The sequence below is a fragment of the Mobula birostris genome, chromosome 7, assembly GCF_030028105.1.
Source record: "Mobula birostris isolate sMobBir1 chromosome 7, sMobBir1.hap1, whole genome shotgun sequence".
Classification (NCBI taxonomy): domain Eukaryota; kingdom Metazoa; phylum Chordata; class Chondrichthyes; order Myliobatiformes; family Myliobatidae; genus Mobula; species Mobula birostris.
Genome location: NC_092376.1, coordinates 172,969,656 through 173,091,551, shown reverse-complemented (window position 1 = coordinate 173,091,551; position 121,896 = coordinate 172,969,656). Strand labels below are relative to the sequence as shown.

Here is a 121,896-nt window from a genome sequence, read left to right as displayed (position 1 = left end):
GTGGTAGAACAAAGAGATCTGGAAATACAGGTCCTTAATTCATTAAAAGTGGTGTCACAGGTAGATGGGGGTCATAAAGAAAGCTTTTGGAACATTTGCCTTCATAAATTAAAGTATTGATACAGGAGGTGGGATGTTATGTTGAAGTTGTATAAGACTTGGTGAGGCTTAATTTGGAGTATTGTATGTGGTTTTGGTCACCTACCTGCAGAAAAGATGCAAACAAGGTTGAAAGAGTAGAGAGAAAATTTACAAGGATGTTTTCGGGTCTGGAAGACCTGAGTTATAGGGAAAGGTTGAATAGGTTAGGGCTGTATTCCTTAGAACGTAGAAGATTTAGGGGAATTTTGATAGAGGTATACGAAATTATGAGGTGCAGGTACTTTACCTTGCCTGAACCTGATCTAGCCCAAGTCTGATGAGCCAAAGCCACTCTAAACACTGACCGTCTCACAATAATGGCCGTTCCGCTTACACTTGCATCATTTTTATTCGCCCTTTCTAATGAATCCTACTCAGTGATGGACTGTAGTCAAACTTTGAACTGCTGTAAAGTTCTGCCTTTTTAATCGTGAGTGCGGAACTCATTGCAAAGGTAGCTCTCGTCTCATACTCCTCGTATCGTGCTACCCATGTGACTCATTACCCTACCAACCCATGTCTTTGGAATGTGGGAGGAAAGTGGAAGAACGTGTAATCTTTCTTACAGACAGTGACGGGAATTGAACCCCAGTCGTTGGCACTGTAATAGCGTCCTACTAACCGCGATGTGAACATGCTGCCCCAGCGGTGGGGCACGAGGAAGTGCAATGGAACCAAGAGACTTAGAAGCGTGGCTTGTTGAAAATGGCATCCAAGGTGAAAAAGGTGTTTCGCATGCTGACTCCATCAGTCAGGACACGGAGTCTAGGAGCTGGAGTTGGAATATTAAGTTGCAGTTGTACAAGTCGCTGGTGAGGCCACACTTGGGAGTATTGTGTAGTTTTGGTCACCCTGTATTATGTACTCTTCACACACTTGTCCCCACCACTCGGGCACTCCCACAGGTCACCAAACCCTGCTGTCTGTGGCCTCTCTGTTAACTGGGCGACTCTGGCTGGTTCCCATAAGACATAGGAGCAGAATGAGGCCATTCAGCCCATCATATCTGCCCTGCCATTCCATCATGGCTGTTTTATCATCCCTCTCAACACCATTCCCGTTTTCTCCCAGTAACCTCTGACGTCCTAAGTAAACAAAAACCTAGCAACCTTTGCTTTAAATATACCCAATGCCAGTCTGCCAGAATGCCAATGAATTCCACAGATTTACCCATCTCTGGCGAAAGAAATTCCTCCTCATCTCTGTTCTAAATGGATGTCCTTTTATTCTGAGGCTGTGCCCTCTGGTCCTAGACTCCCTCCCTATAGGGAACATCCTCTCCACATCAACTCAGTTGAAGCTTTTGTGTTTTTTTTGGCGTGTGCGATGTTGGCGGGACGATGTCATTTTCATGTCTTTTACAAGGGCGGGGGGAGAGAGAGACAGACAGACACTGACTGACTGAGTGGCCACTCCTCACGCAGACATTTCGCGGCATTTTTCCTTTTATTTTACAAGGTCGAGTTGCGAATTGGACACTCAACTCGGCACGGATGGAAAGCGTACTTGGGAGTGGGACCCGGCCGGGTGAGTCCGGCGCTAATGGCCCCCAATTGAAGCTTTTCAACATTTCAATGGAATTGCCCTCCATTCTAAACTCCAGCGGGTACAGTCCCAGAGCCGTCAAACGCTCCTCACGTTAACCATTTCATTCTCGTGAACGTCCTCTGCAGCCTCTCCAATGCCGGGGTCGGGGGTTGGGGGGAGGGCGGAGGGGGCGTGGGATGCAGTGGGAGGGTGAGTGAGGGCCCGAGTCCTAAGTCCTGAGTCCTGGTGCGTGTTCCTGGCCGGTCTGTGTTGTCTGTCCATCACTGCCCGGTGTGACCGTCCCGCTCCTGGGGCAGACTCCCGCCTCCGATGCAGGGGGAGCGACCCCGAGGGATGGAGACGGAGATAGAAATGGAGTCGGCGACGTTCAGACTAGGAAACCGCCCTCTGGCTGTGAACCCGGCACTGGTGACGGCACCGGAGGAACCCGCACCTTGCAGGGAGAGAGCACAGGGAATTACAGAAGCCAGCGGCAAACAAGGGTTACAGTTCAGCCACTTCGCGCTCTGCCACTGGATCCAGTGTGGCCACCTTGCACTTCGCAGTGCATACAGTGCAGCTACTGCACTGAACCCTGAGCCCCACCCAAGTGCTGACCTTCTGACACCACCCCAATCCCCCCTCCTTCTGCCGATCACCCGGACTATTTTCGAAATGGAGAGAAAATTCAAAAATCTGAGGTGCAAAGAGACTTTGGAGTCCGTGAAGGTTAATTTGCAGGTTGAGTCTGTGGTGAGGAAGGCAAATGTAATGTTAGCATTCATTTCAAGAGGACTAAAATATAAAAGCAAGGATGTGATGTTGAGACTTTATAAAGCACTGGTGAGGCCTCACTTGGAGAATTATGAGCAGTTTTGGGCCCTTTACCTTAGAAACACTTGCAGCACTGTGTCCAGTTCTGGTCTCCTCACTATAGGAAGGATGTGGAAGCATTGGAAAGGATACAGAGGAGATTTACCAGGATGCTGCCTGGTTTAGAGAGTATGCATTATGATCAGAGATCAAGGGAGCTAGGGCTTTACTCTTTGGAGAGGAGGATGAGAGGAGACATGACAGAGGTATATAGGATATTAAGAGGAATAGATAGTGGATAGCCAGCGCCTCTTCCCCAGGGCACCACTGCTCAGTACAAGAGGACATGGCTTTAAGGTAAGGGGTGGGAAGTTCAAGGGGGATATTAGAAGAAGGTTTTTTACTCAGAGAGTGGTTGGTGCGTGGAATGCACTGCCTGAGTCAGTGGTGGAGGCAGATACACTAGAGAAATTTAAGAGACTACTAGACAGGTATATGGAGGAATTTAAGGTGAGAGGTTATATGGGAGGCAGGGTTTGAGGGTCAGCACATCGTGGGCCGAAGGGCCTGTACTGTGCTGTACTATTCTATGTTCTATATGAAAGGATGTGCTGAAACTGGAGAGGGTTCAAAGAAGGATCATGAAAATGATTCCAGGATTGAAAGGCTTGTCATATGAAGAGTGTCTGATGGCTCTGGGCCTGTATTCACTGGAAATCAGAAGCATGAGGGGTCACCTTATTGAAACCTATCGAATGGTGAAAGGCCTTGATAGGGTGGATGTGGAAAAGATGTTTACTATGGTGGGATAATCTAAGACCACAGGACACAGACTCAGACAAGAGGGGCGTCCTTTTAGAAAGGAGATGAGGAAGAATTCCTTTAGCAGAGAGTGGAATTCATTGCCACAGGAAGCCGTGGAGTCAAAGTCTTTATGTATATTTAAGGCAGAGGTTGATAGATTCTTGATTGGTCAGGGCATGAAGTGATACGGGGAGAAGGCGGGAGATTGGGGCTGAGAGGAAAATGGATCAGCCATGATGGGATAGCAGAGCAGACGATGGGCCAAATGACCTGATTCTGCTCTTGTATCTTATGGTCTTATTGACACCGCTGCGTCCTTTCCTCTCCACTGGCTCAAGACAATGTGGATAAATGTGAGGTTTTCCACTTTGGTGGCAAGAACAGGAAGGCAGATTACTATCTGAATGGTGTCAGGTTAGGAAAAGGGGAAGTACAATGAGATCTGGGTGTCCTTGTTCATCAGTCACTGAAAGTAAGCATGCAGGTACAGCAGGCAGTGAAGAAAGCTAATGGCATGTTGGCCTTCATAACAAGAGGAATTGAGTATAGGAGCAAAGAGGTCCTTCTGCAGTTGTACAGGGCCCTGGTGAGACAATACCTGGAGTACTGTGTACAGTTTTGGTCTCCAAATTTGAGGAAGGACATTCTTGCTATTGAGGGAGTGCAGCGTAGGTTCACGAGGTTAATTCCTGGGATGGCAGGACTGTCACATGTTGAAAGATTGGAGTGACTGGGCTTGTATACACTGGAATTTAGAAGGATGAAAGGGGATCTGATTGAAACACATAAGATTATTAAGGGATTGGACACGCCGGAGGCAGGAACCATGTTCCCGATGTTGGGGGAGTCCAGAACCAGAGGCCACAATTTGAGAATAAGGGGTAGGCCATTTAGAACGGAGTTGAGGAAAAACTTTTTTCACCCAGAGAGTTGTGGATCTGTGGAATGCTCTGCCTCAGAAGGCAGTGGAGGCCAATTCTCTGGATGCTTTCAAGAAAGAGTTAGATGGAGCTCTTAAAGATAGTGGAGTCAAGGGATATGGGGATAAGGTAGGAACTGGATACTGATTGTGGATGATCAGCCACGATCACAGTGAATGGCGGTGCTGGCTCGAAGGGCCGAATGGCCTACTCCTGCACCTATTGTCCATTAAGACAGTGAGGCATGAGCTGGATATTCGACTGAAGGGAGCTCACAAATGGGACAGAGCCACCCTGAGCCAATCCCACCCCCACAACCACCCCAAACCTCTCCAGCACAAAGTCCCTCAGCCTCACTCCAACACCGTCTGTGCTTCTGGGACTTTCACCGAGGGCAAAGCTGTCCTCTGTAGGAGCAGCGTGGGGCAAGAGGGAAGGGGAGGAGGAAGAGGGGCAAGAGGGAGGGGAGGAGGAAGAGGGGCAAGGGGGTGAGGAGGAAGGGGGGCAAGGGGGAGGAGGAAGGGGGCAAGGGGGAGGGGGAGGGAGAGGGGCAAGAGGGAGGGGCAGAGTGGGGCAGGGCTCAGCTCACAGATCGAGACCATCCCATTGGGACTGGGGACCGACTACCCACCCACCCAAACACGTTACCATCAGGAAGCTGCTCTTACCGGTGTCAATTGTCCAGCTGGAGTCCCACTGCCAGGATCCCCACTGTGCGTGGTGTCCCTCTGATCCCCGGGATCTGCATGGAAACGATAAAAATCACGTCACAAACACCAGGGGAGGCTCCCAGTCTGTGCAGCCGACCACAGATCCCCAGATAGCCCCAGCCCGGACCGACGGACAAGCCCTGGCCCAACCCCCAGACAAGGCTGGCCAAGACCACTGGACAAACCCAGCTGGTCAGGATTTCAAAGTCACAAGGGCAAGGTAAATTTATTATCAAAGTACATAAATGTCACCACGTACAACCCTGAGATTCATTTTCTTGCAGGCATTCACATTAAATACAAAGAAACACAATAGAATCGATGGAAAACTCCACACAATACAGAGACAGACAACCAATACTGCAAAAGACAACAGTGCAAATACAAAAGAAAAAATAAATAATAACAATAAATAAGCAATAAATATCAAGAACATGAGATGAAGAGTCCTTGTAAGGGGATGTATAGGTTCAGCGACGGGGTGAGTGGAGTTGTCTGAAAGTTCAGACCCCTGACCCTCCTCCCCCCACCACCCCGGAGTTATCACCTCTGCAGTCTCGCCACGACAGTGCCAGAACCGGGTTCAATTCCATACATTGTCTGTATATTCTCTGTCACCGTGTGGGTTTCCTCCGGGTGCTCCAGTTTCCTCCCACAATCCAAACACTCTGGCCGGTTGGTCACATTCCACAGATGTGAGAAGGCTCATTGGGTGGAATTGGGTGGCGCAGACTCGCTGGGTCCACTGAAGGATCTGATACTGTGTCACATCTCTAACTAAACCAAGTACAATAAACTCAAAGTTCCTGGGAAAGGTACAGGAGCCCGAAGGCACACATTCAACATCTCTTCCCCTCTGCCACCAGATTCCTGACTCGACAATGAGCCCATCAACACTTTGCTCTCTTTTTGGACTATTTAATGTAATTTACATACAGCAGATATGCTTCTTGTTGTAAGTTATAGTTTTTTAAATTATTTTTATGTATTGGAATGTACTGTAGCCACAAAACGCCAACACCTGCATCCTCAACACCTCTGTGGGTCTGTCCTGGGCCCAACATATCAAGGACGGCTGACAGCAGCCGTGTTTCAGTGGGAGTTTGAGGACATCAAAGACTCTCACATTTCTACAGAAGGACCATGGACAGCCTTCTGACTGGCTGCATCACTGTGCGGTTTGGAAGGGGCAGGCAGGGGGTGGGGGGGGTGCACCGCACAGGATCAAAGGAAGCTGCAGAAACTTGTAAACTCAGTCAGCTCCATCAGGGGCACTGGCCTCCCCAGCATCGAGGACAGTGATGCCTCAGAGAGATGGTGCCCATCATTAACTATCTAATCACCCAGGACAAGCCCTGTTCTCATTGCTAGGAGGTACAGGAGCCTGAAGACACACACTCAACAATTCAAGACAGCTTCTTCCCTGCAACACCAGAATCCTGAACAGACAGTGAACCATCCTCACTTTTTTTTTAAAGTTTTATTTTTGCACTACTTAATTAATTTATTTAGCATACAGTGCCTATAAAAAGTATTCACCGCCCCCCCCCCCCCCAGAAGTTTTCATGTCTTGTTGTTTTACAACATTGAATCACAGTAGATTTAATTTGGCTTTTTTGACACTGATCAACAGGAAAAGACTTTTGTGTCAAGGTGAAAACAGATTTCTACAAAGTGATCTAAATTAATTACAATTATTAAACTCTCTCTCTCCATCCATCCAGCCCATAGGATGATGATGGTTCTTTTCAGTCAGTTAGTGGGGTGGGACCCCACTCCTCAGAAAGGAACAGCCTGTGCGTGAGTGGATTTTAGGTGAGTAGGGGGTTGCAGAGGTCCTGACCCACCCTCTTGACATCCCCTCCCAGATCCAGCGGCATGGTGGGGTCCAAGGCGGCTGGGGGAAGTTCTGTTGCAATGAATGGCCAGACCAAGCTTCGATGCAAGAGATGCCCTCTCCGCGCTTCGCAGCACGTGTTTGCTAGATGGCCGTTGACCCTACGAGAGGGTCCATCCGCCCTTTGACAGGTCTTGTTTTTCATCCTGCAGGGTGTCTAGCCACCCTCCTCACCAGGCAAGCCTGATGGGGGAGCCGGTTTAGTCACTGACCACTCGACCATGCGACAGGTAGTACTGGGTTACGTGGTACCAGTAGCACTCAGACCAGTGACCTGATGTAATTATTAAACACAAAATAATTGATTGCATAAGTATTCACCCCCTTCAAGTCAGTATATAGTAGATGCACCTTTGGCAGCAATTACAGCCTTGAGTCTGTGTGGATCGGTCTCTATCAGCTTTGCCCATCTGGGCACTGAAATTTTTCCCTATTCTTCTTTACAAAACTGCTCAAGTTCTGACAGGTTGCATGGGGATCGTGAGTGAACAGCCTTTTTCAAGTCCATCCATAAATTCTCAGTTGGATTGAGATCTGGACTCTGACTCGGCCACTCCAGGACATTAACTTTGTTGTTTTTAAGCCATACCTGTGTAGTTTTGGCTTTTTGCTTGGGGGTCATTGTCTTGCTGGAAAACAGGTCTTCTCCTAAGTCACAGTTCTGTTGCAGACCACATCAGGTTCTCCTCCAGGATTTCCCTGTATTTTGCTGCATTCATTTTATCCTCTACATTCACAAGCCTTCCCGGGCCTGCTGCAGTGAAGCATCTCCACAGCATGATGCAGCCACCACCATGCCTCACGGTAGGGGTGGTGTGTTTACAATGATGTGCGGCGTTTGGTTTGCACCAAACATAATGTCTCGTCTAACGGCCAAAAAGCTCAATTTTCGTTTTGTCAGAACATAGAATTTTCTTCCAGCTGACTTCAGAGTCTCCCACATGCCTTCTGGCAAATTCTAGCTGAGATTTCATGTCAGTGGCTTGCTCTTTGCCACTCTCCCATAAAGCTGCGACTGGTGAAGCTCCTGGGCAACAGTTGTTGTATGTACAGTCTCTCCCATCCCAGCCACTGAAGCTTGTAACTCCTCCAGAGTTGTCATAGGTCTCTTGGTGGCCTCCCTCACTAATCCCCTTCTTGCACGGTCACTCAGTTTTTGAGGATGGCCTGCTCTAGGCAGATTTACAGCTGAGCCATATTCTTTCCAGTTCTTGATGATTAACTTAACTGTACTCCAAGGGACATTCAGTGACTTGGAAATGTTCTTGTATCCATCTCCTGACTTGTGCTTTTCAATAACCTTTTCGTGGAGCTGCTTGGAGTGTTCTTTTGTCTTCATGGTGTAGTTTTTGCCAGGATACTGGCTCACCAGCAGTTGGACCTTCCAGATACAGGAGTATTTTTACTACAATCGATTGAAACATCTCAAATGCACACTGGTGATCTCCATTTAACTAATTATGTGAATTTTAAAACCAATTGGCTGCACCAGCGATGATTTGATGTGTCATCTTAAAGGGGGTGTGTGTATGTATATGTACACACACATAATATATTTACGGTAATTCAGATTTTTTTTCTCTATTATTATGTTGCAACGTACTGTTGCCATAAAGACAACAAACTTCACGACATCTGCCAGTGATATTAAACCCGATTCTGATTCTAGAAATGGTGTCAGGTGAATGTACTCGAAGGGATGAAAGAGCCCATCGGCAGGACTTGTGCGATCGGAGAAGGCACTAGCTGAGCTTACTGGGAGATAAACGGCATTCCTCCTGCTGTGCTGGTCCCACAGAGTGAAAGCCTGGCAAAAAGAAGTCCGGGGCAGGAGGCGAGAACGGAGGAGGAGACAGGAGGCTGGGGTCCTGAGGAAAGAAATCAGGGAAGGTGACACTTAGAGGGTGCAATTTGGTTCAAAGTGAACACCCCTCCTGCTGTGGGCCCGAACACCCATCCTGCTTGTGGGCCCGAACACACCCCTCCTGCTTGTGGGCCCGAACACACCCCTCCTGCTTGTGGACTCGAACACACCCCTCCTGCTTGTGGGCCCGAACACACTCCTCCTGCTTGTGGGCCCGAACACACCCCTCCTGCTTATGGGCCCGAACACACCCCTCCTGCTTGTGGACTCGAACACACCCCTCCTGCTTGTGGGCCCGAACACACCCCTCCTGCTTGTGGGCCCGAACACACCCCTCCTGCTTGTGGGCCCGAACACACTCCTCCTGCTTGTGGGCCCGAACACACTCCTCCTGCTTGTGGGCCCGAACACACCCCTCCTGCTTATGGGCCCGAACACACCCCTCCTGCTTATGGGCCCGAACACACCCCTCCTGCTTGTGGACTCGAACACACCCCTCCTGCTTATGGGCCCGAACACACCCCTCCTGCTTGTGGACTCGAACACACCCCTCCTGCTTGTGGACTCAAACACACCCCTCCTGCTTGTGGACTCAAACACACCCCTCCTGCTGTGGGCCCGAACACACCCCTCCTGCTGTGGGCCCGAACACACCCCTCCTGCTTGTGGACTCAAACACACCCCTCCTGCTTGTGGACTCAAACACACCTCTCCTGCTTGTGGACTCAAACACACCCCTCCTGCTTGTGGACTCAAACACACCCCTCCTGCTTGTGGACTCAAACACACCCCTCCTGCTGTGGGCCCGAACACACTCCTCCTGCTTGTGGACCCGAACACACCCCTCCTGCTTGTGGACTCAAACACACCCCTCCTGCTTGTGGACCCGAACACACCCCTCCTGCTTGTGGACCCGAACACACCCCTCCTGCTTGTGGGCCCGAACACACCCCTCCTGCTGTGGGCCTGAAGCAAGTTACCGCGCAAGGTGAGGGAGTGGTTAAGAATGTGTGTGGTGTATTGGCTATCATTAGTTGGGGTATTGAGTTCAAGAGCCGCGAGATAATGTTGCTGCTCTATAAGACCCTGGTTAGACCACACTTGGAATATTGTGTTTAATTCTGATCACCTCATTGTAGGAAGGATGTAGAAGCTTTAGAGAAATTTACCAGGATGCTGCCTGGATTAGAGAGCATGTCTTATGATGATAGGATGAGTGAGCTCGGGCTTTTCTCTCTGGAGTGAAGGAGGATGAGAGGTGACTAGATAGAGGTGTACAAGATGATAAGAGGCATAGATCGAGTGGACAGACAGAGACTTCTTCCCAGGGTAGAAATGGCTAATACAAGGGGCATAATGTTAAGGAGATTGGAGGAAAGTATTGGGGGGGGGATGTCAGACATAGGTTTTTTTTAAACACGGAAAGTGGTAGGGTGTGTGGAACGCACTGCCAGGGTTGGTGGTTGAGGCAGACACATTAGGGAGATTTAAGAGTCTCTGAGCTAACCACATGCTTGATAATGGAGGGCTATGCAGAAGGGAAGGGTTAGATTGTTCTTGGAGTTGGTTAAAATGTCGGCACAACACGGGAGGCTGAAGTGGCTGTACTATGAACCAAGGGTGGAGGGAGGCAGGACCCAGGAACACAGACTGACCGGGCAGTCACCCCAGACAGTGCAAAGGGTCAGGGTTTTACCTAGAGGTTTGGAGACGATGATTTAAGTCGTTAGGTGATCCGGTGTGAAGTGCAGAGTGGCCACAGACGCAGGGGAAGGGTCTCAGGAGAGGGGAGGGTGATGGAGCAGAGGGGGCAGGAGTATTTGAGGCACCCTACCGCCTCCGGATCCAGTTCAGGATCCGCTCGGCCCTCACTCAGCAACTCCACCAGCAGAGAGGGGAAGACGCCAGCTCGTCCGCAGAACTCCCCCTTCCAGAATCCGTCGTCAACTCCGCACGCCCCGGTGTGCAGCACCCGGATCACTGCTCCCTCCGGGAAGCACAGCTCCTCGTCGCTCTGTCCCTGGTAGTCGTACAGCGCCACGGCCAAGCGTTCTGCGGGGAGAGCAAGCCATGAGGAATCGCAGAAATGGGGCCACCCCAACAGAGACATCGCCCCACCCAGTCTCCCAGCATCAACCCTGCAGGCCCACACTCCCTCAGTGTCACAAGGGAAAGCTGCCAACGCTCTCTCCCTGCCAGCACCTTCCCTGGGCGAAGGCTGCCCATGCCCACCTGAGGGACAGGGACAGGGGAGAAAGCTGAAGGGGTCAAAAAGATGAGGTGGTCCTCCCTCAGCACTGCATCTCCCTCAGCACCTCACCTCACTCAGCACCTCACCTCCCTCAGAACCTCACCTCACCTCCCTCCGCACAGCACCTCACCTCCCTCCGCAACAGCACCTCACCTCCCTCAGAACCTCACCTCACCTCCCTCTGCACAGCACCTCACCTCCCTCCGCAACAGCACCTCACTCCGCACCTCACCTCAGCTCTCTCAGCACCTCACCTCCCTCGGCACCGCTGCTTTTTTTTAACCATACAAAACATTATTCCAATACAAAAGACATACAGATGTTGGGGTTTACAATACAGTTAGTGAATTCAAATCAAAATACAGTTTTTATCATCTACAATATACTCAGTTCCCTGAGATGACCTATCATTCCCAGGAATCCCCCACTGTACCCGTTGTAACCGCATGCTCCCTCTCCAAGGACAGCCGGGCATGCCGGACAGCCTGGCAAAGCTTTCTGCTGCCAAGACCCTTGGCCAGGCCCAGGACCAAGCCCACCAGGAGATCGCCCTCACACCCCACCCCCTTACAAACTGGGTGCCCGTATATGAGGAGCGCTGGACTCAAGTGCAGCCAGGACCTCAGCAGCAGCTCTCTGAGAAACTCAGAGCGGCTGCAACCTCTCACCTTCCGTGTACGCGTGGGCAGACGGACGGGGTGTTGGTGAACCTGCTCAGGAACCTGTCGTACGGGGACTGCCCGAAGCAACACCTTCCACCCCAGGCCCCAAGTACAGGGGAAGCACCCGTGCGTAAAGGGACTTCCACTGGGGACCTCCTCCTCGCCAGATGGAAACACGGACCGCCAAGGCGAGTCCGCTCGGCAGATGAAGGTGGGGAAGTGGGAGGTGAACAGGAGTCAATACAAGAAGCGTTTCAGAGCGTCACAGAACTGCAGGGTGGGCAACCCCGCGAGATGGCTCATGATGTGCGGGACCCTCTCCCACGTGGTCTCCTTGCTACTTTCTTGCCCATTCTCCGAATCTGTCCAAATCCTTCTGCAGCCTACCTGTTTCCTCAACACTACCTGCCCCTCCACCAGTCTTCGCATCATCTGCAAACTTGGCAACAAAGCCATCTAGTCCATCATCTAAGTCATTGATATACAGCATAAAAAGACACTGTCCCAACACCAACCCCTGTAGAACACCGCTAGTCACTGGCAGCCAACCAGAGAACCCTAGCGCAGTTCATCCGGTCCCGGTGACCTCTGTACCCTTAGGTCTTTCAGCTTTTCGAGCACCTTCTCCCTTGTGACGGTAACTGCACCCACTTCTCTTCCTTCACACACTACAACATCAGGCACACTGCTAGTGTCTTCCACAGTGAAGACTGACGCAAAATATCCTCTGCCATAACCTTGTCCCCCATTCATATCTCTGGCCTCATTTTCTAGTGGTCCTATATCCACTCTCATCTCTCTTTTATTTCTTACATACTTGAAAAAGCTTTTACTATCCACTTGTTGATATTGTTTGCTAGCTTGCTTTCATATTTCATCTTTTCCTTCCTAATGATTCTTTTAGTTGCTCTCTGGAGGTTTTTAAAAACTTCCCGATCCTCTATCTTCCCACTAATTTTTTGCTTTGTTGTATGCCATCTCCTTTGTTTTACATTAGCTTTGACTTCCCTTGTCAGCCATGGTTGTACTATTTTGCCATTTGAGTATTTCTTTGATTTTGGAATATACATGTCCTGCACCTTCCTCATTTTTCCCTGAACTTCAAACCATTGCTGCTCTGCTGTCAGCAGCTCCTCTCTCATACCACTGTCATTTCCCCTACTCCACTGAAATTCTGCTACAGTGTTGGTGCAGCCAGAAACCCTCCACTTCCCCGAGCCCCCTTGATGCCCACCGTGATGGGATGGGGACGAGTTCCCCCACAGCTGGAGCACTGTCCCTCACCCACGCAGGAGCACCCTGTCTGAATGAGACTAGACCCCAGACCCTCAACAGTTCTCGATAAGGCCAGTGCAGTTTCCTCAAAGTGGCATGGCTGATGCTGTCTGCTGGAAGTCATTTGTCCTCCTGCAGGCAGCGTCCCCAGCAGAGAAGGTGCGCGCCTCCTCGGAGGGTGGTCGTTACACAGGTATCGCTGCAGGTTTCTGAGGCAGAGAGCCGTTGGCTGCGTGCAGGCGCACACCAAGGACTAGCCGCCCTCCGCGATCGGAAGTCTCGGGACCAATGCCTCCTGTTGCCCCAGAAGAAGTCCACCTGCCTCTTCTGGGCCCCGGAGACAAAAGCACTGGGCGGGACTGAAGTAATCAGCCAGTACATATCACTGAGGCGACAAGCTGATTTGTATCTAAAGCCCTTTCCTGGTACGAGATCGCACATAGGAGGTCTGACCAGCACCCCAGACAGGCAGAGATCTTTGTCTCCAAATCCGGCCAGTTTGCCGGCCAGGCCTCCTCCGTCAAGCTCAGGTAGACCCCCAAGTGGAGGAGGTACGTGGCGCTCCACACAAAGGATCTCAACCCCTCCGGTAGGGAGCTCACCTGCCACTGACCCACTAAGAGGCCCGTGCTCCCCTCCCAGCTGACCCTCACAGAGGACACAGCTGGGAAGACCTGCTGGTAGTTTCTGCAAGTTAACAGGGTCGGTAACTGTCATCGGCGTAAGTCGAAGGGACGACCTCCATGTCTGGTTCATGTAGAACCAGACCCGTTAACCTCTTATGGAGAAGGCACAGGAAAGACTCCACACAGAGTACAACTGCCCTGATGGGGCACCTCTGACGCATCCCCCTCCCAAAGCACGAGGGTGCTGTCAAGGACTCATTAGCCTCTCTGCAGCCGTGTACAACAGTTGGACGTGGGCCAAAAAATGCGGCCTGAGCCCAAACACTCGCAGAGTCCCAAAAAGGTACTCGTGGTTACTCAATCAAAAGCCTTCTCTTGGTCAAGGGAGAAAGTGACTGACAGACCAGCCTTCTGGCACAAGTAAATCAGATCCTGGACAAGCTGGATATTGTCCTGGATCGACCATTCTGGGACTGTGCAGGACTGATCAAGGTGGACTACTTGGGCCAGCACGGAGCCCAGACAATCGGCCATTGTCCGGGCAAAGATCTTGTACTACGCACTGAGGGAGATACTGGGTGCCAATTCCTCAGGCAATAGAGATCTCCCTTCTGTGGCAACAGGGCTACAACTGCCCTGCACCAAGCGAGTGGCATCCTACCTGGCACCATGCTTTCCCCCAATACCCTTGAATAATCAACCCCGAGGACATCCAGAAGGCCCAGAGAAACTCAATGGTCAACCATCCAGTCCCCGGGACTTGCCTCTCTACAGCTGGCTGAGGGCACTGGTGTTGTGTTCTTTATATTTATACGTACCGATAAAGAATCATATTCTGGAAGACATAGAACTTTTATTTACAGCAACAACCAAAGCAAGTTTTTTACAGTACCATGTTCTCGATCATTCTATCATTTCTGCGCATGCTCAGAACTCTCTCCAATCACGTTTTTACACGTGATATCACCACAACTGGTCAGCTCGACCAAAGACGACAGTGCATCAAGCCGCTCAGTAACTCCCGGGCTGACCCTCGGCAAGTCCTCCCACAGAACCCTGCGAGCATCCTCACTGCACGGGTCGGCAAGAATAGAGCCTCGTAAAAGGAATGGATTTCCGTAATCATTCTCACCAGATCCGTGACGGAGAAGCCATCCTCTGCCAGCAGCTCCACTATCTCCCTGCGGACACCCCTCCCGCCTAGGGAGCGTAGAAGGGCGAGGCGTGGTTCAGATATCCAGCTGCAGGTGCCTAAGCACTTCCTTCATTCGCTAGTACTCATCCCAGAGGGACTGGTCCCAATCGGCCGGCTCCCAGCCTGACTCCAGGTCGACTAGCTCCTTCTCAAGCCGATCGATCCCGGACATGGAGCCACACGCAGATTCCCGGCAGAAAAGCCTGACGTGAGCGCCTCCTTCCTCCGCTGGTCCTCATCCCAGAGGGGCTGGTCCCCCTCGGTCGGCCAGAGCCGGGATTCCAAGTCAATCAGCTCCTTCTCGAGCCGGTCGATCCCGGACATCCGCCACCTGGTCGACCCACGGACACATTCCTGGCAGAACAGTCAGATGTGACCTTTGACCACATCCCTCGAGAGCCGCAGAGACGGGAAACTCCCCCGCTCCTCCCGCCAGGACTTCCAGAACAGCCGGAACAAATCCCGGAACGGGCCGTCCTCCAGCAGCCGGTTGATGAAGTGCCAGTACGCGGATCCCACCCGGGCGGGCAGCGCATTCAGCTCCGCCCACACCAGCTGGTGGTCCGAGCACGCAACCAGCCACGTGGGGGCCGGGCGCCACCCAGGAGACGTGCATCCTAGAGATACAGAGTTGATCGATCCGCGAGCCATCCCCTCTGTACCTCCTCGAGAATGCACAGAGTCAAGGTGAAGGCTTCACCAGGCATCAACCAAGACCGAGGATACAACCAACTCCCGTAACTTCCAGATGTTCAGCTACTCTGGGGACTGGTGCGATCCCTCTCCTCGAGGGTGCAGTTAAAATCACCCCCCGCGCTCTGATCTATCGACCCCAGCAGTGCAGACACTGCTCGGAACAGGCACGCCTGCACCGGGCCAGGCTCAGGGGCGTACACACTGACAAAGCGCATTGGTACACCGTCCTGACCCACGGCGAGGTGAAGCAGGCGGCCTGGCATGAGTTCTTGGACTTTAAGTATCTCAACTGGAAAAGGGGGCCAGCAAGATGGCCACCCCGCTGGAGGTGGAGCTGAGGTGACTCATGTAGACCCCCCACCCCCATGAGGCCCTCCCCTTAAGGGTCGCCTCAGCTCCCCTCCCCTTCTTTTGGAGGATTATGCAGATAGACTGGACCTGATCTGACCAGTGATCAGTGGCCAACTGGGCTTGAGAGGTTTCCTCCGGTGGTCCTCCACAAACATCCGGATCTCCTCCACAAACATCTGGATCTCCTCCACAAACATCCGGATCTCCTCCACAAACATCCGGATCTCCTCCACAGACATCCGGATCTCCTCCACAGACATCCGGATCTCCTCCACAAACATCCGGATCTCCTCCACAGACATCCGGATCTCCTCCACAGACATCCGGATCTCCTGCACAGGGACAGCCCGTGACTTGGTCTGCCTTCTCAGCTTCAAGTCACCCCTCCCCTGTTCCCTCACTGCGTCCCAGGCTCTCCTCACTATCCATCGCACCCAACGTGACCACCTCACTTCTCACTGCAGCCCGAACAGAAGAGCCCACAATGGCCACTATCCCATCCCCAGGACCAGTGACAGAGGGAGGCCCCACCACCCCTGAGTCCAGAATCACCCTCACATCCTTGTCACCCTCCCCAGAGTCAGCACGAGCAGAGTCCCCTCCCACCTCACCCCTCAGGACATCCTCTCTCTGATTAGCTGCACAGAACGGTGATCCAAGGTTGCTCTGTTCACCTCATGGACCAGACACTACTTCGCAGAGTATCTAGCCTCGATTAAGGCAATCTGGGAAATTAATCCCACTGGTGACCCCCCCCCCACCCACAAGCAATGCCCTTTGCTGCTCGTTCTGAGTGTGCTGTCTCAGCTGAAGGCGTCTGCCTCCCCACACAGCCCCTCTCACCAGCCCAGAGGATGCATGTTCTGGGGATGCCCCCCCCAGCATAGGGCAATCCTCCAGCTGTGAGGGGAATACAGCCTTTACCAGGGGTAAATCTTCCTCCAGTGCACCCTGGTCTTCAGGATACCTACGCTGAGGCACACCGACCTCCATTTCAGAGGCACCACTTCCCTCCCCTCCTCCGACAACCAGGCTCTTCCTGAATCTCAACAGCCACAGGACCACTCTGAGCTTGGTTCAACACCTCCTGCCCACTTCTTCTCTCAGGGGAGAAGCCTTCAGGTGCTTCTCCTTTTTCACCTTCCCACCCGTCACCTGAACCCACGCTTAGCGTCAGTCCCTGACTGGGATATTACACAGTCTACACCCAGAGGAGCACAGTTCAGAGAGGAGGCGGGATGGAGTGGATAGGCAGGGGAAGTCCGCGAGGTGTTAAAACCTCAGCGCTCCTATGTGGCTACAAACAATGAAGAGCCAGTCCGTTCTTCTGTCAGCTGCTCCAAAGTCCTCTTCAGCAGCCCCCCTGGGGCTAAGCACTCCGAAGAGGAGGAGTTTTCTGTTACAAACGGAATAAATCCATCCCTGCTCCCCGCAGAGTTAGACTCGAAACTTTGGCAATCTGCCACCCACACCCACTGCTCAGCGCTGAATAGGCACAGCCCAAAAAACTTCATCAAACAGAAACTTTCCAGGCAAAGAAAATGTTTCAGTCCAGTCCACTGCTGAGAGGATACTCCACACTCCCAAAGTCTCCTGATGGCCCCAAAAATTCTTCTTTGTGATTTTGCCACAAATTTTCAACTTTAGGAGAGAGTTCCTAAAGGTTTGAGCCTCTCTCTCAGTACCATCCCTCCCACACCATGACACTCCTACAGCACCACCCCTCTCAGTGTGACCGTCCCTCAGTACCGCCCCTCCCACAGTGTGACCCTCCCTCCGTACCACCTCTCCCACAGTGTGACCCTCCCTCAGTACCACCCCTCCCACAGTGTGACCCTCCCTCAGTACCACCCCTCCCACAGTGTGACCCTCCCTCAGTACCGCCCCTCCTACAGTGTGACCCTCCCATAGTGACCCACCTCCAGATGACGCCTGCTCTGTGGAGCCACTGGGTGAGAAATTCCAACTCATGTCCTGATTGTCTGAGGAGTTCCTGCTGGGATTGGCTCCACTCGGGAACTGAAGGTAACTCTCCGGAATGTAGCCGACCTGTGCCGAGAAGTTCCGAGCCTGTGGGAGAGGGGCACACATGCATTTAACTACGACCCCCTCCCATCTGTGGAACAGGCATCCCCCCCCCCCCCATCTATGCTGAATAAATGTATGCCTTCTGCCTGTACACGAGGCACATCCCTCCAGGTCCTGTCTGTTCCATTGTCCATCACCTTCGTATTGCCTCCACCACCATTCCAGTCACCCACCACATACTTGCCCTGTACACCTCGCTTTACTGAAAGCTAATTCACACCTAATCTAACCCAATAGAGTAGATTACTGTCACGCACTTTTGGTTGGCCTTCCAAAGCAATCTATTGGCTGACTGATCCAGAACACCACTGTGAGACTTTTAACCAAAACCAGGATGAGGGAACATATCATTCCTGTACGAGCTACTCTGCATTGGCTTTCTGAATCTTTTAGCAATAATTTTAAAAGTTTTCTTGCTTGTTTTTAAAGCTGTCAATGGTCTGGGACTGGAGTACATCACAGAATCATTTTTGTTTTGTAATCCTGCTTGAGGTCTCAGGTTTCTCTTGTTAGTTTCTTAAATTTAAACAATCTTCCTCAAAAGATGGTCAGGTCAGCTTTTCTGAACTATGCTCCAAAAATGTGGAATTCAGTATCTAAAACTATAGGGATGCAGACTCAGTTGGCATTCTAAACACCAGCCCAAAACCTATTTACTTAATCTTGTTTTTAACTAACATTGTTCTGTCTTTTATTTTCATGTTTATTGTCATTTTATTTTCATGTTTGCATTGTATCCCATTGTAAATCACTTTGACCCATATTGTCTGTGTGAAAAGTGCTCTGGAAATAAAATTATTTTTATTACTACATTTCCTTTAAACTTACCCCTCTCACCTTAAATGCTGGAGGAACCTCTGGAATTAGACATTTCAACCCTTGGGAAAAGATACTCTGTCCACTCTATCTCTGTCTCTCATAATCTGAGAGATCTCTCAGATCTCCCCTCAGCCTCTGGCGCTCCAGAGAAAACAACCCAAGCTGTCCAACCTCTCGTGATAGCACATGCCAACTAATCCAGGCAGTGTCCCGTTAAACCTCTTCTACACCCTTGACATCCTTCCTATAATAGGGCATCAGAACTGTACAATACTGCTCCAGATGTGGTTGAACAAAAGTTCAACCCAACTGCAACATGATTTCCTGACTCGTTCTCAACGCCTGTAACAATGAAGACAGGCACGCCACCTTCACCATCCTGTAAATTCCATTTAAAACTTTCTTCCATTCACCGTTTCCAACAATGCCATCCTGGCCTAGAACATCACAGCACAAGTGCAAGTTTGGGTCAGAAATCTGATCAGATTCAACGTCAAAGCAAACAGCAGACCCCAGGGGCTGACTACAGATGGTCAAAAACACAAGAAATTCTGCAGATGCTCAACGCCCAGAGCCTCACACACAAAATGCCAGAGGAACTCAGCAGGTCAGGCAGCGTCTGTAGAGAGGAATCAACAGTTGATGTATCTGGTCCTGATGAAGGGTCTCGGCCCAAAGCATCAGCTGCTTATTCCCTCCTTAGATGCTGCCTGACCTCGGATTTCCTTCAGCATTTTGTTAGGGAGATGGGGATTGCAATGTCACTCTACCCACATTCCAGACCAGTCGGGGGTACGGACACACCACACAGCTCTCAACTCCTTTGTTGATGAGCTACATCCCAGCACAACCACAGCAACCACAGATTCCCAGCTCACCCACAGGGACCAGCAGAGATTCCCAGCACAGTCAGAATATTCCTAGCTCACCCACAGGGACCAACAGAGACTCCAGCACAGGCAATAGGACCAGCAGAGATTCCCAATGTCACAGGAGCCAGAGATGACCAGATCAGCCACAGGGGCCAGCAGTGATTCCCAGTTCAGCCAAAGAGACCAGCAGATTCCCTGCTCAGTCAAGTGACCAGCAGGGATTCCCTGCTCAGTCAAGTGACCAGCAGGGATTCCCAACTCAGTCAAACGACCAGCAGGGATTCCCAGCTCAGTCAAATGACCAGCAGGGATTCCCAGCTCAGTCAAACGACCAGCAGGGATTCCCAGCTCAGTCAAACAACCAGCAGGGATTCCCAGCTCAGCTACAGGTACTAGCAGAGATTCCCAGCAGAGAATCCAAAACAATTACAAGGACCAGAGACTCCTGGCACCCCTCAAGACCAGCAGAAAGTCCCAGCATAGCTACAAGGACCAGCAGAGACTCCCAGAACAACTACAAGGACCAACAGAGACTCCCAGCACAGTTACAAGGACCAGCAGAGACTCCCAGCACAGCTGCAAGGACCAGCAGAGACTCCCAGCACAGCTGCAAGGACCAGCAGAGACTCCCAGCACAGCTACAAGGACCAGCAGAGACTCCCAGCACAGCTACAAGGACCAGCAGAGTCACAGAGACCAGAAGATATCCCAAGCTCAGTTGATTTTGAATGAGGTTTGCTCCCAGCTGATGGACTGGAGGCAAGAGCAAGGAGATAACTCACCTTCACCCAGCCCTCTGCGTCACCATCCTCAATCACTTCGAGGGCCTCACCCTGCGTGATGGTCAGTTCATCAGCTTGCACGGCCTGTGGTTGGAGACATGCGGAATGGTCAGCGGCTCGGGCTGCTGGCCCAGTGGGGAGAGGGTACCCAGTGCTGGGCTGTGTACCCGGAAGGACGTGGGGACAGCGAGAGGGGGTGGAAGGGACACACGAGAATGAACCTCAGATGCTCCAACACTGTGGTTCTCAGAGGCTCAGCAGGGGAGATAGTGATCAAGCCGGGAACAAGAGGGACAGCGGGATCATGGAGTGACAGGATTGGTCGGTGGAGATGAGAAGAATGTCTCCCAGTGACCTGGTGATGGGGTTCCTGAAAGTGCTGAGGGTCACACTGTTAGAGCTCTCTCCTAAAGTTGAAACATTTGCAGCAAAATCCTGAAAGAAGATATCTGGAGATTGCCTGAAGGCTTTGGGGCTGTGGATTGTCATTTTGGCAGCAGACTAGATCAGCTTCTTTCCTGGAAGGACTCTGTTTTGTGACATTTCTTGGCTCATGTCTCTCGAACGCTGAGCAGCAGCTGCCGCTGGCAGATTGCAAACATTTTGAGTCTAAACTTTGTTGGGAGCGGGGACGGTTTTATTCTGTTTAGTGACAGCGGAAAACCCTTTCCGTTTGGAGTGCCTGGGTGAAGAGGGCTTTGGACTCTGGACAGTTGGAGGAAGAGTGGGGCGGCCCAGGAGAGGTCTTCGTTTCTGCAGCGGCACAGATGGCGGTGAGTATTAACACTGCACGGACCTCCCTGCCTGCCCACAGCCTTTCCAGCTTCTCCCTCCCTCTACCAGCTGCTTTCTTTGTCAGACTTCTTGCTGGCTGTCGGACTGCATACAATCCCAGCAGAGCTGTTGCATTTCAGACTGCGCAGTGACCATCATGGCGGACTGCGCCTCCAAGATGTAGACACTGCAGCTGTACGTGGAGGCTGCGGGTTTGGGGGTTACTGTTTGTGAAGAGCGTCACTGATTAAAAATGCTGTGCAGTGTACTGTACCTGCTTCAGTCGGCAGGAACGCCGCTGTAAAAGCCATGGGTGACTACTGGAGCTTGTGAGGACATTATTGCAACAGCTGTTTTGAACGGGGAAACTATTTTCTATTTGAGGTCAGCGAGAGATGTGTTTCTGGCCCTGAGGGTGGGGAGGGTTTTCCTGCGGTTGGAGATGGTGTTGGCCCCCGTACAGAAGGTTGTACTCTCTGGCATAATCCCTGATGTGGCGCCCCTGCCCCTCCCGCTCTCTCTGGGTGAGCTGAGGTCAAAAATCACGCCAGTACGCACAGGGCACGGCCGCAGGGCTTTGAACAGCTTTCTCCTTTCAGCGCTGCCTTCTGATGTAGCTGCAGTGGACAGGGGACGTCCAAGAACAGCTCCAGGGGTGTTGATACACCATCCTATGGGCTACAGGCCATCTGCGATGCCACGCCTGCAGAGAGTTCAGGCACATTTGGAAGAATTGCCTAAACTGCCAGGCTGCCACCTCTGCCTCAGAGGCACAGGGTGAGACTTCCCCAGGTCTTTGCCCGCTAAACCCCCCCACCCGCTGTTCCATCCCGTCTTTCCCCCTCCCCGACTGTGTCAGTGGCATTAGAAGTCGGGGATCGGTGCGGAAGGCAGAGAAAAAGAATGAAAGAAGAATCTGAAGGCTTCTTCCACGGAGAAGGAACGGGTGGTTTCTGTTGAACTGGACACGGACGGCCCTGTGGCATCTGAGATACAGCAAAGGCCTGGGGAAGTCGGGCGAGGGAAGGTGATGCCGGAGGCTGAGGATGCCTCTGGAACGGAGGTCAGCGTGCCTCAGCATTTTTATGGTCTCAAGACTCAGAGAGATGTGTCCCCTAAGTCTGGAGATCAGGGGCCACACCAGGAGGAGGATTTACCCCTGGTTAAGGCCGCGTGCTTGGAGAATGCCCCCCCCCCCAAAAAGAGCAAGAGGATAGCCCAGTCGTACTGGGGCCCTCTGAGGTGGCATCTCCTGAACGTGGATCCTCTAGGCTGGGGAGGGGGGAGGCAGACCTGCCTTCAGTTAAGACTACACACTAACGGTTCATATTCCTTGGGGAGGGGCAAAGCCCTGTGGGTACGGGGGTCGCACGTGGGATTGTTGCCTCAATCAAGGCTAAATGCTGTGCTGAGGAGTGTCCGGAGTATTCCTGGTGTCCGGAGTATTCCTGGATTGCCGTCCCACGCAGGGTTTCAGAGGGAGGGGACTGGTGAGGTGTGCACGGCCTCTGTTCCAGCTCCAGGAGGGTTAGTGGGCTGTCTGCTCTGAGTTCTGAGTGTACGGTGCTGGGTGTTGGTGGACAGTGCGGCGGTGGGGGGGGGGCCCACTCTGCCCCACCTCTGGGAGCCTCCCTCTGTCACTGATCCTGGGGAGGGGTAGTTCCTGCAGTGCACCCTCCCGTTGGAACCACAGTGAGGGGTGAGCACCAATTTAAGAGACTCCTGGAGTCCCTTGGGTGACTGTCAGCTCTGTGTTCAGAGTTTATGGTACTGGGTGGGTGGGGGGTGGGCACCTGCCCTGCCCATCCCCAGGCAAGGATTCCAGATCCAGAGGTGCCAGGGCCTCACTCTGCCACCAGTCCCGGGGATGGGGCAGTGCCCATGCCCATGGCGGGGTCTCCCACCGGGCTGCTGGGAGAAGTGGGGCGGGCACGTCAGGTGGAGGCATTGACTGCTAGTAGGGTGACGTGACGGGGGCTTGGGATGCGGGGAGGGGGAAGAGGGGACTCTTTCAAAGTCGAGATGGCAGACCTTGTCGACCCTGGCACTGAGTTGGAACCACAGTGAGGAGCCTGTCGTAATGGAGAAGATCCAGTAGTTGGTGAAGGACTGCTGGAGGAAGCTGACCACTGACTGCTGGTTGGGTCTGCAAGGGGCTGCTCAGTCCATTCCTGTCCTTCAAAAGAAGGGCTGGACAAATGGGCTGAAAAATGGTGGATAGGATTTAATGCAGACAAGTGCTTTACTAGAGAGGGAGGAGAAGATGGTGGCGCGACGCAGCGCGCAGCGGCCACTCCGGTGATGAATATCTGTTATTTGTCAAGTAGGGGCCGTGCACAATCCTGATTTGATGGAGGTGGACGTGAGAAGCACAGAGGAACATCTGGAGAAATTTCTGAAATGCCCGGTTCGCTGCCGCTGCTACTGTGCGATCGAGAATCTCCGGAGGGGAAGGCCCCAAATCTTCAGCCTTGCCTGTTGCTGGCGGCTGGGGCCGGGGTCGAAGCCCTTGGCAGAGATGGTGCTCGGTGCTCGGTGTCGGAGGCTCGAAGTTTTTGGACGGACTCAAGGGTTGGCTGTGGTCGGGTGCTTCCAGGGTGCTGCATCGGCAAGTTTGTGGCGCTGGAGGATCATGGCAGGGAGAATTTTCTTCCTTCTACTGTCTGCGTGAGATGATGGGGCTATCGGGACTTTGAGACTTTCTTTTTACCGTGCCCATGGTCTGTTCTTCATCAAATTGCACTGTTGTAACTATATGTTATAATTCTGTGGTTTTTGTCAGTTTTTTTAGTCTTGGTTTGTCTTGTGTTTCTGTGATATCATTCTGGAGGAACATTGTATCATTTCTTAATGCATGCATTACTAAATGACAATAAAAGAGGACTGTGTGTCCTCATAATCTAATCTAATCTATTGCACTTTGGTAGGACCGAACAGGGCAGGTCTTACACAGTGAGTGGTCGGAGTGTGGTAGAACAAAGGGATCTGGGAATACAGGTCCATAATTCATTGAAAGTTGTGTCACAGGTAGATAGGGTCGTAAAGAAAGCCTTAGGCACTCTGGCCTTCATTAATCAATGTATTTAGTGCAGGATGTTATGTTGAAGTTGTTGAAGACATTGGTGTGGCCTAATTTGGAGTATCGTGTGTAGTTTTGGTCACCTACCTGCAAGAAAGATGTAAACAAGGTTGAAAGAGTACAGACAAAATTTACAAGGATGTTGCCGAGTCTGGCAGACATGAGTTATAAGGAAAGGTTGAATAGGTTAGGCCCCCAAAATGGCATGGACTGGCGACACAGTTTCCCCGCCGGGGATGTTGCCTGCAGGAGGGCACGCGGCTTCCAGCGGACAGCATCAGCTGCACTGCTTTCAGGGAACTGCTGTGGGTACGGGGTGTAGCCTTGGCTAGACATGGTGCTTCAGATGCGAGGGAGACTGGAACCCATGCCATCATGGTAGGTGTCAAAGAGGCTCAGGGGCATGGAGATGATCCCGGCTGTACGAACACCTGCTCAGCTGGAATTGCTCATATTTTTGTGTGAATAAGCATTTATAGTTTTGTTAAAGAGGGGGTGGTACCGATGGAGGGTTACACTGTGGAAGGGATGCTGCACGTACCTGGTAACTGTAGAGCGCAGTGCAGTGCACAGGGTAGAGACGAGGACCAGATACGTGAGCCTGCTCCTGATTTTCTTCCGGACTCTCACTGCCATCCTCAAACTCTTCAAAGTCGGCGAAATCCAACTCAGTAAACTGTGAACACCGAAAGACCATAAGATATAGGAACAGGATTAGACTATTTGGCCCATCGAGTCTGCTCCGCCGTTTCACCATGGCTGGTCCAATTTTCCTCTCAGCCCCAATCCCCTGCCTTCTCCCCATATCCCTTCGTGCTCTGACTAAGCAAGAATTTATCAATGTCTGCCTTAAATATACAATATCGACTTGGCTTCCACAGCTGCCTGTGGCAATGAATTCCACAGATTCACCACTCTCTAGTTAAAGAAATTCCTCCTCATCTCTGTTCTAAAAGGACGTCCCTCTATTCTGAGGCTGTGTATTCTGGATTTAGACTATCCCACCATAGGAAACATCCTCTCCACATCCACTCTATCAAGGTCTTTCACCATTCGATTGGTTTCAATGAGGTCACCCCTCATTCTTCTGAATTCCAATGAATACAGGCCCAGAGCCATCAATCACTCTTCATATGACAAGCCATTCAATCATGGAATCATTTTCATAAACCGCCTTTGAATCCTCTCCAGTTTCAGCACATCCTTTCTAAGATAAAGAGCTCAAAACTGCTCACAATACTCCAAACGAGGCCTCACCAGCGCTTTATAAAGTTTCAACATTACAGTCTTGCTTTTATATTCTAGTCCTCTTGAAATGAATGCTAACATTTTTTCAAGACTCATTTTCAGATAACCAATGGAGTAAAATTTGTCATTTGGTTAATAACTCATGTATTTGTGCTCATTATTCCTTGATACAGTTCAAGGTTGTGCATCGGACCCATATGTCAAAGGATAAACTAGTGCGTATTTTTTCCAATATTAATTCAATTTGTGACAGATGTAATACTGAGCTGGCCACCTTAACTCATCTGTATCGGTCTTGTATAAAGCTAGATAACTTTTGGAGAGATATTTTTAAAACACTATCAAGAGTTTTGGACCCGGATCTACAACCTAATTTGCTTACGGCAATTTTTGGGATTATCCCATCAGAAACAGGAAATATTCCTGTTTCCGCTCAACGTATGATAGCCTTTTCGACTTTATCGGACAGGAGAGCCCTTTTATTGAAGTGGAAGGATTCTAATTCACCTACGGTGTTTTATTGGTTCTCCTCCATTACATCCTGTTTAAGTTTAGAGAAAATAAGTCGCACATTTGATACATCCTTTAAATTTGAGCAAATCTGGTGACCTTTTATTCAATATTTTCATTTAATTTGATATATTACTCTTCCAATTTTTTTTTTCCCCAAAGTTTTAGATTTGATCAGAAAGTCTTTCTTTTTTTTTGGTCGGATCCTCTAAATGGACTGCCTAGACCCTTTTTTTGTGTTTTTGTTTATATAGTGTAGTGTGGTTTTTTTTCATCATTTAAAATTCAATGTTTTTTCTTCCCTCTTCATGAACTGATAAGAGGAGAATTGCTGTTTTCTTTTTTATTATATATTTTATACTAGCTTAACACTATGTATGATTTCGATAATGTCTATCTTAATCTCGGTTTGTATTGTTATTGATATATATATTTGAGATAATTCTCCTCTTGTTTGTACTTATGTTCCTTTTAAATCAACAAAAAGATTAAGAAAGAAAGAAAGAATGCTAACATTTACCTTCCTCACCGCAGATTCAACCTGCAAATTAACCTTTCAGAAAACCTGCATAAGGACTCGCAGGTCTCTTTGTGCCTCAGATCTTTGCATTTTCTCTCCATTTAGAACCTTTTCATTTCTTCTGTCAAAGTGCACGACCATACAATTCCCGACACTGTATTCCATCTGCCACTCCTTTGCCCATTCTCCAAATCTGTCTGTCCTTCTGTAGCCTCGCTACTTCCTCAGAACTACCTGCCTCTCCAGCTATCTTCATATCGTATGCAAACTTTGCAACAAAGCCATCAATTCCATCATCCAAATCATTGACAACTAACGTAAAAAGAATCAATCCCAACATAGAACTCTGTGAAACACCACTAGTCACCGGCAGCCAGTCAGAAAAGACTCGCTTTATTCCAACTCTTTGCCTTCTGCCAATCAGCCACTGCTTCACCCATGCTCGAATCTCCCCTGTAATACCACGGACTCGTACCCTGTTAAGCAGCCTCATGTGTGGCACCTTATCAAAGGGCTTCTGAAAATCCAAGTACACAACACAAATGATTCTCCTTTGTCTATCCTGCTTGTGACTTCTTCAAAGAATTCCAACAGATTTGTCAGGCAAGTTTTCCCCCTTGAGGAAGCCATGCTGATTACAGTCTATTTTATCATGTGCCTCCAAGTGCCCTGAGACCTCATCCTTAATAATCAACTGCAACATCTTCCCAATCACTGAGGTCAGACTAACTGGCCTATAGTTTCCTTTCTTCAGCCTCTCTCCCTTCTTGAAGAGTGGAGTGACATTTGCAATTTTCCAGTCTTCTAGAACCATTCCAGAATCTCATGATTCTTGAAAGATAATTACTAATACCCTTCACAGTCTCTTCAGCCACCTCTTTCAGAACTCTGGGGTGTACAACATCTAGTCCACATGACTTATCTACCTTCAGACCTTTCAGTTTCCCAAGAACCCGCTCTCTAGTTATGGTAACTTCACACTTCATGACCCCTGACACCTGGAACTTCCACCATACTGCTAGGGTCTTCCGCAGTGAAGATTGATGCAAAATGCTTATTCAGCTTCCTTGTCCGCCATTACACCATTACTACCTCTCCAGCAATCAAATATCCACTCTCTCCTCTCTTCTACACTTTTTTGTATCTGAGGAAACTTTTGGTGTCCTCTTTGATAATATTGGCTAGCTTTCTTTTGTTTTCCATCTTTACCTTCCTAATGACTTTTTAGTTGCCTTCTATTCATTTTTAAAAGCTTCCCAATCTTCCCACTTATCCTAATTTTTGCACTATTATATACTGTCTCTTTGGCTTCCAGGTTGGCTTTGACTTTTCTTGTCAGCCATGGTTGTGTCATCTTTGCTTTAGCATACCTCTTCTTCTTTGGAATGTATATATCACGTGTCTTCCAGATTACTTCCAGAAATTCCAGCCATCATCACTGCCAGTGTTGTTTTCCAGACAATCCTGGCCAGCTCCACTCTCATGCCTTTACTCCACTGTAATACTGAAACTTCGGCTTCTCCTTCTCAATTTTCAGAGTGAATTTAATCTTGTCATGATCATTTTTCCCTTTGGACTCTTTTACCTTAAGCTCTCTAACCAATTCCAGTTCATTGCATAACACCTAGTCCAGAATAGCTAATCTCCTAGTTGGTTCTAAAGAGCCAACTCATAGGCATTGTAGAAATTCCCCCTCCTGGAAACCAGTATCAATTTGATTTTCTCAATCTACCTGCATTTGCTATCTCCTGTTGTGCTTTGTAGACACATTTTTACAGCTGTTTGGGGTCTATATAAAATTCCCATCAAGAAATTTTACACCTTGCAGTTCCTGTGATCTATCCACAATGATTCAACACCTTCCAACCCTAAGTCACATCTTTCTAATGATTTGATTTCATTGTTTACCAACAGAGCAACGCTGCCCCGTTTGCCTTCCTGCCCATTCTTGGACATTTAAGCTCCCAGCTATAATCTTTCAGCCATGATTCAGTGATGCCTATGACATCATTCCTGCCAATCTGCAACTTTTCTGCAAGTTCATCTACCTTATTCTGTATACCGCGCATGGCTACTAAAGTCCTGTCACCCTTTTTGATTTTGTCACACCATGCTCAGCCTTTTGATTCATAACTTTGTCTGAGGTCTTACAACCATCTGCCTCCACAACCTCTCCACTAACTATTCTGGCACTCTGGTTTCCATCTTCCTACAACTCTAGTTTAAACCCTACTACCCCTAACCCGAATGTCCTTCCCACTGGGACATTAGTACAGGTACCAGCAACTCTAGTTTAAACCCTACTACCCCTAACTACTCCTACACTAATTCCTTAAACTGTATAATTTTCCTATTTCTGGCCTCACTAGCACATGGAATAGGTAGCAATCCTGAGATCACAACCCTGGAAGTCCAGCCCCTTAACTTAGCACCTAACTCCCTATGCAGAACCTCATCACTCGTCCTACCCTCAGCATTGGTACCTCCATGGACCACGACTTCTGGCTGTTCATCCTCCAACTTAAGAATGCCGAGGACTCGATCTGAGATATCCCAGATCCTGAGGTATCTCTCCCACAGAACCTCCTGTCCATTCCCCTAACAAACAAAACCCCGATCACCACAGTGATCTTCCTCATTCCCGTCTAAGTCACAGTGCCAAACTCAGTGCCAGAGACCCGAGCACTGTGACTTTCCTCTGTCAGGTCAGCACCCACCTCCCCCCTCACCCCGACAGTGCCGAAACCTGTTGTTGAGGGGGATGGCCACAGGGGTACTCTGCACTGTCTCCTTAACCCCTTTCCCCTTCCTGACTGTCACCCAGATTCCTGTGTCCTGCACCTTGGATGTAACTACCTCTCTATATGTTCCATCTCTCTCCCTTTCAGCTTCCCAAATGATCCGGAGTTCATCCAGTTCCAGCTCCACTTCCTTAACGCGGAATGTCAGAAGCTGCAGCTGAATGCACTTCTCACAGTTGTAGTTGTCAGGGACACTGGAGGTCTCTCTGCCTTCTCACATCCTGGAAGAGGAGCATTTCACTATCGGGCCTGTCGCCATTACAGATATAAAATAACTTCAGCTTTTCTTTGCTTTGCTTTCTCAGACTGAAGCCTCAAAGAGCTAAAGCCTGAAGGTACCACGCTGATTCTGTCTGCTCATGCGATGGGCGCTGCGACAATGGCAGAGAGGTGGTGTGGTGTCAGGGTGGGGGGGGGGGGGTCAGTGAGTAGGGTCCACAGGAGTGTGTTTGGAGGGAGAGGTCTCTCACCTCGGGGCCTCCGTTGGAGACACGGGCCTCGCTCAGCCTTCTTTCGCGCTCCAGCTCCTCCTGCGCCTGCGACATGGTGCTACTGACCCAGACGTCCACCTCCAAACCCGCCGTTCGCAGCAACGCCAACCTCGCCACCGCCTTCCGCTTGCTCACCTGCCCAGACACATCAGACCCAGGGTCACACACGCCCAGCGCAGATTAACATGGGACCCATAACAACACCCACAAGCTCACCACGTCACTGCTTAGTTTGCAAAATGGGTGACCTCCCCCCCCATTCCCTAAATTATTTACACAGTGTGGGACCCCCCCCCATTCCACACATTATTTACACATGGTGGGACCCCCCCCATTCCACATATTATTTACACAGTGTGGAACCCCCCCACATTCCACACATTATTCACACAGTGTGGGACCCCCCATTCCCCACATTATTTACACAGTATGAAACCCCCCATTCCACATATTATTTACACAGTGTGACCCCCCCATTCCACACATTATTTACAGTGTGACACCCCCCCATTCCACACATTATTTACACAGTGTGAGACCCCCCCATTCCACACATTATTCACACAGTGTGGGACCCCCCATTCCCCACATTATTTACACAGTGTGAGACCCCCCCATTCCCCACATTATTTACACAGTGTGGGACCCCCCCATTCCACACATTATTTACACAGTATGAGACCCCCCCATTCCACACATTATTTACACAGTATGAAACCCCCCATTCCACATATTATTTACACAGTGTGACCCCCCCATTCCCCACATTATTTACAGTGTGACACCCCCCCATTCCACACATTATTTACACAGTGTGGGACCCCCCCCATTCCACACATTATTTACACAGTATGAGACCCCCCATTGCACACATTATTTACACAGTGTGGGACCCCCCCATTCCACACATTATTTACACAGTGTGACACCCCCCCCATTCCACACATTATTTACACAGTGTGGGACCCCTCCCATTCCCCACATTATTTACACAGTGTGAGGCCCCCCAATTCCACACATTATTTACACAGTATGAGACCCCCCTTTCCCCACATTATTTACACAGTGTGACACCCCCCCATTCCACACATTATTTACACAGTGTAAGACCCCCCAATTCCACACATTATTTACACAGTATGAGACCCCCCCATTCCACACATTATTCACACAGTGTTGGACCCCCCATTCCACACATTATTTACACAGTGTGGGACTCCCCCCATTCCCCACATTATTTATACAGTGTGGGACCCCTCCCATTCCACACATTATTTACACAGTGTGGGACCCCCCCATTCCACACATTATTTACACAGTGTGAGACCCCCCATTCCACACATTATTTACACAGTGTGGGACCCCTCCCATTCCCCACATTATTTACACAGTGTGGGACCCCCCCATTCCACACATTATTTACACAGTATGAGACCCCCCCATTCCACACATTATTCACACAGTGTTGGACCCCCCATTCCACACATTATTTACACAGTGTGGGACTCCCCCCATTCCCCACATTATTTACACAGTGTGGCACCCCTCCCATTCCCCACATTATTTACACAGTGTGGGACCCCCCCCATTCCCCACATTATTTACACAGTGTGACACCCCCCCATTCCACACATTATTTATACAGTGTGGGACCCCCCCATTCCACACATTATTTACACAGTGTTGGACCCCCCCCATTCCACACATTATTTACACAGTGTGGGACCCCCCCCATTCCACACATTATTTACACAGTGTGGGACCCCCCCCATTCCACACATTATTCACACAGTGTGGGACCCCCCCATTCCACACATTATTTACACAGTATGAAACCCCCCATTCCACATATTATTTACACAGTGTGACCCCCCCATTCCCCACATTATTTACACAGTATGAAACCCCCCATTCCACATATTATTTACACAGTGTGACCCCCCCATTCCCCACATTATTTACAGTGTGACACCCCCCCATTCCACACATTATTTACACAGTGTGAGACCCCCCCATTCCACACATTATTTACACAGTATGACACCCCCCCATTCCATACATTATTTATACAGTGTGGGACCCCCCCATTCCACACATTATTTACACAGTGTTGGACCCCCCCCATTCCACACATTATTTACACAGTGTGGGACCCCCCCCATTCCACACATTATTTACACAGTATGAGACCCCCCATTGCACACATTATTTACACAGTGTGGGACCCCCCCATTCCACACATTATTTACACAGTGTGACACACCCCCCATTCCACACATTATTTACACAGTGTGACACCCCCCCATTCCACACATTATTTACACAGTGTGGGACCCCTCCCATTCCCCACATTATTTACACAGTGTGACACCCCCCCATTCCACACATTATTTACACAGTGTGGGACCCCTCCCATTCCCCACATTATTTACACAGTGTGAGGCCCCCCAATTCCACACATTATTTACACAGTATGAGACCCCCCTTTCCCCACATTATTTACACAGTGTGACACCCCCCCATTCCACACATTATTTACAGTGTGAGACCCCCCAATTCCACACATTATTTACACAGTATGAGACCCCCCCATTCCACACATTATTTACACAGTGTGGGACCCCCCCATTCCACACATTTACACAGTGTGGAACCCCCCCATTCCACACATTATTTACACAGTATGAGACCCCCCATTGCACACATTATTTACACAGTGTGGGACCCCCCCATTCCACACATTATTTACACAGTGTGGGACCCCTCCCATTCCCCACATTATTTACACAGTGTGGGACCCCGCCATTCCACACATTATTTACACAGTGAGGGACCCCCCCATTCCACACATTATTTACACAGTGTGACACCCCCCCATTTCACACATTATTTACACAGTGTGACCCCCCCATTCCACACATTATTTACACAGTGTGGGACCCCCCCATTCCACACATTATTTACACAGTGTGGGACCCCCCCATTCCACACATTATTTACACAGTGTGGGACCCCCCCATTCCACACATTATTTACACAGTGTGGGACCCCCCCATTCCACACATTATTTACACAGTGTGGGACCCCCCCATTCCACACATTATTTACACAGTGTGGGACCCCGCCATTCCACACATTATTTACTGACCCCCCCCCCCCCACCTCAACAAGTCGCAGCACCCAGCAACCCACCTGTCGAACACTAGCCTAACCACAGGAGAACTTACAAAGTTCGGAGTAAATGTTATAATGACTGTACACATCTGTCACCAGAAACAAGCCTGAGATTTGCTCCTGTAAGCAAATGCAGCAAATCTATAGAGAAAAAAAATATATATAAAACAGATATTTTTAAATCTATAGTTCAATGAAAGATCAACTGGAGTGCAGTAGGGAACCTGCAAATGTAAATAAAATGTATACAGTTGCTATTAAAAAGATATTCACCCTCCTTGGAAGTTTTCATGTTTTATTGCTTTTTAACATTGAATATAAAGCACAAAATTGTATGAGTATTCAACCCCTTTAATATGACACACCAAATCATCGCTGCTGCAGCCATTTGGTTTTAGAAGTCACATAATTAGTTAAATGGAGATCGCCTGTGTGCAGTCAAGGTTGTAGTAATAATACTCTTGTATCTGGAAGGTCCAACTGCTGGTGAGCCAGTATCCTGGTAAAAACTACACCATGAGGACAAAAGAACACTCCAAGCAACTCCATGAAAAGTTACTGAAAAATACAAGTCAGGAGCTGGATACAAGGAAATTTCTAAGTCACTGAGTATCCCTTGGAGCACAGTTAAGTCAACCATCAAGTGGAAAGAATATGGCACAGCTGTAAATCTGCCCAGAGCAGGCCGTCCTCAAAAACTGAGTGACTGTGCAAGAAGGGGACTAGTGAGAGAGGCCACCAAGAGACCTATGACAACTCCGGAGGAGTTACAAGCTTTAGTGGTCGAGATGGGAGAGACTGCGCATACAACTGTTGCCCGGGTGCTTCACCAGTCACAGCTTTATGGGAGAGTGGCAAAGAGAAAGCCACTGTTGAAAAAACTCTCATGAAATCTCAGCCAGTCTGCCAGAAGGTATGTGGGAGACTCTGAAGTCAGCTGGAAAGTTCTATGATCTGATGAAACCAAAACTGAGCTTTTTGGCCAAACACCGCACATCATCAAAAACACACCACACCATCCCTACCTTGAAGCATGGTGGTGGTTGCATCATGCTGTGGGGATGCTTCACCGCAGCAGGCCCTGGAAGGCTTGTGAAAAATACAGGGAAGTCCTGGAGGAAAACCTGATGCAATATGCAAGGGAACTGACTTGGGAGAAGATTTGTTTTGTTTTCCAGCAGGACAATGACCCCAGGCATAAAGCCAAAGCTACACAGGAATAGCTTAAAAACAACAAAGCTAATGTCCTGGAGTGGCCAAGTCAGAGTCCAGACCTCAATCCAATTGAGAATTTGTGGCTGGACTTGAAAAGGGCTGTTCACTCGGAATCCCCCTGCAATCTGACAGAGCTTGAGCAGTTTTGTAAAGAAGAAGGGGGAGAAAAGCTGATAGAGACCGATCCACACAGACTTGAGGCTGTAATTGCTGCCAAAGGTGCATCTACTAAACACTGACTTGAAGGGGGTGAATACTTATGCAATCAATTATTTTGTGTTTAGTAATTGTAATTAATTTCGATCACTTTGTAGAGATCTGTTTTCACTTTGACACGAAAGAGTCTTTTTCTGTTGATCAATGTCAAAAAAGGCCAAATTAAATCCACTGTGATTCAATGCTGTAAAACAATAAAACATGAAAAATTCCAAAGGGGGTGAATACTTTTTATTGGCTTAAATAGCAATAAAGAACAAGAACATGAGATAACGAGATAAAGAGTCCTTAAAGTGCTATCATTGGTTGTGGGAACATCTCAAAGGTTGGGCAAGTGAGTGTAGTTATCCTCTTTTGTTGAAGAGCCTGATGTTTGAAGGGTAGTAACTGCTCTTGAACCTGGCAGTGGGAGTCCTGAGGCTCTTGTCCCTTCTATTTCAAGTCAGCAGTGAGAACAGAGCTTGGCATCTGATGATGGATGCTGCTTTCCTCCGACAGTGTTTCCTGTAGATGTGCTCAATGGTTGGGAGGGCTTTACCCATGATGTACTGGGCCAATCCACGATCTTTCGTAGGATTTTCTGTTCAAAGGCTTTCGGGTTTCCATAAGAGGCCGTGATGTAGCTGGTCAATACACTGTCCACCACACATCTACAGAAGATGCCATGAAGAACTTCCGAAGCCTCTGAAGGAAGGAGAGGGTCTGTCGTGCTTTCTTTGCTATTGCATTTATATGATGAGTCCAGGACAGGTCTTCTGAGATAGTGACACCCTGGAATTTAAAGTTACTGATCTTCTCCACCTTTCATCCTCTGTTGAGTACTGGCTGGTGGACCCTGATTTCCCTCTCCTGAAGCCTACAATCAGTTCCTTGGTCTTGCCGACATTGAGTGAGAGGTTGTTGTTATGACACCACTCAGCCAGATTTCAATCTCCTTCCTGTACGCTGATTCATTACCACCTTTGATTCAGCCCCCAACAGTGGTGTCGTCAGCAAACTTGTAAGGGGTGTTGGAACTGTGCTTAGCCACACAGTCAAAGGCGTAAAGTGAGAAGAGCAGGGGGATAAATAGCTGTGATGATGGAGATCGTGGAAATGTTGTTGCCACTCTGAACTGACTGGGATCTAGACATGAGCAAATCGAGGATCCAACTGCATGAGGAGGTATTGAGGACAAGGTCTGGAAGCTTAGTGATTGGTTTTGAGGGGGTGATGGTATTGAATGCTGAGCTGTAGTCAATAAAGAGCATCCTGATGTTTGCATCTTTGCTGTCCAGATGTTCCAGGGTTGTGTGGAGGGCCAATGAGATGGCATCTGCTGCGGATCTGTTACTCAGTTAGGCAAATTGGATTGGATCCAAGTCAGCTCCCAGGCAGTGTTTGATAAGTTTCATCACCAGTCTCCCAAAACACTTCACGGATGTAAGTGCCACTGGACATTAGTCATTGAGGCAGACCAGTGACCAATTAACCTACTAACCGGCGTGTCTTTGGACACTGGGGCGCCTGGAGAAACCCACATGGTCATGGGAAAGAACAAACGAACTTGCTTACAGAAAGGGCAGCTTTGAACTTGGCACACCGACTCCCTGAGGGGCTGCAGGGTCTCTCTCACCGAACTCCGACTCCCCGAGGACTCTCCCACCGAGCTCCGACTCCCCGGGGGGCTGCGGGGTCTCTCTGACCGAGCTCCGACTCCCCAGGGGGGCCGCGGGGTCTCTCTGACCGAGCTCCAACTCCCCGGGGGGGCCGTGGGGTCTCTCTCACCGAACTCCGACTCCCCGGGGTCTCTCTGACCGAACTCCGACTCCCCGGGGAGCCGCGGGGTCCCTCCGACCGAACTCCGACTCCCCAGGGAACCGCGGGGTCCCTCCGACCGAACTCCGATTCTCCGGGGGGCCGCAGGGTCTCTCGGACCGAGCTCCGACTCCCCGGGGGGCTGCGGGGTCTCTCGGACCGAACTCCGACTCCCCGGGGGCCGGTGGGGTCTCTCCGACCGAACTCCGACTCCCCGGGGGGCCGCAGGGTCTCTCTGACTGAACTCCGACTCCCCGGGGGGCGGTGGGGTCTCTCCGACCGAACTCTGACTCCCCGGGGGGGCGGTGGGGTCTCTCCGACCGAGCTCCGACTCCCCGGGGGGTCGCGGGGTCTCTCGGACCCAGCTCCGACTCCCCGGGGGGCCGCGGGGTCTCTCTGACCGAACTCCGACTCCCCGGGGGGCGGTGGGGTCTCTCCGACCGAACTCTGACTCCCCGGGGGGCGGTGGGGTCTCTCCAACCGAGCTCCGACTCCCCGGGGGGCCGCGGGGTCTCTCGGACTGAGCTCCGACTCCCTGGGGGGCCGCGGGGTCTCTCCGACCGAGCTCCGACTCCCCGGGGGGCCGCAGGGTCTCTCTGACCGGGGACACAAGCTTTAACAGTGTCATACTAAGTGCTATTACACCTGCCACATACTGATCCACACACAAAGCCTGTTCATCCCCCACCCCACCAAACCTTCAAGCATCCCCCTCGTCACTCACAGTCTCACTTCAGATCCGGCGTCCTTTGCCACACGTCCAGCGATGCCCATAAAGAGCTGCTGGCCTCCCTGACCGCTCACCTCTGCTTTCCTGATGCTCTCCCTGACCTCCTCCATCTTCAGCTCGAGTCCGGCCGCTTCTTCCTCGGACAGCTGCTGGCTGCGGCACAGCAAGCTCTGTAAAACCTGGCAAGACCGTACAGCAGGTCAGGCCGGCAGGGAGATGCCAGGCGGTTGGACCGGAGACCGGGGGCACACGGCGCACGTCTGCAGTGTAAAGTTCAAAGCAGATAGTGCAGACGCAGAGATTTGGGAACCGTCCTGCCCTGTCTGTGGTGTGGGGAGGGGAGAGAGGACAGAGGCTTGTTTTGCTGTTGTGGTTGTAGGTGGGTGTGAAATGTGAGAGGAGATGGCAGAGTTACTCAGCGTGTGGAGCAACACGAAACACTGGGGGTCAGGCAGCGTCTACAGGGACAATGGACAGTCAGCATTTCTGATGGATCTCAGTGAAGGGTCTCAACCCAAAACATCGGCTGTCCATATCTCTGTAAAGACGCCTTCTGATCTCACACATCTTCCTTTACACAGAAAGTTGGGGGTGGGTGGAATGTACTGCTGGGGTGCGCTGGAGGAGATACATTGGGGTCATATGAGAGACATAGATGATAGAAAAATGGAGGTTATGTGGGAGGGAAGGGTTCCGATTGTAGGTGTAAGGGTCGGTACAAGACTGTCTGTACAGTGCTGGCCTGTTCCATGTTCCATTGGCAGATTGTTACCAGGATGGGCCCAGCAGGGCTGAGAGACCAGGGTGGAGATATGGGGCACCCGGGCAGGTTCATCGCGGTATGCTCCGAGGGATCGTTCACTAACCCGGTCTCCGTGGGCCACGACCTTGTGCTGATTGGCCAGTTTCGTTGCCCATTTCCGGGCCTCCTTCTCCAGGCCCGTCTCTCCGCCTTTGATGCCCACTTCCAACACCAGATGACAAACCTGTGCGGGCACAAAGGGAGCCAGTCAGTGACTGGCAGGGCACACCAGTGCTCCACTCCACCCCCTTCCTCCAAACCGGGGTGGGGGGTGCTAGGAAAGGGAGAAGGGGGAGGGAGGAGGGTAGGGGGTCGGGGAGAGGTGGGGTAGGGGGTTGGAGGGGAGGGAGGGGGAAGAAAGGGCGGGTTGGGTGAGTCAGGGGAAGGTGGGGGAGGGAGAGAGTGGGATGTGAGAGGGGAGGGCGTGTGAAGGGGGAAGAGGAGGGTGGGAGAGAAGGAGGGTGAGAGGGGAAGAGGGAGGGGGGGTGAGGGGGAGGGGGTGGGGAGGGGGGAGAGAGGGGGGAGGAGGGGGGAGGAGGTGAGAGGGGGGAGAGGGGGAGAGGGGGGGAGAGGGGGGGAGAGGGGGGGAGAGGGGGGGGAGAGGGGGGGAGAGGGGGGGAGAGGGGGGGAGAGGGGGGGAGAGGGGGGGAGAGGGGGGGAGAGGGGGGGAGAGGGGGGGATGGGGTTCTCAAGTCTTTGGGATGTCAGGGACTGTGGTGGGATTCACCTTGTCCGATCCCAGAGGTTGAAAGGTGAATGTCGAGGCCTCAGTGAAGATGGAATTTTCCTGGAGGAACAAGCGGATATCGGTCTCCCGCGAAACCTGTAGTGAGGCAGAGGCACAGATCAATCCCACCAGCTTCACACAGCCTCCTGAATCATCCCCCTCTCAGGCTCCAGCCTCTTCTCCCGTGGTGTATTGGAAGGTAATTTATTGATTCTGCTCAAATTCCACCGACTAGTTTGTGGGCAACCCCGCCGCAGTGGACCCTACCTGGAGTGACAATGAGTCAGTGTACGGGAAGGAGACAGAGAGCCCTGTGGCGTTTTGTCATGACAACATCGAGCAGAACTGGAGAGTATATATTCATATCTCAACTTTAGTTTAATTTAGTTTGGACTGGAGTTACAGGCCTTTCTGGCTCATCGAGAGAGACACCAGGCAGCTCCTTCAAAGGGCTTGCACAGGCAGAGTGCACTAAATCCTCACTTCCCTCCCACCAGAGCTCCACAGGTTACATCAGAAAAGCACAGACCCACAAATAAAATACTAGATGACCTTCCTGGAGGACTCTAGGACCTTCTGGAAGCACTCCTGTCCCATCTGAGAAGTGTCCATTTCTGCCTTGCTGACCAGGGCGAGGAACTCCTGCAATCTCTCGTACATGTCACCATCGAGGGTCTGGGAAAAGAAGATAGCTTCACAAATCCTTGTCCAGGTTGTTCCGCACTGAACTCAACCATTTATACGCTAAGGCCAGAAAAACGCAGCAGAACCTCCACCCCCACAGGCGGCCAGAGAAACTCCTCACATCCTCCTCGACCCTCACCATTTTCTACAGATGCAGCACTCCCACACCCCATCAGTGTGTGTGTCCCACTCCCATCGGGGAGGCTACGTAGCATCCACAGCAGGATCACCAGACTCAAAGACAGTGACTTTCCCCAAGCACCGAGGCTGATCAACACCCCCACCCACTAACCCACCCCTCCACACCCTCAACCACCACTACTTTATCATTTCCTGTCAGTCACCTTATGTACAGACACTCCTGTGCCTAGTGTCACTTTATGGACATACAATCAATGTGTATGTTATCTTATGTATTTATATTTATTGTATCTTCTTAATTATTGGTTTCTGTGTTTTTTTGTGCTGCATTGGATCCAGAGAAACAATCATTTCATTTTCCTTTGCCCTTGTGTATCGGTAATGACAGTGAACAATCAGGAATCCCAAAGCCAGAGCACCCGGAGGAAACCCAAGTGGTCACAGGGAGAACACACAACAGTCATAAACCATGATTGCTGAGGCTGTAATCACCTGACATAGAAACACAGAAACCCTACAGCACAATGCAGGCCATTCGGCCCACAATGCTGTGCTGGACATGTCCTCGCTGCCATGGCACCCCACATACTTCAGAGAGGACTTAGTCCTTTTCATTTTGCAAGCAATGTACAGTTGGCAAAGAAAGATATGGCATAGAACTTCAGCTTGGCTAACTCTGCACCAGCCATCTACGACCTACCCACATGCACAGCAACTAGTCTGTCTAAGACCGCAGAGAGTTGTGGACACAGCTCAGCACATCACAGAAACTAGCCTCCCCTCCATGGACTCTGCCCACACCTCCTGCTGCCTCGGTAAAGCAGCCAGCATAATCACCCACCCCGGACATTCTCTCTTCTCCAGGGGTTAATACTTTCTTGATTAGTAAGGCCATCAAAGGTTATGGAGAGAAGGCAGGAAAATGTGGTTCAGAGGGAAAATAAATCAGCCATGATCAAATGATGGAGCAGATTCGATGGGCTGAATGGCCTCATTCTGCTCCTTTGTCTAATGGACTTTTTCCCCCAGGGTGAAATGGCTAATACACGATGTTGTATTTCACTGCACAGGATCAGAAAAAGCTGCAGAAAATCGTAAACTCAGCCAGCTCCATCATGGACACTGGCCTCCCCAGCATCATGGAGACTTTCAAAAGGCGATGTCTCAGAAAGACAGCATCCAGCATTAAGGATCCCCACCATCATGGACATGCTGTCTTCTCGTTGCTGCCATCAGGAAGGAGGTACAGAAGCCTGAAGCACACACTCAAGTCGTCACTTTTATTGTCATTTCGACCACAAACTGCCGGTGCAGTACACAGTAAAAACGAAACAACGTTTCTCCAGGACCATGGTGCTACATGAAACAACACAAAACTACACTAGACTTCAGGCCTACACGGGACTACATAAAGTGCCCACAACAGTGCAAGACAGTACAATACTTAATAAATAAGACAATAGGCACAGTAAAGGACAAATTACAGTTTAATAATAAATGATGTAAATGTAAACAATGTTTTAGCAGGAATTCAGAAAGAAATGAGCAAAAATTGCAAAGGGGGTGGAGTGGTGTTCAGACGTGTGTCTGTCTGTGTCTGTGTGGGATGGTGTCAGACTAGACTCTGGGAATTGAAGGGGCTAATGGCTTGGGGGAATGATTCAGGAACACCTTCTTCCTCTCCGCCAACAGATTTCTGAAAGGACAGTGAACCCATCAACACTACCTCAATATTTTTTTCCCCTCTCTTTCAGCAATATATATTTGCTTATATACAATATAAAAAGAGTAAAATTTATTCATATATATATAGTATATCATGTGCAATAAATTATATATATACTGTATATCATATGCAATAAATTATATATATATATACTGTATATCATATGCAAGTATATTAAACCTGATTCTAGTTATAAAGTGTTTGGTGAAAACTACAGGGGATGTAGGAGGTAGGTTTTCCACTTTGGGAGTGCTGGCTGCATGAAATGTGCTCCTGGGTTGGTGGTAGGGACGGATACACAAGGGGCATTTAAGTCATTCTTAATGAGGCACAGGGATGATAGAAAAATTGAGGTTTATTTTAGAAGGGAAGGGTTAGATTGATCCTAGAGTAGGTTGAAAGGTTAGTACATTGTTGGCCGAAGGACCTGTACTGTACTCTTCTATATTCTCTGTTCTCTGGGTACATTCAGGATCTGGGGAAGCCAAGTCCAGAGATAATGGTTCTGTGTTATACATTCTATGTTCTATTAGTACCTTCAAGATCTGGAGCAGGTCACTCTGGAGGTAGTGGTCCAATGTTCTATTTGTACCTTCAGGATCTGGGGCAGGTCGCTTTGGAGGTAATGGTCCAATGTTCTACGGTTTATCAGTACCTTCAGGATTTGGGGCAGGTCGCTCTGGAGGTAATGGTCCAATGTTCTGTGATTTATCAGTACGTTCAGGATTTGGGGCAGGTCGCTCTGGAGGTAATTGTCCAATGTTCTATTTGTACCTTCAGGATCTGGGGCAGGTCGCTCTGGAGGTAATGGTCCAATGTTCTATGTTCTATTTGTACCTTCAGGATCTGGGGCAGGTCGCTCTGGAGGTATTGGTCCAATGTTTTATGTTCTATTGGTACCTTCAGGATCTGGGGCAGGTCGCTCTGGAGGTAATGGTCCAATGTTCTATGATTTATCAGTACCTTCAGGATCTGGGGCAGGTCGCTCTGGAGGTAATGGTCCAATGTTCTGTGATTTATCAGTACCTTCAGGATCTGGGGCAGGTCGCTCTGGAGGTAATTGTCCAATGTTCTATTTGTACCTTCAGGATCTGGGGCAGGTCGCTCTGGAGGTATTGGTCCAATGTTTTATGTTCTATTGGTACCTTCAGGATCTGGGGCAGGTCGCTCTGGAGGTAATGGTCCAATGTTCTATGTTCTATTTGTACCTTCAGGATCTGGGGCAGGTCGCTCTGGAGGTAATTGTCCAATGTTCTATTTGTACCTTCAGGATCTGGGGCAGGTCGCTCTGGAGGTATTGGTCCAATGTTTTATGTTCTATTGGTACCTTCAGGATCTGGGGCAGGTCACTCTGGAGGTAATGGTCCAATGTTCTGTGATTTATCAGTACCTTCAGGATCTGGGGCAGGTCGCTCTGGAGGTAATTGTCCAATGTTCTATTTGTACCTTCAGGATCTGGGGCAGGTCGCTCTGGAGGTAATGGTCCAATGTTCTATGTTCTATTTGTACCTTCAGGATCTGGGGCAGGTCGCTCTGGAGGTATTGGTCCAATGTTTTATGTTCTATTGGTACCTTCAGGATCTGGGGCAGGTCGCTCTGGAGGTAATGGTCCAATGTTCTATGATTTATCAGTACCTTCAGGATCTGGGGCAGGTCGCTCTGGAGGTAATGGTCCAATGTTCTGTGTTCTATTAGTACCTTCAGGATCTGGGGCAGGTCGCTCTGGAAGTAATGGTCCAATGTTCTATTAGTACCTTCAGGATCTGGGGCAGGTCGCTCTGGAGGTAATGGTCCAATGTTCTATCAGTACCTTCAGGATCTGGGGCAGGTCACTCTGCAGGTAATGGTCCAATGTTCTGTGATTTATCAGTACCTTCAGGATCTGGGGCAGGTCGCTCTGGAGGTAATGGTCCTGATGTGCTGTTACTGCAGCCAGGGTCAGCAGGTACTCGTTCCGAGCTTCAGTTACACGTTGGTTACACTCCAGCAGCCGGGAGGACAGCTTTAAACCAGAACACAGAGTTAGCCATGCCCTTCAGCTGCCATCCAAGTGTGGCAAAAGGGAGAGGTGCGGACTTCATGCAACAGTGTTGGGTTCAGGGACTGCAGCTACAGTTGTGGAGACTTGAAACTGGGCTGACCTAATCTACTGCAGTTCTTGAACATGTGACTGAGAGGATTGATGAGGGGGAACAACTGGATGTGATGTGTTTAAAGAGGACGTCAGAGGTAATTTTATTTACACAGAGAGTGGTGCCCGCATGGACTCTTAGATGGGCAAGTGGATGAGAGAAAATGGAGGGTCATGTGGGAGGGAAGCATTAGATTGATCTTACAGTAGGTTCAAAGGTCAGCACAACATCGGGGCTGAAGGGCCTGTACTGTTCCATGGTCTGTTCTGAATGCAACGTTTCCGAGACTGAGGAGGGTGTGAGTTTAATTGGCAATGAGATTACCAATGAACTTACAGAAAGGTGTTCAGAGACAAGACCGAGCAGGGTGGGTGAGCCGGCAGAGCACAGTGGGACAATGTGAGAGACCAGGGTAATGTTGCTGCTCAGAGGAACCTGGGTCACTGAAGGCCAACATTCGGGGCAGTCAGCAACTCACAAAGCAAACAGTAAATGGGTCTGTATTGGCAGAGAATTTGAGAGAAGATATTTTAGCAGGTATATGGAAACCTGGACATCTTAGATAGTTTTGGTCTCCTTACCGAAGACAGAATGGACTTGTCACAGAGGGAGCCTGGTCAAGATTCACCAGAGTGGTGCATGAAATAGTGGGGATGTCAGATGAGGAGCGATGGATGGACTGGGCCTGCGGTCTCCAACGTTCGTACAACAGGGAAAGGGATGTCACGAGGAGTGATGGATGGACTGGGCCTGCGGTCTCCAACGTTCGTACAACAGGGAAGATTAGGAGAGGATTTAAGGGAGGCATTCGGCATTGAAAGGAGCAAGAAACACAAAATGCTGGAGGAACTCACTGGGTCAGGAGCATCTATGGAAATGAATAAACATACAATGTTTGTTCATTTGTTCCACATTCCAGTAATGTTTCCCCATTTTCCTTCCCTCTTTTTCAATTTCCCACTCTGACCCTCTCTTGGACAATGTACGATGACCAACTAATCCACTAAATGGTACGTCTTTGGACTGTGGGGAGAAGCCTGGGCACACTGGGGAAATGCACGCGCTCACGGGAAGCAATGTACAAACTTACAAAGGACGCAGGAATTGAACTACGAACTCCCATATCCCGCACTGTGATATCATCGCGCTAAGCGCCAAGTCACCGTGCTGTCTAATGTGGAAAATCACAGGAAGGTAGGAAGGAAGTTGGGAACTGGGATCGATTGTATAGTCTGTCGGAGAGCTGTCATTCGATCGATGGGCCGAGTAGCCTCTTTACCTTCACACTGAGCTTCTGCAGGCTGGTCTTAGAATGGAATATCCCAAATTCGCTCTTCTTTGACCTACAAGGAGATGAAAACATGTTGCTAATCTTCCTCGTACGGGCAGACCTCGGTTCTGTTGCCCCAACACAGCTGCTGTTTGTTGCCCAACGCAGAGGAAGCCTCTCACTAGTCATTTGCTCAGCAACAGCCAGTACCCACAGGATGACAGATTCCCCTCCTCCACCCATCCCGCAGAAACCAGCACCAGGCAGGCAACTACGGCCCCTGAGCCTACCTGCACTGGCAGGGAGCTTCTATCAGCCACCCAGCGACAGGTCATAGTGAAGGTGCAGGTCTGAAATCAATCACGGCAGTTACAGGCTCACCGCCATGACGTGTCAGTGCTACCAACCCATGCAGCAGGCAGGGAGACAGTGACGTTTGGCAAGCACACACGAGGCAGCTTAACAAGATCAAACCCTATGGCATTACAGAAACGATGCTGGCGTGGATAGCAGAATGCTGGACAGAGAGGAGGCAGCGAGTGGGAATAAAAGGCTGCCGGTCACTAGTGATGTTCCTCAGGGATCAGTATTGGGACCATTACTTTTCACATTGTTTGTCAATGATTTCGATCATGGAATTGATGGCTTTGTGGATGATCCAAAATTTGGTGGAGGGGTCAGTAGTGCTGAGGAAGCAATGCGATTGCGGCAGGACGTAGACAACTTGGAAGAATGGGCAAAGAAGTGTCAGATGGAATACAGTGTTGGGAAATGTATGACAATGCAATTTGGTAAAAGGAACAATACTGTGGACTATTATCTAAATGGGGAGAAGGTTCAAACATCAGAGGTGCAGAGGGACTTGGGAGTCCTCGTGCAAGACTCCCAGAAGGTTAATTTGCAGGTTGAGTCTGTGGTAAAGAAGGCAAATGCAATGTTGGCATTTATTTCAAGGGGAATAGAATATAAAAGCAAGGAGAGAATGCTGAGGCTTTATAAAACACTAGTCAGGCCGCACTTGGAGTATTGTCAACAGTTTTGGGCCCCATATCTCAGAAGGGATGTGTTGTCATTGCAAAGAATCCAGAGGAGGTTCACGAGGATGACCCCGGGAATGAAGGGGTTAACATATGAGGAGCATTTGGCAGCTTTGGGCCTGTACTCACTGGAATTTAGAAGAATGCCGGAGGGGATCTCATTGAAAACTATCAAATGTTAAAAGGACTAGATAGGGTGGATGTGGAGGGAATGTTTCGTCTGTTGGTGTATTCAGAACTAGACGGGTGACCCTTTAGAACAGAGGTAAAGAGGAATTTTTTTTACATAGGCAGAGAGAGTGGTGAATCTGTGGAATGTTCTGCCAGCAACTGCAGTAGAGGTCAACTCCGTGGGCATACATAAAGCGGAAGTTGATAGTGTCCCGATTGGACAGGGTACCAGTGGATATGGTGAGAAGACAGGTGTATGGGGTTGAGTGGGATCCAGATCAGACATGATGGAATGGCAGAGCAGACTCGATGGGCTGAATGGCCTAATTCTGCTCCTATGTCTTATGGGAGTGTGTGATTAGATAGTGTGGACAGAGCTTCACTCTCCAGTATGCCTGACCCCAGGAGTGTGTGATGGGACACTGTAAAGGGAGCTTCACTCTGTGTCTGACCTCGGGAGTGTGTGATGGGACAGTATGGAGGAAGCTTCACTCTGTGTCTGAACCCGGGAGAGTGTGATGGGACAGTGTGGAGGGAGTTTCACTCTGTGTCTGAACCCGGGAGAGTGTGATGGGACAGTGTGGAGGGAGTTTCACTCTGTGTCTGAACCCGGGAGAGTGTGATGGGACAGTGTGGAGGGAGTTTCACTCTGTGTCTGACCCCAGGAGTGTGTGATGGGACAGTGTGGAGGGAGCTTCACTCTGTGTCTGACCTCGGGAGTGTGTGATGGGACAGTGTGGAGGGAGTTTCACTCTGTGTCTGAACCCGGGAGAGTGTGATGGGACAGTGTGGAGGGAGTTTCACTCTGTGTCTGACCCCAGGAGTGTGTGATGGGATGGTGTGGAGTGAGCACCAGAGTCTGAATCTCTACAAAGATTCAGTCCCTTTGGGGAGGCATCAGTTCCCAGTCTGGGACAACTGCCCACTCCTGGCTCCGACCCCTACTTGGCCTCAGCCTCGGCCGCCTTCTCCTGCGCCATCTCAGCTACTCGCTGTCGCTGTGCGTATCGTTTCTTCGCCTTGTTGAGCTCCTTCACAGCCTCGGTCAGTTCTGCCTGGACTTGGAGCAGCTGCTCTGAGCACTGTGGAGAGAGGACAGGGAGAGCAGCGGTTAATCTCGCCCCGTCCTGCACCAGCAGGTGGAGAAGTCAATGGGGGCAGCTGCATCGGGACCCTTTAGAAGGGGGATTCGCAAGGAGACCAAAGACCAGCAAATTTACCCGGATGACCACGGAGAGCATTCTAACGGTCTGCATCACCATCTGGTACGGTCGGGGGACACTGCACAGGATTGACATAAGCTGCAGAAAATTGTGAAGTCAGTCAGCTCCATCATGGCACTGGCTTCACCAGCATCCAGTACACCTTCAAAAGTCGATGCCCCAAGAGGCATTAAGGACCCCCATCACCAAGGACATGCCCTCTTCTCATCGTACCATCAGGGACTCAACAATTCAGCAACAACTTCTTCCCCTCCATCAGATTTCTGAAGGGACAAGAACCCATGGACATCTCATCACTATTTCCCCCTCTCGTTTTGAATTAATTATTTAACTTAATTATATACACACACACACATATAAATATACATACATACACGTTCCAGGGGTGATTGATAAGTTCATGGCCTAAGGTAGAAGGAGTCAATTTTAGAAAATCTAGCATTTACACACACAGTCCAGCAGTTGTGGAGCATACGGATCTTGGACCTCCAGAAAGTGTCGACAGCAGGGGGTGATTGATAGTGCGTGGCCTGAGGTAGAAGGAGATGAGTTATACAGCTCTCGTTACATGCACATGCAGTTCAACACTGAGTCATTATGCAGAAAGTTTAAAGTTAATAACTCATCTCATTCTACCTTAGGCCATGAACTTATCAATCACCCCTGATGAGTTATTAAGTTCAAACTTTCTGCATAATGACTCAGTGTTGAACTGCATGTGCATGTGATGAGAGCTGTATAACCCATCTCCTTCTACCTCAGGCCACGAACCTATCAATCACCCCTGCTGTGGATACTTTCTGGAGGTCCAAGATCCGTATGCTTCACGACCGCTGGACTAAGTGTGTAAATGTAGGAGGGGACTATGTTGAAAAATAAACGTGCTAGGTTTTCTAAAATTGACTCCTTCTACATTAGGCCACGAACTTATTAATCACCCCTCGTATAAAAAGAGAGAGAGAAAGAGAGAGAAAATTTTTTAAAAGGATGTGGAAAGGATGTTTCCCATGGTGGGAAAGTCTAGGACAAGAGGGCACAGCCTCAGGATAGAGGGGCGCCCTTTCAAAACAGAGATGCGGAGAAATTTCTTCAGCCAAAGGGTAGTGAATTTGTGGAATTTGTAGCCACAGGCAGCTGTGGAGGCCAGGTCGCTGAGTGTATTTAAGGCAGAGATTGATAGGTTCTTGATTGGACATGGCATCAAAGGTTACGGGGAGAAGGCCGGGGAGTGGTGCTGAGGAGGGGAAAAAGGGATCAGCCATGATCGAATGACGGAGCAGACTCGATGGGCTGAATGGTCTGGTTTGGTTCCTATGTCTTATGGTATTTTTTAAAAGACTCTTAGATGTATGATGGAAAAATGGAGGTTTGTGTGGGAGGGAGGGTTCGATTGATCTTACAGTAGGTTAAAAGGCCAACACAACTTTGTGGACCGAAGGGCCAGTGCTCATCTATGCTCTATAACATTACTGAATATCGACTGGGGAACGTGGATGGTCTTGATGGTCACCATGGACAGGACCGACTTCCTTCCTGAGGATGTTAATGCATTGGGAGCCGGCCAGATACCTGCATCTGCTGGGTCGTCTGGGTCTATATTCGCTGGAAAAGCCTGTGAGGGATTTTGCTGAAACACTGGGTGCTGAGGGAAGGTGATAGAGTGATTTTGGATAAGGCGTTTCCTCCCAGTCTACCTCGTTATGATCTTGTCTAACTGCACTGCACTTTCTCTGTCTTGCTCTTTATTCTGCGTTGCTAGTTTTGAGATTAGATTTCAGATAAAGTTTAACTTTATTTGTCACATGTACCTCGAAACATAAAGCAAAATGTGTCATTTGCACCGAGAACCAACACAGTCCACGGATGTGCTGTACACAGCCTGAAAGTACCAGCGTACTCCCAGAATGTCTACACTCTACATCTTTGAGATGTGGGAGGGAGCCCATGCAGGCACAGGGAGAACATACAAACTCCTTACAGACAGTGAAAATAATCCAAACGCTTTACAGACAGCGACAGCAACTGGACCTGGTCACCAGCGCTGTAAACCATTATTACGCTCGCCCCTGTGTTACTGTGCTGCCCTTCAAAGCCTCCTGTTTACCTCACACCACCTGAATGCACTGGACAATCTGAGTGAGTGTGGATCACTCACCCCTCCTCCAGGAGACCTTACAACCAGGGGTTACCCTTCAAAAATATGTGCTCACCCACCCAAGGAAGGGGAGTGGAGGCCACGTAATTGATTTTATTTAAAGCACGGGCTTGATTAGTAAGAGTGTCAAAGATTACAGAGTGAAGACAGGAGACTGGAATTGAATGGGAAAGTAAATCAGTTGTGGTGGAATGGTGGAGCAGATTTGATGGGCTGAATGGCCTAATTCCCTCCGATGGAAAAGCTTTATTACTTCTCGCAGGGGTGGTGACTCTTGGGACCTCTTCCTCAACAGGAGGCAGAGGGAGATTGATCCTTGTCATGAGACAGGAGAACGGTTGCTGAGCATGAGTCGGGTGAGGAGAGCCGGCAGGTTTTGTACCCCGGTGAGATCGGGACGCGCCCGTCCTAGCTGGCAAAGTCAGTGCCGGTGGGCTGGCTGATGAGATCCAACGGTCAGGTAGGTGGTTCTGCAACGCTCCGTGAAGCGTGAGGGGATGACGAGGCACAGAAAGAGTCGTGCTCATCCACTGCAACCAGGTTTGTGACGACTACTCACACCACTGGACGTGGACTTCCGAGTTTGAGAGAGTGGAGCTGCCCCAGCACAACGGCTTTTCCACTTCATAAACTTCCCCGCACAGGGTTCCTGTCGTCACCCGATACGATGGACACAAACACTGTTCATACAGATCAGATCATTACACAGTGCAGCAGAATGCAGTACACTGTCACAGTTACAGAGAAAGTGCAGTACAGCTGAACAATAAAGTGCAAGGTGAAAACAAGATAGATTGCGAGGTCAAGAATCCATTTTATCATACTAGGGAACCAGTCAACAGTCTGAAAACAGTGGGGTAGAAACTGTCCTTGGGCCTGGTGGGACGTGCTTTCACTGATAACAGTGAGGTAGAAACTGTCCTTGGGCCTGGTGGGACATGCTTTCACTGATAACAGTGGGGTAGAAACTGTCCTTGGGCCTGGTGGGACATGCTTTCACTGATAACAGTGGGGTAGAAGCTGCCCTTGGGCCTGGTGGGACGTGCTTTCAACAGTCTGAATACAGTGGGGTAGAAACTGTCCTTGGGCCTGGTGGGATGTGCTTTCACTGATAACAGTGGGGTAGAAGCTGCCCTTGGGCCTGGTGGGACATGCTTTCACTGATAACAGTGGGGTAGAAGCTGCCCTTGGGCCTGGTGGGACATGCTTTCACTGATAACAGTGGGGTAGAAACTGTCCTTGGGCCTGGTGGGACATGCTTTCACTGATAACAGTGGGGTAGAAGCTGCCCTTGGGCCTGGTGGGATGTGCTTTCAACAGTCTGAATACAGTGGGGTAGAAACTGTCCTTGGGCCTGGTGGGACATGCTTTCACTGATAACAGTGGGGTAGAAGCTGCCCTTGGGCCTGGTGGGACATGCTTTCACTGATAACAGTGGGGTAGAAGCTGCCCTTGGGCCTGGTGGGACGTGCTTTCAGGCTTTTGTATCTTTTGCCCGATGGGAGAAGGGAGAAGGAAGAAGGAAGAAGAGAGGACAGATCCAAGCAGGACAGAGAGTGGTGAATCTGTGGAATTCATTGCCACAGGTGGCTGTGGAGGCCAAGTCATTGGGTGTATTTAAAGTGGAGGTTGATAGGTTCTTGATTAACAAGGGCATCAAACGTTATAGGGAAAAGGCAGGAGAATGGGGTTGAGAGGAATAATAAATCAGCCATGATAGAATGGTGGAGTAGACCTGATGGGCTGAATGGCCTAATTCTGAACTATAAGGGGCTGAGTGGCCTCACACTGTCCAGGCCTAGCTCTCTAGGGTGGGGCAGACACTGTGGACAGCCCCCTTGTCCTGGTCCCTGCAGACTGCTCACCTTCTTCAGCCTGACGTCCTTGGCCAAGCGCCCAGTCTTGCCCGCCTCAGTGCTGACTGTCCGGTAGGTTTCTGCAGACATGGCATGCGCTTGCCCAAGCTGGGCGGTGGCCTCGATGGTGGACCGCCAGGCGGTAAACGTGGACCTGGAAGATGCAGATAACCATTGAGCCCAACACCAGGACAGCACGAGGCCATTCGACCATCCATCTGTCAACCCTATCCCAGCACTCCAACTGTGTCTTCCTGCTCGCATGCTCCCCGCAGCTATGCAATCCACAGTTATAAACTCACAACTGCCCTTCCCACTACCCTCCCAAAAGGGGGGGGGGGGTCTTTTCACTTCCAGATGTGCCCAGGGGTGGCAGTCTGTGATTTAAGGTTCTCATCCTGGGCACCCCAACTTCCAGAATGGAGTTCCCTCCTGCGCAGCTCAACTGAAACCCCCTTCACTTTCCAGCCCTTCCTGAAGTTTAACTCTCCAAGGCTGGAGCGTCATGAGAATGATCCAGGAATGAAAGAGTTAACACATGAGGAGCGTTTGATGGTCCTGGGCCTGTACTCATTGGAGTTTATGGAGATTAGAAGAATGGGAGGGGGGTCTCATTGAAACCTATCGAATATTGAAAAGACTAGATAGACTGGATGTGGAGAGGATGTTTCCTATAGTGGGGGGAGTCTAGGACCAGAGGACACAGATAGACTGGATGTGGAGAGGATATTTCCTATAGTGGGGGAGTCTAGGACCAGAGGACACAGATAAAGTGGGTGTGGAGAGGATGTTTCCTATAGTGGGGGAGTCTAGGACCAGAGGGCACGGATAGACTGGATGTGGAGAGGATGTTTCCTATAGTGGGGGAGCATAGGACCAGAGCACACAGATAGAGTGGATGTGGAGAGGATGTATCCTATAGTGGGGGGAGTCTAGGACCAGTGGGCACAGATAGAGTGGATGTGGCGAGGATGTTTCCTATAGTCGGGGAGTCTAGGACCAGTGGGTACAGCCTCGGAATAAAGGGACGTCCGTTTAGAATTCAGATGTGGAGCAATTTCTTTAGCTAGAGGATGGTGAACCTGTGGAACTCAATGCCACAGATGGCTGTGGAGGCTAAGTCATTAAGTATATTTAAAGCAGAGGGTGATAGGTTCTTGATTAGTCAGGACATCAAAACTTCCAGCAGGGTGGTGGGGGGAGAAGGGGGGAAAAGGCAGGAGAATGGGGTTGAGAGGGATAATAAATCAGCCATGATGGAATGGCAGAGCAGACTCGATGGGCTGAATAGCCTAATTCTGGTATGGTCTTTTGTTGAACCGAGGAGGGATGCTGATTGTAAGGCAAGACAATATGACCATTTGGTGGGGTGGGGAGGTGGTGAGAAACTTTCTCCACATGAACTCAACCAACACATGACAGGACTAACGACAGCAGAGTGCGGATACAGGTACGGGCCCATCATATCTACGTTCACATCACAATGATCCTTTCTGCCCGTGCACAGCCCATTCCCTGCACGTTCATGGGTCTAACCCACACCAACCGGACGCCCACCACTCTCCGTGTAAACAAAACTTGTTCTGAACATCTCAAATTAAATTTCCCCTCCTCACCTTCAACCCATGCCCTCTCGTATTTGACAATGCCACCTTCAGAAAAATAAAAACAATTTCTCCAAGTTCTGGTAGTTTCTCCCTCTTCCCATTCTGGTTCCACTCTCACATCTTGTCTTCTCTCCTCAGCTGCCCATCACTTCCTTCTGGTTCCCCTCCTTCCCTTTCTCCTCTGGTTCACTTCTTTATTATTAAGATTCTTTCTTCGGCTCTTTACCTCGTCCACCTTTCACCTCCCAGCTTCTCACCTCATCTCATTCCCCACCCACCCACCTTCTCCCTCTCCTGGTCTCACCCATCACCTGCCAGCTTTCCCCCACCATCTCTTGCTGGCTCCTTCCCCCTACCTCTCCAGTCCTGAAGAAGGTCTCAGTCTGAAGCTTCAATCGTTCATTCATCTCCAAAGATGCTGCCTGATCTGAGGAGTTCTTCCAGCCTTTTAGACCAGAGCAGAATGAGGCCATTCAGCCCATCGTCTGCTCCAGCATTCCATCATGGCTGATTTATTATCCCTCCCAAACCCCATTCTCCTGCCTTTTCTCTGTAACCTTTGACACCCTGACTAATCAAGAACCTATCAATCTCCACTTTAAATGTATCAAATTAATTTGTCTCCACAGCTGTCTGTGGCAATGAATTCCACAGACTCACCACTCTCTGGTTAAGGAAATTCCTCCTCATCTCTATTCTAAAGGGACATCTCTCTATTCTGAGGCTGTGCCCTCTGGTCCTAGACTGCTCCACTATAGGAAACATCCTCTCCACATCCACTCTATTGAGTCCTTTCAATATTCAGTCGGTTTCAATGAGACTCCCCCCTCATGTTTCTGAACTCCAGTGAGTACAGGCCCAGAGCCCCTTTGTGTGTGTTGGTCAGTGAGATGGAGATGGTGTAGACACAGTCAGTTTATTGACTGACATGAGGTACTGATTTTCCATGCATCCCGTTCTGCCGTTGCTGTGGAGATCACCTGTGGACATTGGAGTGGGGCTGGGGTCTGTGGGGGGGGTGTCTATGGGGGAGAGGGAGGAAGAGGGGGTCAGTAGTCTGTAGGTGAGGGCAGCTCCAGGCCATAGACGTACCTGCTGTCAGTGGCATCTGCCTTCCCTCTGCTCGAGTCCTTCTTCAGGTACTGAGCCGCCAGTCTCTGCAGGGCCTGTAGAGAAAGGGTCTGGTCAGAGGGGAACGATCCCGGGAGGACAGATTCCCCCAGACTCAACCACCCCAACAACTGAGAGAAAGCCTGGCCTGAAAACTCACCCCAACCCTCAGGCTGAAAACTCAGTCCCAAACATCAGACCACCAGGACCTTACCGTACAGAGATAAACCGAGTCTAACCAAAAAAAGGCAGTACAGTATCCATCATTCAGGACCCCCATCACCCAGGACATGCCCTCTTCTCATTGCTACCATCAGGGAGGAGGTACGGGAGCCTGAAGACCCACAATCAATGTTTCAGGAAGAGCTCCTTCCCCTCCGCCATCATATTGCTGAATGGACAGTGAACCTCACTAGTTAGCTCTCTGTTTGCACTACTAGTTTATTTTAATTTCATGATCCCACCTTTGGGTGCTGTGCATTCTGCTGTCTGCACTCCCCTACCCTTACACCAGGATCTGTTTGACAAGATGCATCACTGATTGGGATGGAAACTGCGCTGTGGCAGACAGGAGAGCTCTCCAACAGCTGGTCAAAACCACCCAATGCATCACTCGCACCCATCTAACCTCTGTGAAGGGCATACTGTATCTACAGAAAGGTGCTGGAAAAGGCCCAGTAACATCATGAAGGATCCCACCCACTCTGCTCACGGACTGCTTGTCCCACTCCCATCAGGGAGGAGGCTACATAACATCCCCCCGGGACCACCAGACTCAAAAACAGTTACTTTCCCCAAGCAGTAAGGCTGATCAACACCTCCACCCACTAACCCACCCCTCCACACCCCCAACCACCACTACTTTATCATTTCCTGTCAGTCACCTTACGTACGGACACTCCTGTACCTCATGTCACTCTGTGGGCACACAAACAATCTAGGAGTATAATCTCTTATGTAGTTATACTAATGTGTTGGCGCGTGGCCAAGTGGTTAAGGCGTCTGTCTAGTGATCTGAAGGTCGTGAGTTCGAGCCCCAGCCGAGGGAACGTGTTGTGTCCTTGAGCAAGGCACTTAACCACACATTGCTCTGCGACGACACTGGTGCCAAGCTGTGTGGGTCCTAATGCCCTTCCCTTGGACAACATCGGTGTCGTGGAGAGGGGAGACCTGCAGCATGGGCAACTGCTGGTCTTCCATACAACCTTGCCAGGCCTGCGCCCTGGAAACCTTCCAAGGCGAGAAATCCATGGTCTGACGAGACTAACGGATGCCTATTTATACTAACTGTAATTTTTTAAATTATTATTGTGTTCATTATCTTATTGTGTTGTTTTTTTGTGATCCAGAGTAACAACTATTTCGTTCTCCTTTACACTTGTGACATTAAGCAATCTTGCATAAACTGATTGAGTCAGTTCTGTCCCTGGCTTGTTGCCTGAGATGGAGGCATGTGGTGGAAAGTAGGGTTGGACAGGCTATGTTTATTCATACTGAGGCCACAGAGGCCGAGGGGTGACCTTACAGAGGTTTATAAAGTTATGAGAGGTACAGATAACTCCGCCATGGATGGTCTAAAGCCCGGTTGTGTAAAGAGGAGGGTTGGGTAAGATCATCGTGTTAAAAACCCACCCAGAGCTACAGAAACACCAACAGAAGCACCAAAGGCCCCATCCCTGGGAGGGAAAGGATCTTCAACGGGCTACAACTTGAAAGAAAACCTGAAGGTCTGTGTTTGATATGAAGATAGATGAAGGGGCATTTAGCTTTGAGAAAGCACGGAGGCTGCACAAGGTCCCCAAGACAGATCGAATCCATAAACACCACCCCACTTTTTAAAAGTATATCACTTCTGTTTTTGCACTATTTAATATACATAAATACTTAATGTTATTGAATTACTTATTTATTTTTCTTTCTCTATTAATATGTATTGCATTGAACTGCTGCTGCTAAGTTAAGGAATTTCACGACAAATCCCGGTGACAATAAACCTCATTCTGAGGATGGGCAAGGTGGCAGATGGAATACTGTGTTGGGAAGTGTGTGGCCACGCACTTTGGTTGAAGAAATAAAAACACAGGCTATTTTCTAAATGGAGAGAAAATACAGAAAAACTGAGGTGCAAAGGGACTTGGGAGTCCTTGTACAGGATTCCCTAAAGGTTAATTTACAGGTTGAGTCTGTGGTGAGGAAGGCAAATGCAATGTTAGCGTTCATGTCAAGAGGACGAGAATATAAAACAAAGATATAATGCTGAGGCTTTATCAGGCTGAGGCACTGGAGACGCCTCACTTGAGTATTGTGAGCAATTTTGGGCCCCTTGTCTGAGAAAGGATGTGCTGAAACTGGAGAGGGTTCAAAGGAGATTCACAAAAATGATTCCAGGATTGAATGGCTGGTCATATGAAGAGTGATTGATGGCCCTGGGCCTGTATTCACTGGAATTCAGAACAATGAGGGGTGACCTCACTGAAACCCATCGAATGTTGAAAGGTCTTGTTAGAGTGGATGTGGAGAGGATGTTTCCTGTGGTGGGGAAGTCTAAGGCCAGAGGGCACAGCCACAGAATAGAAGAATGTTCATTTAGAGTGGGCATGAGGAGGAATTTCTTTAGCCAGAGGATGGCCAATCGGTGGAATTCATTGCCACAGGTGGCTGTGGAGGCCAAGTCATTGGGCGTATTTAAAGCAGAGTTTGAAAGGTTCCTGATTAGTCAGGGCGTGAAATGTTACAGGGAGAAGGCAAGGGAATGGGGTTGGGAGGGAAATGGATCAGCCATGATGAAATGGCGGAGCAGAATCGATGGGCTGAATGGCCAGGTTCTGTTCCTCTGTTTCAAGGCTTGCATATGGACTCCTTGGATGCAGCATGCAAGGTCGACCTTGAGCAACAGAAGGCCTCAATGTATTGATGGCTGCTGTGCCAAGGTTCCTAATGGATCTGTATGGATTGGCCAGAGACGTCCAAGAGATTGTTCCGCTGGCTTGTTGCCAGATGTCAGTCTGCAGAGTAAGCAACATCCTTTCACACTGGGCTGTGCCAGAGAACAGAGGAATACGATCTAGAAGCCTTGCCCGTATTGACAGGCAGCCCACAACAATGATGGCATATTTCCACAACTTTCTGTAATTTTTCCCCATTCTTCCTGTTTCCTGTTCTGGCCGCTTGCTTCTTCACCTCACCTACCTATCACCACCCCAATGCCCCTCCTCCTTCCCTTTCTCCCATGGTCCACTCTCATTTCCTATCAGATTCCTTCTTCTTCAGCTCTTTACCTCTTCCACCTATCATCTCCCAGCTTCTTACTTCGTCTCGTTCCCCTACACACCTAGCCTCACCTCTCACCTTCCAACTTGTCCTCCTTCCCCTCCCCCCCCACCTCCTTATTCTGGCATCTTCCGCCTTCCTTTCCAGTCCTGAGGAAGGGTCTCAGCCCGAAACATCGACTGTTTATTCATCTCCATCGACGCTGCCTGACCTGCTGAGCTCCTCCAGCATTTTGTGTGGGTTACAATGATAGCTGCCTCCCGGCAGGGACACTTCCTACCTGTACTGAGCCCGTGATTAGAGGCAGGCCCTACCCATTCCACAGCTAACAGTAAGTCCAACACAACCATCAAGAAGCCTGGCAGATGGCCAGAAGTTAAAAGAAGATTGGGGAGAGTTCCAACACCCCATCACTGGACAATACTGGAGATGGGAAGAACTCAGAGCCAAGCGCTTGGCAGACTATAAGACATAGGAGCAGAATTAAGCCTTTATTCCTTCTACTAAATGTCATGACCATACACTGCATTCCATCTGTATTCTCCTAATCCAAGTCCTTCCACAGTCTCCCTGCTTCAACACGACCTGCCTCTCCACCTACCTCCAGTCTGTCCACAAACTGTGCCACAAAGCCACCATTTCCATCAGCAGTATAATTGACATATAACATGAAAAGAAGCGGCCCCAATATCGACCTCGGTAGGACACGTCACTGACAGCCAGTGCCTTTATTCCGAGCCTTTGTCCCCCACCAATCAGCCAATGCTCTCTCTATGCTGGTACCCATCTTGAAATACCATGAGCTCTTAACCCTTAAACAGCCTCACCTGTGGTACCTGGTCAAAGGCCTTCTGAAAATCCCAGTAAACAACATCTACCGACTAAGAAAGCTAATGGCATGCTGGCCTTCATAACAAGGGGAGTTGAGTATAAGAGCAAAGAAGTCCTTCTGCGGTTGTACAGGGCCCTGGTGAGACCACACCTGGAGTACTGTGTGCAGTTTTGGTCTCCAAATTTGAGGAAGGACATTCTTGCTATTGAGGGAGTGCAGCGTAGGTTCACAAGGTTAATTCCCGGGATGGCGGGACTGTCATATGTTGAAAGATTGGAGCGACTGGGCTTGTATACTCTGGAATTTAGAAGGCTGAGAGGGGATCTTATTGAAACATATAAGATTATTAAGGGATTGGACACGCTGGAGGCAGGAAACATGTTCCCGATGTTGGGTGAGTCCAGAACCAGAGGCCACAGTTTAAGAATTAGGGGTAGGCCATTTAGAACGGAGTTCAGGAAAACTTTTTCACCCAGAGAGTTGTGGATCTGTGGAATGCTCTGCCCCAGAAGACAGTGGAGGCCAAGTCTCTGGATGCTTTCAAGAAAGAGATGGATAGAGCTCTTAAAGATAGCCGAATCAAAGGTTATGGGGATAAGGCAGGAACTGGATACTGATTGTGGATGATCAGCCATGATCACAGTGAATGGCGTGCTGGCTCGAAGGGCCGAATGGCCTACTCCTGCACCTATTGTCTATTGTATATTGACTCCCTTTTGTCTATTCTGCCTGTTATTTCCTCAAAGAAATCAGGAAGCAGTGTGAGAATTAGGTTCTCCAGGGCAATGGGGTGGGGAATGGAGGACTGTGTATGTGGGTGGGTGGGTGTGCTGGAGGGTTGGAGGGAAGGTGGGTGAGTATGCAGGAGGATGGGAAGGTTGGAGGGAGGGAGGGTTAGTGTGCTGGGGAGGGAGGAATGGAGGGTGGGTGAGAGGCGGGAAGGCTGGAGGTTTGGAGGGAGGGTGAGTGTGCTGGGGAGGGAGGGATGGAGGGTGGGTGAGAGGTGGGTAGGTGTGCTGGAGGGAGGGAAGGTTGGAGGGAGGGGTGAGTGTGCTGGGGAGGGAGGGATGGAAGGTGGGTGAGAGGTGGGAAGGTGTGCTGGAGGGAGGGAAGGTTGGAGGGTTGGAGGGAGGGGCGAGTGTGCTGGGGAGGGAGGGATGGAGGGTGGGTGAGTGGGAGGGTTGGAGGGTGGGTGAGAGGGAGGGTTGGAGGGTGGGTGAGTGGGAGGGTAGGTGTGCTGGAGGGAGGGAGGGATGACAGGGGCTTGTTTCGCTCTTTGTAAATTAAGCGACTCTGCAGACACTGGAAATGCAAAGCAACACAAAGTGCTGGAGGAACTCAGCTGGTCAGGCAGCATCTCTGGGAATGAACAAACATTCGATGTTTCCAGTCCCGATGAAGGGTCTCGGCACAAAATGTCGACTATTTATTAATTTCCATCGATGCTGCTGACGTGCCGAGTTCCTCCAGCATTTGGTGCGTGTTGTGTTGTTGTTTCCGCTGTTCTGCTGAGCATTGAGGGCATGATTTATTAACGCCAGAATGTGTGGCGGCCCCTCCAAGGCTGTGTTGGTTGTAAACGCAAACGACGCATTTCACTGTGATAAATAAATCTGAATCCAGTCTGAAGCTGAGCTGAGACAGGAAGTGGGCTGAGGCAGAGAACATGGAGGTGCAAGTAATGGGCCAGTCAACACCTTGAGAGCCGGGAACAAGGAGGGGGTGGGGAATGGGTTGAGGCAGGGGTGGGGAAAGGGCTGGTGAATGAGTCGGGGGTGGGGAATGGGGCGAGGTTGGGGAACGGGCTGGTGAACGAGGCAGGGGTGGGGAATGGGGCAAGGTTGGGGAACGGGCTGGTGAATGGGGCAGGGGTGGGGAGAAGGGCTGGTGAATGAGGCGGGGGTGGGGAACGGGCTGGTGAACGGGGCAGGGGTGGGGAACGGGCTGGTGAACGGGGCAGGGGTGGGGTACAGGGCGAGTCTATGAGATGACGATTCCCAGAATTAGACCATAAGACCATAATTAATTCTTCTGCAGGCCGTGCGGCAGCCCGACCCAGAGCCATGGGAGCATACCTGACCGTATTCCTTCTCAATGGCTGCTCTCTGTTTACTGAACGACCTGAAAGAAAACACAGCAGTGAGGTCGGTGTGAAACACCAGCCCATCCATGGAAAAACAATCTCACAACAGGTGTGCAGGAACCAATATGGGGGTCACTCTGTGGCAGAGGTCACCTCAGCTCCAACCCTTGGCACGGACAGCGGAGGATGAGAGGTAGCGAATAGAAAGAGGGACCAGAACGGATGATGAGAGCTGACTTGACAGAGGTGTACAAGGTGATAAGAGGCACAGATCGAATGGACAGTCAAAGGCTTTCCCCAAGGTGGAAATGGCTGATACGATGGGCATAATTTGAAGCTGACTGGAGGAAAGTATCAGGGGATGTCATAGGTAGGTTTTCCACACCGAGAGTGGTGGGTGTGTGGAATGCTCTGCAGGGGAGGAGGTAGAGGTAGATAGAGTACATAAGAAATAGGAGCAGGAGTCGGCCATCTGGCCTATCGAGCCCGTTCCACCATTCAATAAGATCATGGCTGATCTGTCCATAAACTCAGCTCCATCTACCTGCCTTTTCCCCATAACCCTTAATTCCCCTACTATGTAAAAACCTACCTAACTGTATCTTAAATATATTTAGTGAAGAAGCCTCAACTGCTTCCCTGGGCAGAGAATTCCACAGATTCACCATTCTCTGGGAAAAACAGTTTCTCTTCATCTCCGTCCTAAATCTTCTTCCCTGAATCCTGAAGCAATGTCCCCTAGTTCTAGTCTCACCTACCAATGGAAACAACTTTCCTACTTCTATCTCATCTATCCCTTTCAAAATTTGTATGTTTCTATAAGATGTCCTCTCATTCTTCTGAATTTCAGAGAGTATAATCACAGGCGATTCAATCTCTCCTCGTAGGTTAACCCCTTCATCTCTGGAATCAACCTGGTGAAACTCCTCTGCACTGTCTCCAAAGCCAGTATATCCTTCCTCAAGTATGGAGACCAGAACTGCACGCAGTACTCCAGGTGCGGTCTCACCAGTACCCTGTATAGTTGCAGCATGACCTCCCTGCTCTTAAATTCAATCCCTCTAGCAATGAAGGCCAACATTCCATTTGCCTTAATAACCGCTGTACCTGCAAGCCAACTTCTTGCGATTCATGAACAAGCACTCCCAAGTCCCTCTGCACAACAGCATGCTGCAATCTTTCACCATTTAAATAATAATCTGCTCTTCTATTATTCCTTCCAAAGTGGATGATCTCGCATTTACCAACCTTGTATTCCACCTGCCAGACCTTGGCCCACTCACTTAACCTATCTATATCCCTCTACAGACTCTCCACATCCTCTGTACAATTTGCTTTTCCACTCAGTTTTGTGTCATCAACAAATTTTGCTACGTTACACTCAGTCCCCTCTTCCAAATCAATGTAAATGGTAAACAGCTGCGGGCCCAGCACCGACCCCTGCGACACCCCACTCACCACCGATTGCCAACCGGAGAAACACCCATTTATACCAACTGTCTGCCTTCTATTGGTTAACCAATCCACTACCCATGCCAATACACTTCCTCCAACTTCATGCATCCGTATCTTATTTATAAGCACCTTATCGGACGCCTTCTGGAAATCCAAGTATATGACATCCACCTGTTCCCCTCTATCCACTGCACTCATTATGTCCTCAAAGAACTCCAGTAAGTTTGTCAAACAGGACCTGCCATCTCTGAATCCATGCTGTGTCTGTCTAACGGAACCACTCCTTCCCAAGTGTTTCGCTATTTCTTCCTTAATGACAGCTTCAAGCATTTGGCAGGATGAGAAATGGCGGTGCAACGCAGCACGCACAGCTCTCCGGTGAAATGATATCGTATTTGTAAGTAGGATGCCGTGCACAATTCTGATTTGATGGAGACAGACGTGAGAAGCAGAGGAACATCTGGAGAAATTTCTGAAATGCCTGGTTCGCTGCCGCTGGTACTGTGCGATCGAGAATCTCCGGAGGGAAGGCCCCAATATCCTCGGCTTTGCCTGCTGCTGGCGGCTGGGGCCGGGGTCGAAGCGTTCGGCAGAGATGGTGCTTGGTACTCGGTGTCGGAGGGCTGATCGGAGGCTCGAAGTTTTTGGACGACTCAGAGTCGGACTGTGGTCGGGCATGGCAGGGAGAGTTTTCTTCCTTCTCCCGTCTGCGTGAGATGTGGGACTTTTGAGAGACTTCAAACTTTTTTTACTGTGGCCATGGCCTGTTCTTCATCAAGTTATGGTATTGTTGCACTGTTGTAACTATATGTTATAATTATGTGGTTTTTGTTAGTTTTTCAGTCTTGGTCTGTCCTGTGTTTCTGTGATATCACACTGGAGGAATACTGTACCATTTCTTAATGCATGCATTACTAAATGACAATAAAAGAGGACTGTGTGTCCTCATAATCTAATGTAATTTTCCCGACTACAGATGTTAAGCTAACTGGCTTATAGTTGCCCGTCTTATCCCTACATTTTTTTTTTAAGAAGTTGCATGACATTTGTGGCTCCCAATCCGCCGGGACCTGCCCAGAGTCTAGAGAGTTTTGGTAAGTGATTACCAACGTGTCTACTATAACCGCCGCCAATTCCCACAGCACCCTGGGATGCATCCCATCAGGACCAGGGGACTTCTCTACCTTCAGGCCCTCTAGTTTGCACATCACTATCTCTTTAGTGACAGTGATTTTAATCGAGGTCCTCACCTTCCACTTCATCCATAACATCCTCTTTTGGCATATTAGACGTGTCTTTCACCGTGAAGACCGACACAAAGCAGTCATTCAATGCCTCAGCCATTTCCTTATCAGCCAATATCAATTTCCCCTTCTCGTCTTCCAAGGGACCTACGTTGACTTTAGCCACCCTCCTCTGCTTTATATATTTATAAAAGCTTTTGCTATCTGTTTTTATATTTTGTGCTAATTTACTTTCATACTCTATATTCCCTTTCCTTATTTCTTGTTTAATTGTTGCCTTTTTAAAGTTTTCCCAATCCTCCAGTCCCCCACTACTCTTTGCAACTTTGTACACGAGCTTTGAATTTGATACTATCTTTTATTTCCTTAGTTATCCAAGGCTGGCTCTCCCCACACTTACTGTCCTTACTTTTGAGTGGAATATACTTTTGCTGAGCACTGTGAAAAATCTCTTTGAAAGTATTACACTGCTCCTCAACTGTCCTACCAAATAGCCTGTGCTCCCAATCCACATTAGCCATCTCCTCCCTCATCCTGTTGTAGTCTCCCTTGTTCAAGCATAATACACTAGTTTTAGATCTAACTATTTCATCCTCCATCTGTATGCGAAATTCAATCATACTATGATCACTCTTTCCAAGAGGATTCCTGACTCCAAGATCGTTAATCTTACCTGTCTCATTGCACAGGACTAGATCTAAGATGGCATTTTCCCTTGTAGGTTCACTAACATGCTGCTCAAGAAAGCCATCACGGATGTATTCTATGAAGTCCTCCTCAAGACTTCCTTGACCAACCTGATTCACCCAATCTATGTGGAAGTTAAAATCCCCCATGACAACTGCCATTCCGTTCTTACAAGCCTCAGTTATTTCTTGGTTAATCGCCACTGCAATGTTTTTATTAGGTGGCCTATAGACAACTCCCACCAGTGATTTTTTCCCTTTACTATTCTTAACCTCTACCCAGATGGACTCAACATTCTGCTCCGTAGATCTTATATCATATCTCACAATCGCCCTGATCTCATCCTTAATTAAGAGCACCACCCCACCTCCTTTGCCTTCCTGCCTATCTTTCCGTATTACCTGATACCCTTGGATATTTATTTCCTAGTCATCTCCACATCCTGCACAACCATTCCAGAACCTCCCAACTTTTATTTTGTTTTGATCTAGAGACACAACGAGCTGCACCGCCCAGCACCTCACGGATTTAACCCTAGCCTGATTGCAGGACAATTTACAGTGATCAATTAACCCTCTAACACTGGTCCGTCTTTGGACTGAGGGAGGAAACAGGAGCTCCTGGACGAAACCCCCAATGCCCACTGGGAGGAGGTACAAAGTCCTCGCAGACGGCAGTGCAATTGAACTCTGGAAAGCCCGAGCTGAAATAGCGTCACCCTAATCACTACACTACCGTGGCGCCCTTCCTTCGGTGAGTGTGCTGAAAGCCTTCTTCACCACCCTGTCCGTCTGAGACTCCACCCTCGGGGAACTGTGTACTTGTGCTCCGAGATCCCACTGTTCTGGCCTCCTTGGAGCCCTGCTGTGTACATTCTACCTGGCCTGCCTCCACTCTTTCACTGAGTCATGGCTGATCTGTCCACCAACATCTTTGTCCCAGCCTAGGGAGCCGAAAACTAAAGGGCACAGGTTTAAGGTGAAGAAGGAACACAAGAGATCCTGCAGATGCTGGAAACACAGAACAACACACACAAGATGCTGGAGTAACTCTGCAGCTCAGGCAGTGTCTATGAAAATGAATAAATAGTTCCATTGAACACACTCTTCATCTCCTGGTGAAGGTCTTGGCTTGAAATGTCAACTGTTTATTTCCCTCTCTAGATGCAGCCTGATCCGCTGAGTTGTAGGTGAGAAAGAAAGATGTCTGGACCTGCACCTGGGGAGGAAAAGTTCGAGCAGGGGTTCCCAAACGTTTTTATGCCGTGGACCAATACCACTAACCGAGGGATCTGCAGGCCCCAGGGTGGGAACCCTTGCTTAGAGGGTCAAACACAGGTGAGTGGGACGAGCTCAGGTAGGCACCTTGGTCAGCAGGGATGAGTTGGGCTGAAGGGCCTGTGCTTGAGCTGTATAAAACTATGGCAGCCCCCAACCCTCTGCCCGATCCCCACATCTTGCAATTAAAGCCCAAACTATCAAAGTTCAAAATACATTATCAGGATATGTATACTGGATACAATCTTCAGAGTCGTCTTCTTGCAGGTAGCCACAAAACAGAGAAACACAGTAGAATTCATGAGAAATCCCATGCAAAACAGACCACCAAATATCCAACGTGAAAGAAAAGAACAAATCGCAGGAACAATAAAAAGTAAACAAAGAACAGAGAGAACGTGAATCACAGATTCCCCAGAGTGGGTCCACAGTCACACAGACAGTTCAGTGCTGAGGTGAGTGACAATGGCTGCAGGTCACAGTCACGGAGACAGTTCAGTGCTGAGATGAGTGACAATGGCTGCAGGTCACAGTCACGGAGACAGTTCAGTGCTGAGATGAGTCACAATGGCTGCAGGTCACAGTCACGGAGACAGTTCAGTGCTGAGGTGAGTGACAATGGCTGCAGGTCCCAGTCACACAGACAGTTCAGTGCTGAGGTCAATGGCTGCAGGTCACAGTCACGGAGACAGTTCAGTGCTGAGGTCAATGGCTGCAGGTCACAGTCACGGAGACAGTTCAGTGCTGAGGTGAGTGACAATGGCTGCAGGTCACAGTCACGGAGACAGTTCAGTGCTGAGGTGAGTGACAATGGCTGCAGGTCACAGTCACAGAGACAGTTCAGTGCTGAGGTGAGTGACAATGGCTGCAGGCCACAGTCACGGAGACAGTTCAGTGCTGCAGCTGGTCCAGAGCCCAAGGCTGCTCCCCGCCCCAGCCCCCAAGATGGAGTTGGCAAGACACGGTGTAGTTTTGCTGGTAGCAAACAAAACTACTAACTACTCAACTAAATATACTTTTCTCTGGACTTTGATCAGTCCTGGTGATGAACTAACAAACCTGCTGAGAACTCAGAGATCTCCAGATGTTCGTGCGATTCTCCTGTTTGCCAATACCACCCCCACCACCCCCGAGGTCAGAGCCATCCCCAACCCACGTACCATTCTATATTCCCCAATCTGAGGTGCACACAACAGATACTGTGAATTTGCCGAAGATTCAGCAGAGGTAACTTTCCTTCAACTCTCTGCAATAACTGTTACAGCCCTGTAGCCACTTACCTACAGATCAGAGATTAGATTTATGTGTCACTTGTACATTGAAACACACAGTGAAATGTGTCGACCACAGTTCGAGTATGTGCTGTGGGCCACAAGTGTTGCCATATTCCTGCTTGTTTGAGTAACGTGCCCACAGCCCACTAACCCTAAGCAGCATGTCTGGAATGTGGGAAGAAACCGGAGGAAACCCACTGGAACATACAAATAGCGGTGGGAATTGAAGCCTGGTCTTCAGATTGCCGGCCCTGCAAAACCTGACACTGACCACTCACCACCACACCACCCTTCTCATAAAGCAGGCTCCCTCTTCACCAATAAATGCCAGCTTCTCTCCAATGTGACAACAAGTATCTGTTTGTATCTCGCTGGAAGGGAGCAAGTTGACCTTTCAGTTTGAGATTTATCAATGCACATTGAAAAACAGTGCCCTTTACGTTAGAACCTCCACGACCCGAGGGTGTGCTGGGGGCAGCCCGCATGTGTCATCAGACACACCAGCGCCAACACAGCGAGCCCACAATGCTCGGCTGAACAACACAGAACACAACGGGCAACACACACACAAAATGCTGGAGGAACTCAGCAGGTCAGGCAGCGTCTTTGGAAATGAATACACAGTTGATGTTTCAGGCTGAGACCCTTCATCAAGAGTCAGTAGATGTTGTTTATTTGGATTTTCAGGCCTCTGACAAGGTGCCACACGTGAAGCTGCTTAACAAGCTAAGAGCCGCAGTATTACAGGACAAATACCGTCACGGATAGAAGATTGGCTGGTTGGCAGAAGGTAAAGAGTCGGAATAAAGGGGGCTTATTCTGATTGGCTGCCAGGGACAAAACAAACGAGTCTTGCAAATTTCTGCAGCTGTACCGTGGAGAGCGTTCTGACTGGCTACATCACCGTCTGGTACGGAGGGGCCGCTGCACAGGATCGGAAAAAAGCCGCAGAAACCTGTAAACTCAGCCAGCTCCATCATGGACACTGGCCTCCCCAGCATCGAGGACAACTTCAAAAGGCGATGCCTCAAAAAGGCGGCACCCATCACTAAGGACCCCCACCACCCAGGACGTGCCCTCATCTCACTGCTACCATCAGGGAGGAGGTGCAAGAGCCTGAAGACAGCATTTCAGGAACAGATTCTTCCCCTCCACCACCAGGTTTCTAAATGGACTGTGAACCCATCAACACTACCTCAATATTTTTGTTCCCTTTTTGCACTAGGAACTGCAACGTACTGAGGGCTTAAAACAGCAAATATCACAACATATGCCAGTGATATTAAACCGGATTCAATGACAACAGTGAAACAAGCCCTTTACCCACATCCAAACACACAGACACACACACATCCACACACACACAGACCCAGGTCTCCCCACCCCCACACACACAAAACAGGTCTCCACGCACACGTACACACACCCACACACATACTCAGACAGGTCTCCACACACAGTTCCTGCCATCACCTGGCACTGGCCCTGGACTCTCAAACTCACTTTAGGATAGCATGGAAGCACAACACTACTGCAGTTCAGGACATTTCCTCCCCCGCTCCAAAGACATGCTGGTCCCTAGGGTAATTAGTCATTGTAAGTTGTCTCATGATGAGACGAGGCGAGGCGAGGGTTTAACAGGTGGGTTGCTGGGGTGTGTGTTGGCCCGAACGGCCTGTTCCATGCTGTATCTCCAAATAAAATAAAATCAAACATCAGACACACAAGAGACCTTAGAACACTGGGAGCTGGAGCAACACACATGTGGGGAGATGGACAGTCAACTTTTCAGATTGAGACCCTTCATCTGCACCTGAAGCATCGACTGTCCATTCCCCTCCACAGATGCTAAAGGAACTCAGGTCAGGCAGCATCTTCTCAGTTGCTCAGGAAGGACATGAAAGAGTTAACATATGAGGAGTGTTTGATGGCACTGGTCTTGTACTCACTGGAGTTTAGAAGAATGGTGGTGGGGGGACCTCATTGAAACCTATCAATATTGAAAGGCCTGGATAGAGTGGCTGTGGAGAGCATGTTTCCTAGAGAGAGGGAGTCTAGGACCAGAGGGCACAGCCTCAGAATAGAGGGATGTCCCTTTAGAACAGAGACGAGGAGGAGCTTCTTCTGCCAGCGTGTGGTGAATCTGTGGATTTCATTGCCATGGATGGCTGTGGAGGACAAGTCATTGGGTGTATTTAAAGCTGGAGGTTGATAGGTTCTTGGCTAGTCAGGGCATCAAAGGTTCTGGGGAAAAGGCAGGAGAATGGGGTTGAGAGGGAATAAATCAGCCGCGATGGAATGGTGGACCAGACCTGATGGGCTGATTGGTAGGAAGGTCCCAGTTCAGGCTGGGAAGGTTTCCTGAAATATGGACGAGGGATTGCAGCTAGAGAGAGTTCGGGTTTGTCTCCTGAGAAGCAGACATGACGGGAGACGACAGAGAAAGTGTGAGAAGTGTCGGACAAAAGACATGGAAGGGTAAGTCTTCAGTGTAGTGTCACGGTGTGTGTGGTAGCGAGTCCATCATTCTGTGACACGGTGACCGGTTCTCCGCAAACTGCAAACGGTCCAAGTTACCAGAAACACGTGATTCTGCAGATGCTGCAAATCCAGAGCAACACACTCAGAATGTTGGAGGTTCAGGCAGCATCGCAGCAGAGGAACAAACAGTCAACGTTTCAGGCCGAGACCCTTCAGTAGACACAAGTTAGCACTGCTGAGTTATCCATCCATCTTATGCAAAAGCAGAAAGGTCTGTGAACGTTAGTCGTCCAGGCAGTGTCCGTAGGAAAAGGACCATGGTTAATCCCTCAGATCACAGAGATGCTCCCATCACCACAGCCCCTGCCCGATGCTCCCACCTCCACGCCTGTTGACTGACACTCCCGTCACCACAGGCCGCTGCCAGACCTGCTGAGAAATTTCTGCAACTTCTGACTTGACACTAACCAAGCATTAGTGACCTGCCTGACTAGAGCAGGGCTCTGTCCAAATCTCCCTTCCACTCTGACCCCTCTCCTTACCGTGCATCTCCCACCCTCTCCCCCCCCCCCCCGCATTCCCACCTGAGGTCTTCCAGCAGCTCCAGTTCCAGCTGTTGTCGGCTCTGGGCTCTGCACAACTGCTCCGAGAAGCTGAACTTCACATCTGGACTCCCGCGCACCTGTCCCGGGACAGAGAGGGGGTAATACAGGGCTGTGGCTACAGTCTCCCCACTCTCAACCCCCTTCCCCCTCACACTCACCCTACCTGCTCCGGGACGGGGGGGGGGGGGTGTAACAGAGTGCTGTGGTAAGTCTCCCCACTCCCTACCCACTTCCTCCTCACCACCCCACCTCCCTCCTCTCCACTTGACTTGGGACAGAAGGAGATAATACCATCCTCAATGGCACCACACTCCCCACCCTCAGTCCTTCCCCCTCTCCCCTCAACCACCCCTACCCCCTCGATACCCCTACCCATCACACACCTCCTTCTGCATTACCTATCTTTCCCCCATCTTCACGCCCCTAGACTCCCCCCGCATCCTTGCCCTCTCCTCTCCTGCCAACACTCACCTCCTCCCCAATTTCTTACCTCCCTCCGCCCCTCCTTCTCCTCCTGTCTTCCAGCCTTCCACTCACCTTCCTGGGGGGCGGCTGCATCCCGTCCCGGGGCTCCGGACCGACCGGGCTCTTCTCCTCCCACCACGGCCCCCTCTTCCGAACTCCAGACTCTCTCCTCTGCGGTCTCCGGTCTCCGGACTCCGGACTCCGGACTCTCCTCTGCCCGATCTGCGAACTCTCCTCTCCTCTCCCCAGCCTCCAGCCTCCGGACTCTGCACTCTCCTCTCCCCGGTCTCCAGTCTTCAGTCTCCGGTCTCCGGACTCTACACTCTCCCCTCCCCGGTCTCCGGTCGCCAGCCTGCGGACTCCGCTCTCTGCGAGGTTCCGCGAACTCACGGTAGCTCCGCCCCCCCCCGGAAGCGCCGCCCCGTCGCTCGGCGGCGGGAGGGGGAGAATGAGTGAGGAGGGAATGGATGAAAGAGAGAGGGAGTGGGCAGATGGGGGAGGGAGGGATAGGTGATTGTGGGACAGGATGAGGTGGGAGGGAGGGTAGGAGAAGAGCGCTCCGGGATTTCTCCTGCATCCCAATTACGTGCAGGCAATTCCTACCCCTCGATGGTGGGAGGGGGTAGCTGGGCAGGAAAGAAGGGATAGTCTACCGGTTAAAGTGGAGGGTGGGGAAAAAGCAGGAGAATGGGGTTGAGAGGGATAATAAATCAGCTGTGATAAAATGTCAGAGCAGACTCGATGGGCCAAATGGCCTAACTCTGCTCCTGTGTCTTAGCGTCTAGTGGTTTCGTGGTGATCAGCAAGAAAATGGGGTTGATAAGGGGTTAGTATAAAATTGGGGGGCAGAGTGGCCTCCATGTCACCAGGCCCTGGATGGGAACCCGTCACCCTTTTGTGCTGTGGGTTTTGGTTTGGAGATTGTCTGAAGCTTCCTCCCAAAGGCACACTTTCGAGGTGTAGATACTGCTGAGTAATGAGCCTGTATACATCCTCCAAATGACGTCCCTCGCTTCCCGTTCACTGAGGCCTCTCCGGTTGAAGTCAAGTTCAGTTTATTGTCATTCAACTGTAAACATGTATACTGTCAAACGAAACAACGTTCCTCCGGACCAGGGTGCACAACACGGTACACGTAACTCACACACACAATGTAAACTAGTATCACCGCAGACAAATTAACACATAATAATGTAGCTATCAGAATCGAGTTTAATATCTCTGGCATCTGTTGTGAAATGTGTTGTTTCGGTACATTGCAATACCTAATACAAACTGTGAAGTGCAGTAAGAAGTACGTATAATTTTTTAAAGTTAAATTAAGTGAGTAGTGTGAAAAGAGAGAAAAGAAGAAAAGCAGAGGGGCAGTGTTCATGGGTTCATTGTCCGCTCAGAGATCTGAGGCAGAGGGGAGGAAGCTGTTTCTGAATCGTTGGGTGTGTGTCTTCAGACAATGAGAAGACGGCTTGTCCTCGGTGATGGGGTCCTTCAGAATAGATGCCGCCTTTTTGAGGCACTGCTCCTCAAAGTTGTCCTGGATGTTAGGGACGCTGTGGCCCATGACGGGCTGACTGAGTTTACAACTTTCTGCAGCTTATTTCAATTTGTGCAGAGGCCCCTCCCCCTCCATACCAGACACTGTTACAGCAAGTTAGGATGCCCTCCACAGTACATCTGTAGGAATTTGTGAGTGTCTTTAGTGACAGACCAAATCTCCTCAAACTCCTAATGAAATATACCAGCTGTTATGCCTTCTTTGTAGCTGCATCGATATGTTGGACCCAGGATAGATCCTCAGATGCTAACACCCAGAAACCTGAAATTGCTTACTCTCTCCACTTCTGATTCCTCGGTGAGGACTGGTATGTTTTCCCTCATCCTACCCTTTCTGAAGTCCACAATCAGCTCTTTGGTCTTTCTGACATTGAGTTGTCAACCAGCTGGTCTATGTTGCTCCTGTACGCCTTATTGTCACCATCTGAAATTCTGCCCACAGTCGATGTGTCATCAGCAAATTTATAGATGATATTTGAGCTGTGCCCAGCCACACAGTCACAGATATAGAGAGAGTAGAGCAGTGGGCTAAGCACACACCCCTGAGGTGCACCAGTGTTGATTGTCAACAAGGAAGAGATGTTATTTTTGATCCACACAGGTTATGGTCTCCCTGTGAGGAAGTCCAGGATCCAGTTCAGAATTAGAATCAGGTTTATTATCACTGGCATGTGACGTGAAATTTGTTAACTTAGCAGCAGCAGTTCAATGCAATGCCTAATCTATCAGAGAGAGAAAAAAATAAAATAATAATAATAATAAACAGTGTGGGCACGTGGCCAAATGGTTAAGGCGTTCGACTAGCAATCTGAAGGTCATGAGTTCGAGCCCCAGCAAGGCAGCGTGTCGTGTCCTTGAGCAAGGCACTTAACCACACAGTGCTCTGCGACGACACTGGTGCCAAGCTGTATTGGCCCTTGCCCTTCCCTTGGACAACATCGGTGGCGTGGAGAGGGGAGACTTGCAGCATGGGCAACTGCTGGTCTTCCATACAACCTTGCCCAGGCCTACGCCCTGGAGAGTGAAGACTTTCCAGGCGCAGATCCATGGTCTTGCAAGACTAACGGATGCCTTTAATTTAATTAATAATAAACAAGTCAATAAATTACATATATTGAGTAGGTTTTTAAAATGTGCAAAAACAGAAATATTGTATATTAAAAAAAGGTGAGGTGGTGTCCAAAGCTTCAATGTCCATTTAGGAATCAGATGGCAGAGGGGAAGAAGCTGTTCCTGAATCGCTGAGTGTGAGCCTTCAGGCTTCTGCACCTCCTACCTGATGGTAACAATGAGAAAAGGGCATGCCCTGGGCGCTGGAGGTCTTTAATAATGGACGCTGCCTTTCTGAGACACCGCTTCCTAAAGATGTCCTGGGTACTTTGTAGGCTAGTGCCCAAGATGGAGCTGACTAGATTTACAACCTTCTGCAGCTTCTTTCGGTCCTGTGTAGTAGTCCCTCCATACCAGACAGTGATGCAGCCTGTCAGAATGCTCTCCACGGTAGAAATATAGAAGTTTTTGAGTGTATTTGTTGACAGCCAAATCTCTTCAAATTCCTAATAAAGTATAGCCACTGTCTTGCTTTCTTTTACAGAGAGAGGTACAGAGGCCCAGGTTTTGGAGCATTTTGATCAGACCTGTAGGAATGATGGTGTAAACACTGAGCTGTGGTCAATAGTCAGCACCCTGACAAAGGTATTTGTATTGTCCAGGTGACCCAAGGTCACATGAAGAGCCAGTGAGATCGTGTCCACCGTTTGCCTATTGTGGCGACAGGCAATCTGCAATGAGTCCAGGCCCTTGCTGAGGCAGGAGTTGATTCATCTTCATCGCCATAGGTGTGAGTGCTAATGGGCGATAGTCGTTAAGGCAGCTCGCACTGCTCTTCATGGGCACTGGTATTATTACTGAGGCAGGTGGGAACTTCCGAATGCAGCAATGAGAGATTGAAAATGTCTTTTTTAACTTGAGTTCTGTAGTCTCATGGCCTGAGGGGGTAAGAAGCTGTTTCCCATCCTAATGGTCCTTGTCCTGATGTTATGGTACCCCCTGCCCGATGGTAGGAGGGATTGCTGGATGGATGGGAGGGATCACTGACTTTGGTAGGAGTTCTGTTACACAACGCTCTTGTTAAATATCTCTAATGGATGGAAGAGAGAGCCTGATAACCCCTTCAGCAGTTCTCACAATCCTTTGGCCAGTATGGGAGGCTGTCACTCTCCCAGCAGGGACAGGAGCTGACCGATGTTGGTGGCATTTGTATCCTTACCACAGCTTGCACACGGTCAACAGTTCAGTGTGGGCTAGGGGGAACAAAGGGCCTGATTCTGTGCTGTGGTACTCTCTAACTCTGTGAGTATGACTGCCTCTGTGGAATCAAGTTTCCTAACCCCACCCCAAACAGGTCATGAAACAGAGATTACCAGGATTCTGTGCAGACGCTGGATTTCTTTCAGACACCTCTCAGCGTCCTTGACTCTTTCTCTCTGCCCACCTGTAACTCCGCCACCTGTGACCCTACCTGCCTCTGTCTGTCTGTAACTCTGTCTGCCTGTAACTCCACCACCTGTGACCCTACCTGCCTCTAAATGTCTGCCTGTAACTCTACCATCTATGACCCTACCTGCCCCTAACTCTCTGCCTGTAACTCCGCCACCTGACCCTACCTGCCTCTAACTGTCCGCCTGAAACTCTACCCGTGAGCTGAGAATAGAGTCAACAGATCATCTGGTTGGGTGGTATCACAACAGCAATCTTGCACTCAACATCAGCAAGACAAAGGAGCTGATTGTGGACTTTGGGAAGGGGGGTTGAGAGAGCACACACCAGTCCACGTCGAGGGACCAGAAGTGGAAAGGGTGAACAGTTTCAAGTTCCTGGGTGCTAACATCTCTCAGGATCTATCCTGGGCACCACATATTGATGTGATTACAAAGGCGACATGACAGTGGCTATATGTCATTGGGAATTTGAGGAGAATCGGTTGTAAGACTGTCACAGATTTCTAAGGTTATATGGTGGAGAGCGTTCTGAATGGTTGCATCACTGTCTGCTTTGGAGGGGCCACTGCACAGGATAGCAAGAGGTGGCAGATGGTTCCAGCTCCATCATGGGCACGAGCCTCGCCACCATTGAGGTAGTACCAGGAGAATGTGACATCGTCATTACGGACCTTCACGATCAGAGACATGCCCTCTTCTCATTCCTACCATCAGGGAGGAGGTACGGGAGCCCAAAGACCCTCACTCAGTGATTCAGGAACAGCTCCTTCCCCTGCCTGAACCCGTGAACGTTGATAGTAGATGCTGTCAGAAGTGGAGTGGGCTGCAGCCTCTTGCATTGGAATAGACGTACAAGGCACATCTTACCCATAGGAAACAGTCCAAGGACTCTATACGTTTACTGCTGCCTCAGTAAGATTGAAAGGATGCAGATTCTATTCAACATCAAATGTACGCAGATGTTGCTGGGACGAGGACCTGAGTTATAGGGAAAGGATGGATAGGTTAGGATTGTATTTCCTGGAGTGCATGGGATCGAGTGGAGATTTGAAAGAGGTACTCAAAACCATGAGGGGGTAGAGATAGGGTAAATGGAAGCAGGTTTTTTCCACCGAGGTTGGGTGAGATTAGGACTAGAGATCATAGGTTGTGAGTAAAAGGTGAAAATTTTAAGGGGAACATGACAGGGAACTTTTTCCCTCAGAGGGTGGTGAGATTGTGGAACGAGCTGCCAGTGGAAGTGGTAGATGTGGGTCTGATTACAACATTTAGGAGAAATTTGGATAAGTACATGTAAGGGAGAGATATGGAGGACGATGGTCCAGGTGTGAGCCAATGGGACTAGGCAGGAGGACGGTTCAGCATGGTCTATATGGGCTGAAGGGCCGGTTTCAGTCCGGTAGCGTTCTACAACTCTGTGACTAAACCAGAGCATGGGCCGGTAGAGGTGATCTGAGTGTGGAGAGTCAGGAGTATAGGACCCCAGCTGAACGAGGAGTGCCTAACGTTCTCCAGGATCAGTCCACGTCACTCAGTTATCTGCAGGCCTAGCTCCTCTCCCGTCCACAGAAAACATTTTACGGGTTAACGCTGAGCACAAGCGGTGATCAGAATCAGGATCAGTCCACGTCACTGACAAGCCGTAAGGCACGAGATGTGGTATAGAAACATAGAAAATAGGTGCAGGAGTAGGCCATTCGGCCCTTCGAGTCTGCACCGCCATTCAGTATGATCACGGCTGATCATCCAACTCAGAACCCTGTACCAGCCTTCTCTCCATACCCCCGATCCCTTTAGCCACAAGGGCCATATCTAACTCCCTCTTACATATAGCCAATGAATTGGTCTCAACTGTTTCCTGTGGCAGGGAATTCCACAGATTCACCACTCTCTGTGTGAAGAAGTTTTTCCTAATCTCGGTCCTAAAAGGCTTCCCCTTTATCCTTAAACTGTGACCCCTCGTTCTGGACTTCCCCAACATCAGGAACAATCTTCCTGCATCTAGCCTGTCCGATCCCTTTAGGATTTTATACGTTTCAATAAGGTCCCCCCACCAATCTTCTAAATTCCAGACAGTATAAGCCTAGTCGATCCAGTCTTTCATCATATGGAAGTCCTGTCATCCCAGCAATCAATTTTGTGGCAGTACAGCTGCTGGTTGTCCAGCGTGTCCGAAGATGTCAGGAAGAGTACTCAATGTGGAAAGGCTCTCGCATTGGGGCAGTTCCACTCGTTAACCCTGGAAGTCCAGGTCCGGTGGTACAAGTTGCCGTCACAACTGGAGTCTTCCTTGTTGGCAGTGGATGACCATGATCTTCGCTCTCCACGAAGTGTTGCAGAACCACCAGCCTGGCCGTTGTATCTCATCTGCCCTCCCCCGGAGCTAACTTCACAAGCTAGGGCAGGCATGTCCCTATCTCACCGGGGTACAAGGCCCGCCGGCTACCCTCACCTGGTTTGGCCCACCTGTCGAAGTGAAGCACCGGGGTGCGGCCTCTGTTACCTGTAAACGGCTACTTGAAGCCACAGTGAGAGCTGAGTGTCTGGTGAGGACCAAAGGTGAGTGAGGTGCCCTGGAATGAACACGACAAACTCCTTCACCAGAGGCGATAGCCCTCCCCGGACACCTCGTACTGTGACAGTAGCACAGTGCAGGCACAATAAATGACTATAAGTTACAAAATAAAAAATAAGTAAAGAGATCGAAACAGGAATAGTGAGGTGGTGTTCATGGGCCCTCAGCAGTGTGGAGGAACAGAGAGATATGAGGGTCCATGTCCATAAATCCCTCAATGTTGTTGCATGTTGATAGGTTGGTGAAGAAGACATATGGAATGTTGGTCTTCAATCAGGGGATTGAGTTCAAGAGCTCTTGGGTAATGTTGCAGCTCCATAAAACCCTTGTTAGACCACACTTAGAGTTTTGTGCTTAGGTCTGGTTACCTCATTACAGGAAGGATGTGGAAGCTTTAGAGAGGGTGCAGGGGAGATTTACCAGGATGCTGCCTGGATTAGAGAGTATGGATTATGAGGATAGGTTGAGTGAGCTAGGGATTTTTTCTTTGGAGGGATGGATGATGAGAGGTGATTTGATAGAGGTGTACAAAATAAGAGGCATCAATAGGGTGGACAGCTAGACTTTTTCCCAGGGTGGAGATGGCTAGTGCAAGGGAGCATAATCTTAAAGTGAGATGTGAGTCTTGTAACAGAGAGTGGTGGGCGTGTGGAACACACTGCCAGGGTGGTGAGGAGGCAGATACATTATATTTTAGAAACTCTTAGATAGGCACATGGATGATAGAAAAATGGGGGCTATGTAGGAGGGAAGAGTTAGATTGAACTTAGAGTAGGTTAAAAGGTTAGCACCAGACTGGGCTGAAGGGCCTGTGCTGTGCTATGTTCTAAATTACTATAAGTTACAAATATGCTGATCAACAGAATCATTCTATGACAGATGCTGTCATTCACCTCTCCCCGACACATCTAGAATCGAAGGACACTGGTGTCAGAATGCTGCTTCAGTTCAGCATTCAACACAGAACTTGATGAAAAAAAATCCTACTCCCCAATCTAAATACATCACTATTCAACTGGGTGTTAGACTTCCTAACCAACAGACCTCAGATAATCAGGATGTACAATCACTCCTCCCTCCCCAGGTGCCCCTCAGAGCTGTGTGCTAAGACCATTGCTGTACACTCTGCTCACACATGACTGCACAGCCAAACACCTGAGCAATCACATCAAGTTTGCCAGTGACACAACAGTGGTGGGGGTCATCACTAACTAAGATGAGACAGCCTACAGAGAGGAGGTGGAAGTGCTCGAGGTCTGGTGACAAACAAATAACCTCTTCCTCAAAGTCAACAAAACAAGAGATGGTTATCGACTTCAGAAGAACTCACACCCCAACTTACATCAGCGGCACAGCAGTGAAGCAGCTTCAAGCTCCTGGGAGTGCTCATCTCGCACAACCTCCCATAGTCCCAGAACACACCTTACACAATCAAGAAGGCTCATTAATGCCTCAACTTTCCGATGAGGCTGAAGAAAGCTGGACTATGCAGATGCACAGTAGAGAGCATCCGAACAAACTGCATCACTGCTTGGTACAGAAACTGCACTGGGCTGGATAGGAATGCTCAACAACAAGTAGTCAAAACTGCCCAACACATCACCTGCACCAGCTTACCCACCATCAGGACATCTATACAGAAAGGAACCGGGAAAGGGCCAGTGACATCATGAAGGATCCCACCCACCCTGCTCACGGACTGTTGTCCCACTCCCATTCAGGGAGGAGGCTACGTAGCATCCACACCAGGACCACCAGACTCAAAAACAGTTACTTTCCCCAAGCAGTAAGGCTGATCAACACCTCCACCTACTAACCCACCCCTCCACACCCCCAACCACCACGACTTTATCATTTCCTGTCAGTCACCTTACGTACAGACACTCCTGTGCCTAGTGTCACTTTATGGACATACAATCAATCTATATATAAGCTATCCTATGTATTTATATTTAATTTTTTATTGTTGTATTCCTTAACTTGTTGTGTTTTTTGTGTTGCATCAGATCTGTAGTAACAATTATTTTCTTCTCCTTTATGTACTGTAAATAACAACAAACAATCTTGAATCGCTAAAAATAATCCATGAATAGTGCACAAGATGAAAGTGAGGCAGCATTCAAAGGTGGAGGGGAAAACCTGGGAATTTAGAGGAGTTTCCCGTGCACTGACTGACCGTTTTGTTCCCATAATGTCCCTCTCATCATGTCGTCGTGCACAGTGGAAATGAGTATCGAACCTGGGTGAGCTTGTGTGGTGCAATTTTCAGATTAACTCTTTACAACACACACACACAGAATGCTGGAGGAACTCAGCAGGTCAGGCAGCATCTGTGGAGAGGAAGAAACAGTCGATGTTTCCGGCCGAGGCCCTTCACCAGGACTGCAACACAGACAAAATGCTGGAGGAACTCAGCAGGTCAGGCAGCATCTGTGGAGAGGAATGAACAGCCGATGTTTTGGGCTGAGGCCCTTCACCAGGACTGCAACACAGACAAAATGCTGGAGGAATTCAGCAGGTCAGGCAGCATCTGTGGAGAGGAATGAACAGCCGATGTTTTGGGCTGAGGCCCTTCACCGGGACTGGAAAGGAGGGTAAAATAGCAGAATAAAAAGGTTAGGCAGAGGGGAAGGAGAGCAAGCTGGACAGTGACAGATGAAGCCAGCTGGGTGGGAAAGATAAAAGGCTGGAGTAGAAGGAATCAGCGAGGAGAGGAGAGTGGATCATGGGAGAAAGTGAAAGTGGAGAGATATAGATAAGTGAGGAGAAGAGCTGAGAGGCCAGAGTAGGGAATAGAAGAAGAGGGGAGGGAAAAAAATTATTATTTTTAATTACTGGAAGGAGAAATTGATATTCATGCCATCGGGTTGGAGGCCTCTCCGAAGGAATGAGGCTTTGTTCCTCTAACCTGAGAGTGGTCTCATCATGGCAAGAGAGAAGGCCGTGGGCTGACATGTTGGAATGGCAAAGGGAATGGGAATTAAAACATTTGGCCATCGGGAAGTCCTGCTTGTGGCAGGTGCAGCAGATGTGCTCGGTAAAGTGGTCCCCCAATTAATGACGTGTCTCACCAATGTAAAGGAGGCTGCATCAGGAGCTCTGGACACAACAGACGACCCCAGCAGATTCACAGGTGAAGTGTTGCCTCACCTGGAAGGTCTGCTTGGGGCCCTGAATGGAGGAAGTGAACGGGAAGGTGGTCCATTTCTCTCAGAAGATTAACTCTCCCTTTAGCTTTAGAACAAGTTAAAGGTTGTTCTTAAAACAAGTTAAAGGTAAAGATTAACTTTATTTGTCACCTGAACGTTAAAACATGACAAAAAATTGAGAAAAGTGTTTCTTGCATCAACGACCACCAGAGTCAGATGATTGTTCCAGGAGACAGCCCACAATTGTCACCGTGCTTCCAGCACCAGCACAGCATGCTGCCAATTACCAACCCTACCCATACGTCTTTAGAATGTCAAAGGAAACTAGAGCACTCGGAGGAAACGCATGTGATCACTGGGAGTATGTACAAATTTCTCCGGACAGTGGTGGCAACTGAACCAGTGGGTGCTGTAACAGGGTTATGCTAACCGCCAGATTACCATATTATCAGTAAAGTTGATGTAATCTGACCAATCATTCCCCAAATAGTTTGCACTGACATGCTCTTGTTAAAAGTTGGCTGACTGCGGTGGATATTGGCCTTGGGAGGGGAGGCAGGTTGGGTTGGAATGGAACATCAACAAACAGAGTGCTAAAGGAAAACAGATTTCTCCTGAGCCTGGATTAGGTAGAGAGGTACAGCATTAAGACAGATCGATGTTAACAGCATTGTAGTTATTGCATTATAAAAATCTGTTAGGAAAGGTAGCTTGGTCAGTGGCCAATTACAGAGCCGTGTCCTTCATAAAACCCTGGTTAGGCCACACTTGGAGTATTGAATTTGGTTCTGGTCACCACTTTATAGGAAGGATGTGGAAGCTTCGTAGAGGATGTAGAGAAGATTAGAGAGCATGTCTGATGAGGAGAGGTTGAGTGAGGTGGGGCTTTTCTCTTTGGAGAGAAGGACAATGACAGGTGACTTGATAGAGGTGTACAAGAGGATAAGAGGCCCATAGTTTGATCCTCTCTCAGTAATGCCCCCCCTCAGACATCCCCCCCAATACCACCCCTCCCACAGTGTGACCCTCCCTCGGTACCACCCCTCCCACAGTGTGACCCTCCCTCGGTACCGCCCCCCCCCACAGTGTGACCCTCCCTCGGTACCGCCCCTCCCACAGTGTGACCCTCCCTCGGTACCACCCCTCCCACAGTGTGACCCTCCCTCAGTACCACCCCTCCCAGAGTGCACTGACTGATGTTGGACGTGGTCCCCCCAGCCCCCACTATTACAGTGGTGCTATACTCTGCAGCAAGTACATTCACCGTTTCTTCCTGCACGGCTGCTGCCTTCCCTGCTGAGTATTCCCAGTTCTCTGCTCACGCTCAGGTTTGGAGTCTCACTGTGCAGGTTACAGCCGCAGTGTTTGCCGGACAGTAGGATGGGGTGCAGCATCTAGTGTGGCAGGGCAGGTTCCTCTGGAGATGCAGATCTCAGCTTGTCTGCTGCTGGCCTGTACAATACTGAAGACCATTGTGCATGAAGCCAGATTCGATAAGTGCTTAACCCTTGTTCCTGAGACAACAAGGAGACACTGAGTCACTTGTTAATCATTTACTGTTGAGGATCTGCTGTAAAACAGGTTCGATCCCCAGCCTGGCAACTGGCAATTTAAAATCCAGACATGCATTATCTGTAACCAGGAATGTGCTTGTTCTCAGAAGAATATAGATAGAGGCAGCAGTTGGCCGCCAGACCCCTTTATGCCTGCCCCTCCATTTACAGATCACAGCTGATCTTTTACCACAACAGCATCTTCCTGCATTGACACCGCCCCCCTCAGTTCCTCAGTGTCTGGAAATCTCCGTATTTCTGTCTTGGACGGACATGCTAGCTGTGTGTGCAACTTCCAATTCAGAATCAGATCCAAAGTTAATGTTCTGAGGAAATGTATTATCAAATTTCGTATACGTCACCGTATATAATCCTGAGAATCATTTCCTCGCAGGCATTCACAGTAAATACAAAAAAAACACAATAGAATCAGCAAAAGACTGCCCATAACATGGACAAACAACAAATGTGCAAATACAATGAAGGATAAAACAAAATAATAGTAAATAAATATCAAAAATATGCAATGAAGAGACCTTGGAGGTGAGTCCGTGGGTTGTGGGAACAGCTCAGTGATGAAGTGAGTGAAGTTCAGTGAGGTTACAGTGCCTATAAAAAGTATTCACCCCCCCCCCCCTTGGAAGCTTACACATTTTATTGTTTTACAACATTGAATCACAGTGCATTCAATTTGGCTTTGTTGACACTGATCAACAGAAAAAGACTCTTTGGTTTCAAAGTGAAAACAGATCTCTACAAAGTAATCTAAATTAGTTACAAATATTAAACACAAAATAATTGAATGCATAAGTATTCACCCCCTTCAAGCAGAAATTTGTGGATGCAGCTTTGGCAGTAATTACAGCCCTGAGTCTGTGTGGATAGTTATCAGCTCTGCACATCTGGGCACTGCAAGTTTTCCCCCATTCTTCTTTTCAAAACTGCTCAAGCTCTGCCAGATTGCATGAAGATTGTGAGTGAAAAGCCCTTTTCAAGTCCAGCCACATTGGATTGAGGTCCGGGCTCTGACTTGGCCACTCCTGGACATTACTTTGCAGTTTTTAAGCCATTCCTGTGTAGCTTTGGTTTACGCTTGGAGACATTGTCTTGCAAGAAAACAAATCTTCTACCGAGTCACAGTTCTCCTCCAGGATTTCCCCGTATTTTGCTGCATTCATTTTACCCTCTACCTTCACAAGCCTTCCAAGGCCTGCTGCAGTGAAGCATCCCCACAGCGTGATGCAGCCACCACCATGCTTCACGGTAGGGGTGGTGTGTTTACAATGATGTGCAGTGTTTGGTTTGCACCAAACATAATGCTTAGTCTGTTGGCCAAAAAGCTCAAATTTGGTTTGTCAGAACATAGAACTTTCTTCCAGCTGACTTCAGAGTCTCCCACATACCTTTTGGCAAACTTTAGCTGAGATTTCATGTGAGATTTTTCAGCAGTGGCTTGCTCTTTGCTACTCTCCCATAATGCTGCGACTGGTGAAGCACCCAGGCAACAGTTGTATGTGCAGTCTGTCCCATCTCAGCCACTGAAACTTGTAACTCCTTCAGAGCTGTCATAGGTCTCTCGGTAGCCTCCCTCACTAGTCCCCTTCTTGCACAGTCACTCAGTTTTTGAGGACGGTCTGCTCTGGGCAGATTTACAGCTGTGCCATATTCTTTCCAGTTCTTGATGATTGACCTAACTGTACTCCAGGGGATATTCAGTGACTTGGAAATTTTCTTGTATTCATCTCCTGACTTGTGCTTTTCAATAACCTTTTCGTGGAGCTGCTTGCAGTGTTCTTTTGTCTTCATGGTGTAGTTTTTGCCAGGATACTGACTCACCAGCAGCTGGACCTTCCAGATACAGGTGTATTTTTACTACAATCGATTGTAACACCTTGACTGCACACAGTGATCTCCATTTAACTAATTATGTGACTTCTAAAACTAATTGGCTGCACCAGTGATGATTTGGTGTGTCATATTAAAGGGGGTGAATGCTTATGCAATCAATTATTTTGTTTTATATTTGTAATCAATTTAGATCACTTTGTAGAGATCTGTTTTCACTTTGATATCAAAGAGGCTTTTTTCTGTTGATCAGTGTCAAAAAAGCCAAATTAAATCCATTGTGATTCAATGTTGTAAAACAATAAAACATGAAAACTTCCAAAAGCAGAGTGAATACTTTTAATAGGAACTGCATCTCTACCCCTCTCCCACGGTTCAAGATCCTGTCGGTTGAGGGGTAATAACTGTTCTTGAACCTGGTAGTGTGAGTCCTGAGGCTCCTGTAGTTTCTTCCTGAATGTTCTGTCTTTAATATTTGAGTAATCTTGTATATATATATATATATATATATTGATAGAGCATTCTTGTTTACAAAATTCATTATTGTTATATGTATAAATACTTGAATTTCATTCATTATCACGCTACCACATGATAACCCTGCGTCTTGCAAAGTAAACTTAAAGTTCGACCCACACTTTCTGACTCCCAATTTTTCCTTTGAATTAGTTTAACGTTTTGAAGTTAAAAAGCATAACATTGGTGACAAGATATTTTTAAAATGTACCGAAGAAAGCTGCCGATCTGTTAAAGCGCAGTGAGATGTTCAAACTTAAAAAAACATAGTGATTAAGCAACGCAGCCCAACATTGAGACATTGAGTTTTTAAAAAGGGCTGTAAGCAGAAGAATTCAGGGTTCATAAGGAGTGAGTACCGGGTGATAATAATTATTAAAAAAGAGCAGAAATAGCTGGATACATTGGAACAGATTACACAACAAGTAATTGGTTCATGTATACTGAGCTAGTAGAACAGTATTTTGAAGTAAATGAAATAACTGATGAGCTCTTATTTGTTCAGTGAGAGTGATCAATTAAGTTATATTCTGCAAATTTCAATGATATACTAACAGATAAATACACATGGCGAAGGACAAAGTAAAATTCATTTCTTTTAATGTCAATGGGCTGTTGAATCCAGTTAAGTGCAGTAAAATTCTATCAAAAATGAAAAAAGAATAAGTCCATGTAGTATATTTACAAGAAACTCACTTAAGTGACATTGAGCATGGAAAATTAAAGAGAATGGGCTTCACTAATTTGTTTTTCTCCTCATATAAATCAGGACATAGAAGAGGAGTTGCTATTCTCATCTCAAGCAAGCTAAATTTTGAAAAAGTATTCGAAATGGGAGATGGGGGGGCAGATATTTTCTGGTAAGGGGGAATATAGATGGAAATCCAGTTACTTTATTGAATTTATACACACCCCCAGGAAGTGATATTAGTTTCTTCCAGAAAATTACTAATATTATGGTAACGGAAACAGAAGGTCTCTTGATATGTGGGGAAGACTTAAATTTACAATTACAACCAAAGTTAGGCTCTTCCAATAGAAAAACTTATGAAACATAAGAAAGTTAACACTCTTTTGAGGATGTTGGTCTAATTGATATATGGAGGGACCTTTTCCCTGACAGAAGGGATTACACTCAATATTCTGCCCCCCATTCCGTATATACAAGAATAGACTATTTTATAACATTTGGAAAAGATAGAGACAAAATACACACCTGTGGAGTTGGGACAATAGATGTAAGTGACCATGCACCTATATATTTATCTGTTGATTTTGACCTACAACCAAAGAATACTATTTGGAAACTAAATTCAAATCTACTCAATGATCCCTATTTTAAGGAACAAATTAAAAAAGAAATTGGTCTTTACTTAGAATTCAATGATAATGGAGAGATTTCACCTCCCATTCTGTGGCATACTCTGACGGCTGTCTTAAGAGGGAAAATTATAGCGATATCTTCATATAAGAAAAAAATGAGTAAAACATTAGAGGAATTACAAAATAAGCTGAAGGAACTAGAAAAAAAACACAAATTGAGTTTGGCACAGGATACACTAGAGGAAATTTTTAAAAATTAGGAATGAAATTAATAGTTTGGCTACACAAGAAATTAGAAAAAATTTAATGTTTCTGAAACAGAGACACTATGAAAGTGGATCTAAATCTATGAAAATACTGGCATGGAAACTGAAAATAAAAAGATAACAGAAAATACAATTCACAGAATTAGGGATCCAAGAACAAAAGTGATAAAAATAAGCTAAGTGAAATTCAAGAAGCTTTTGAAATGTTTTACAAAACTCTATATTCCAAAGCATGTGATTAGGAAAGAGGAATTAGAATGCATGGTAATTATGGGAAAGATTGAAGGGAAGAAAGCAAGAGGAAGGCAAAGACAAATGATGATGGAGACAGTAGCCAGAGAACTGGAAATGAATACCAATGAATTGATCCACTTGACTGGAAACAGGAGTGTGTGGGCCATGGCAGTCAAAGCTCAAACTGGGCACGGCACCTGATGATGATGATGATGATGATATTCCAAAGCTTCGGGGGAAACATAACCCAAATTGACACCTTCCTGAATTCTTTAGAGTTACCCACTTTAAGCGAAGAAGAAAATAGAACGATGACTGCTGACATAACTGAAGCTGAACTAAAAACTGCAATTAGTAGCCTTAAATTAAGCAAGTCACCAGGATCAGATGGATATACGGCAGAGTGGTATAAGGAATTTAGAAGTGAGTTAATTCCTATTTTACTCCCCACACTGAACTGGGCTCTAAGAAAGGCGCAAATGCCACCCAGCTGGAAGGAGGCGATAATCTCAGCTATACCGAAAGAAGGCAATGAAAAAATGGAATGTGGGTCATTTAGACCAATATCTGTTCTTAATGTGGATTATAGAATATTTACCTCCATCATGGCCAAACGATTAGAAGAGTTTCTACCCACACTGATACATAATGATCGGACAGGATTTATACAACAACGCAAAACACAGGACAATATACGAAGGACACTTCACATTATGGATCATATAAAATAATGAAATTGAAGCAATAGTGATAAGTGTGGACACTGAAAAGGCATTTGATTCAGTTAATTGGAATTTTCTTTACAGAGTTTTACATAAATTTGGTCTACATGACACAATTATTAAAACTATACAGGCACTATACGACAATCCTACTGCCAGGATTAAAATCAATGGATATTTATCTAATAGTTTTAGAAAGGGGCACGAGACAGGGTTGTGCATGGTTACCGCTACTCTTCGCATTATATCTGGAACCATTAGCTCAACACATCAGACAAAATGAAGATATCAGGAGAATTACTATTAAAGGGACAGAGCATAAATTGGCCTGTTACACGGATGACATTTTGATTTATCTTGGGCAACCAATATACTCTTTACCTAAATTGATGCAATCCTTTGAACAATATGGCCAATTATCAGGATACAAGGTCAACATAGATAAAACCCAACTACTTTCATATAACTATAGCCCACCAAGAGAAATTGAAAGTAGATATCCTTGGGCGTGGCAAACAGAGTCTGTCAAATATTTGGGCATCATTATGCCGAAAGATTTGGCAAAATTATCAGAATGCAATTATCAGCCTCTATATATAAAAAATTAAGGAAGATATAACAAGATGGAACCTAATTCCTTTTCTTGGTCTCAGTTCAAGGATTGAATCTATTAAAATGAATATACTGCCAGGCTACTATATATCTTTCAGATCCTACCAATAGAGATTAACCAAAATCAATTCAATGAATGGAACAAGATGCTATCAAGATATATATGGCAAGGTAAAAGGCCTAGGGTTCTTCTCAAAACTTTGTGATTAGCCAAGGAAAAGGGGGGATGGGGCCTACCTTCTCTTAGAGATTATTATTTTGCAGCACAGTTGAGAGCTGTGATATGTTGGTGCAACCCATCATATGACGCTCAATGGAAAAACATTGAAGAGAGGATACTTTCCATCCCCATACAGGCAATTTTGGCTGATAACAACCTACAAAGTTACATAAATAATATTGACAACCTGTGGGTGAAATGGACTCTTAAAATATGGAAAATTATTATAAAAGAATATAAACTGGAGAGAGACATTGTAATTCTTAAATGGTGTGCATATGACTTGGATTTTACGCCGAATAAACTGGATGCTAGATTTAAGGACTGGACAGCTAAAGGAATAACAGCTATTTGCAATATAATGAAAGAAGGAACACTGTTCAGTTTTGAAATGCTCAAAGAGAAACACTTATTAGAAAAACAAGACTTTTACCGGTAATTACAGATGCGACAATATGTTAATAGGACGGTTAAAAATGTAACCAAGGCAAGTACATGTTTGATAGAGCTATTTAGAAAAGCATATAATTCAGACAATGGTAGTAGAATAATTTCAAGCGTTTATAAGGGTTTGTCAAATCTTAAAACACATTCAACTTCATACGTTAAAACAAACTGAGAGAAGGAAGGAGGGATAATTATATCTGAGGAAGAATGGATAATGATATGGAGATATCAATGGAAGTGTACCAGTTCACAGAAATGGAGTGAGTTCAGATGGAAAAACTTGATAAGATATTTTATTACACCCTCTCAGAAATCCTATTATGATAGTAACCCCCCTGTTTGCTGGAGAAATTGTGGAAATCAAAATGCAAACCATTATCATATTTTCTGGGAATGCCCCGTTATCGAAGACTATTGGAGTGGGATACATAATGCCCTACAAGATATCTTTAAATGTGAAATACCTTTAGAGAGTAAGACCATATATTTTTGGTGTATATCTCAAGAATGGTTGAAAAGAGATAAATATTTAATGAATATACTGCTGGTGGCTGGTAAAAAGATCCTTACCAGGAAATGGTTATCACAGGAGAGCCCAACTTTAAATGTATGGATGGAAATTACAACGGACATTTACAAAATGGAGAAGATAACAGCATCTGTTAATCATAAGGTGGAACAATTTTACTCATACTGGAAAAAATGGTTTAACTACATAACACCTCAAAGGCCTGATTTTATTCTCACAAGTCAATGAATATGATGTAAAAAAAACGATCACTCCCTACTCTGTATATGGTTTTCTTCTTTCGATTGTTCTTTCTTTCCTCTCCTTTCTATAAGTGTATACCTCAGATAAATATTATGTGGAGATTTGTGACAGATATGATTATATGATATATATGTACAGTATCTGAAATACATTTTATGGAAATGTTTGTTTGATAATGAAATTCAATAAAAAATAAATTACAAATAAAAAGAAATTGCCGATGAAAGGTAAGTGTTAATAAGTGCCTTGGGTTTAAAGGCACACAGTAAACTTCAAAGTTTAACTGCTCCAATCAAGTCCTCCAAAATAAGTTTTGCTGAAATTGTCAAAGCAACGCAGGAACATTTCGAACCAAAGCCATTGTTGACTGCAGAATACTTTAGGTTTCATAAGGCCTCAGCAAGGACCCATTGCAATTTGCCTATCGCCACAATAGGTCAACGGCAGATGCAATCTCCATGGCTCTCCACATGGCTTTAGACCCACTGGACTACACAAACACCTACGTCAGGATGCTGTTCCTTGACTATAGCTCAGCATTCAATATCATCTTTCCCACAATCCTGATTGAGAAGTTGCAGAACCTGGGCCTCTGTACCTCCCTCTGCAATTGGATCCTCGACTTCCTAACCGGAAGACCACAATCTGTGCAGATTGATGATAACATATCCTCCTCATTGACGATCAACACTGGCGCACTTCAGGGGTGCGTGCTTAGCCCATTGCTCTACTCTCTATATACACATGATTGTGTGGCTAGGCACTGCTCAAATACTAACTATAAATTTGCTGACGATACAACCATCATTGGCAGAATCTCAGGTGGATAAGAGAGGGCGTACAGGAGTGAGATATGCCAACTAGTGGACTGGTGTTGTAGCAACAACCTGGCATTCAATGTCAGTAAGACGAAAGAGCTGATTGTGGACTTCAGGAAGGGTAAGACATAGAAACACATACCAATCCTCATAGAGGGATCAGAAGTGGAGAGAGTGAGCAGCTTCAAGTTCCTGGGTGTCAAGATCTCTGAGGATCTAACCCGGTCCGAACATATCGATGTGGTTATAAAGAAGACAAGACAGGACTATATTTTATTCAGCATACCAACAAATACACTCAAAAACTTCTATAGTTGTATCATGGAGAGCATTCTGACAGGCTGCATCACTGTCTGGTATGGGGGGGCTACTGTACAGGACCGAAAGAAGCTGCAGAAGGTTATAAATTTAGTCAGCTCCATCTTGGGCACTAGTCTACAAAGTACCCAGGATATCTTTAGGGAGCAATGTCTCAGAAAGGCAGTGTCCATTATTAAGCACCTCCAGCATCCAGGGCATGTCCTTTTCTCACTGTTACCATCAGGTAGGAGATACAGAAGCCTGAAGGCACACACTCAGCAATTCAGGAACAGCTTCTTCCCCTCTGCCATCCGATTCCTAAATAGACGTTGAATCTTTGGAAACTACCTCACTTTTTTTAAAATATACAGTATTTCTGTTTTTGCACATTTTCTAAATCTATTCAACATACTAAATTGATTTATTTGTTTATTATTAGTAATATTATTATTTATTATTTTTTTCTCTGCTAGACTGTGTATTGTATTGAAATGCTGCTGCTAAGTTAACAAATTTCATGTCACATGCCGGTGATAATAAACCTGATTCTGATTCTCATTCTGGAATCAAAAGGAAGGGGAGTCCATTTCAGTGTATGTGGCTGAATTGAAGAGATTGTGTGACCATTGTCATTTCAGTAATGGTTTTATTTATACACTAACAGAGCATTGAGTTTGTGGAATCTTACAAGAAAGCATTAAAAAAGAGCTCCTAACTGAAGCACAACTTACATTCAAAAGAGTAGTTGAAATCGCTGTTTCAATGGAAACTGTAGACAAAGATGCATTTGAGTTCCAGTTAGGAATGAAAGTGAGCGAGAATAAAATTACAGTGTTGGAAAAGAAACCAGCTTGGCCAAACAAATTGTGTTACCATTGTGGTAGGGCTCATGTACACCAAATAAATGCAGATTTACAGACAAAAACTGGAAGAAAATGCAACAAAGTAGGACACATACAAAGAGCGTGTCTGGCAGACAAAAATAAATGGACTGCACACAAAGAGAAAAGGATAAAAAGTCAAGTTGCATTTTCAAAAAGAGCACTAATCTGCATGCTATTGATGAAAAGTCTGGGGAAAAGGTAAGTACTGTGGGATGACAGTCATAACTGTGAAATACAACAACCAACAAGCCACATTGATCTTGTATGTGGTAAAGGCAGGAGGGCCAGCATGTGGAGATGCGATTGGCTGAGATACCAACAACTTGATTGGAGACACATTAACCATTTGCATGCCACATCCCCTGCAATCAAACCAACTGAAAGTTATCCTACCTTTCTTCTTTGGAGAAATAAAGGAGTTTATTCCTTCATGAATCTGTTCCAAGACGGCCAATTGATGTCTTTTGAGAAATTAGTAACTCTCTCTCGTATTCACATTTCCTGCAATATCTTCAGGTCAGACACTTCTTACAAGAATATTTAAGTAATTTTCCATATATACAAGATTCTGACCTGTTAAGATATTATTTTAAAAATGAGCCCTTTAGTGAAAGGTTTTATTGGGAAAATTTATAATTTATTGTTACAACAGCACAATTACCCTTCACTTAAGGTTAAGAAAGATTGGGAGAGAGAGCTTAACATGACCTTGATAACAGAGGATTGGTTGTGGATTTTGAAGTTGGTTAACTCTTCTTCGATTTGTGCCAGTTACTCTTTAATTCAATTTAAAATTGTACATTGTTACTATTTGACAGAGGAGAGACTGTCTAAAATGTTTCCTAATGTTGATAGTCAGTGTGATGGATGTAAAACTGAGACAGCTACATTGACACACATTTTGGTCGTGTTCTGTGTTGAAACATTTTTGGAAATCTATTTTTTCTACAATTTCTAAAGTTCTAAAAATTAATTTACAACCTAATAAATTGACAGTTTTGTTTGGTATAATCCCTCAATATATTCATGGTTTTTCTGTATCAGACCAACATGTAATTGCATTCATTACAATATTGGCCAGAAGGGCTATTTTGTTGAAATGCTTCTGCTCCTACTTTGATACAATGGTTCTCTCAGGTGATGCTATGTCTTAGTTTGGAGAAAATCAGAAGTTGAACTTTTGATCCTCAATTTGATTTCAAGAAAAGGTGGGGTTCATTTGCCGTCTGCTATCATCTGATTTGAGTTAATTAACATGGTTTCCTTCCAATTTTTGTTTAAATGGATTTGAGTTGGTGGATTGATGTTTTTCTTTTGTATGACATATAGCTCCAATGGTTTTTTTTTTCCGGGTTTTTTTTTGTTAGTAGGGTTTTTTTTCTCTTAGTTAGTAGGGGTTCTTTTTTTTCTTTCTTTCTTTTCAAAACAAAAATTCTTATCACTTTATTTTTTCTTATTATTAGTGATATATTGCTTAGCTTTGTTAATCAGTTATTTGCCAATTTACTTCTTCATTGTACATATTGACAGATTCACTTGATTACATTGATGTATTTTTTGTGGATCTTTAATAATAATTAATAAAAATGAAATAAATGTACTGGATGATGCCACAACTGTCTCCATGCTGGACATCATGAACCATTACCCAACAGAGGACAAATTGGTGTTGGTGTCAACCTCTGTGCCTCTGGATGGAAAGCATATTGGACCAAAGAAGGACCAGGCTGCTCAGGGGAATTGTGAAAGTGACAAAAGCAGTGGTCTGACTACAACAGTTTTTGTAGGCAAAATATCTGAGAAAGCTTCTGATATGTTATTCAGGCAGTTACTTGAGAAATTTGGCTTAGTTGCAAGCAATTGGCTTTTGTGAGTATAAAGAGCCAGAATCTACTCTGTGTGCATTATGGTTATTGCATGAACTTCAAGTGGGAGACAAAAAGCTGCTTGAAAAAGTAGATGCAAATACCATGCTGGATGAATGGATGTCATGGTCCGGTCTGTGAAATCCGCATTCCGGTTCACGGTCCGGTTCATCGATCATTATTCCGGGTTTTCGTGTCTTCCCTTGTTCCACTGGGTGCATTAATTGAGGCACCTGATTCTCGTTTTGGGCTGGCACATAAATACCTCTGCAAACCAAGGATTCCCTGCTGGACTGTTCCCTTCCCCTCCCCATCTGAATCCCTGACAGTTTCCTTGCCGGTTTCCTCGGTAGTCACCTCGGCCCTGCGTCCTGAAAAGGGTCCCAGCCCTGCGTCCTAGGAGGGTTCTGGGCCTGGGCTCCAAGGAGGGTCCCGGCTCAGTACCCAAGAGCTTAATCAAACCGAGTCCAAAAACCGGGCCAAACCTAGTCCAAGAGCCACGTCCTGTGCTGGAGTTTCCTTGCCCAGCCCAGTGCTGGAGGTTCCCTCATCTAGTCTAAGCCACCTCCAAGAACCTCGTCCTGTTCAAGCCACATCCAGGAACCTTGTCCTGTCCATGTGCCTCGTCCTGTGCAGGAGTTCCACGTCCAGCCCTGTAGCCACGTCCTGTCCTGTAGCCACGTCCAGTCCTGTAGCCACATTTTGTCCTCGCCTAAATCCGGGGTCCGAGCCTGAGTCAAGACCCAGGTTCCGGGTCCCTGTCCAGTCTCTGCCTAGGAGTCCTAGCCCAGGCTCCTAGTTCCAAGTTCCTTGTTCTGGTCCCGCTTTCCTAGTCTTAGTCCTAGCCCAGGCCCGGTGTCCTTGTCTCGTCCAGGGCCTGTGTCCATGTCCAGTGTCATTTCTTCCTGACTCCCCTTGCTTTCTTGATAAACCTTGTCCTGTTCCTAGTACTTCAGTGTCTGTGTCTTGCATTTGGGTCCGCTCCCAACACCCCCTTGTGACAATGGAAGGGTAAAAAGAAGGGAGTGAATGGAGATACAGAAATAGAAGATTTGTTGGATGACATTGTGGATGTGGAAGCGAAGAGGAGAGATCAGGTTGTAAAGGGAGCGACAGAAGGACTAATTAGAGAACTAATTGCAATTTCCCAAGATCAAGATGCACACACTAGAAGAAAAAGGAAGAAGAAGAAGAGGTAGCTACCGCGGAAAGAACCACTTCCTGAAGTCTGAGTCAACTTGTACAACCACGACCAGAAGGCCCCAGAGCCTTCACAGGATCAAGTCTCACCTGCCAAGCAGAGTGACACCCCTTTCTCAGCAAAGACCGTGTCTCACAAGAGTAAGAAATCCTTCACAGCGATTAGATCTCCATTGAGTTGGAGCTTATAGCTAGGCAGTGAGGTTGATTAAGCATTCTTTTCATTTACATATTTAATTATGGGTTGTATGTGTAAATACATAAATTGCACGCGTCATCACACTAACACATGACAGCATTGCAGAGTCTAGAGCAGAGAAACAGGCCCTTCGGCCCATCATGAGCATGCACGACCAACCCAGAAGAATCCCATCGATGAGCACATGCTTCGTGCAGGGTCCGAGTATGTGTCCTTGTCAGGTGATGTGAGGGGTCTCTGGCTCCTCCTCAGGCAGCGTGTCCTGGAATCCAAATACCGCTTTTTGAAAAGAGGGTTTGAGGGTTCCTGAAACTGGTGGTGTAAGTCCTGAAGTTCGTGAACCTCCTTCCTGATGGCAGCAGCGAGAGGAGAGCATGTCCTGGATGATGGAAGCTTCTTTCGAGGTATGCTCAATGGTGGGGAGGGTTTTGCCCGTGATGGAATGGGCTGTATCCACTACCTTTTGTAGTATTTTTTGCCCAAGGGCACTGGTGTTCCCACACCAGGCTGTGATTCAGCCTGTCAATATACTCCCCACTGCACATCTGCCGGAGTTTGTCAAAGTTTTAGATGCCATGTCAAATCTTTGCAAACTCCTAAGTAACTCACAATGTCTTTTTATGTATTGCATTACACTGCTGCCACAAAGCAACAAATTACTGAAGGTACGTCAGTGACAATAAACCTGATTGTGACTGTCATTACAGTCACTGTGGACTGCAGATTCTGAATCAGGTTTCATATCACTGGCATATGTTGTCAAATTTATTGTTTTGTGGCAGCAGTAGATTGCAATATGTAATTTTAAAAACTATAAATTACAATAAGATGTACAGTACGCACGCACGTATTCATGTATATTTTTTCCCTCACCCCTTATGGGTGGTGTGTGTGTATTTTTCTCTCATTCTCAGCTCCTCTCCCAGAGGCCTGGGAGTGAGGGCTCTGCGCAGTATCCTTGCTGTTCCTAGTAGTGTGCTCTTCTGCACCGAGATCCCAGATGTTGTTCCCAGGATCTGTTGGAGCCACTCTCCCAGTCCAACTGTCACAGCTCCAAATGCTCATATCATCACTGAGATTACTCTGGCTTTAACCTTCCACATCCTTTCTATCTGCTCTTTCAAGCCCTGATATTTCTCCAGCTTCTCATATTCTTTCTTCCCGATGTTCCTGACATTCGGGATTGCCACATCTATTCCTATTGCTTTCTTCTGTTCCTTGTCCAGTATTACTAGATCTGGGAGGTTGGCCAGTACCTGCTTATCAGTCTGTATTGGGAAGTCCCACAGGATCTTAGCTCTGTCATTTTTCACCACCTTCTCAGATGTTTCCCGTTTGGACTTGGGAGTGTCTGATCCATGCTCAGCACAGATGTTCCTGCGGACAACGGTCTTCATTATTGGCAGAGTCCCCACTTGCGCTTGATGCGGGTTGTTGTTAAATTAGTATTCCATTAATTCCATGTTGTCCAGTCTCATCCATTTATAGTTTGTTAAATAAAATTAAAAAAGTCGTGCAAAAAGAGAGCAAAAGAAGAAAAAGCAGTGACGGTGTTCATGTGCTCACGAACAATTCAAAAATCTGATGGCGGAAGCTGTTCCTGAATTGTTGAGTGTGTGTCTTCGGGCTCCTGTAGCTCCTCCTTGTTTGTAGCCATGAGAAGAGGGCACGTCCTGGGTGATGGGGTCCTTCATAATAGGTGCTGCCTTTTTGACGTCATACCTCAGTGCTGGGGAGGCCAGTGCCCGTGATGGAGCTGGCCAAGTTTACAGGTTTCTGCAGCTTTTTCCGATCCTGTGCAGTGGCCTCTCCGTACCAGATGGTGATGCCTCCAGTTAGAATGCTCCCCACTGTACATCTATTGAAATTGTGAGAGTCTTTGATGTCATAACAAATCTCCTCAAGCTCCTAATGAATTATAGCCACTGCCAATGCCATCTATCCAATTTCATCAATATGTTGGGCCCAGGATAGAGCCTCAGAGATGTTGACACCCAGGAAGTTGAACCTGCTCACCCTTTCCACTGCTGATCCCTCAATGGCGGCTATTATGTGTTTCTTCGACTTTCCCTTCCTGAAATCCACAAGCAGTTTCTTGGAGAGATACAGGAGCCTGAAGACACACACTCAGTGATTCAGGCAACACTCACAACACGCTGGAGGAACTCAGCAGGTCGGGCAGCATCCGTGGAAACGATCAGTCAACGTTTCGGGCCGGAACCCTTCGTCAGGACTGTAGAGGGAAGGGGCAGAGGCCCTATAAAGAAGGTGGGGGAGGGTGGGAAGGAGAAGGCCGGTAGGTTCCAGGTGAAAAACCAGTAAGGGGAATGATAAAGGGGTGGGGGAGGGGAAGCAGGGAGGTGATAGGCAGGAAAGGTGAAGAAGGAATAGGGGAAAACACAAAGGGTAGTAGAAGGAGGCGCAGTCTTCTCCTCCCCACCCTCCCCCACCTTCTTTATAGGGCCTCTGCCCCTTCCCTCTACAGTTCTGACGAAGGGTTCCAGCCTGAAACGTTGACTGATGGTTTCCACGGATGCTGCCCGACCTGCTGAGTTCCTCCAGCGTGTTGTGAATGCTGTTTTGACCCCAGCATCTGCAGAGTGGTTTGTGTTTACTCAGCGATTCAGGAACAGCTTTTCCCCCTCTGCCATCAGATTTCTGAATGGACAATGAATCCTGAACACCACCTCAATATTTTGCTCCCTTTTTACGCTACTTTTTTATAATTTATGTTTCTTGTTGTAACATATAATCATTGTTTATGTATCGCAAAGTACTCCTGCCGTAAAACAACAGGACCGAAAGGAGCCGATAATAGACCTGAACTGGAAAGTATTTGTGTGACCATCAGTAATTACAACTAGATTGTAACTAGTTTAAAATTACTTGCGACTTTAATTCAAGTTGTCACATCAATGTGGCAGGAAGTCCTGCCGAAGGGTTTCGACTGTACTGTTTTTCCACGGATGCTGCCTGCTGCTGAGTTTCCCGCAGCTTTCCCAGCCTCGGCAGATTACTGTTTGCGACCTAAAAGTGAAAGTTTGTTCAAGCACCTTGCTTTAGGGACCGCCTCTCCACCCACTATCATTGGCTACTCCGCTTTGTCTCCGCCCAGTCTTTATTCCATCCAATCCTGCTTCAGGATCCTTTGTCAATCAACGTTCCCTTTCACGCTCGACGCAGATCCTAGCTGTCACTCAAGGTCTCTGGCTCCGCCCATCTCCCCGCTGCCGGCTCCGGATCCAGGATTGGGTTGGCTGCATATCAATCACCATTCCAGCCTCGCCTCCCTCCCCGGCCACATGACCTGTGTCCCGCCCACATCCACATCACGGTTCGGTGATTGGTTGTAAAGCCAGCTGCCCGAAGCAGTTGCTGTGCTGTGATGGCCGAGTGGTTAAGGCGTTGGACTTGAAATCCAATGGGGTCTCCCCGCGCAGGTTCGAACCCTGCTCGCAGCGATAGCCTTTTGCCCGGACGCCGGCACTTTACCCACCTCTTCAATTAATCTTATTATTTGAAGCCATTATTATTTCAAAAAAAAAATCATCGACTCTGTATTTCCTTCAATAGATGTTCCCTGACCGTCAGCATTTTGAGCATGTGGCTCAAGGTTTCCCACCTGGAAGAGGGACATATTCTGAGGAGCAGTTTGGCGACGGTACCCACACTAATCTCAGCTCCGTCAGTCAGAGGGATCAAGCCCGTCAGAGTGGAGTCGACAAGCAAAGGGCAGCCTGGGATCCACGCAAGCTACCCTTTCCTGCATGTACCGTATAAAGTTAAAAGTGCACCTCTGATACTATAGAGATTGTCCAGAGGAGATTTACAAGGATGTTGCGTGGATTGGGGAGCACGCCTTATGAAAACAGGTTGAGTGAACTTGGCTTTTTCCCCTTGGAGCAACAGAGGATGAGAGGTGACCTGATAAAGGTGTATAAGATGATGAGAGGCATTGATCGTGTGGGTAGTCAGAGGCTTTTTCCCAGGGCTGGAATGGCTAGAGTGAAGGGGCATAGTGTTAAGGTGCTTGGAAGTAAGTACTCTTAGATAGGTACATGGAGTTTAGAAAAATAGAAGGCTATGCGGTGGGGAAAGTCTAGGCAGCTTCCAGAGTGGATTACCTGGTCGCCACAACATTGTGGGCCGAAGGGCCTGTAATGTGCTGTAGATTTCTATGTTCCATGATTCTATAAGTCTATGATTTCAGCATCTGCAGAATCTCCACCAGACATTGGGGCAGAATTAGGCCATTCAGCCCATTGGGTCAGATCACTGTTCCATTGTGGCTGATGATTTACCCCTTTCAACCCCATTTGCCTGTCTTCTCCCTGTAAACCTTTGACACCCTGTCTATTAAGACCCATCAATCTCTGCTTTAAATATACCCAATGACTTGGCATCCACAGCCATCTGTGGCAATGAATTCCACAGATTCATCAACCTCTGGCTGAAGAAATTTATCCTTATGTCTTCCAAATGAATGCCCATCTATTCTGAGCCTGTGCCTGCTGGTCCTAGACTGCCCCACTATAGAAAACATACTCTTCGCATCCACTCGATCAAGGTCTTTCAATCAATCTGATTCCCCCTCCCCCAATCTGTCTTCAATAAGATCCTCCCCCCCCCCCACCAGTCTTCTAATCTCCAGTGAGTACAGGGCCAGAGACATCAAACACTCCACATACATTAACCCTTTCATTCCCAGAATCATTCTCATGAACCTCCTCTGGACAATCACTTCTCAGGCAGTCACCAGTTAGTCAGCTCAACACTGTACTGAATCCTGTTCCCAGACTCCGTCGAAGGATACGACCTGACTCGAAGCAAAGGGGATTAGTTCAGACTGCAAATAGGTTCGCCCATGTTAACGGCTCGCAGATCCACACCTACAAGTTCCTGGACGTCAACAACTCTGAAGATCAATCCTGAGCCCAACATGTTGATGCAATTACAAAGAGGACACAAAGATGGCTACACTCCATTAAGAGTTTGGGGAGTGTTGGTATGTCACCAAAGACACTCACAGATTTCTACAGATGTATTGTGGAGAGCATTCTGACAGGTTGTATCCCCGTCTCATGTGGAGAGGCCACCGTACAGGACTGGAAAAGTTTCAGAAAGTTGTAAGCTCAGCCAGTTCTGTCACGGGCACTGGCCTCCCCAATACTGGGGACGCCTTCAAAAGGCGATGTCTCGAGAAGGCACATCCATCATCAAGGTTCCTCACCACCCAGGACACACTGTCTTCTCATCGCTACATCACGGAGGAGGTACAGGAGCCTGAAGACACTCACTCAATGTTTCAGCAACAGCTTTATCCCCTCCACCATCAGATTTCTGAATGGACAATCAACCGCACTATTCTGCTCCTTTTTGAACTGCTTATTTATTTTAAAATATTTGTTATTGTAACTTGTCGTATCTTTATGTATTACACTGTGCTGCAACACATTTCAGGACATATGTCCAAGGGAAACACTGCCATGGACAGTCCAAAGCCTGGCTGCAAAACAGAGAACACATTTCAGGACATATGTCAGTGACAACCATGATCCTCATCCCAGGCTCCAGCTGAAGGCCGGATCTTTCCTATGTGACAGCTCCATGGAAAAGGCAGGGAGCAGATCCAGACACAACAAACTGACTTCATTGAAAACCTCAACTCCGTCACTCGTGAGTAGCTGTCCAACACCCGCTTCAGGTTCTGTTGCTGTGGAAATCTATGACTCTGACATGGACGGTCCCAAGACCAGCTGCGAAAGGTGGAGGGTTGGACGTGGGGCCTGCAACCCCACCCCGTCACAACCCAGAGCTACTGAGCTCCCTGGGAGAGGAAGGATCTCCACTCAGAAGGCATAAAAAGTGGTGTACTGAAAGCAGAAACCACAGGTCTGATCAACCCTTGGCCCAGGACAAAGGACTCTGGCAAGCTGCTCCCAGCAGCCTAAGCCCCAGTAAGGGTGACAGGCTTCAGAAGAAGAAGAAAGAAATTTATCTCCCATTTACACCTGCCCCTTGGGGTATGCAACCATGGTCCACGCAGATCAAATCAGCGAAAGTCGGTGTCAAACTAGGCTGCAACGAGAAAATATAAAAATATTGAAAAGTAGTGTAAAAAGAGAGCAAAATAATGAGCTGGTGTTGATGGGTTTATGAACCGTTCAGGAATGTGACGGTGGAGGGGAATGTGCTGGTCATCTGTCTTCAGAAAAGAACATAGAACATAGAAATTTACAGCAAAATACAGGCCCTTCGGCTCACAATGTTATGCTGACCATGTAACCTACTCTAGAAACCGCCTAGAATTTCCCTCGCGCATAGCCCTCTATTTTTCTAAGTTTATCTAAGAGTCTCTTAACAGACATTGTATCTGCTTCTACCACCTCCACTGGCAGTGCATTCCACACACCCACCACTCTCTGTGTGAAAAACTTACCCCTGACATCCCCTCGGTACCTATTTCCAAGCAGCTTAAAACTGTGCCCCTCGTGTCAGCCATTTCAGCCCTGGGAAAAAGCTATCCACATGATCAATGGCTCTCATCGTCTTATACACCTCCATCAGGTCACCTCTCATCCTCCGTCGCTGCAAGGAGAAAATGCCGAGTTCACTCAACCTATTCTCATAAAGTACACCCTCCAATCCGGGCAACATCCTTGTAAATCTCTTCTGCACTCTCTCTATAGTATCCACATCCTTCCTGTAGTGAGGTTACTAGAACTGAACACAGTACTCCAAGTGGGGTCTGATCAAGGTGTTATATAGCATAACATTACCTCTCGGCTCTTGAACTCAATCCCACAGTTGATAAAGGCCAACACACCATACACCTTCTTAACAACACTGTCAACCTGTGTAGCAGCTTTGAATATCCTATCGACACTGACCCAAGATCGTTCAGATCCTCCACACTGCCAAGAGTCTTACCATTAATATTATACTCTGTTCTCAAATTGGACTTACCAAAATGAACCACCTCACACTTATCTGGGTTGAACTGCATCTGCCACTTCTCAGCCCAGTTTTGCATCCTGTCGACGTCCCACTGTAACCTCTGACAGCCCTCCACACTATCCACAACACCACAAACCTTTGTGTCATCAGCAAATTTACAAAACCATCCCCCACTTCCTCATCCAGGTCATTTATAAAAATCACGAAGAGGAGGGGTCCCAGAACAGATCCCTGCGGAACACCACTGGTCACCGACCTCCACGCAGGATTGACAGAGTACAAAGAAAATTTACAAGGATTTTGCTGGAGCTCCTGAAAGGGAACTTCTTTGCTCAGGCATTAGTGAGAGTGTGGAACAAGTTGCCAATGGATGTGGTGGATGTGGGTTATAAGAGAATTTTGGATAGGTACATGGATGGGAGGGGTACGGAGGGCGATGGTCTAAGCTTGGATCAATAGGACTAGGGGAATAACAGTTCAGCCCAGACTAAATGGACCTAAGAGCCTATTTCTGTGCTTGTATTGGTCTGTGACTCTGAGACTCTTAGCTATTGAGTGTGTATCTTCGGGTTCCTGATCCTCCTCCTTGCTGGCAGTAATGAGAAGATGGATTGTCCTGGGTGGAGAGCAGTGAGGATCCTTAATAACGGATGCTGCCTTCTCTCAAAGATGTTCTCGATGGTGGTGATTGTCTCGTCCACTTTCAAAAAACTTCCAGATCCGATCTCTATGCAACGACACTCCGGAACCAAGGCAATGCAGACCTGAGCAGCATCTGCTCCCAGACAAGGTGCGCTTGTATAAAACCGTAGTTCAGTCACATTTGCAGTACTGTGTGTGGTTTTGTTTGCTGTAGTACAGGAAGGATGTGGAGGCTTTAAAAAGAGTTCAGAAGTAGTTCACAGTATGTTGCCTGGATCTGAGAGAATTAGATAGAATCAGAGGTTGTACAACATCAGGAAGGGTATAGACAGGGTGAATGCACATACTTTTTCCCAAGAAATAACAACTAGCAAACAGAGGGCAGGGGTTAAAGATAAGAGCAGAGAGATTTGGAAGAGGCGGCTTCTTCACACAGAGTTTGGAGACTGTGTCGAACGAGCTGCCAGAGGAAGTGGTTGTGAGACTAATGATCACTCTGCGGCCTCATCAGCACTCTGAGTTTACTGTCGTTAACTTTAGGAAGATGAAACTTGAGGTCCATGAGCCACTTCTCTTCAGAGAATTGGAGGTGCAGTGGGTCAGCAACTTTAAATGCGCTCCTGGTGGAATGTGTGGGTTCTCTCCCGGTGGAATGTGTGGGTTCTCTCCTGGTGGAATGTGTGGGTTCTCTCCCGGTGGAATGTGTGGGTTCTCTCCCGGTGGAATGTGTGGGTTCTCTCCTGGTGGAATGTGTGGGTTCTCTCCCGGTGGAATGTGTGGGTTCTCTCCTGGTGGAATGTGTGGTTTCTCTCCTGGTGGAATGTGTGGGTTCTCTCCCGGTGGAATGTGTGGGTTCTCTCCCGGTGGAATGTGTGGGTTCTCTCCTGGTGGAATGTGTGGGTTCTCTCCCGGTGGAATGTGTGGGTTCTCTCCCGGTGGAATGTGTGGGTTCTCTCCCGGTGGAATGTGTGGGTTCTCTCCTGGTGGAATGTGTGGGTTCTCTCCTGGTGGAATGTGTGGGTTCTCTCCTGGTGGAATGTGTGGGTTCTCTCCCGGTGGAATGTGTGGGTTCTCTCCTGGTGGAATGTGTGGGTTTTTTCCTGGTGGAATGTGTGGGTTCTCTCCTGGTGGAATGTGTGGGTTCTCTCCTGGTGGAATGTGTGGGTTCTCTCCCCGTGGAATGCGTGGGTTCTCTCCCCGTGGAATGCGTGGGTTTCCTCCAGTTTCCTCCCAGTGAATCAGGTGGGTTAACTGGTCATCGTAACTTATCCCCTGATCCCGTTAGAGTTAACCGGGATTGTCAGGGGTTGCTGGAACGACAAATCTCGAAGGGCCGGAATGTTCTACTCCTTGCTGTATCACTAAATAAAGAACATAATCAGATAGTTTATAAACAGAGATTGATCGTGTTTCCACAGGGTGACCTAGGCACAGGAGTGTCTACATAAGGTGACTGACAGGAAATGATAAACTGGTGGTTGGGGGTGTGGAGGGGTGGGTTAGTGGGTGGAGGTGTTGATCAGCCTCACTGCTTGGGGAAAGTAACTGTTTTTGAGTCTGGTGGTCCTGTCGTAGATGCTACATAGCCTCCTCCCTGATGGGAGTGGGACAAACAGTCCATGAGCAAGGGTGGGTGGGATCCTTCATGATGTTACTGGGCCTTTTCCAGCACCTTTCTGTATATATGTCCTTGATAAGACCATAAGACATGTGTAGCAGAATTAGGCCATTCAGCCCATCAAATCTGCTCTGCCATTCCATCACAGCTGATTCCAGATCCCACTCAACCCCATACACCTGCCTTTTCACCATATCCTTTAATACCCTGACGCCTTAAATGTAGGCAGTGGACTTAACCTCCTCCGTAGTCTGTGGCACAGCATTCCACAGATTCACTACTCTTTGGCTAAAAAAATTCCTCCTTACCTCTGTGCTAAAAGGGCGTCGCTCAATTTTGAGGCCGTGTCCTCTAGTTCTGGATAGCTCCACCTTAAGAAGCTTGCTCTCCACATCCACCCTCTCTGTTCCTTTCAACATTCGGTAGGTTTCAGTGAGATCCCCACACATTCTTCTAAATTCCAGTGAGTACAGGCCCAAAGCTGCCAGATGCTCCTCATATCTTAACCCCTTCATTCCTGGAATCATTCTTGTGAACCTCCTCTGGACTCTCTCCAATGACAACACATCCTTTCTGGGATATTCGCCCAAAGCTGTTGACAATACTCCAAGTGTGGCCTGACTAGTGTCTTATAAAGCATTATCTCCTTGCTTTTATATTCTATTTCCCTTGAAATAAATGTCAACATTGCATTTGCCTTCTTTACCACAGACTCAACCAGTAAATTAACCTTCTGGGAGTCTTACACAAGGACTCCTAAACTCCTCTGCACCTCTGATGTTTGAACCTTCTCCCCATTTAGATAATAATCTGTACTATTGTTCCTTTTACCAAAATGCATTATCATACATTTCCCAACACTATTCAATTGCCACTTTTTTGTCCATTCTTCAAATTTGTCTAAATCCTACTGCAATCACATTGCTTCCTCAGCACTACCTACCCCTCCACCTATCTCCATATCATCCACAAACTTTGCCACAAAGCCATCCATTCCATTATCCAAATCATTGACAAACAATGTGAAAAGTAGCGGTCCCAATACTGACCCCTGAACAACACTAGTCACTGGCAGCCCCTTTTATTCCCACTCGCTGCCTCCTGCCTGTCAGCCATCCGTCTATCCATGCCAGTATCTTTCATTTAAAGCCATACGATTTTATCTTGTTTAGCAGCCTCATGTGTGGCACTTTATCAAACACCTTCTGAAAATCCAAGTAAATGACATCCACCGCCTCTCCTTTGTCCACCCTGCTCGTTACTTCCTCGAAGAACTCTAACAGAATTGTCAGGCAAAATTTCCCTTTACAGAAACCATGCTGACTTTGACTTATTTTATCATTAGTCTCCAAGTACCCCAAAACCTGATCCTTAATATTAGACTCTAACACTTTCCCAACCACTAAGGTTCAGCGAACTGGCCTATAATTTCCTTTCTTTTGCCTTCCTCCCTTCTTAAAGAGTTGAGTGACATTTGCAATCTTCCAGTCCTCAGGGACCATGCCTGAATCAAGTGATTCTTGAAAGATCATGACCAATACATCCATTATCTCTTCAGCAACCTCTCTCAGGACTCTGGGATGTAGTCCATCTGAGGTGACTGATCCACCTTAAGACCTTTCAGTTTGCGTAGCACTTTTTCCTTTGTAATAGCAATGGCACGCATTCCTGCTCCCTGACACTCATGAATCTCTGGCACACTGCTAGTGTCTTCCACAGTGAAGACAGATGCAAAGTACCCATTAAATTCATCAGCCATTTCTTTGCCCCCCATTACTACCTCACCAGCATCATTTTCCAGTGGTTCAATTTCAACTCTCACCTCCTTTTTACTCTTTATTTAACTGGTATCCTGCTTTATATTATTGGCTAGTTTGCCCTCATATTTCATCTTTTCCCTTCTTGTAATTTCTTTTAGTTGCCTTTTGTTGGATTTTAAAAGCTTCCCAATCATCCATCTTGTCCTTTCCTTGGCCTTTATAGAAATATAGGAAACCTACAGCACAATACAGGCCCTTCAGCCCACAAAGCTGTGCCCATGTACTTACTTTAGAAATTACCTAGGGTTACCCATAGCCCTCTATTTTTCTAAGCTCCATGTACCTATCCAGAAGTCTCTTAAAAGACCCTGTCGTATTCACCTCTACCACCGTCGCCAGCAGCCCATTCCACGCACTCATCACTCTCTGTGTAAAAAAACTTATCCCTGACATCTCCTCTGTACCTACTTCCAAGCACCTTAAAAGCTTAACTTCCCTTGTCCAGTCCTTAACTCCCCTTGTCAGCCATGGTTGCCTACCACTGCCATTTGAAAACTTACTCTGTGGGACATATCTATCTTACACCTTGTGATTGATTCCCAGAAACTTCAGCCATCTCTGCTCTTTCATCATCCCTGCCAGTATCCTCCTCCAATCCATCTGGGCAAGCACCTCTCTCATGCCTCTGTAATTCCCTCTATTCCATTGTGATACTGATACATGTGACTTATGCTTCTCCCTCTCAAACTGCAGTGTGAATTCAATCATATTATGATCATTGCCTCCTAAGGGCTCCTTTACATTAAGCTTCCTTATAAGATCAGGGTTATTACACAGCACCCAATTTAAGATAGCCTTTCCCCGAGTAGACTCAAGTACAAGCTGCTCTGAAAAGCCACTTCACAGGCATTCAACAACCTCCCTCTCTTGCGATCAGACACCAACCTGATTTTCCCAATCTTCTTGCATATTGAAGTCCCCCATTGTAATTGTGTCATTACCCTTATTACTTGCCTTTTCCAGCTCCCTTTCCAATCTCAACCCCACATCTTGGCTACTATGTGGAGGCCTACATATGATTCCCATAATGTTTTTTTACCCTTGTGATTTCTTAACTCCACCCACAGATTCAACATTCTCTGACCCTATGTTACCTCTTTCCATCTCTTACTAACAGAGCCACACCACTGCCTACGCCTTCCTGCCTGTACTTTCGATACAAAGTGTATCCTTTGATGTAAACTCCCAACTGTGGCTTTCTTCCAGCCATGACTTAATGATGAGCACAACATCATACTGACCAATCTCCAATTGCACCATTAGTTCATCTGCCTTATTCCGAATGCTACACACATTTAAATACAGCACCTTCACTCCTGCATTCTTCACCCTTTTGAAATTTGCCTCTGTGGTATAATTTAACTCTTTGCTCTGTCTGCATTTGTCTCCAGTCATTGGCTTGTCCTTCCTTACATTCATGTTACACCCATCATCTACTTGTAAACCTGCTGGCTCATCCTCAGCTCTATCATACTGATTCCCATCCCTCTACCGTATTAGTTTAAACCACCCCCAACAGCTCCAGTAAACCTGCCCACAAGAATATTGGTCCCCTTCGGATTCAAGTGCAACCCGTTCCTTTTGTACAGGTCCCAGCTGCCCCAGAAGAGGTCCTGATTATCCAGAAATCTGAATCCCTGCCTCCTGCTCCAATTCTTCAGCCACACATTTATCTGCCACCCCATTCTGTTCCTATACTCACTGTCACGTAGCACAGGCAGTAATCCCGAGATTACTGCCCTTGAGGTCCTGCTTCTCAGCTTCCTTCCCAACTCCCTGTATTCTGCTTTCAGGACCCCTTCCCTTTTCCTACCTATGTCGCTGGTACCAATATGTACCGCGACCTCTGGCTGCTCACCCTGTGGTGGGTAGGCTGGTGCTGGTGATGCATTGGGCAGTTTTGACTACCCATTGCAGAGACTTCCTGTACCAAGCAGTGATGCAGCTGGTTCGGATGCAGACTTTTTCCCCAAGAAAGGGGAACGGAAAACCAGAGGGGATAGGTTTTAGGTGAGAGGGGAGGGATGTGAAAGGGATTTCTTCTTCACGCAGAGGATGGTCCATCTGCAGAATGAGCTGCCAAAGGAAGTGGCTAAAGGAGGTACAATAACAACATTTAAAACATCTTTGGAGAGGTATCCTCAAAAGGTGATGACTCAAAAAGGTGACATCCATCAGCAAGGATCCCCATGGCCCAGGACATGCCGTCTTCTCATTGTTACCATCAGGGAGGAGGTACAGGAGCCAGAAGACACAACACTCAACGTTTCAGGAACAGCTTCTTCCTGCCACCATCAGATTTCTGAATGGACAATGAACTCATGAACTTATTTCTCTATTCCTCTTTAACACTATTCATTCATAACTTAAAAAAAATATATATTAATAATTTTTCTGTATTGCACTATACTACTGCTGCAAACAAAATATTTCACAGCATGTCAGTGATGACGAACCTGATTCTGAATCTGAAAAAACTCTAGGAAATCAGGATCACTTTTTCACTGAAATTGGTACATTAGGTTGGTTTCTTATGGGCGTGACCATATGACTGGGGGAGGAAATAGGGAGACGGGGTGCGGGGGGGGAGGGAGAAATTTCTGTGCATCGGCCTGATCTGGGATCGAACTCGTGGTTTCAGGAACCACAGGCGGCCCCCGCTTGCCGATTCCCCAGCGCACCACAGAGGGCGCTCTATCCGCAAATCCGCTGGGCTGGGTAGAGTGACATCGCGACTATCCAATGAGATATTCGAACCAAACGCGTTTGCTCCGTTACGGTCCAATGGGAGCGTACTGAAGGCGGGCGAGTAGGTCCGGGGCCTGGACGGATTTGTGGTTTCCGCACAGCGGAGGGGCAACGGGAACGTGGGGTATGTGGGTCCGGTAAACCGGAGGGGCAACAGGAACGAGGGAGGGGGAGCCGTTGGTCTCCAATACCGGACCGTCGGGCGGGGGAGGTGAGGAGAGGGGAGAGGGGAGGGAGTCGGGAAGGGGGGGGAGGGATGAGGGGAAGGGGAGAGGGAGAGGAAGGGAGGGATTAGTTTAAAATAATGAAGGGATCTCATTTAAACCTTTTGAAGATTGAAAGATCTCAATAGAGTGGATGTGGAAAGGATGTTCCCTATAATGGGAGAGTCTAGATCCAGAAGGCGGAGCCTCAGAATAGAGGGACGTCCATTTAGAACAGAGATGAGGAGGAATTTCTTTACCAGAGGGTGGGGAATCTGTGGAATTCATTGCCCCAGTCATCTGGTATATTTAAAGCAGAGGTTGACAGATGATTGATTAGTCAGGGTGTCAAAGGAGAAGGCAGGAGATGGCAACACACATCAAAGTTGCTGGTGAACGCAGCAGGCCAGGCAGCATCTCTAGGAAGAGGTGCAGTCGACGTTTCAGGCCGAGACCCTTCGTCAGGACTAACTGAAGGAAGAGTGAGTAAGGGATTTGAAAGTGGGAGGGGGAGATCCAAAATGATAGGAGAAGACAGGAGGGGAAGGGATAGAGCCAAGAGCTGGACAGGTGATAGGCAAAAGGGGATACGAGAGGATCATGGGACAGGAGGTCCGGGAAGAAAGACAGGGACCCAGAGGATGGGCAAGGGGTATATTCAGAGGGACAGAGGGAGAAAAAGGAGAGTGAGAGAAAGAATGTGTGTATAAAAATGAGTAACAGATGGGGTACGAGGGGGAATTGGGGCATTAGCGGAAGTTAGAGAAGTCGATGTTCATGCCATCAGGTTGGAGGCTACCCAGACGGAATATAAGGTGTTGTTCCTCCAACCTGAGTGTGGCTTCATCTTTACAGTAGAGGAGGCCGTGGATAGACATGTCAGAATGGGAATGGGATGTGGAATTAAAATGTGTGGCCACTGGGAGATCCTGCTTTCTCTGGCAGACAGAGCATAGGTGTTCAGCAAAGCGGTCTCCCAGTCTACGTCGAGTCTCGCCAATATATAAAAGGCCACATCGGGAGCACCGGATGCAGTATATCACCCCAGTCGACTCACAGGTGAAGTGTTGCCTCACCTGGAAGGACTGTTTGGGGCCCTGAATGGTGGTAAGGGAGGAGGTGTAAGGGCATGTGTAGCACTTGTTCTGCTTACACGGATAAGTGCCAGGAGGGAGATCAGTGGGGAGGGATGGGGGGGACGAATGGACAAGGGAGTTGCGTAGGGAGCGATCCCTGTGGAATGCAGAGAGAGGCGGGGAGGGAAAGATGTGCTTAGTGGTGGGATCCCGTTTGAGGTGGCGGAAGTTACGGAGAATAATATGTTGGACCCGGAGGCTGGTGGGGTGGTAGGTGAGGACCAGGGGAACCCTATTCCTAGTGGGGTGGTGGGAGGATGGAGTGAGAACAGATGTACGTGAAATGGGGGAGATGTGTTTAAGAGCAGAGTTGATAGTGGAGGAAGGGAAGCCCCTTTCTTTAAAAAAGGAAGACATCTCCCTCGTCCTAGAATGAAAAGCCTCATCCTGAGAGCAGATGCGGCGGAGACGGAGGAATTGTGAGAAGGGGATGGCGTTTTTGCAAGAGACAGGGTGAGAAGAGGAATAGTCCAGATAGCTGTGAGAGTCAGTAGGCTTATAGTAGACATCAGTAGATAAACTGTCTCCAGAGACAGAGACAGAAAGATCTAGAAAGGGGAGGGAGGTGTCGGAAATGGACCAGGTAAACTTGAGGGCAGGGTGAAAGTTGGAGGCAAAGTTAATAAAGTCAACGAGTTCTGCATGCTTGCAGGAAGCAGCGCCAATGCAATCGTCGATGTAGCGAAGGAAAAGTGGGGGACAGATACCAGAATAGGCACGGAACATAGATTGTTCCACAAACCCAACAAAAAGGCAGGCATAGCTAGGACCCATACGGGTGCCCATGGCTACACCTTTAGTTTGGAGGAAGTGGGAGGAGCCAAAGGAGAAATTATTAAGAGTAAGGACTAATTCCGCTAGACGGAGCAGAGTGGTGGTAGAGGGGAACTGATTAGGTCTGGAATCCAAAAAGAAGCATAGAACTTTGAGACTTTCCTGATGGGGGATGGAAGTATATAGGGACTGGACATCCATGGTGAAAATAAAGCGGTGGGGGCCAGGGAACTTAAAATCATCGAAAAGTTTAAGAGCGTGAGAAGTGTCACGAACATAGGTCGGAAGGGATTGAACAAGGGGTGATAAAACCGTGTCGAGGTATGCAGAAACGAGTTCGGTGGGGCAGGAGCAAGCTGGGACAATAGGTCTGCCAGGACAGGCAGGTTTGTGGATCTTGGGTAGGAGGTAGAAACGGGAAGCGCAGGGTGTGGGAACTATAAGGTTGGTAGCAGTGGATGGGAAGCAGGAGATGGATTGAGAGGGAGAATAAATCAGCTGTGATGGAATTCTAGATTTAATGTGCAATGAACCGGATTTGATCAGGGACCTCGAGGTAAAGGAGCCATTAGGAGGTAGTGACCATAATATGATAAATTTTAATCTACAAATTGAGAGAGAGTAGGGAAAATCAGAAATGTCAGTATTACAGTTGAACAAAGGGAACTATGGGGTTATGAGGGAGGAGCTGGCCAAAGTTCAATGGAACAATATCCTAGCAGGGATGACAGTGGAGCAATGGCAGATATTTCTTGGAATAATGCAGAAGGTGTAGGATCAGTTCATTCCAAAGAGGAAGAAAGATCCTAAGGGGAGTAAGGGGAGGCCGTGGCTGACAAGGGAAGTAATGGACAGTATAAAGATAAAAGAGAAGTATAACATAACAAAGACGAGTGGGAAGCCGGAGGATTGGGAAACTTTTAAAGAGCAACAGAAGATAACTAAAAAGGCAATACACGGAGAAAAAATGAGGTACGAAGGTAAACTAGCCAAGAATATAAAGGAGGATAGTAAAAGCTTCTTTAGGTATGTGAAAAGGAAAAAAATAGTAGACCAAAATTGGGCCCTTGAAGACAGAAATGGGTGAATTTATTATGGGGAACAAAGAAATGGCAGACGAGTTGAACAGGTACTTTGGATCTGTCTTCACTAGGGAAGACACAAACAATCTCCCAGATATAATAGTGACCAAAGGACCCAGGGTAATGGATGAGCTGAAGGAAATTTATATTAGGCAGGAAATGGTGTTGGATACTGTTGGGTCTGAAGGCTGATAAGTCCCCGAGACCTGATGGTCTGCATCCCAGGGTACTTAAGGAGGTGGCTTTAGAAATCGTGGATGTATTGGTAATCATTTTCCAATATTCTATAGATTCAGGATCAGTTCCTGTGGATTGGAGGGTGGCTAATGTTGTCCCACTTTTCAAGAAAGCAGGGAGAGAGAAAACAGGGAATTATAGACCGGTTAGACTGATGTCGGTGGTGGGAAAGATGCTGGAGTCAATTATAAAAGATGAAATTACAACACATTTGGATAGCAGTAACAGGATAGGTCCGAGTCAGCATGGATTTACGAAGGGGAAATCGTGCTTGACTAATCTTCTGGAATATTTTGAGGATGTAACTATGAAAATGAACAAGGGAGAGCCAGTGGATGTAGTGTACCTGGACTTTCAGAAAGCCTTTGATAAAGTCCCACATAGGAGATTAGTGGGCAAAGTTAGGGCACATGGTATTGGGAGCAGAGTACTGACATGGACTGAAAGTTGGCTGGCTGACAGGAAACAAAGAGTAGCGATTAATGGGTCCCTTTTGGAATGGCAGGCGGTGACCAGTGGGGTACCACAAGGTTCAGTGCTGGGATCGCAGCTGTTTACAATATACGTTAATGATTTAGGTGAAGGGATTAAAAGTAACATTAGCAAATTTGCCGATGACACAATGCTGGGTGGCAGTGTGAAATGTGAGGAGGATATTATGAGAATGCAGGGTGACTTGGACAGACTGGGTGAGGGGGCGGATGCATGGCAGATGCAGTTTAATGTGGATAAATGTGAGATTATCCACTTTGGTGGTAAGAACAGGAAGGCAGGTTATTATCTAAATGGAGTCAAGTTAGGAAAAGGGGAAGTACAACGAGATCTGGGTGTCTTTGTTCATCAGTCACTGAAAGTAAGCATGCAGGTACAGCAGGCAGTGAAGAAAGCTAATGGCATGTTGGCCTTCATAACAAGGGGAATTGAGTATAAGAGCAAAGAGGTGCTTCTGCAGCTGTATAGGGCCCTGGTGAGACCACACCTGGAGTACTGTGTGCAGTTTTAGTCTCCAAATTTGAGGAAGGACACTCTTGATATTGAGAGAGTGCAACGTAGGTTCACAAGGTTAATTCCCGGGATGGCAGGACTGTCATATGTTGAAAGATTGGAGCGATTGGGCTTGTATACTCTGGAATTTAGAAGGCTGAGAAGGGATCTTATTGAAACATATAAGATTATTAAGGGATTGGACACGCTGGCGGCAGGAAACATGTTCCCGATGTTGGGTGAGTCCAGAACCGGAGGCCACAGTTTAAGAATAAGGGGTAGGCCATTTAGAAAGGAGTTGAGGAAAAACTTTTTAACCCAGAGTGTGGTGGATATGTGGAATGCTCTGCCCCGGAAGGCTGTGGAGGCCAAGTCTCTGGATGCTTTCAAGAAAGAGATGGATAGAGCTCTTAAAGATAGCAGAATCAAAGGTTATGGGGATAAGGCAGGAACGGGGTACTGATTGTGGATGATCAGCCATGATCACAGTGAATGGCGGTGCTGGCTCGAAGGGCCGAATGGCCTACTCCTGCACCTATTGTCTTTTGAATGGCAGATTTGATGGGTTGAGTGGTGTTTTATGGCCTTTCCATCTGTGATTGGGATCTGAACTGATTGCTGGATACTTGCTCAGGTTGTTTGGTGGTCAGTAGGCTTGTCCCTTTACCTTAGCTCATCTGTGACCATTTATGGCTGAGTGTAAATGCTCCTTGAGGCCATGTAACTAGTTGTCAAAATTTGCATATTGCTTTGTCAATAAAACGCATGTTGGTGTGGCAGATTTGAAGACGGAGACACGTAGAATGGAGCACAGCACAGACCCTTCAGTCCACAGTGTTGTGCTGACTTTTTAACCAACATTATGATCAATCTAACCCTTCCCTCCCACATAATCCTTCATTTTTCTGTCATCCACGTGCCAATCTACGAGTCTCTTAGTTGTCCCTCATATATCTATCTCTACCACCACCCCGGGCAGCACATTCCATGCACTGACCAGTCTCTGTGTTTAAAAAAAACACCCCTGACATGCTCTCTACTTTCCACCTTAAAACTGTGCCCTCCTGTATCAGCTATTTCTGCCCTATTAATGCCTCCTACACACCTCTATCATGTTACTTCTCATTCTCTTTCACTCAAAAGAGGAAAGCCCGAGTTCACTCAACCTATCCTCATAATCCATACTCTCTAATCCGGGAAGCATCCTGGTAAATATCCTCTGCACCCTCTCTAAAGCCTCCACATCCTTTCTGTAATGAGATGACCAGAACTGAACATAATATTCCGAGTGGGGTCAGACCAGGGTTTTATAGAGCCGCAACATTATCTCGCTGCTCAGGTTGAGTCTGTGGTAAAGAAGGCAGATGCAATATTGGCAGTTACTTCAAGGGGAATAGAATATGAAAACAAGGAGATAATGCTCAGCCTTTATAAGACGATGGGCAGGCCGCACTTGGGAGTATTGTCAACAATTTTGGGCCCCTTATCACAGAAAGGATGTGTTGTCATTGGAGAGAGTCCAGAGGAGGTTCACAAGGATGATTCCAGGACTGAAGGGGTTAACATATGAGGAGTGTTTGGCAGCTTTGGGCCTGTTCCCACTGGAAATTAGAATAATATGTGGGGATCTCACTGAAACCTACTGAATATTGAAATGACTAGATGGGTGGATGTGGAGAGAATGTTTCCTATGGTGGGGGTATCCAGAAATAGAAGTCACAGCCTCAAAATTAAGAGGCAGGAATCTTTTAGAGCAGAGGTAAGGAGGAATATTTTTAGCCAGAGAGTAGTGAATCTGTGAAATGCTCTGCCATAGGCTGTGGTGAAGACCAAGTCCATGGGGATATTTAAGGCAGAAGTTGAGCGTTTCCTGATCAGTCAGGGCATCAAAGGATACGGCGAGAGGGCAGGTGTATGGGGTTGAGTGGGATCTGGGATCAGACTTGATGGGCTGAATGGCCTAATTCTGCTACCTTGTCTTATGGTCTGTCAAATTGTGTGACAAATTTGAGGGATCTGTGGATCCTGCCATTAACCCTGTACTCTGCCTTCCAGTTTGACCTTGCAAAGTTCACATTCCATATTCACAAAACATATCCCAAGGTGTTTTGGAAGGGTGTTCTCATAAAAGAAGTGATGCTAGACCACATAAGGAGGTTTTAGAGCAGTTGATGAAAGTTTAGTGAATGATTTTTTAAACTGGTGTCTGAATCTCTGAAAATAGAAAGTGGGAAGGGAGACTCAGCAGCTGAAAGTGTGGACAACTGTTTGTGGAGCGTGTGGATGTGAAAGGGCTTGATGGGGTAGTTGAGGTAAGGATGGGTCCGATCTTCGACCATAGGGTTAGAATTTGGTTCCAGGCTGACAGCTTCGGGATCTGACAGGGAAGCAAATGTCAAAGACAGAATAGCCCAGCAAGCTGGGCAGCGTCTATGGAGAGAGACACAGTGTCAGGGCAGGCACGGTATTGTAGCAGTTACTGTAACCCTTCACAGCGCCAGAGACCCAGGTTCAATTCCCACTGCTGTCGGTGAGGAATTTGTACGTTCTCCCCGTGACCACGTGGGTTTCCTCCCACATTCCAATGACGTACGGGTTGGGATTAGTAAACTGTGTGCATGCCATGTTGGCGCTGGAAACATGGTGACACTTGTGGGTGTTCCTCAGCGCTAAGACCATAAGACATAGAAGCAGAGTTAGGCCATTCTGCCCATCAAGTCTGCTTCAACATTCCATCATGACTGATTTATTATCTCTCTCAACTCCATTCTCCTGCCTTCTCACTCTGAACCTCTGCTTTAAATATACCAGATGACTGGGGCAATGAATTGCACAGATTCACCACCCTCTGGCTAAGGAAATTCCTCCTCATCTCTGTTCTAAATGGACATCCCTCTATTCTAGGGATGCTGCCTGGTTTAGAGAGTATGCATTATGATCAGAGATTAAGGGAGCTAGGGCTTTACTCTTTGGAGAGAAGGAGGATGAGAGGAGACATGATAGAGGTGTACAAGATAATAAGAGGAATAGATAGAGTGGATAGCCAGCGCCTCTTCCCCAGGGCACCACTGCTCAATACAAGAGGACATGGCTTTAAGGTAAGGGGTGGGAAGTTCAAGGGGGATATTAGAGGAAGGTTTTTTACTCAGAGAGTGGTTGGTGCGTGGAATGCACTGCCTGAGTCTGTGGTGGAGGCAGATACACTAGTGAAGTTTGAGACTACTAGTCAGGTATATGGAGGAATTTAAGGTGGGGGGTTATATGGGAGGCAGGGTTTGAGGGTCGGCACAACATTGTGGGCCGAAGGGCCTGTAACGTGCTGTACTATTCTATGTTCTATGTTCTAAGGCTGTGCCTTCTGGACCTAGACTTCTCCACTACAGGAAACATGCTGTCCGCATCCACTTATTGGGATCTTTCAGTGTTCAAAAGGTTTCATTGAGATCCCCTTATTTTTTTAAGCTCCGGCAAGTATAGGCCCAGATCCATCAAATGCTCCTCATACGTTAGCCCTTTCGTTTCTGGACTTATTCTCAATGCCGATGCCGCTTTTAGATGTTGAACTGTTCTGGTTGTTGACGCAAATGATGCATTTCACTGTATGACCTCTCTCGAGCTGAATGGCCCTCTCACAGTAAATACCACTTTCTGCTGACTAAAGAATAAACCAGTTTCTGTAGATGCTGCCTGATCCGCTGAGTTCCTCCGGCATTCTGTGTGCACTGTTGTGGATTTGCAGCATCTCTTGTGGTTGGAATAAACCGGTGTTGCTTCCCTTTGCAGTTGCTGTCGGATCGAGCGGCATGGCTGAACCCCAGCAGGTGAGCTCCCTGCCTCTTCCGCCGGCTCAGTACTACAAGGAATACACTGATGACAACGTACGCAAGGGCTTCGCCCCCAAGCCTCCGCCTCCCATCCGCGACAGCTATACCATGTTCGGCAACCAGTTCCAGTGTGACGAGCTGATCATCCGGCCCTTGGAGGGCCAGGGTATTGAGCGGCTGCACCCGCCGCAGTTCGACCACAAGAAGGAGCTGAAGAAGCTGAACATGTCCATCCTGGTGAACTTCCTGGACCTCCTCGACATCCTCATCCAAAGCCCCGGCAGCATCAAGCGCGAGGAGAAGCTGGAGGACCTCAAGCTTCTCTTTGTGCACATGCACCACCTCATCAACGAGTATCGGCCCCACCAGGCCCGCGAGACGCTGCGCGTGATGATGGAGGTGCAGAAGAGGCAGCGCCTGGAGACGGCCGAGCGCTTCCAGAAGCACCTGGACCGCGCCCTGGAAGTGATCCAGAGCAGTCTGGCCTCCCTTCCCGATGACCTGTCCGAGGCCGGGCACCTGCTGTCCCAGGTCAAAGCTGAGCCCGAGGACATGGAGGACGGCAGTGGGTGTGCGCAGCCAGATGCTGCGGCTGACCCTTCGGCGAAGGAGGAGGAGGTCAGCGACCAGGACTTGGCCATGTGCGCTATCATTGATGACATGACGTAGTGGCAGGGCTACCAGGGGTGTGGGACGCCGTTTCCATGGGGGGGGGAGCTGCTTCAAAAATGACCGATGTGCGTAGGATTTCTCTGTAGTTGTCTGTGGTGGTTGGGAATCAGTTAAACCCTGCTCTGAGCTGTGGTGGGGTTTAGAGACTGGGGACTGGGAGTGGTCCCTGCGGGGGGCGGGGGGCAGTGGTGGGGTGTAGAGACTGTGGGGTGTCCCTGCGGAGGGGGCAGTGGTGGGGTTAGAGACTGGGGGTGGTCTCTACAGACGGAAAGCAGTGGTGGGGTTAGAGTTTCGGGGTGGTCCCTGCAGAGGTGGGGGCAGTGGTGGGGTTTGGAGACTATGGGGTGTCCCTGCCAAGGGGGTGAGTTTAGAAGCTATGGGGCAGAGGAGTGTTGGGACTGGAGATCAAGGCGATGGACTTTAACTGCTGAGCTCTCTTGAAGCAAACATTTTTATTTAGGCCCACAACCTGCTGTGGGATATCCCGACCGACAGCTTTAGTCAGACTGGGATTCTGAGATCTTATTTTCACTGTGCACTCCATCCCCAAACCTACCCCTTGCTGTTCTGTTTACGCACTCTTATTCCCTCAGCCCCAGACTTTGTCGTGATATAGACTGGAGTCATCACTGGCCTGAATACTCTGTCAGTGAACCTTTGTTTGCTGGGCCACCTGTCACACACCCCAACCCCTCTCCCACTCCCTGTGGCTTCTCTCCCTTCCCATCACCCACCCCAACCTCCCTCTCACTCCCCATGGCTTCCTTCCCTTCCCATCACCCACCCCAACCCCTCTCCCACTCCCCATGGCTTCCCTCCCTTCCCATCACCCACCCCAACCTCCCTCTCACTCCCCATGGCTTCCCTCCCTTCCCATCACCCACCCCAACCTCCCTCTCACTCCCCATGGCTTCCCTCCCTTCCCATCACCCACCCCAACCTCCCTCTCCCACTCCCTGTGGCTTCCCTTCCTTCCCATCACCCACCCCAACCCCTCTCCCACTCCCCATGGCTTCCCTCCCTTCCCATCACCCACCCCAACCTCCCTCTCACTCCCCATGGCTTCCCTCCCTTCCCATCACCCACCCCAACCTCCCTCTCACTCCCCATGGCTTCCCTCCCTTCCCATCACCCACCCCAACCTCCCTCTCACTTCCCATGGCTTCCCTCACTTCCCATCACCCACCCCAACCTCCCTCTCACTCCCCAGCCCCCAACTCACACACAACTGTACACATGTATATCACCAAACAAAACAATGTTCCTCCAGACCAGGGTGCACAACACAGTACATATAACCCACACACAACCGTACATATGTATATCACCAAACGAAACAATGTTCCTCTGGACCAGGGTGCACAACACAGTACATATAACTCACATATACAACACATAAGGTAATATTACCACAAATAAAGTAACAAATAATAAGGTGCGTTTACGACACAAGTTAAAAAGTAAACAGTATAACACTACTGGCACTTCGTTTGTGATGAGAGCTGGGTGGTGACAGGGAGTCTTCCGATGTGGAGGAGGAATCTGTATATAGTCCTTGTCCTGATGCTCCGGTACCTCCTGCCTCCTGCCTGGTGGGGGGGTCAGAGAGATCATTGCACGGATCAATATGAGACCATCTGTTCTCCGGCATGTTTTCTGTTAACCGACTGAGTAATGGCTGATTTGCAGGCTTTCTGGCTGCCCAGCCGTGGACATTGGGTGGAGAGCTGGATGCGGTAACTGAGGCGTGTCTGAGTGACTTGTGACATTGGTCTGTGGTGCCTGATGCTCTCTGCAGTCTGACTGTGACCAGACGGGGATGCACCGGTACTTTTCATTTCTGAAGTAACTGCCTCATGGACTGAATGTTAATGTTATTGTGTACAATTAAAAGTTTTTCTTCATTGGCATTCTGTTTCATATGTGGTTGAGGCCCTCTGATGGTTGGCGTCAACTGTGGATGTTGCATCCTGGCTGTTCACATTGAAGTTGATACGCAAGCCAGGTCAGTACATTGTGGCAGCGGTCCCCAACCACCGGGCCGCGGACCGGTACCGGGCCGCAAAGGATGTGCTACCGGGCCACGAGGAAACGATATGAGTCAGCTGCACCTTTCCTCATTCCCTATCACGCACTGTTGAACTTGAACATAGGGTTGCCAACTGTCCCGTATTTGCTGGGACATCCCGTATATTGGGCTAAATTGGTTTGTCCCGTATTTCCCCCGCTAAGGTAGAGCGTTCCTATGAAATCGCTCGTGTGCCAAAATGGCGTGAGGCGAAGAAGCAATTACCACTAATTTATATGGGAAATTTTTTTGAACGTTCCCAGACCCAAAAAATAACCTAACAAATCATACCAAATAACACATAAAACCGAAAATAAATAACACTAACATATAGTAAAAGCAGGAATGATATGATAAATACACAGCCTATATAAAGTAGAAGTAATGTATGTACAGTGTAGTTGGGAAGATAAAGGCAAAACTGAGAAAATCGGCACGTACATGTATGCGCACATTAGATGCACAGGTCACGCATGTGCACACAGGTGCCCGTGCAAGGCTTCATGGTCATGGTAGTCTTTCCTGGGGTAAAGTGTCCCGGGATTTGACTGCTACTTTTGTCCCTTATTTGGGAGTGAGAAAGTTGGCAACCCTAACTGTAAAAGACATGTTGAGGTGAGTTTAACCCTACTTGAACACGCCCCCAGTCGGCCGGTCCGCAAGAATATTGTCAATATTAAACCGGTCCGCGGTGCAGAAAAGGTTGGGGACCCCTGCGTTATGGAGAGCGAGCTGTTGCCCGTCCCCCTCTCCACGCAGCTGATGAATCCAAAGGAGTGACGGAGACTGATACTGTTTAAAGTCCATTTATTATCACAGCATGTACAGTGTACAACCTTGAGATTTGTCTGCACACAGGCAGCCTCAAAACAAAGAACCCACTTACAGAAAAGCCACACACAACAAGACCATTAAACGTGCAAAAAAGAGTAGACTCTGTAAACAACAAAAAGTGAACAAATAACAGAATCTCAAACATCAAACAGCAAAATGAGTCAAAATGACCCAAAATGAGTCCCCGGCTGTGAGCCGCCCAGATGAGTGAAGCCGATCCAGGAGCAAAAGGCCACCGAGTCGGTCAGTTCCTTGCTGTGTCTGTTGATGGTTACAGATCCGGTTCCATAGTAAAGCACCTCGATCAAATTGCACAAGTAGGAAAGCAAGTTTGGCGCTGAGGACATTAAATGTCAAACTGTAGCCAAAAGTGAGTCCACAGTTGCGAGCCACCGAGGCGATCAAACTTTCAGCCTAGTTTGCAGGAGCGAGAGAGAGAGAGAGAGCGGTCAAAAGCATGCAGGCAGCACTGAACACCCATTTTCCACTCTCGTCCTCATTGATTTTAATGATACGTGGAGTGAGGGGTTGACCATGGGTTCATGATCGGCCATCAGGAATTGACGCAGCGTATACCCCCAGTAATAGCCGTAGGTGCACTCTACGCCGAAGCCCCCAGGAGATCACAAAGTGCCAGGTAGCTCAGTCGAGCCAGTGAAAAGGGAAATTACAGGCTGCAATCGATTGCAGCTTTGAAGTATATTTAGCAGAAGAGTATTCAGTAGTTTTGTAAACTGTCTGCAAGATGTCACTGTTGGTCACTGGTGCCATCTCCCTGGAAGTCCAGATCAAGTTTGGCACTTGCAGCATCTCGGAAGTTGTCAGTGTTAAACTCAATGTAGGGCTGCCTTTGAGACTCCAGCGCGAGGTTTTTCACTTGGGGTTCATTCCCAAAGCTGCCTCCATGAGTTAGTACAGCCACAAGGCAGTGGAAGTTTGAGATCAGTCTTCCTTCTGGATGACATGCCAACTGCGGCTCACGAGCTCCATCTTCCTAGATTGACAGTTCCCTCTGCCCTTGCTGTTAGAAGGAATGGTTACCCTGGGCTTGGTAGCTAAGCCACACGTGAAGGCCAGGAGCTGGATTTGTACCCAGAAACATACCATGAAATGTGTCATAAACGCAAGAGATTCTGCAGATGCTAGAAATCCAGAGCCGCACACAAAATACTGCAGGAACTCTGCAGGTCAGACAGCATCTATGGAGAGGGGTCTTAGCTGGAAATGTTTACTGTTTACTCCCCACATGGATGCTGTCTGACTTGCTGAGTTCCTCCAGCATTTTGTATTGAAATGAGCTGTTTGCATGAACAATCAATGCAACCCAAAGGTGTGCTGGGGACAGCCAGCAAGTGTTGCCACAAATTCCAGCACCAACATAGCATGTCTACACTGTTCAGCAGAACAACACAACAAACCTGCGGGATAACTTCATTCACTTCAGCAATGAACTCTTCCCACAACCCATGGACTCACTTTCAAGGACTCTTCCCTTGTTCTCAAAATATATTGTTTATTTATTTATTATTATTGTGCTTTTTCTCTTTTGTATTTGCAGCTTGCTGGTTTTTACACATTGGTTGTTTGTCCATCCTGCTGTGTGCGGTCTTTCATCGAATCTATTGTATTTCTTGTATTTAGATAGATAGACACTTCATTCATCCCAAAGGAAATTACAGTGTCACAGTAGCATTACAAGGGCATAGATATAAATATTAGAAGAGAAGTAGAAAGAATAAAATATAAGTTACCACAAACAGTCTAACGGGGGGAGTCATCACTTCACTGGTTACAGATTGACTCATTATAAAACTTAACGGCCGAGGTAAGAATGACGTCATATAGCGCTCTTTGGAGCAGCACAGTTGTCTTACTCTATGACTAAGTGTTCCTCTTTCAGCAGGTGACATGCCGAGGGTATGAAACATTCTCCGGAATTGCCAGGATTTTCCATAGGAGAATTTGTTCTACCACAGCCTCCAATGTGCCCAGTTTGACTCCTATAACAGAGCCAGCCTTTCTAATCAATTTATTGAGCCTGTTGGCATCTGTGTTGATGCCATTGCCCCAGCACACCACCACATAGAAGATTGTACTGGTGACAACAGATTAGTAGAACATGTGAAGGAGAGCCTGCATACTCAAAAGGACCTCAGTCTCCTCAGGAGGTAATGCCAACTCTGGCCCTTCTTGTACACTGCCTCTTGGTTGGTGCCTCACTCAAATCTGTCATGCAGGTGCACCCCAGGTACTTGTAGGTCCTCACCACATCCATGTCCTCGCCATCAATAGTAAAGGACCAGTGCAGGCTTGGTCTTCCTAAAGTCCATCACCATCTCCTTTGTCTTACTGATGTTGAGCTGCAGATGATTCAGCTTGAACCATTTGACAAAGTCCTCCACCAGGGCCCTGTATTCATCCTCCTGTCCTCCCTTTATACATCCAACTATTGCTGAGTCATCAGAGAATTTCTGCAGATGACATGACTCGGTGTTGTATCTAAAGTCCAAGGTATACAGGGCAAACAGGAAGGGAGCCAATACAGTCCCCTGTGGGGCCCCAGTGTTGCTTATAGCCATGTCTGATACACAGCTCTGAATCCGCACATACTGTGGTCTGCCAGTCAGGTAGTCTATTATCCAGGATACAGTGGAAGTGCCAATCTGCATTGAATGGAGCTTTTCCCCAGCAGTGAGGGCTGTATGATATGGAAGGCACTTGAGAAATCAAAAACGTGATGCTCACAGTGCTGCCCTGCTTATCCAAATGGGAGTAGGCTCTATTCAGCACCATTGACTCCAATGTGCCTCTGGTAGGCAAACTGCCAGGGACTGAGGGCTGATCTGACCAGGGTCGGAGGTGAGCCAGGACCAGCCTCTCTCAGATCTTCGTGATGTGTGAGCTCAGGTCCACTGGATGGTTGTCGTTCAAGACTTTTGGTTGGCCCTTCGTGAGTACTGGGATCACACATGATGTTTTTTGTGGGTACTGGGATCACACATGATGTTTTTCGTGAGTACTGGGATCACTCATGATGTTTTTTGTGGGTACTGGGATCACTCATGATGTCTTTTGTGGGTACTGGGATCACACGATGTTTTTCGTGAGTACTGGGATCACTCATGATGTTTTTTGTGGGTACTGGGATCACACATGATATTTTTTGTGGGTACTGGGATCAATCATGATGTCTTTTGTGGGTACTGGGATCACACATGATGTTTTTTGTGGGTACTAGGATCACTCATGATGTTTTTTGTGGGTACTGGGATCACTCATGTTTTTTGTGGGTACTGGGATCACTCATGATGTTTTTTGTGGGTACTGGGATCACTCATGATGTTTTTTGTGGGTACTGGGATCACTCATGATGTTTTTTGTGGGTACTGAGATCACACATGATGTTTTTCATGAGTACTGGGATCACACATGATGTTTTTTGTGGATACTGGGATCACTCATGATGTTTTTTGTGGGTACTGGGATCACACATGATGTTTTTTGTGGGTACTGGGATCACACATGATGTTTTTTGTGGGTACTGGGATCACTCATGATATTTTTTGTGGGTACTGGGATC

At 48.0% G+C, this 121,896-nt stretch overlaps 2 protein-coding genes and 1 non-coding gene across 3 annotated transcripts; 2 read left to right on the top strand and 1 right to left on the bottom strand.

Moving 5' to 3' along the window:
- Window positions 1-1,576: 1,576 nt before the first annotated feature.
- On the bottom strand, window positions 1,577-70,723 carry LOC140200991 (F-BAR and double SH3 domains protein 1-like). The gene is made up of 21 exons (XM_072264628.1): window positions 70,626-70,723; window positions 69,235-69,589; window positions 68,677-68,774; window positions 59,667-59,712; window positions 53,472-53,545; window positions 50,782-50,926; window positions 46,484-46,620; window positions 44,340-44,403; window positions 42,802-42,930; window positions 38,930-39,052; window positions 38,378-38,473; window positions 37,715-37,834; window positions 36,923-37,027; window positions 29,696-29,851; window positions 24,688-24,822; window positions 20,294-20,377; window positions 17,652-17,802; window positions 10,511-10,728; window positions 8,569-8,680; window positions 4,874-4,947; window positions 1,577-2,122 (listed from the first exon to the last, which is right to left on the bottom strand). Exons 1-21 carry the CDS (start codon window positions 70,721-70,723, stop codon window positions 2,057-2,059), a joined length of 2,586 nt encoding a protein of 861 aa, XP_072120729.1. The 3' UTR covers window positions 1,577-2,056.
- Window positions 70,724-96,096: 25,373 nt separating this feature from the next.
- On the top strand, window positions 96,097-96,178 carry trnas-uga (transfer RNA serine (anticodon UGA)). The gene has a single exon. It is a non-coding gene; the product is annotated as a tRNA-Ser (tRNA).
- Window positions 96,179-106,540: 10,362 nt separating this feature from the next.
- med7 (mediator complex subunit 7) lies at window positions 106,541-115,580 on the top strand. Its single transcript, XM_072264544.1, has 2 exons — window positions 106,541-106,626; window positions 114,702-115,580. The coding sequence occupies exon 2, from the start codon at window positions 114,722-114,724 to the stop codon at window positions 115,409-115,411; it is 690 nt and encodes a 229-aa protein (XP_072120645.1). The 5' UTR covers window positions 106,541-106,626; window positions 114,702-114,721; the 3' UTR covers window positions 115,412-115,580.
- The last annotated feature ends 6,316 nt before the right edge of the window (window positions 115,581-121,896 follow it).

What these genes read in the sequence shown, in the direction of transcription:
- LOC140200991 (XM_072264628.1), bottom strand. Translation starts at nt 70,723, where the DNA reads ATGGGCCACAGCGTCCCTAACATCCAGGACAACTTTGAGGAGCAGTGC. An exon ending in GCAGATGCCACTGACAGCAG is followed by an intron (nt 50,927 to 53,471) that starts GTACGTCTATGG and finishes TGCATCTTCCAG; the next exon opens with GTCCACGTTTACCGCCTGGC. An exon ending in TGCAGAAGCTCAGTGTGAAG is followed by an intron (nt 42,931 to 44,339) that starts GTAAAGAGGCTA and finishes TCTGGTTTAAAG; the next exon opens with CTGTCCTCCCGGCTGCTGGA.
- med7 (XM_072264544.1), top strand. Translation starts at nt 114,722, where the DNA reads ATGGCTGAACCCCAGCAGGTGAGCTCCCTGCCTCTTCCGCCGGCTCAG.